Source organism: Caretta caretta, chromosome 9 (assembly GCF_965140235.1).
Source record: "Caretta caretta isolate rCarCar2 chromosome 9, rCarCar1.hap1, whole genome shotgun sequence".
Lineage (NCBI taxonomy): Eukaryota > Metazoa > Chordata > Testudines > Cheloniidae > Caretta > Caretta caretta.
Window position 1 is genome coordinate 36,561,007 of NC_134214.1, and position 111,894 is coordinate 36,672,900.

The window sequence follows — 111,894 nt, forward strand, 5'->3', positions numbered from 1 at the left end:
TCTAGTGCTAAGCAGTCAAGCCACGAGCCAATCAATCCATAAGTTAATTACAGCTAGATACTTCTTTCATTACATTCTCATTCCTTTTCTTCATGGCAGTATATAATGCTAATATTCTCAAGGTAATGAAATATTCTACTGCTCTGCTGCCTGATTTACATCAACATTTTTCAAATGAAATGTAAACAAGAAATCAATATCTCCACATATTTGTATTTATAACAATATGATACACTTGATATCCTACTGTGTTTACATTTTCCAGGATGGGATGTGAGAAGTATATTTCCCAAAAACTATATATGCAGTAGGGAATTGTCTCCCCTCTGCCAAACAGCAGCAGATGTCGGGGCCTTTGAGGTGAGCTTCCCTATGGAAGAGAAATCAGTGATGCAGAAGCTGGGTATATTCTTAAAGCAGCTTTTTATTTTACTTTATGTACATCAGTCATGCAACACAGGTTGTCACAAACAGCATGCAGGCAGTCCCCTCTTTCAGGAATTTCAGCCAATGCCTGATTCTCAGGGAGCAATTCTGCTTCAAGAATTGCCTCTAGCCAGAGAGAATAAGGCAGAGAGCAAACTCCTTTGCTGCTTGTCACAGATGCCCCCCAAAAAACTACAACACAAAACTAACAACTGTACGGTATTGCTTCAAAGACTGAACAACAGTTGCAGGCTAAGAAAACAACTTGTAATACTAATGTAACAGCACCATCCGCTGGGTCCTGCCATAGCCGGGTAAACAGTTTATTTTGCTGGGTCCTGGACCAATATTTTCATAAGAGTGTAATAACGTTGGGGCAGTGTTGGTTTTGGATGTCCAGTTTGAGATGTCTCTCTGATTTTCAGAAAGTGCTCAACATCTGGCCTTTGAAAATCAAACCCAAGTCAGGTGTCTCAAATTAGGCACCCAAAATCCCAAGTCACTTTTGAAAATATTGGCCTTGAACTCTATTTTGCTGCTGTTGGTACAGTTAATAATTACTAGAACTGTCAATTAATCACCGTTAAATCACACGATTAACTCAAAAAAATTAACTGATTAAAAAAATTAATCACAATTAATCGCAGTTTTCATGCTTTGGCCACTATTCCAGAGGACATACTTCCATGCTGATAATGCTTGTTAAAAAAATAATGCGTTAATTAAATTTGTGACTGAACTCCTTGGTGGAGAATTGTATGTCTCCTGCTCTGTTTTACCCGCATTCTGCCATATATTTCATGTTATAGCCGTCTCGGATGATGACCCAGCATGTTGTTCATTTTAAGAACACTGTCACTGCAGACTTGACAAAACGCAAAGAAGATACCAATGTGAGATTTCTAAAGATAGCTACAGCACTCGACCCAAGGTTAAGAATCTGACGTGCCTTCCAAAATCTGAGAGGGAGGAGGTGTGGAGCATGCTTTCATAAGTCTTAAAAGAGCAACACTGATGCAGAAACTACAGAACCCAAACCACTAAAAAAGAAAATCAACCTTGTGCTGGTGGCATCTGACTCAGATGATGAAAATGAACATGTGTCAGTCTGCACTGCTTTGGATCGTTATCGAGCAGAACCCATCATCACCATAGACACATGTCCCCTGGAATGGTGGTTGAAGCATGAAGGGACATATGAATCTTTAGCACATCTGGCATGTAAATATCTTGCAACACCGGCTACAATGCCGGTCATGCAAACGCCTGTTCTTTCAGGTGGCATTGTAAACAAGAAGTGGTCAGCATTATCTCCTGCACACATAAATAAACTTGTTTGTCTGAGCGCTTGGCTGAACAAGAAGTAGGACTGAATGGATTTGTAGGCTCTAAAGTTTGACATTGTTTTATTTTTGAATGCAGTTATTTTTTGTACATAATTATACATTTGTAACTTCAACTTTCATGATAAAGAGATTGCACTACAGTACTTGTATTAAGTGAATTGAAAAATACTATTTCTTTTATTTTTACAGTGCCCATATTTATAATAAAAAATAAATATAAAGTGAGCACTGTGCACTTTGTATTCTGTGTTGAAATTGAAATCAATATATTTGAAAATATGGAAAACATCCAAAATATTTAAATAAATGGTATTCTATTATTAACAGTGCCATTAATCACGATTAATTTTTTTAATCGCTTGACAGTCCTAATAATTACCCTCTTTAATAAGGTTTCATTAATAAAGAGTTTATAAGGAGTTAATAAATGATTGGTAGATGTTTAAATAAATAGTTACTCACTTGTTATAGAGCCCAGCAAGTCAACAGGTTCCATTATAACCATGAAGCCTTTGAATGAGGTGCTTGTTTTTACCATCTACAACACATACTACTCATGTGTAACTTGCTTATTACCTCTATGAGTCATTCAGGGCTATATTTCTTCAGGTATTTAGGTGCCTAACTCCCATTGATTTGAATGGTATTTAGGCACCTAAATACCTTGAAAAATCTGTCCCTTAGTAATCTTTTATAAACTATTTCTAAATGGCAACTTAATGTAAAGTGTGACCCACTTAATGTTGTGAGATGCTTGGTATTAAATTTAGTTGGACAAATGTCTTGACCTGCATTCTCTTCCCATCTTCCAAAACTGTATTAAAGAAACAACTGAGTCAAGCTGCAGCTTTCTTTTTTTGTGAAATGATTTTCTGTTTACTGCACTTGAACGGCATATTAACATGAGTATAGCAGGAAACTTTGTAGTTTTCTGCTGACTTCGAAGTAGAAATGTGAGGAAATACTGTCTGGATGTTCGGCTCCTTTCTCAGAGCAATGACATGAAAAGGAGCCAAGCAGAGCTTGCAAGCAGACAGTAAAAAGATATACTCGGAGAAAAGATGCTTGGCGTTCTGAGAGTCTTGCTAGGCTCATGCTCTAGATATGTTTTGTCTCAAGAAACATAAGTCAAATCTCTTGCAGAGAATTAAAAGTTTAGAGGAGCTTTCTCTGTCTTTTGCCTGTGATGTGTGGAGCTCCCTCAATTCCCATTACATCCAATGGGCATGTAAGGAGCAGACTCTTATGTTGCTTCTCACACAGGTCCTGATCCAAAGCCCAGTGAAGTTAGTTACTGAGTCTTTCCATTGTTTCAAACAGGCTTTGTATCAGTCCCTCGGAAGTATTGGGAGCTCTCAAGAGATGCTCTTATCCCAAAGGCAATGAGATAAAATAATTCTCCCCAGTCCTACAGACAGATCACTCTCTGTGTGTTAAAAGTCAAGTTAAGCAAGATAAATGCAGAGTTTTCTAACTCTTTCATTCTCTAAGATAGTCCCACGCTGTCTTACGAAGGCATCCCTCTGATTTAATTCAAGTTTTGTGAGAGTGTAGGAGTCTGCCTGTGCCCATCTCATTGCAGGCTCATGGCCTTAGGCAGGATGTGAGGGGAGAGGAGAGATTTTCCCCCTTAAGTCAACCTTCGTTCCATATTCTGAAACTGTTGTGTTTAGCTTTGCCTGGGTAAGACTGCGTGGCACTATTTTAGAGAATGAAAGAGCTAGACAACTCTGCATTTATCTTGTTCAACTTGACTTTTAACACACAGACAGCACAAATTCTCAACACAGGTCTGATCTGGAGGCCACTGAAATCAATATGATTCTTTCCTTTGACTTCATTTAGTTGTGGATCAGGCCCCATAAGAGCTCTCAATGCAACCTTGGCTCTCCCACGAAAACGTCATTTCACTCAAAGTGCTATACATACCATCATGAGACTGCATTCAACTTGAAATAAGTAAGCGCTTGTTTCTCAGCAATGATAAAAACTAAAATTACCAATAAAATAAATGGACCAAAGATACATTAATATCTACCCTCCAGCTTTTTCATTGAAGGGGCAGCAGGTAGTCAAAGAGGTCACACATGAGCCCATTGTTGTTAGATCTGATCTTTGGGTCCCCTAAAGAAGAATTCCAGCTCTCTGAGACAGGGTCTGTTTCTTATGCCATGTCTTCTCTATGCTGCACCTAGCAAGCTTGGATGTGAGGCAGGCTGGGGGGGCCAGCAGTGCAAACAGATTGTTGTGATTAAAATAGATACATAGTTGGATTCTACTTCTGCAGCAAAAGGCTGAGTGGGGCCCCAAGATTCCCTACACAACACATCCCGGCATCTTCAGACTCTGACCCTGCTTGTTAAAATCTTCGGTCCTCTCTGTGCATGTCCCACTAGTGTTCCTGCTGTGGCAACAGCTGCCAGGGGAACTCTCTTTTTTGCACACACACCCATCTGTGCCAGCAGGTGTGGGTGGGCAGATGGATCATTAGTGCCTGAGGAGGAGGAAAGGACACAGTGCAAAGCTGCTGCTGTGCACTGAGTGGGAATTCTACAGCTACTGTAGCAAGCCTCTCTTCTTCTAGTCTCTGCTTGCCTAGCCCCAGCCCTGTGTCTGAAGAGCTGGCACTGGGTGAGAGCCTTAAGAGACTCACTCCCCTGCCCCTCATCAGTCTAGAGAGAGAGAGATACACATACACAAACAAGGGGAGAGAGACCGCTCCAGCCAACATGGGAAACCTGTCCAGCTCAAACACCAAAGAGGACCCCTTCCTCATACTACCACCTGAACGGAGCCACTCCCCTTCATACAATCACTGCGCCGCCAGAGACTGCAGGATGACTTGCATGTCACCATGAACGTCAACAGACCAGGACAACCCGCACACCACCATTGCTGATGTGTGGAAGAGCCATCAGGAAGGAATCTACCCAGAGGGGTCTTGCTGAGGTACTGAGGGATGGGAGCATGGTGGATGGACAGGTGTTGGCTCTGTGGGATGGACTGGAAGGATTTGTGGGGAGGAGGAGTGATTGATTTTTGGGGAGGGAATGTGTAAAATTGATGGATTTCTATGGGAGGAATGAGGAACTATATTTAACCCAGGGCATGGCACATGCTTTGCATATTGATGTGGGCAGCTTTTGAAGCAGCTTCTTGTTAACCTACTTTGGCCTGGACCCCTGGCTTTTTCAACATCCAGCACCACAAAACTATAGCAAACCTATCCCCCACTTTTTAGATGCAGGTGGGTGAGGGAGTGGGTGGAGCTTGGCTCTGCTTCCCTGGCACAAGGGAAATGTTTGGTGCAGTTTAATTCCCCTGCAGAGCAAGGGAGAAGCAGGAACTTTGAGATTCAAAATTCAGCCCTTGTTCTCCACCTGGGGCAGTGCAACTATCTGCCCAATTGCTTGGGATGGATTGCAATAAAGGGATCAGAATCTGGCTCACTGTAAGTAGGATTGCATATCAGGTCATCATTAAGGCTCACACTTCATTTCACCAACACAGACTTCTTGCACAGTGTCTTTTTCAAAATGCCCTTCTCACGCTATCAGGAGCACAAGCACTGGACGAGAAGGAAATCCATATCAGCCTTCTTGATTTTCCAGTAACTTCCCACAAGAATAATGATTCAGTGACAAAGAAATCTTATGCATTGCCTTCCGGTACAATAGTTAAAGTTTGGGTAATTAATTACTGTAGGATTATAAAGGAATTCCTATAGGCAGTACAGAGGTTCACTCCAGATATATTGGTAGCACGTGAAGCTCAGTGTGTTCCAAGATTACATATGGATAAAGCCTGCAAAATCTGGCAGCTCACCAGCCCTATTGAGATTACACTTTGCTTTGCCCCCTCACTCTTTTTCCTTGTCTCATTCTCACAGTCTAACCAGATTCCCAACTACATCCTTGTTTTTTTTTTCTCACCTAACACCCCTCCCTGCCCCCGACTCTGCTCACCTGCCAAATTCTGGCCCCTTGACAACCATTTTGTTATAGTTTTGAACTGCTGGATGCTGAAAAAGCCTGACTTTTCCCAAGGGCTAGCAAAACAATGGAGTCAAATACCATCCAGATTTATATCCAGAGGAACCCCTAGCAATCTATCTTAGGTAGTTTTACGGTCCTCAACACCATAGTATCTGAGCGCCTCACAGTCTGTGATGAACATATGCTCAGAACATTCCCTTGAGATGGAAAGCATGGCCAGCCTCATTTGACAGCTGAGGAAGCGAGGCACAGAAAGACTTGAGGATCTGTCCAGTGCCATACAGGCTGTCAGTGGCCAGAACACCCTGCTCTCCGGCGAGCATCCTAACCATTGGACCATTCTTCCTCTAGAGGGAGGTTCCTGAGGTGGCTCATGTTGCGATTCAGGGCCATGTCTGGCTTGCTGTGAGGCAGCAGCTGCAGGCCTGGCTGGCTCTCAAGTTCTCAGAATACTATGGGGCCTCTCCGTCTGTTGCACACTTGTGCCCTAGGGAATGCCCAGGAATGCACATTTGAAAGAAAGCAGCAAGCCCCACACAACTGCACAGGAGCGGAAACCCCATCATGAACTTAGCCAGATTTTAGGAGAGGTGAGACAGAGGCTGTTTAGAATTTAGGAAAAAATAGGATTTGATCATGTAATTAAAGACTGTATCAAAAGGCATCTGCATAAGGGGGCTGAATTAAGGTTGCACAGGCAAGCTTAATCCTGGCATTTCCTAACTTTTGAGTACTTGACTTTGCAATCTTCACATTCTTTTAACATATTTTATATAATTAGTTATATCATGGCAGTGATATGCTAATTGCTTTTCAGATAGATAAGACAAGGACCTTGCCTCAAAAACCTTTATGTTCTAGATAGATTGCAAACAAACAAGGGGAGAAACAATAAAAACAAAAACAATAGCATAGGAACATAAGACACAGGAATTTCCATAGTGGATCAAACCAAGAGCCTAGCTAGTCCTCTAACTTGCCTCTGATACTGGCATATACTGGCAACTTCCAAGGAAGGTGCAAGAAACCCGGCTGTATACAGTTGTGGGATAACCCTTCCCCCGAAGGAAAAGTTTCTCCTTAACCCTCAATTAGTTAGAAGTTGGCTCATGCCCTTACAAAACCATTGTTAATTGTTTTAATTTTCACTGTGATAACTCGATATTCTTGTTATCTGTATAAATGCCCGGTCCTTTTTGGAATCTCACTAAGCTCTCAATCCTGTAGCAGTGAGTTCCACACAGTAACTGGAGAATGGAGAAGATAAGCATGTTTCGTATTAATAGCTGGATTTTGAGGTGGAAGAGAGGACGATTGTAATGTTTAGAAGAACTAGCTAGGGACAGAAACAAATCAGGTTGGATTAGAAGGTGAAGCTCTTTGGGGCACGGACTGTCTTTTTGTTCTGTGTTTGTACAGCACCTAGCAAAATGCAGTCCAAGTCCATGGCTTGAGCTTCTGGGCACTATAACCATACAACTAATAAATAGTAATAATGATCTAGTTTTGATTTTTCCTTTGGAACTGCCTTGCCCACACTTGTTGTGTATCCCTTTCTTTCAGATGGATTAATGAATGATTGTAAGAGCACGTCATGCAGTTTGTTATCGCTGCCTTGTAATAATTACTTACTAGTTCTCTATACAATTCCTGTTTTTAATCTATATTTCCTATGTTAAAATAATTTGACTCCTATCAGTTGTTTTCACCACCTCCACCAATGCACTGACGTCATTAATATCTATACCATATTCTTTATTCACTTGGACTTTACTCAAGCAAAAATCCCACTGAAATTGTCCCTGGCATCGTTAGTTTGAAAACCAAAGCCTTCATCCTGCCCAACTGAATTTGATGAGAGTAGGATCAGGCCCAACTTCTGCTACAAAGTCTTGTTTTCTTTTATCTTGGTTCCTCCACTGGAGACGTCTTCTTCGAAGTTGCCTTATTCCCTTGAAAGTTGTAATAAAAATGTCAATAAAGGAACAGTAAGAAAAAAATACAGCCTTCCCTCCTGACATATAGTTCCCTCCAGCTAACAACTGAAGCACATCTGAGAGGAGTGCGTTAGGGGCCCTGCTTCTACTGTCTTGGGGCTCTGGGTAAAGAGAGGGCTTCAGGCTGCAGAGCAGTCAGGCCAGCACCTTTCACAAGCACCAAAGTCAGACCAAAGAAAAGAATCAAAGAGTCCTTTGCTGTATGGTCAAATGGCCATTTGAGTTTCCACTCATCCAGGTGACTGTGGAATCTCAAAAGATCTGGCTTCCATGAAGAAGACAGGAGAGGGAAAGCAGAAGCATACGATATACAAGAGGAAGCCTCAGACAACAAAACTAACCTAAACTGGTCTGACTGCAACATAGTATGATTGCTTCTAATCCTTCCTAGGCCAACTGTCAGCACCTTAGATGTAAAATGAGCATGCAGGAAGGCGGGTGTCGTAAAGCATTGAGGCTGGAGCATACTGTTACATTCTGCATTCTCCGTGGGCTGCTTTCCATCCTTTCTATCTGTCACAGGGGACGCAAGATAATAAGGATATTCTATGTATTTTATCTTTCTAAATGAGTTCTGAGCCAGAGCTGATAGGGCTTTAAGACTCTAATGTTATTAATGATCTGGCTTGACGTACCCGTCTCAAAGGGCTGAATAGGAAGCAGATGCTTTTCTCCGTTACTCACTGTTGAGAGGCTGCCATTGAACATTCATGGATTAAATATTTTAACCCCTTTCTTATTTACCTGCCAATGCACTTGCTGTGCTGCCAAAATTAATTGACATTCCATTGGCATCAGTGGAAAGTTAGCTCCATTAAAGGCATTGTAATAACAATACAGGAAATGTTGTCAAGTGGCTACAGCATGGGACTGTAGTCCAGATTTCAGTGGCCACCTTCTCCCCTTTCTGACATCGCTTTTAAACCAGTGTGACCCCATTGACTTGAACAGAGTTATTCTGATGTACTCCAGTGTGAGAGGAGTATCACACCCTTGGGTTCTATTCCCAGTTCTGCCAATGATTCCGTGGGGGACTGTCTAGATCAGAGGTGGGCAAACTTTTTGGCCCGAGGGCCACATTGGGGTTGCGAAACGGTATGGAGGACTGGGTAGGGAAGGCTGTGCCTCCCCAAACAGCCTGGCCCCTGCCCCCATCCACCCTTTCCCACTTCCCGCTCCCTGACTACCCCCCTCAGAACCCCTGACCCATTCAACCCCCCCCACACTCCTTGTTCCCTGACCGCTACCCCCAGGACCTCCATCGCTAACTGCTCCCCCAGGACCCCACCCCCATCCACACACTCCCACTCCCTGTCCCCCCATCCCAGGACCGCACCCCTATCCAACCCCCCCGCTCCCTGTCTCCTGACCGCCCCCAAACCTCCGCCCCATCCAACTGCCCCTGTCACCTGACTGCCTCCTGGGACCTCCTACCCCTTATCCACCACCCCCCCCTTACCATGCCTCTCAGAGCAGCAGGACAGGCTTATTGGAAAGCCTGGGAGGTAGACTGGTGCAATCTGCACAGGGGAACAGCAGGGGAGGGGACAGGGGCTAGCCTCCCCAGCCGGGAGCTCAGGGGCTGGGCAGGACGGTTCCGCGGGCCGGATGTGGCCCGCGGGCTGTAGTTTGCTCACCTCTGGTCTAGATGGTGCATTAGCCTGCTCCAGGGAGATGTAAATTCTTGTGCAGTCTAGCGTGTTATGCACTAACTGGCCTCTGTAGGTCCTTCTGGCGCACATTAAAAGGTCCCTAGTGCATAATAGTGTAGTCCTGTTTCAAACAGGCTACATTAATGTACTCTAGGGAACTTTTAGTGCACCAGCTGAGTTCCCACAGGCCAGTTAGTGTACACTAGAATTTGTACCACTCTAGTGCAGGCTAATGCATCTTTGTGCATCTTTGACAAGCCCTTTGTGTCCTTGTGCAGGGAGATTAAATGGCACCTCAGTTTATCAATCTGTGTACTAGATATAATAATAATTCTTCTATCCCACAAGAGGGTTGTAAGGTGAAATGAATGAGTCCTGATCCTGATCTCATTCCATAGAAGATTAGGATTGGAAGAGACCTCAGGAGGTCATCTAGTACAACCCCCTGATCAAAGCAGGACCAACACCAACTAAATCATCCCAGCCAGGGCTTTGTCAAGCTGGGCCTTAAAAACCTCAAAGAAAGGAAAGGAGTACTTGTGGCACCTTAGAGACTAACCAATTTATTTGAGCATGAGCTTTCGTGAGCTACAGCTCACTTCATGCTCAAATAAATTGGTTAGTCTCTAAGGTGCCACAAGTACTCCTTTTCTTTTTGCAAATACAGACTAACACGGCTGTTACTCTGAAACCTGTCAAAGAAAGGAGATTCCACCACCGCCCTAGGTAACCCATTCCAGTGCTTCACCACCCTCCTAGTGAAATAGTGTTTCCTAATATCCAACCTAGACCGCCCCACAGCAAATTGAGACCACTGTTCATTGTTCTGCCATCTGCCACCACTGAGAACAGCCGAGCTCCATCCTCTTTGGAACCTCCCTTCAGGTAGTTGAAGGCTGCTATCAAATCCCCCTTCACTCTTCTCTTCTGCAGACTAAACAAACCCAGTTCCTTCAGCCTCTCCTCATAAGTCATGTGCCCCAGCCCCCTGATCATTTTTGTTACCCTCTGCTGGACTCTCTCCAATTTGTCCACATCATTTCTGTAGTGGGGGGCCCAAAACTGGACGCAATATTCCAGATGTGGCCTCACCAGTACTGAATAGAGAGGAATAAACACTTCCCTCAATCTGCTGGCAGTGCTCCTACTAGTGCAGGCCAATATGCCGTTAGCCTTCTTGGTGTAAGGGGACTGTTGCCCCCTTACTAACATTCAGTGGGGGTGTTTTAGTTGCTAGCTCCCAGTACGAAAAAGGGGGAAGGGTCAATGGGGAATCAGGACCCTGAGACTGACAGCCCCCAGGAACAATGGGGAGAGGTCAACGCTCCAGGTCAGCCTGAATGACAGGGCGGGCAGGCTAATCAGGGAGTCAGGAGGCCAGGGAGGTCCTGTCCTCCGTGTGAGCAGGAATTGCCTGGGTCAGACAGAGTGGGGCCAAGCTAAGGAGAAAGCAGGGGACTGAGGTGAGCTGGGGAGCAGAGCTGGGCCAGATCCAGAGGGACCAGAAAAGCAGCCCAGAGAGAGCAGACCCTGTCCTGGGAGCCGAGCTGCAGCCCCAGAGCCAGAGGGGCCAGAAAAGCAGCCCAGGAAGCAGGTCAGTGCTGGGAGCAGAGTCACAGAAGCAGCCTGCAGAGCAGACCTGTTCCGGGAGCAGAGCTGTAGCAACCAGAGGCAGAGGGGCCAGAAAAGCAGCCCAGGGTGCTGGAGTCAGAGCAGCAGCAGTGCAGAGACTGGAGCTGGGTGCAGTGAGCAGCTGGGGAGAGCGAGGGGGACCCTAGGCAGTGGGCCTAGCACAGGGAGACGCCTCAGCCAAGAGGCTCTGCAGGCCAGGCTTGGATCGTAACCCCGACAGGGTGGGGGCGACGCTGGGAAGAAGGGTCCTACCACTTAGAGCCTGAGAGCGTGTGGCCACCACCAGAGCAAGTGTCCAACCCACAGCATCCCTGCAGCAAAGCCAGTGCCTGAGAAGGTGGCCTGGGACCTACAAGGAACAGACTGTGATGTGCCCTGAAATTCCAGAGACACTGTTTGTGATGTTCCCTGCCACAGAGCAGGTTGATGTGTTTCCTTTAACCTTTCCCATTTTTCCTTATTCTTTTTAAAATAATTGTTGATGAAATAACTTGCATTTGCTTTAACTTGTATGTAATGGTCAGTGGGTCAGAGAAGTGCCCAGTGCAGAGAGAGTACCCCGGAGTGGGGACACCCTAGCCCCTGTCCTAGGTGACCACAGCAGGGTTGGGGATCGAGCCCCCCAGGAATCCTGGGCCCAGCCTTGTTGGGATTACGAGGACTCTGCCAGACAGGAGAGTGGAAGGGGAGTCCTCAAGGTCAGGGAGGCCACTGGGTAAAGGAAGTGGGAGCGAGGACTCAGATCCTTTCGCTAGCCCACTTCACCGGGGTAGTGCAGAAGCCAGGAAAGTTCCCCACAAGAGCGGGACTATTCCCCCAGTTACATTGGCAACAAGGGCACTGCTGACTCATATCAGATTTCTCATCCACTGTAATCCCCAGGTCCTTTTCTGCAGAACTGCTGCTTAGCCAGTTGGTCTCCAGCCTGTAGCGGCAGGGCTGTCCCTGGCTATTTTGGTGCCCAGCGCAGCCCCCCAGGCCTCCACAGGGAGGAGTTGGGGGGGGTGGCCCCAGGCCTCCGTCAGTGGGAGCAGGGGATGCTGTGTGGGCCCCGCCCCAGGCCTCCGTGGGGGACAGGGGCTGGCCACTTCCTCTGGGAAGTGGAGTGACCCGGCCCCAGTCTGCTGCGCTCCCCTAGCTCCCAGCTGTGCCGCGGGCGAGTGCTGGGGGGCGGTTCTCCCCTCCCCCCAAGCCTGGGAGGCAGGGGAATGGAGCAGGTTGGGGCCAGGTCACTCCACTTCCCACAGGAAGTGGCCAGCCCCCGTCCCCCAAGGCAGCCTGGGGCCAATCCCTCCCACCATCCCTCAGAGACCTGGGGCCCCACATAGCCCCCCCTCCCGCCCGTGGACACCTGGGGCCCCAGGCTGCTCTGCTCCCCTAGCTCCCAGGCTTGGGGGGAGGGAGGAGCCGCCCCCCAGCACTCACCAGCAGCAGGGCTGGGAGTCAGGGGAGCGGAACAGGCTGGGGCCGGGTTGCTCCACTTACCATGCGGTGAGTGCAGGGTCCAGCCTGGCTGCAGTCCTATGGGGAGTGGGGGTGGGGTTGGGGCAGAGCAGGGGCGGGAAGAGGTGGGGTTGGGGCGGGGAATGGGTGGGGCGAAGCTGGGGCAGGGCCATTGGGAAGAACCGGAGCAGGGGCTGGAGCAGCACGCAGCTGTGCAGGGCACCAGGAAATTTGCCTGTTGCCCTACGCAGCTGCGTGCTTTGCGTATGGGTAAGGACAGCCCTGTGTTGCAGTGCATGGGATTTTTCCATCCTAAGTGCAGGACTCTGCATTTGTCCTTGTTGAACCTCATCAGTTTTCTTTTGGCCCAATCCTCCAATTTGTCTAGGTCACTCTGGATCCTATTCCTACCCTCCAGTGTATCTGCCTCTCCCCCCAGCTTAGTGTCATCTGCAGACTTGCTGAGGGTGCAATCCATCCCATCATCCAGATCATTAATAAAGATGTTGAACAAAACCAAGCCCAGGACCGACCCCTGGGGCACTCCCCTTGATACTGGCTGCCAACTAAACATTGAGCTATTGATCACTACCCGTTGAGACCGACAATCTAGCCAGCTTTCTATCCACCTTATAGTCCATTCATCCAATTCATACTTTTTTAACTTGCTGGCAAGAATACTGTGGAAGACTGTATCAAAAGCTTTGCTAAAGTCCAGATATAGCACATCTACTGCTTTCCCCATATCCTCAGAGCCAGTTATCTCATCATAGAAGGCAATCAGGTTGGTCAGGCATGATTTGACCTTGGTGAATCCATGTTGACTGTTCCTGATCACCTTCCTCTCTTCCAAGTGCTTCAAAATGGTTTCCTTGAGGACCTGCTCCATTATTTTTCCAGGGACTGAGGTGAGGCTGTAGTTCCCTGGGTTCTCCTTCTTCCCTTTTTTAAAGATGGGCACTATATTTGCCTTTTTCCAATTGTCTGGAACCTCCCCCAATCGCCATGAGTTTTCAAAGATAACGGCCAATGGCTCATCAATTCCCTCAGCACCCTCGGATGCATTACATCTGGACCCATGGACTTGTGCATGTCTAGCTTTTCTAAATAGTCCTTAACCTGTTCTTTCATTTAAACCAATGTAGCTCAGGACCGATTCCACTGAAGTCCAAAGGATCATTTAACCCCACACGAGCAAGATCAGAATCAGGTCCAACATGTGTAAAAAGCCTTGAGAGCCTGAGATACAAAGTGCTACAGAACCACAAAGGAATTTTTAATATGAAAACTTTCATCTGAATTTTCCCAGAGAAGCCTGTCCTGTTATAAATGAGAATGTTGGGCCATGAATATGGAAATCCACAATCACTGGTAAAAGGTTCTCTCAGAGAGTGAGTCAGATGCATTGCGTGATGATTGAAATTCAGCCTGCCCAAGCGTTACAGCCAGTCTCCCCCCTGTGAGCTGTGTTTATCCATTTCCCAAAGTGAATGCATTACAAATTATTCTTACTCCGAAATGAAGAATAAAAGACTTGGGAACAGATTAAGGAGGTGCAGATCAATGCAACCCCCTGCATAAATTAAAGTAGTGCTTAGAGCAGTGGTGGGCAACCCGTCAGGGCTGTGAGACCCTTTGTTTACACTGACTGTCTACAGGGTCGTGCTGGCAACGGCAAACTGTGGCCACTGGGAGCTGCAGGCGGCCAGGCCTATGGACGGTCAATGTAAACAAACAGCCTCGTGGCCCGCCAGCGAATTACCCTGATGGGGCCACAGGTTGCCCACCACTGGCTTACAGTATGGTCTAATTTACAGAAGTCTTCATCAGATTGCCTCGGGGACTGTTCTACAGCCCAGAATCTCTGTAGCACTACGGAGACTTTCCCTTCCATTCGTAGCCCTACACCACAACCTGCCAGTGGAGCAGAGCAGGGCTACGTATGGTGGCCCCACACAGCTACTGTGCCAGGGGAATTCTCCACCAGACAGTTGTGGCCCCTTTATGGCGCTTGTATACCACTGAAGCAATGTATAGAGTCTGAGGGGCCAGAATCAGACCCTGGGAGTTTATTTTGTCCCCTGAAGGCACTTTAAATAACAATTACAAAATAGGGCTGAGTTACAGAATTGAATTCAGCTTCATGTCAGGAAGTGTGGACCAAGCCCAGAGTGAATATTGTAGCTCAGGGCTCTTTTCCAGAGAGTCCAAAACAAAACACCACATCTATATCCCCCTAACTTTGACAAAGATCAAATTCAGCTCCATTTGTAAATATAACCTCTTGCTTGATGCTTAACTGATTTTTATTAGCTCTACATTATAGGATGTTTAGTGAGAAGAGCCAGTACAGTACTATGCGTCCAAACACAGACAAATGATTCAGTAAAAAGCACCAGTAATAAGCTAATATAGTAGTAATATACCAGACACAACTCCCTTCCCTTGAAAGTCCTTCCTTTATAACTGCCTGTTCCCTGTTGCCTCTCTTGTCTGTCACATTTACCTATGTTTATAGAAGCTTTCTCTCAATATGCATTTCTGCAGCTTGCCATTTATACTTGGCAAAGGCAAGCAGCTGCAGCCCTAACGTAGCCATTTTGTAAGTGTCTGCTGCTTCTCTCTTCCAGCGGGTGAGTATTCATTTTATATTTCCCTTTTATTCTTCAGAGGCTAGTATGTGCTTTCTAACCCCAGCTGAAGTCAGTGAAAAGCTTGGCTTCTATAAAAGTTGGATTGGGCATCAATCTTTTTTAACTCTCATTAACTGAAGATATATACCATAAAGGATGAGATTTTCTTCTGAGCTGAGATCTGTCCAGGGCAGGAGAGAGCTATCAGGACACAACTCTAGTTCCCTGATGTTGAAGCCTCAGTTCTACAGTCCTGCATCCAACAAAGATTATTTTTCTTGTCCTTGAAGCCCCCATAAGTTATTTTTGCTGACTCATTCTGAAGTCAAATCTGGCGGATCTTATTAGCTACTGTCCAGAATTGGGAGACCCTAGTAACAGCTAATCTTGAGAGAAAGTTTGAGTTGCAGGTTGTTTTGTTGTTCTATTAATGAAGGCAAACCCCGGGAAGGGAGTAAGCTTGGACTCTAGCCAGTGCATGTGTTTTCTTCAGAATAGGTGAGAATGCTACCTGTTTCCAGTAGTCTAAGCATCTGGGGTCACGTTGTTGGGGACTTTCCCTGAAAAGGAATCCTCCCATGCAGGGTAGGGAAGAGGAATGACAGGGCTTATTCCCACAGAACTGCCAGAGGCTTCGGCCCTTAAAACCTGCATGGATCATGGGCCTATCCAGGGTCCTTGCACTGTTCCCTGCAATCCCTCCTTTATGGCACTAATGCTGGATGCTGTGTGAAAGGAACATTCCCCCAGCCAAAAACCCACACTGCCTCACATTTACACTTTGGTGCACACTGTTATTCATACCCACATAGTCCAAACTGCAGTGCAGTGTAGACAACCTCTACGTTTAAACAAGTCTGTTGGTTTTGGGTAGAGTTGGTCGGGAATTCTTCTGTGAAATATTTTGGGTCGGAAAATAGCAATTTGTTGAAAGTGAAACTTTCATGGAACTGTGTCAGTTTCAATGGTCTGAGGATGAGGAGGGTTGGGGGAATAAAGAGAAAGCAATTGACTCTTTACCCAATAGCTCAGTGATTAGGGCATTCACCTGGGATGTGGGAAACCTAGGTTCAAGTCCTGGCTTTGAGTCAGCCTCTCTCTCTCCTATTGGAGCTGTTCTATTGGGCCCCAGAGAGAGACTGACTAGGATGTGGGTTTTCTATATCCCACAGGAGAGCCCTAACCACAGGGTTATTAGCTATTCTGGAGCGGGTGTCTCTCTCTCTCTCTCTCTCTCTCGTGTTTTTGACAACATAATTCTGAAAGGTGTTGGTTTTGTTCTGCTGCAGAACAAATACACATTTCAAAAACTCACATTTTTTGTAATGAAACATAACTTTTATCTTGTAGCCAGCCCTAATTTTGGGTGCCCAATTTGATGCACCTTAAAGGGGCCAGATTTTCAGAAAATGCAGAGCACCCTCCCTGTAAAAATCAGACCTTTTAAAAGTTTGCCCTATTGGTCACCTAAATATCAAGGTGCTCAAAATCACTAGTTGCTCTGAAAAATTTAGGTTCATGGCCCCAGACTATTGAGAGCTTTAAAAGTAATCACCAACACCTGCAATTGTTGCCAGAGGTGAAAAGGGAGTCAGGGCACCAGAGATTGAGCACAAATAGTGAGATCCCATTAGTCTGCACTGTGAAGGAAGCAAGCAGCTGTGTTCAGACAATGATATTCTCTGTGCCTTCCTCCTTCTTCCCCCATACACCCTGCCCCGACCATGGTATAAGAATTTAAAGAATCTTTTGAAAACAGTTACACTCTGTCAAGGAGCCATTCTCTGCCTTGTAGCCCTCTACTTCTAGCAGGTCCCAAGTGTGAACCATCAAAACTAGCCCCCTCCGTGGACAAGACAGGTGTGTCCCAGCAGGCCAGCCTCAAATCACAGGAGGCAACAATCAGTGTGTGACGTGAATAAAATATCAAACTGTTCAACCTCCAATTACATCTCAAATGCTGATACAAGACATGTTACATCCCTGCATCCCTCAGTAGTTTCCTTAGTTAATATGTCTATATTAATTTGCTTTGGGTTTTTCGGGGGGCACTTTTTAACTAAGTAAGTCTTTGTAGGTCACATATAGAAATAGACTGGGTACAATTTAGCCCATTCAATTAAAGTCATTCTGGTTTCGAATCTTTAATCAGTCATCTGTGAAAAGGCAGCAGTTATTCCATGTGGATGGTGATAGTGTTCCAGATCACCCTTTCATGCATTATATATGGTAACAATTTTATAAGAGGGAAAATGAGAATGTGTGACCATGTATTTCATCTCATTTTAGATTCCATTAGTGCTTTCATTTCTCCTCACTCCCTGAATGCGTTTGATCAATGCCAAAAAACAGAAACATCTGTTTTAAAGCCTAGATCTATAATCACTGCCCGGCAGAGCTTATTAAAGCCTCTGCCTTCCTTTTTTCTGATACCATCTGTCCCATCAAGGTCCTATCCAGATGAAAATATCTATGGCCTTCTAAGCCACACAGGCTTCATGTCATGCTGAGAAGCCGGCCAATTTATAAGAGACAGGATGGATGTTACTGAATGCCAGTGAAAACTTCTATAAGCTCTTTGCAGCAGGTCATTGCACAGCTGCTCAAGGAAGCAAGGCATTCTTTTCTCCCACGGCAACACTCACTACCTTGCACCTATGTCTCTACTCACACCCCTGCTGGTGCTATCCAAACTTCAGTAGTTACTACATCCCCATCAGTGGAGTAACCTGAAGTTAGGGAGGTGGAATTGGTCTGTCTGGCCTAAGAAACAGGACATTAAAAACAAATAATTTATGTATTGGGTGGGGTACGTCCCTGATTCCAATGAAGAAACAGAAACTCCTGCCTCTGTTAATCGGGGGAGGCACTTTAAGCCAGAAAGTGAAGAATGCTGCATATTGGCAGTCTTTGGGGAGTGTCACATCTTTGAAGAAGGCAATATACAAGTCTCTACCCCAGGAAGAACAAGATCAAGGGTGAGTAAAGGATTCTAGTTTCCTGTTTTTTTCATAGCTTTGTAAATGTAGTCAGTGCAGGAGAAACCCTTGATCAGAAGAAGGATATCATCTGCATCAGAACAAAACAAACTGATAACCCTGAAAGAAGCTTTATAGAGCTAGAGAGAAATTATTTATGCTTATTCCTGAGTTGGTGCTATCTCAACACCCCTAAAGGAGTTAAGAGTTATACATATTTTATATTTAATCACATCTTCAGTGACACCCAACCACAACCAAAAGGCTTTAATTTCAATTAGAGGAAAATACATTTAATGTTTAATAGGAATCGTTCCTTACAAGGTAATTATGTCTTAATGTTCACTAGAGAGATGTTACTTTGGCAACACAAGGTTGATGTGAATAGAGATTGTTCTGGATAATTTCCAAATGGAGGAATGTGATGACAAACTGCATCAGCAGTGACTGGTGTATGTGTGTGCTTGTGGCATTGATTTTCATTGAATTTGTACATATCTTCATGGGCCAAATGTTCAAAATTTGAATCCATAGCAACTGCACTCGCACATGTACCTGTGTGCAAAACCTGCAAAATACCAGAAACACCAGATATTTACATGCACAAATTCCCGACTGCAAATGTGTGTAAATTCAGCCACATATATTTTCTGTGACCATATATTTTTAGGATCTTAGGTTTCAAAAATTAGGCCATATATGTACTGAAAATATCAAGTTTCATATAAGTTTTTACTTCATTCTTTGGGTTTTTTTTTTAAATTAATATCTCCAGCCAGTTCAAAGGAACACTTCTACTGAACCTAACATATAAGGCTGAAACTTTAAGATGGATGGTCTGTCACAAATATTCAAAAAATAAACAAAAAATTGGCATGGATTTGATTTGTATCTATCAGTTCTCTAGAAGCTCAATACACATACAAAAGATTTTTTGCAGGGGTGTACTAACCATCATATAAACAGTCACATCTGTCAGCCCTCAATGGACTAATCACAGTGAAAAAATGAACTCTGAACCAAGAGAGTTAAAAATGCAACATGTCACAGGTTGAGGGAGAACAGAATTTCTAGAGGGGTTAACTTTGTTTAAAAAGTAAAAATTAGCATGACTAAAATAAGAGCCAGTTCTGATGGAGAGTGAGCAACTCGATCTGTTCTCAAGACACTTACTTATCTGCCCCAATTAGGAGTAGCCATGATTATAAAAGAATTGGCTTCACTTCAAAGAAGCCAAATTCATCCCTGATGTAACTGCACTGAAGTTGATAGTTACATCAGGGAGAGTCTCTCATATGGCTCTACAGCTCTTCATCTCATGGTATCCTATGGAGAACTCCAAAGATCTTCCCCTGGAGGCATCCCATGTCTTGTTATAGGAGTCCTCCTCTATATGGTAGTGCCCTTTTTAGGAGTCAACTATAGAAGATTCCCCATTAAAACTGTGGTTAAAATGGGAAGGTAAAGGTGGAAAGACTTATTCAGCAGAAGTCTGAGTAAGATTTTGGGCAGGAGCATATGAAAGCACCAAAGAACAATAAACAAAATTTATAATTCAGATAACTTTAGTGTGATTCCTGTCTATGGGCTAATAACTGTACCTTGGGATCAATAAAATCCAGTGCAAAGGATGAAGAATTTGCCACCCCAGGATACACTTATTATAACAGCTAATTTAACAGGAAACACTTTCAGAGTATTATCATTTAATAATCAGTCATTTGGAAATGTGCTCTCCTCCTTCTTTCCTGTGTTCTGATGAGTTACTTCCCCATCTGTTTGACTGTAAGCAACAAGTAAATGCCTCAGTTTTTGACCATCTCATCACCCGTTCACCACACCTAACCTAGTCTTCCCAATTTGTCTTTGCCCGTTGAGGAAAGCATTGGACACAAGCTGAAGAGACTCTATCACTAACAGAAGCATGCTATTTTGAGGGTGGTATAAATTGCTCACAGGGGAAAAAGAAATGATGGCTATTCCAAGTTTCTCAACTCCTTCTGCATCTCAGCTGTTATCTTTCTTGGCTGGCAGTGGTAAGAAAGGTGGATATGGCAAATACTCTAGCCACTCCTCCCAATTCAAGCTCTCGGAAATAACACCTATTGGACATCCAACAGAAGAGATTTCCTAAGAAAATTTAATGTAGATACAGCCAGAGAGCAATAGAAGGAAGATCAAGTGTTTCTTCTCCTTAGATAGACTTCATGTTAATCTCTGTCTAATCGAGTCTAGTTTGAGTCTTAAGGCTCGGTATGCAGAACAGTAATGTATGAACATTTATATACATGTTCAGTAATCACTAAGCATTGTACCATTTTTCTATTAGACATCAATAACAAAGCAGGTCTGCTGTAAATGTTCTGAAGCTATTAAGGGGTTATAAGTTCAACTGTTTATTTTATGGTTTCTATATTTTAGACATTATTTTCTCAATGCTGTTCTGACCCATTAGCAGACAACAGAAACAATAGAAGCTAAAAATGCTGGAGACAATAAGAACTTCACAAAATGTTTCTTTCATAATTGCAGCAGAGACTAGTGAACAAAAGGACGGCACTGAAGCACCAGGAACTATTGAAACTGCTGGCTCTTGGGCTGATAAGATACACAGCCCTGGTCTACACTAGGACTTTAGATCGAATTTAGCAGCGTTAAATCGATTTAAACCTGCACCCGTCCACACAATGAAGCCCTTTATTTCGACTTAAAGGGCTCTTAAAATCGATTTCCTTACTCCACCCCTGACAAGTGGATTAGCGCTTAAATCGACGTTGCCGGCTCGAATTTGGGGTACTGTGGACACAATTCGATGGTATTGGCCTCCGGGAGCTATCCCAGAGTGCTCCATTCTGACCGCTCTGGACAGCGCTCTCAACTCAGATGCACTGGCCAGGTAGACAGGAAAAGAACCGCGAACTTTTGAATCTCATTTCCTGTTTGGCCAGCGTGGCAAGCTGCAGGTGACCATGCAGAGCTCATCAGCAGAGGTGACCATGATGGAGTCCCAGAATCGCAAAAGAGCTCCAGCATGGACTGAACGGGAGGTACGGGATCTGATCGCTGTTTGGGGAGAGGAATCCGTGCTATCAGAACTCCGTTCCAGTTTTCGAAATGCCAAAACCTTTCTGAAAATCTCCCAGGGCATGAAGGACAGAGGCCATAACAGGGACCCGAAGCAGTGCCGCGTGAAACTGAAGGAGCTGAGGCAAGCCTACCAGAAAACCAGAGAGGCGAACGGCCGCTCTGGGTCAGAGCCCCAAACATGCCGCTTCTATGATGAGCTGCATGCCATTTTAGGGGGTTCAGCCACCACTACCCCAGCCGTGTTGTTTGACTCCTTCAATGGAGATGGAGGCAATACAGAAGTAGGTTTTGGGGACGAAGAAGATGATGAGGAGGAGGTTGTAGATAGCTCACAGCAAGCAAGCGGAGAAACCGGTTTTCCCGACAGCCAGGAACTGTTTCTCACCCTAGACCTGGAGCCAGTACCCCCCGAACCCACCCAAGGCTGCCTCCTGGACTCAGCAGGCGGAGAAGGGACCTCTGGTGAGTGTACCTTTTAAAATGCTATACATGGTTTAAAAGCAAGCATGTGAAAGGATTACTTTGCCCTGGCATTTGCGGTTCTGCCTTTGCAAAAGGTTTCTGGGGAGGGCAGCCTTATTTCGTCCTTCATGGTAGGACACTTTACCACTCCAGGCCAGCAACACGTACTGGGGAATCACTGTAGAACAAAGCATTGCAGTGTATGTTTGCTGGCATTCAACCAAAATCCGTTCACGCGGTGGGAGGAGGCAAAATGCGACCTTGTAACGAAAGCACATGTGCTATGTATGTAATGTTAACTTTCAAGGTTTACCCTGAAAGAGTGTAGCCACTGTTTTATAAAATGTGTCTTTTTAAATACCGCTGTCCCTTTTTTTTTCTCCACCAGCTGCATGTGTTTCAATGATCACAGGATCTTCTCCTTCCCAGAGGCTAGTGAAGCTTAGAAAGAAAAAAAAACGCACTCGCGATGAAATGTTCTCCGAGCTCATGCTGTCCTCCCACACTGACAGAGCACAGACGAATGCGTGGAGGCAAATAATGTCAGAGTGCAGGAAAGCACAAAATGACCGGGAGGAGAGGTGGAGGGCTGAAGAGAGTAAGTGGCGGGCTGAAGAGAGTAAGTGGCGGGCTGAAGACAGGGCTGAAGCTCAAAGGTGGCGGCAGCGTGATGAGAGGAGGCAGGATTCAATGCTGAGGCTGCTGCAGGACCAAACCAGTATGCTCCAGTGTATGGTTGAGCTGCAGCAAAGGCAGCTGGAGCACAGACTGCCACTGCAGCCCCTCTGTAACCAACCGCCCTCCTCCCCAAGTTCCATAGCCTCCACACCCAGACGCCCAAGAACACGGTGGGGAGGCCTCCGGCCAACCAGCCACTCCCCCACAGAGGATTGCCCAAAAAAAAGAAGGCTGTCATTCAATAAATTTTAAAGTTGTAAACTTTTAAAGTGCTGTGCTTAAAGTGCTGTGTGGCATTTTCCTTCCCTCCTCCACCACCCCTCCTGGGATACCTTGGTAGTCATCCCCCTATTTGTGTGATGAATGAATAACGAATGCATGACTGTGAAGCAGCAATGACTTTATTGGCTCTGCAAGCAATGATTAAAGGGAGGAGGGGAGGGTGGTTAGCTTACAGGGAAGTAGAGTGAACCAAGGGGCGGGGGGGTTCATCAAGGAGAAACAAACAGAACTTTTACACCGTAGCCTGGCCAGTCATGAAACTGTTTTTCAAAGCTTCTCTGATGCGTACCGCGCCCTCCTGTGCTCTTCTAACCGCCCTGGTGTCTGGCTGCGCGTAACCAGCAGCCAGGCGATTTGCCTCAACCTCCCACCCCGCCATAAACGTCTCCCCCTTACTCTCACAGATATTGTGGAGCACACAGCAAGCAGTAATAACAGTGGGAATATTGGTTTCGCTGAGGTCTAAGCGAGTCAATAAACTGCGCCAGCGCGCCTTTAAACGTCCAAATGCACATTCTACCACCATTCTGCACTTGCTCAGCCTGTAGTTGAACAGCTCCTGACCACTGTCCAGGCTGCCTGTGTACGGCTTCATGAGCCATGGCATTAAGGGGTAGGCTGGGTCCCCAAGGATACATATAGGCATTTCAACATCCCCAACAGTTATTTTCTGGTCTGGGAATAAAGTCCCTTCCTGCAGCTTTTGAAACAGACCAGAGTTCCTGAAGATGCGAGCATCATGCACCTTTCCCGGCCATCCCACGTTGATGTTGGTGAAACGTCCCTTGTGATCCACCAGAGCTTGCAGCACTATTGAAAAGTACCCCTTGCGGTTTATGTACTCGGCGGCTTGGTGCTCCGGTGCCAAGATAGGGATATGGGTTCCATCTATAGCCCCACCACAGTTAGGGAATCCCATTGCAGCAAAGCCATCCACTATGACCTGCACATTTCCCAGGGTCACTACCCTTGATATCAGCAGATCTTTGATTGCGTGGGCTACTTGCATCACAGCAGCCCCCACAGTAGATTTGCCCACTCCAAATTGATTCCCAACTGACCGGTAGCTGTCTGGCGTTGCAAGCTTCCACAGGGCTATCGCCACTCGCTTCTCAACTGTGAGGGCTGCTCTCATCTTGGTATTCATGCGATTCAGGACAGGGGAAAGCAAGTCACAAAGTTCCATGAAAGTGCCCTTACGCATGCGAAAGTTTCGTAGCCACTGGGAATCGTCCCAGACCTGCAACACTATGCGGTCCCACCAGTCTGTGCTTGTTTCCCGAGCCCAGAATCGGCGTTCCACAGCATGAACCTGCCCCATTAGCACCATGATGCATGCATTGTCAGGGCCCATGCTTTCAGAGAAATCTGTGTCCATGTCCTGATCACTCACGGGACCGCGCTGACGTCGCCTCCTCGCCCGGTATCGCGTTGCCATGTTCTGGTGCTGCATATACTGCTGAATAATGCGTGTGGTGGTTAATGTGCTCCTAATTGCCAAAGTGAGCTGAGTGGGCTCCATGCTTGCCGTGGTATGGCGTCCGCACAGAAAAAAGGCGCGGAACGATTGTCTGCCGTTGCTCTGACGGAGGGAGGGGCGACTGACGACACGGCTTACAGGGTTGGCTTCAGGGAGCTAAAATCAACAAAGGGGGTGCCTGTACATCAAGGAGTATTTCAGGCAGGACTGCACGGAGGGTTCCAATAAGAAATGGTGCACCTAAGTTATCGTTGTTATTGGAACAAGGAGGTTAGCCTGGCCTCTGATTGATACATGGCTAGATTTACCTCGCTGCACCTTCTCTGTGAGTGACTGCAGTGTGACCTAGAGGAATGAGTCCCCTAGACAGGGGAGGAGGCAAATGAGTACAAAACAAATCTGGTCTATTTCTTGTTTTGACCCACTCCATCTATCTTTTACATCTTTGGCTGGCAGCAGACGGTGCAGAAGGACTGCATGCCATCCACATCTCATGGCTGCTTGGCAGAAGATGGTACAGTACGCCTGCTAGCCATCCCCATCTCTTGCCTGCCTGGCAGAAGATGGTGCAATACGACTGCTAGCAATCCTCATCTCTTGCCTGCCTGGCAGAAGATGGTACAGTACGACTGCTAGCAGTCCGTATCGCCTGCCTGCTCACCATAAGACGGTTCAATAGGACTGACTGCAGGACTAAAGAGAATGACCTGGTCAAGTCACTCCAAATTTAGTCCCTGCGCCCATGTCTGCCCAGGCGCTCCCAGCCGACGCGGCCAGGAGCACCTCGGACACGATGAGGACGACTACCAATCGTATTGCACCGTCTGCTGCCAGAAGGCAAGGGGTTGCTGCTACTGTGCAGCAAAGCCGTACCGCGTCTGCCAGCACCCAGGAGACATAGGGTGACGGTTACCTGAGCGGGCTCCATGCTTGCTGTGGTATGGCGTCTGCACAGGTAACTCAGGAAAAAAGGCGCGAAATGATTGTCTGCCCTTGCTTTCACGGAGGGAGGGAGGGAACGGGGGCCTGACGACACGTACCCAGAACCACCCGCGACAATGTTTTAGCCCCATCAGAGCGCTCCATTGTGACTGCTCTGGACAGCACTCTCAGATGCCCGATTGTTTGCCATTGCTCTGACGCTGGGAGGGGCGCTTACAGGGTTGGCTTCAGGGAGCTAAAATCAACAAAGGGGGTGGCTTTACATCAAGGAGTATTTCAGGCAGGACTTCACAGAGGGTTCCAATAAGAAATGGTGCACCTAAGTTATTGTCCTTATTGGAGCAAGAAGATTAGCCTGGCCTCTGATTGATACATGGCTAGATTTACCTCGCTGCACCTTGACTGCAGTGTGATCTAGAAGAATGAGTCCCCTAGACAGGGGAGGGGGGGGAAGCAAATGAGTACAAAACAAATCTGGTCTATTTCTTGTTTTGACCCACTCCATCTATCTTTTACATCTTTGGCTGGCAGCAGACGGACTGCATGCCATCCACATCTCATGACTGCTCGGCAGAAGATGGTACAGCACGACTGCTAGCAGTCCGTATCGCCTGCCCGCTCACCATAAGACGGTTCAATAGGACTGACTGCAGGACTAAAGAGAATGACCTGGTCAAGTCACTCCAAATTTAGTCCCTGTGCCCATGTCTGCCCAGGCGCTCCTGATCGACCTCACAGAGGCGACCAGGAGCACCTCAGACATGACGATGACGGCTACCAGTCGTACTGTACTGTCTGCTGCCACAAGGCAAGGGGTTGCTGCTACTGTGTAGCAATGCCGTACCGCGTCTGCCAGCACCCAGGAGACATAGGGTGACGGTTACCTGAGCGGGCTCCATGCTTGCCATGGTATGGCGTCTGCACAGGTAACTCAGGAAAAAAGGCGCGAAATGATTGTCTGCCCTTGCTTTCACGGGGGGAGGGAGGGAACGGGAGGCTGACGATATGTACCCAGAACCACCCGCGACAATGTTTTAGCCCCATCAGGCATTGGGATCTCAACCCAGAATTCCAATGGGCAGCGGAGACTGCGGGAACTGTGGGATAGCTACCCACAGTGCAACGCTCCGGAAGTCGACGCTTGCCTCGGTACTGTGGAAGCGCTCCGCCGAGTTAATGCACTTAATGCACTTAGAGCATTTACTGTGGGGACACACACACTCGAATTTATAAAACCGATTTCTAAAAAACCGACTTCTATAAATTCGACCTTATTCCGTAGTGTAGACATACCCACAGAGCTGAACGGCAATAATTTCTCCAGTAATTCAAAGTACATTCCTGTAGGTAAACATATCTGTGAAATAATGTAGCTTTTGCCAGTGAAGAATGTTCCCCTTGGGATGAGGAGAAATAAGATTTGTGCTGATAGTAAATATGTTGCATTGGCAGCTGCGAGAGCTAATAAAACCCAGAGTGTAAGTGGAAATCTAATCTTGTTTAGCATTTTTCTTTATATATTGTTTTTGGTTTTGCAATAGCGCGCGATATGTGCCTGGTGATTTCCAAATACAGAGGAAGGCACAATCCTTGCCCCAAAGAGCATGTAATCTAAAATCAGTGCCAAAAATATTTCATGCCCATTGACAGCAGAAATTACATTGGGTCATCTATGCTATAGAAATGACAGAGCTCAGTCTCAGTATTTGGATCCAAATCTAACTGTTCCCAGGGTATGCAGATGTAGGGATTAACACACTGTAAAGGTAGGAACTTGTGGGAAGGTTCAGATCTGGAATCAAACTTGCCCAGTGTGTAGGGCATGCCGACTGAGGGAAGCAAAAGGGTTGGTTCAGGCTCATCACTAATTCACAGCCATTTTAGGACACATTTTCTGTAATACAGTCTCCATGTTTAGCACCATAACAGACAGTGTTTTGAGCATTAGTGAAACACATCTTGAAAGTAATAGTAGCTGAATCCTCACTCAGACAGTAAATCTGGGGATCAGCATAAAGATAATGGGCCAGACTCCCTGCTGCATCCAATTTAGCCTGGGTGCAGCAGAAGGAGAATTATTTCTGAGCCAGTTATGATGGACTTATTCTCTGCCTTGCCTCCAGCCCCAGCTCTGAAGCATTTTAGGGCAGCCTAGGGGATGTTCTAAACTGCACCAGGTGGCTATAGAACTCTAGGGCCCATCTGCCAGCTGGAAGTGGCTGAAGCATTTTGTGCTCTGGCCGTTCTCCCAGCCTGCCCTGCTTTGCCCTAACATTAGCCCTGAAATGGGGTGGGGAGGGAGGCGAAGAAGCCAGCTCTACTCACTCTACATCTCAGGTCATATCCCCAGAGACTATGGGGAGCTTCTGATCTCTGTGCATCACCTCAGTGGCAAAAGGGAGTGAGGCAGGCTGGAAAGTTTGGCCCACTGGTTTCAAGGATAAAACTCAAATCAGTGTCAGAAGAGAAGAGGAAAAAAGAGCATTCCTTCACTGAGTCACTCCACCAAAAAATGCAAATGAAATAATTGACGAATTCAGGTTTACCAACAATAGAGCTTAATTCTCCCAATGCCACTCTTATCCAACAGTATCTTGGTCCACAAATGGTCCCTCTGAAATCAATAAAACTATTTTATGTCATGATGTGTGAATAAGTGTGGGAGAACTGCAACAATGTGTAGGCAGCATTCTTAAATCTGCTCAGTCTGATCAGTGCAGTGCTCTATTTTATCAAAACCAACTGAACAGAGGTGTGTGGAGGATGGAAATTCTGTTGCATGAAGGATTTCAAGATTTTGAAATTTGGCTTCAGTCCGGATTGGAACAAAGGCAGGACATTTTGAAATTCTCTGTGAAGGAAAATGCCACCAAAAACCAAATCATTTTGGATGGATTGAAACATTTTGTTTCAATTTCAGCTTTTTAATGTGTAATGCAAAATTGTAAAAAATTCAAAATAAGCCATTTTAAAAATTGCACCATTACTTTGTAATTTTTCCCATGGTTTTTGAAAATGAAATTTTGGTGAGATCTACCCTATTTTGTAAAGTAATTAGATTTTGATGGAAGTGCATATTTCAGTGGACTATATTCCATCTGAATGTCTTCAACCAGCACTACAAAAGAAAGCAGAATCAGAACACATTCAAGACTCTTCGTAATGTTTCATAATTAGGATTCCAACATATACAAGATGTAAATTATTCATTTGATGAAAATGTTGCTAAATGACTAAGCTGCCTCCACTGATTTCTACAGCTTTTGGTGAGAGGAGATTTACAAATAGGTTACTAACTTTCCAAGTGCAATAGACTCCTGGGCAGTTTAATTAATCGAGGAATGACAACAGCTGGCTTGAGAGCTAGTGGCACATGCCCTGCATTTACTGAATTATTTACTGTGTGAACAGAGTGTTGCACTAATATCATTAACAAATGATATGCTTGAAGGGTATCATGACACATCTGAATATGTATATGAGCTGGATTCTAATGACATCTAGAAGTACAGTCACAACAGTTCTCACTTTGAGTCTTAGCAATGAATGTTTACTATTCTATGGCTTGGATCCACCAGTACAGTCTGTGGTCTCTATTGTCAGTTAGGTGGTGAGTGACAAACAATCAATATTCAGGGGTTTTGGCTTCCTCCTTGCACTTTGTTTCTTGCAGACGTCCGGGCTGATTCCTCCCATAGCTCAAAGAACAGGTTAGTCTTGTCTGACTTCCCTAACAAGAGATTTGCATATGCTCTTTGGAGAGTATCATATTGGTGGAACCAATTCACAGGACACAGTAAGTAAGAATTTATTGCCATGTAAGTTGGTTGCCACTTTTATAGACTGAGGGATTCTGAATATCAGTGCCCTAAAATGCTAGGTGAGAAGAAGACAGCAGCAGAAGGCAGTTATAAGGGACATTGCAGGTGAGATGATGACATTTGGCCTGCAATGACTGTAAAACATAAGGAGAATGAAGCGGGAGGGACAGCTTTATATACAGAAGCTCTTCAATATACCTTTCTCTCCAGATTGTCTTACAAATCAGGCATCACCTTTGTGGAGTGGGTTCTCATCTTCTTCACGTAAAGGAGGTTAGCCAGCTCAGAGACTTCTTGCACATAGGATCTGCTCTGGCTAATGGGCACAAATGTAGATGACTTCCAACTTTCTTTGGGAGTCATGGCAGTGAGCTAAGTGACACATTTTTAGGCCAAATGGTTTGGATCTGCTCACAATTATTCCTTCTCAGCCTTTAGGTGAGAGGAGAAATGAAGGGGAGAATACAGAACGTTGACATTACTATAGGGAAAAAGCTTAGGGCAATTTGGAAGGATGACCTTATTTTGGCAGAATACTAGGTAAGGAGAATCTCCCTCCAAGCATATGTTATAGGTATTAGAAAAATTACTTTCGCAGATGACAAAGTTCCAGGGAGTCAAATGAATTTTGAAGGGAAAGTGTCACAGGGCCTAGCTCACCATATAGTCTCCAAGAAGGTATTAGAGACTTAAGCTGAGGTTAGAAATGCAGTGCTGATCTTTGGAACCTAATGTAGATACTAACAGGTTGTATGTTGCATTTTCCAACATTGCTTAGAGAATCTCAAGAGTGGAAAGGTAGTGTTATTCTTAACTGTACAACCTTTGCTGCTGCACTAATTTGATACAGTGCTCAAATACCAGGGAGATATAAATACCCAGTTAGAAAAAAGCCCAAACTCTGTAAAATATTGAAGTGCATGTCTTTTTCCTGGAAGATGGGATCTGCTATGACAGTGTTTCCCAAACATGGGACTCCGCTTGTTCAGGGAAAGCCCCTGGTGGGCCGGGCCGGTTTGTTTACCTGCCGCGTCCGCAAGTTTGGCCCATCGTGGCTCCCACTGGCCGCAGTTCACTGTGCCCAGCCAATGGGGGCTGCGGGAAGCGGCGGCCAGTATGTCCCTCGGCCCGCGCCACTACCATTCTCTGAATAGCAACCATAGCAACCCATAACCAAATCTCCCATGGCCATATTCAGTTCTCAGCACAACAAAAATTTACCATAGAAAATAGCCCAGCGATGAACTGAAATAATTGGAGTCAAATACTGCTCTCTGTGACCGCGGTGCTAGGTGAGAATAACTCCCTTGATCAGTTGTGGATTAGGCCCCAGTTAAGCACAGCACTTAAGTGCTTGCTTACCTTTAAGCACCTGAGTAATCCCATTGACTTCAGCAGGACTATTTACAACCTTAAAATTAAACATGTGTAGGGCTGGATAGAGAGCACCTTCCCCTTCCTTTCTCCATTCTTCCCTCCCTCCTTTTTCCTCATACAAACCTGATTGGCTGGGGCAGGGGAGTGCCACTCAAAAACAAGGACCCAGAATTAACTCTGACTCCTGGGAGACTTTGAGTTAATGAGCCAAGGGGGTCCAGACCAGAAAACCCTTTCTAATGGCTAAGACTTAATACAAAAAGCTACAGCCTTTGTTCAAGGTAGTTTCCTTACCAATCTACCTTCCAGCAAGATGGCTGCCCACCTATCTGGTCAGGATCTCCCACAAAGTCCAAAGTGCTCCATTCCTTTGTCTTCTCAGGTGAAAGATAGCATGGGTTTCTTCACCCCTCCATTTTATAGTCCAGTGAATCTTTGAAATAGATTCTTCTGAAAGTTACCCCCAAAGTATGTCATTCAAGCTACAAGGAAGGAGACATGGAGTCTGGTGGTGAAGAAAGTTCCATGCTGGTTTCTTCCCTTGCTGGTGTTTTGTAAAATGGAAGTGAATTGATCTGTTCCTGCAATCTCCTCCCCCTGTTGCTGAGTGGTTATCCCCTCCCCTTGTTAGCTTGATTGTTTTTATGTAAAGGCATTGCCATAATCTCTTAATGCATCTCGAATGTACCATCAAGGTGGCAGAACCCACTTTCCTTTGTCTAGGGTGGGGTAACTCCAGCCCCACCTGGGAGATGCTCTTTCAGAACATAATTCCCAAAATGTTTGTAATTTTGAATTTGTCCTCCACACATACTACAGCCAATAATATTAATGATCACTATGTTATTAGCTTTCTATTGGTATCTTACATGACACCCTTTAGATGCAGGTTATGACATTAGTGAGATAGGGTACACCGAACTGATCAGATCAGGTGAAACTCACTACGAGATACCAGTCAGCCCCTTGTCCTCTTTCATTGGGATGCTGTTACGGCACAGGCTCCCCCCGGAGTTAAGAGGCTAGGTCATTGTTCATACTGCACTAAAAATGGAGCTCCCCTATCACCGGACTTGATGGATGATTTGTACATATATGGAAGTTAATTACGCATAAAAGAAAATCAATAAAAATCTAGTTTAGTCAATTTTTTTTTATAAAAAGCATTGTTAAATAGACTCTGTCAGGCTAAATAGCACCCATTTAAAAACAAAACAGCCTTCTCTCTGCTACTCTTAAAGCTGACAACACTAAAAATATAATTTACTTTTTGCATTTCACTCACCCTGGAAAATGAAAATATGTTAGTCAGTTTCTAATCAGTTTCATTTTCTACCTCTATATACTAACACAGAATTGTAATATTTAGGTAGCAAAGGTGTTCAGATGCCATGAGAGGTATCAGATAGATGGATTCAGAAAAATAGGAAAAAGAGTTGAAATCCCAACAAAAATGTTCTAATAATAACCACTTTATTATTATAAACAGTTCTATTGATCTTAGTGAACCTAAATTTTGGGAGCAAGCTCACCTGCCATTGTACATTTTAAGATATGTAATAACATTTAAATTAGTCTTATTCAAATTCAAATTAATCCTGGTAGATCTTTTGACCCTAGAAACGTCATTTCTACAGCTGCCCTTTTAGGTGAACAGCACTAAAGATAAACAAAAATCATGAAACGCTTCCCACAGTTAGGTAATTTCATTAATGACTGCTTTTACACAAGCTTTCTTTCAAGCATAAAAAAGCAGCCAGCCTTATATTCTCTCATGCTGGTTATACAAAAGGCAGCTTAATTTTTACACATGGTCTGTCCCTGCAATTCCTTCAGATTCCACTCCAATTGCTGCTTATCGTGTCAGTATCCCATTGGCGCCTGCTGTCAATGTCCTCTCTCCTATCCATTTTGCTGTCATGTTGCTGTTCCATACTGAAATGTCAATGATACAGTGCCAACATAGGGCTTTCAATTACATTCTTAGATTGATCTTACTGATGCACTAGGTGATCTAATTCAGCTGGGAAATCACGGTCCAAGAGCTCCGGCAATCAGAAAACATCTTTAAGAATGTGACAACATTCAATTTCTATTCACAGGATAAACAATTTACAGTGAGATTTTTACTTATTGGGAGACTGACTCTTTTGTATTATATTTAGCAAGACCTTGCATAAAACATCCAACTGCAGGCATTTTACACACACCAGCACTGGTGGGCTAAGACAACAGAGGACTTGGAGTAGGGCCCTTCGTTCTACTTAAGGGTCACTGTTTGGCCTTCTGTCTCAATTTACCCTCACATGAAATGCTTATAAAGCGTGTCTCCCTCTCGGGCATACTGTAGGACTTAATCAAAGTGTGTAAAGTGCTTTGCAAAATGTTGTTACTCCTGCCAGGGTAAATTACAATCTGATTACCCCAGGCATATCACATTGAGAGGGAAATAGATTACTCTATAGTCAAATTAAATAAAATAGCAAACACCCTGTCAACTTAAATATCCTCCATGAGTGCCCCAATTATATGGTAGTTCACTGGAGGTGTTAAGTCAATATATAGAAATTCTCCATTAGATACAGCACCTTACGAGAACAATGCAGAAACTGGCCAGTAAGGCACCTACTCCCACTGAAGTCAATGGCAAAATTCTCATTGATTTCAATGGGTGCAGAATGAGACTCTCCCAGGCCCTGATACAGTGTAGTGTGATGAAGGGAAGGTACAAATGGCCTTCTCCCCAACCTTGAGCAGCCAGTGTAAGGAACAGGCAGAGCTGTCCTCCCTGCATCCCATAAAGAAGTGTAGTAGTTGGCAGATTCCAACATGCCAAGGAGTTTATACAGGTGTTCTCTGTCCCTGTCCCAGGCAGAGTATCTCTGATTGCTGCCCATGGGGCAGTGTGACCGCACACCAACCCTTTACATGGGCTTGGCCTAACAGGCCCTAGAAAGTTCATCACTCTTTTTATGTAGAGCAGGAATTTTCTCAGAACTGTCCCTTATTGATGTGGAAGAACTTGAGTGAGGGAGATCGGTCTGGTGCATAGCTGAAGTTGCTCTATATATGCTTTTAGCCACATTTCTGCCTGACTGTTTATAGAAGAAATCCTAAATCAACACATCATCTCAGATGAAGAATGTAAAGTTCTAGACAGCTGGGTAGAGCTACTATTGCATAAATCTGTATGGCAGCATATCCAGAGGGAGTTTATACATCATTTCAGTGGTACTCTTGGCCTGCAAAAAAGAACATCTACAAACACTTCAGTAATCATTTAGGAAGTTTGTTTTTGTTTTATATACAAATTGTAGATGGATTCAGATGGGTCTGCACCAACAGAACAATTTATAAATACAATGCATTAAGTAACATATACTTCACATCAATGCTCAAAACTCTTCACAAAACACATAATAGGCCACATTCTTCTCTGTTACATTTTTCTACTTGTATGGCGTTATTACTATAGCATCCAAGGGCCTCAAAAATCATTACCAATAGAAAAATCGGTACCCTCTGAGGGAAGAAAAATTCATCCCCATTTAACAGATGGGGAGCTGAGCAACAGGGTGGATTAAGTGATTTGCCCAAGGTCACAGAGGGAATCTGTGGCTGAGCTAAGAGTTGAACGCAGGTCTTTTGAGTACCAGCCTAGTGCCCCATTCACTAGCCCATCCTTCCCACAGACATGATGTGATGTCATTGGGGTTGCACCCAGGTAACTCAGAGCAGAATTTGGCCCAACTCCTTTAGCTGTTTTTTCTTATACACAAAACCTACACTGAACAGCATGTGCACTTGACTAATTTGAAACGTCTACTCTGCTTTTTTCCGGTTAACATGGGTTACAGTTGGACCCTACTCCAAAAGCAATATATCTGTTTCATTAATAATATGGCACTTAAAGCTATTTATTTATTTATTCTTGAATTTTCATAACTTTTCATCTGCATTTTAATATTTTAAGTGAGACTGTCAATGCCTACTTCTAGTTTCCTTCAAACACCTGGTATGAAGCCTTTGCTCAGAAATCCATCTATTAAAACTGCAAGTCTCACCATCTTTTAGTCTTCCTTTTAGGGAAAGGGCCCTACTGCAGCTGACCAAAAAGTTTCTAGTGGAAAGGAGGGTCTAGTGAAAGGAGGGTCTAGTGAATGGGGCACAAGTCTGGTATTCAAAAGAGGTGGATTCAACTGAAACGCTTTCAGTTTTCAACAAATAAAAATCATTTTTTTCTTCTGACTACCAAAATCCAAAAGAATTTCAATGTTTGGCTTTACAGTTTTTTGACAACCCACTGCCAAAATATCCCATGAAAAATCAACTGAATTTTTCAACTAGCTCTGGTTATTATGAACATTGCAGCAGCAGAGAACTCTTGTCAATGATCTTCTTATGGTGATGGATAAGGGTTAAGTGTCTGGGAGATCTATCAGTAGTCCTTGATTCACTTGGCCATAAAGTTCTGTTGACATGTCTGCAGATGGATGGAGTTGAGGTTTTCAGTGGCTATCAGGGTTCTCATAGAATACTGTTAAGCAGTTACTCATCTGCTCCAAAGGCCCACCTGTGGTGAAGTTAAACAAAGATGTATTCTATCTTCCTCCTGTTACACATGTGGGGACAGTAAGGGCCCAGTCCTGATCCTATTGAATGGGAATTTTGCCACTGACCTCAGTGTGAGCAGTAGCAAGCCATAAAGGAGGTCTGGTTTGTGTTACAGCTTTACCTGTTTAAGGAGGATGATTAGCAATGTGGACTAAATTCTTGACCATGATACAGCTGGTGGTACAAACCATCTGTAAAGTTGGTGGTTCTGGCCCTTGATGGTGTCCAGTGCTTGGGTGCCATAGCAGCTGTGTGCCATCCAGTCTCAGCCCTTCACCTACTCAGTGTAGAGGACACTCCCAGAGCAGAGGGGGTGTTAGCTGGGCATTCTTGTGCCCTAGCAGAATAAATTAGAGCTGATTTATGTCAAGTAGCACTGACTTTTGTGAGTAGATGCTGCTTGATAAAAAGGTGGCAGAACTGGGCCCCATATGTACTCCTGGTCATCTCCTCTCAGTTAATAAAAATAGAAAACTATTAAGTGTTGACAACTTAATTCTCATAATTTAATGCAAATAGAAAAATGTTGTTACTGGATTGACAGCAATAGAGTGGGTTTCTGCACCTTGCAGATCCTGCTACCTAAATGTGAGATTTTGCTATTCTGTTTTTTTATTCTGCCATTTATAACCCCTCAATTCATCTATAAATAATTTATACTCCAGAATCATTTTATATTAAACCAGGAAACTTTCTTGTTAGAAGGGCTTAAATATTCACTCAGTTGAAGGTAGTTTCAATGTATTATTTAAATTTTTGCTACTGTCATAAGACTAGAGGTTATGAACTTGAACCTTATATTAAAAAGCAATAATTATCATCAAATATTGTGCGAATTTTCTTTAACTACTTAAGCTATTCAGCAACCTTGTGATTTCTGAGTGAGGAAAACAACATACCAAAGAATCAGACAATGTAGGTTTTATGAGTGGCGAATTCAAAATGCTATAGAAGAGACATTTCCCTTCACATCAGAGAGAGGCTTGGAAGAAAATAATAACTTTCCTAACTAAGCAGTAGGATTCTAAACTAGTTCCGCTAATGGCAAGAAAAGGAATTTAATTTAATTCAGTCCATTTGGCTGTATTGAATCCCTTTAGCATGAATGATCCTTATTTAGGGACTGATGTTTTTCTCTTCTTTCACATGCATTGGTATTACTCCACTGACTGAGTGGAGTTACCCCTGATTTGCACTGGGGTAAAGGAGACCAGAGTCAGGCACCCAGGAAGAATCATGGCCTTGTGAAAGGGGCAAGTCTCCCCACCGTATTTTCTGCATGGAAGATAAAAATTATGCCTTATCTTTTCTGTAGAGCTATAAGAGTAGACCTGGATCAGCTGGACAGAGGTTGTCTTCTCAGAGCCATTCTGCCTGTTCAATGCAGAATGTCTTTGTAGGAGTTCACTGAAACATCAGAAAGGAGACATATGCACTTTGCCCAGTGCCTGTGGATGCCATCGCGTGACAGGATTGGGTACCCTGACCACAAACCCAGGCCAGCTGTCCAGACTCCCTGGGGGCACTGCTAGGCTTATTAGCTGGTCACATTGGACCTGGTCCAAAGTCCATAGAAGTCAATAGCTTAGGTGAGCTTTGGATCAGGCCCGTTAGCGCCTCAAGCCAATGTTGAGTCAAGATGTTTCCTGGCTTTTACTGGTGCACTGCAGGGAAAGAGAAAGAGGTTTTTGCACCTTTCCCTCCTGCCAGTGCAGATGCTTAGACAAGGCAGAATTTGCCATTTGTCACATCCAAAGTAGTTTCAGTGTTCTGTGTAAGCAGCAAGGGAAGCCTATAGTTAGCCTTAATGAGAGTTTCTCTGAGTGGATATAATATGAGTGCAGGGGACTGAACTAGATCTCTCGAGGTCCCTTCCAGTCCTACGATTCTGTGATGTGTGTCTCAGAAACACATACACATACACATAGAACTGAAAATCTATTTCAAACAATTTCTACAGAGTGATTGGCAAAGCACTGTGCTGTTGGCATATAGCACCCTTGGCTTTTAGCTGCATTACTTCTGATGCTTTTGCTTACAGGTGCTTTAAGCCCTCAGAGAAGACACAACACTCAGTCTCTTAGGTCTCATTGCAAGACAGTAAAAAAGAGACGTTTCCCAGCGGTTCAGTTAAAGGCTTGAATTAAATGAACTCAAGGCTTACAAGCTAACATTACAAAGAAGGGGGGGGGGTCTCTTGCTTTTTGGGTTGAAAGGGTGGGGGATGGGACAGCTTAGGGGAGGGACACTAGCGTTTGTCAGGTTCAACTGTTTGATAAACTTTCGCCAAAGTACACAAACTCTTCAAGAACACGTGTCGAGGTTCATGATCATTTTGAGGCTCGAATCAATGTTGAAATGAGTGTCAGTATTTCTGAAAGCTCAGTTCAGCTGTAGGATAATGCCACCTGGCAAGTAGGGGAGAATGTAACTTACAATGCCTAAAATGTGTGGAAACTTTATAAAAGAGAAACCAATGCAAACAGGCATGATGGGTTCTTGGAAATGGCAAAAGTGAAGATTCTGAGGGAAAAAGCCCTTTTCAGAAACAAAATTACTTCTGGTTTCAGATGGAATCATGGGTAAAATTGCATCCACGTCCCAGATTTGCAGCATATCTCCCTCCCCATATCTCTCTTCTCACAAGAGACTCTAAACATTTCACTGCCTGTGCCTGCAGCTCTCCTTTCATCTACTGTCAGGATGGCCATCTGGCCTTTTTGTAAGATCTTCAGGAGGCATCTGAATGGCCTACTTTCCAAGGTGTAGTCTTCAAAGGGTCTAGCAAAAGTGCCCATGCTCTTCCATAAAATGTTCTGGGGAACAGCTTTCAGGGGAGCAGGTGTTCTACCCATCTCTCCCATGTAACAATGGGGATCTGGAAAAAAGCAAATGCCGCCACTGCACAATGCAATATTTTAAGTACCCCTAAAATAATCATTTGCCAGATGTTGCAACTCAAGAAGTGGCCTCAGCCTTGCTGACAATAGAGCTTTGAGAATGTAGTGAGCCTTGCAGAGTTAATTGCAGAATAAATCTTCAATAAGCTCGTTTGTGGATACTAAAACCCTTGAATCTGTCTACCATACACAGAAGTTTTCTGCTTTCCTATACACCCACTCTTGACAATATCCTACCTTCCATAAACATGCAGAAATCAGGATTAGCACTGGTACTTCTGGTCATACACTACTGTCTAAGTCTTCTTCATCTCTAACTCATGTGACATTCATCCACACTGAGTATGCTTATTAGTTGTATCTTTATGCCAAGTAATCAGCACTAAATAGTTAAGACGGTTGACATAGAAATTGTCCATATTAGCTTCAGAGTTAACAACTCACTGGGCTGAATGAGTGAAAGTCATATCACACTACTTCAGGCTCTGAAAAACAATAAGGCATTGGGTGACATTCCTAAGTTTTTCTTCACACTCATGAAGAATTACATATATTTTAATAAAAAGAAAAGGAGTACTTGTGGCACCTTAGAGACTAAGGTGCCACAAGTACTCCTTTTCTTTTTGCGAATACAGACTAACATGGCTGTTCCTCTGAAACCTGTCATATATTTTAATTAAATTGTTGCACTGAGAAACTAGACAATTAGCAGGCTACAAGAAACACCGGAGAGTGCAGATTGTATATCACAGGTGAGTGTATCACTGTGTATCACTACGTAAATGTATTATGTGCTTCTGGAGGATACAGATATGCTAAAGAGAAGGTTTGAATACATACAAATCCTATGGATATGTCATGAGAAAATCCTGATCTCTGCAAAGTTAGACCTCTTGTTTGTCCTATAGATGTTAGCTGGCAATTAACTCCGCTGATCATTTTGATGCAGGTCAAGGCCCGGTTATTGAAGTTGCATTTGATCTTGTGCATGCATTTCAAATGAAACTTCAGTTCTGGGAGGAAAGGCTTGCTAGGGGCAGTTTGTATTATGCTGAACAACACAAGTTGTGAAAAGAAAAACACCTAGATATGGATGGGCATGTCCCTCTCACATATGAAGAAAAGATTCACTTTCAAGTTTCTGAAGAGGTGCGGTGAATTTCATTCCTTCAGGAAAATGCTTACACCATCAGCAGTCTGCTTCCTTCAGCTTTGGAGAGAACACAGCTAGTAAAAGCTATTAGGAACTGCAGTGAAAGACAAAATTTAGTGGACTGGATATTGTTTCCTTCCATCAATAGCCATTAAAGCACTCTCAACCTTGCTGAAAAGTCTTGCCTGTCAAATCCTTGCATTATAGAAATGATGCACTTATTTATGTGAGAAAGCATTCTCACAGATGAACATTGTTCAAAGCCAGATGCAATCTTGTATGACAGATAAGCATCTGTCATGATGAGCAGTGTCATGTGTCATTCCCAGTTCAAGTTACAATGATTGGGAGGATGGACTCTAGTTTTAAAGGTGTGTATTACACTAGAATCTCACTATTCTTTCTAAATGTATAGTCTGTTGTACTAAAATAATTATAATTGTACATGCAAGTTGACAGCTATAACCACTGTCTGAAATACTACCACGTTCTGGAGCACTGCCTTCAAATCTCATTAACTTTTATATTGGTTCTCCAGTCTGAAACATTTGGTATTCTTCAAATTCAGCCCTTTTAAATAACAATTTCTGTCCAGAGAATTCCTGCAAAGAGTTGTAAATTCAGTCTCCCAACATAATAGCCTTCCTTATGCAACAACTCTAAAACATTTCCCTGTATTAAAGACACTGTCTGAGGTAATGTCTGCAATATTACATATACTACCCACTTACATTAAAAGAACATTATTGAAGTTGCAAAGTCAAGCACTCAAAAATTAGGAAGCACCAGAATTAAGGTTGCCTGTACAGATGAACATTCCCTCCCACCCTCTGTTACTGTACACGTTATGATAGTCTTTTATCACATGATCACATACTGTCCTCTCATTCCAGACTCCTTGTCTAGCTCCTGACACTGCATCCAGACTCAGTCTAACCCCACTTTGGCTCCCCATCCCAGCTCCTTCCCTCTCCCCAGCTCCCAATCACCATCTTCCCTCACCTCCAGGCTCCTTGTCCCAATCAACTCCCCTTACCTCCAGTCCAACACTCCCTTCAACTCAGGCTGAATCCTCCTCCTTCACATTAGTTGGGCACCTGCAAGAAGAGCAACGAGAACACAGGAGAGGCAGTCTCCCTGCTTTCAGTTTTGGTCCTTGCTGTAACAGCGGTCCCAAGATGCATCATCATAATCATGTTCCTATTACGCCTCTGGCCTTTAGGGCAGTGACAAAGCTCCTCCACTCCTGTCTATTTCTGGCAAGTCTTTCAAAGGATTTTTCAGCTCGGATTCCACAGCTCTTTGCCATGTTGTTTTCGGGCAGCCTCGTTTTCGCTTGCCTTCAGGTGTCCATCTTATTGCTGCTCTGTCAATGGCATCAGTTTCCATCCAAAGTACATGACTGATCCATCTCCAATGCCTCCCGGCAATGATGGTACTCAGATCCTCTTGGCTGCACTGTGTCAATAGATCTCATTTTGAGATTGTTCTGGGCCAAAAGATATGGAGAATTTTCTGAGGCAGGTTGTATGGAATTAAGATAGTTTGGACATGTCATACTCTTCTATTCCCCAGCATTCTGCACTATAAAGTACTGTTGAAAGTAAACAGTTCTGATAAATCTTGAGTTTGGTTTTAGTGTTGTATTTTGATGATTTGCAGACTGTATTTAAGCTCCTGAAGGTGTTCCTGGCTTTCTTGATTTTGTTCCAGATGTCCTGGCTTGTTCCACGGTGCTGGCTGATGGTGCTGCCCAAGTATGTGAATGTTTCTACATTGGTGAGAACATAATCCTCTATCTTTACTGGTGATAGTGTGGCGACATTAAAGGTCATGATATCTGTCTTATTGTGGTTGATTTTCAGTCCAATTTGCTGGCTGAATGCATTGAGTCGAGTTGTTTTTTCTTGTCTATGGTGTTGGGTATATGAAAGGAGAGCGAGATCATCTGCGAAGTCCAGGTATTCAAGGGATGAGAAGAGTGTCCATTTAATGCCTCTTGGCATGTCTTCTGTTGTACACAGCATTACCCAGTTGATGGCAATGTTGAAGAGGATTGCAGACATGACACACCCCTAATGTATTCCTGTTTTGACTTCAAAACTGAGCTCACTGTGATCAACACTGTATGTAAAGTTGCAATAGAAGCTTTCAATGACGTTGATTATACGGAAAGGAATTATATATGCCTGCAGAATGTGCCATAGGCTGGTCCTGTGAATGCTATCAAAAGCCTTCTCAAAGTCTATGAAATTTATGTAGAGTTGCCATTGCCATTCTAAGCACTGTTCTATTATGTTTTGTAGAGTAAAGATCTGGTCTGTGCATCCACGCCTTTTCCAAAAACCAGCTTGCTCTTTTCTGAGAATGCTATCAACTGCCTCTGATATATGCTGGACTATGATCTTACACAATACTTTGCTTGGCACAGACAAAAGTGTGATACCACGCCAGTTATTACAATCACTGAGAGTTCCTTTCTTTGGTATCTTCACTATAACCCCAGTGGTCCACTCATCTGGCATTTTTCCCCTTTCCCAGACTGATGTAAATAGGGGGGCCAGGACAGATGCTGCTAATTTAGGATTAACCTTGAACAATTCTGCATTCAAGGTCCCAAGATGCCTAGAGCAGAAATGGCAGGGAAAGTCCTGCTCAGCCACTTGAGCATGCTCAGTGAAGACAGAATCTTCAGAGAATTTAGCTGCCAAATTCTAACAAGTCTTTACTGAGCATGTGCGAACTAAGATTTTTCAAAGGCTCATAACTTGGATAATTTTGTTTTTTCACAGGAACAGAAGATGCATGATACCAATGGGAGTATTCACATCAGTGGCTGGTTCAGGCTAACCATGCTGGATGTTGTTGGGGATTGAGCACATCCATTTTCACAGTAATCCGAAGCTTGAAGGGTGGTCTACGGAGAAAAAAGCTAAATCTAGTTATCAAACCAAGGTCCTTCTGGTAAGTGCAACGCTGCTGCTATTCTGTTCGACGCTGGGCACACAGACAATGCTCCCATCTAATAGTTTTCTAAAAGGGCTTTTTAAAATTATTTGTATGTAGTAACACCTAGAGGCCCCATTCATGGATCAGAACCCCACTGCACAAGCACATAACAAAAAGACAACTCCTGCCCCAAAGAATGTAGAGTCTGAGAATAAGACAGATGCAGCAGTTGGTTGCAATAAACAGATGGGAGGAGCACAAGGTCACAATGAAACTACTTTGATTTCAATTAGCTTTAGAATTTTGAGGACTCCCAGTGAAGTTTGTCTTTGGATCTCATTGACTGTAGGCAATGCTACCGCTTTGTCTATAATCATACAAACTATGTAAATGTTGTATACTGGCTTTTTTTTGCGTTTGATCATGTTTCCTTCAAGTGGCTGGGCCCAGTTAAGGATAAAACCTGCTGCTTGCTCATCTCTAATGGAGTCGCTCCTTTAGTTCAAGTGATATCAAGCCTTTTCCTTTTTGTTCTGAAGCTTCTGGGTTTCGTCCTTCCTGATGATCATGGTGCCTGCATCCTTGTGGCTGCGGTTTGTCATATAAAACACTCAAGTTCATTCAAGGAAAAGACTGATTTACAGCACAATTTGGTTTTATTGGAACAGCAAAGTGCCCATGTGGCCTGTCTAATCCTTAGAAAAGCAAGAGAACAAAGTTGGCAAGCCAAACAGCTATAAAAGCTGTTTCATTATTCCAGTAGCAGTGTGGATGTCATTTTCTAATATTGTCCAACTTTTATAATGTACACTCTATATCTACAAAACCGCTTCCTTTACTTGTGTGCCACAGTGGCTACCAGCAACACTTACACATGCACGTGCGCACACACACAGACACATGCTCTCTCATCTGTAGCTATAAGCATGCAGGGATATTATGTACTTTCAAGTCATCTCTGTGCCATTCAGAATAAAAATTTAGTTTATCCTGGATTTTTAATGAAGTTCTATTGTAAGATTTGTACATTTTCCTCACGTCCTTTCTTTTAGAAATCTACTTTGTAAGAAATTCATACACTTCACTAACCCATACAGAACACACCAAAGACCTTCCTATTGGTTAAATCGAGTGAGTTTTTTGTGAAGATATTAAATTTCATCCAGATGCCAAGACTTCGCAATCTGTGTTATTTAGCTATTCACTTCTAGAAGAGCGAGCTGTGACTTTGATTGAAAGTGGGTAAAATTTTGTGCAGTTCAGTGTTCTTGGAATCTCTGGAACTGTTTTGGGCAGCTTTGAAAACTAGTTCAAGTTTGAACATCTCTATCCTTTGAGTTCAATGGCTTTTAGCTGTTCAATGATGATTCAGTGAAAAACACAAAGCTATGTTTTTCTAGCTGGAACAAGGGGGGTGCATTATATACAACAGGGTCAGATTCTGTGGTCTGTCAAGGCTGTTTTTCACTGAAAGTCAGCTTGGCTGGCCAGAGCTGGATTCCCTGAGCATAGAGGGTGTGGTTGCCCTAACAAATTTACAATCTGAGAGTTGACTGGCATCTTCTTAGCCCAGCTGGTAAGGGCTTGTTCTCTTACTGCTGAACATTATGGGTCCAGCCTCACTGAGGAATATGGTTCCTATATTCATGAAGCCTGGTTTGTTACAGGAGCAAATGTTGCCTTTACAAGCAGTTGGAGCTTTGCCAGCTCTGTGCAAGGTAGAAAATTCTAGAACAAATAAACTCTTGGAGAAAACTTGTCAAAACCATCATGTATGTGGTTCCAGATCCTGGAAAAATTCAGCATGCGTGGTAGACTTCAGGAACAACACAACACTTATACCCATTACTCGGCCTAGTTCCAGCACATTGGTTAGTCAACTTAAGCAGTAGGTTGCATCTGGCCCAAATATCTTATTTTCCTTCAAACGTTCCTTAGTTATAAAAATTAGAGGAGATGCAGAATTATCTCAGAGCAGAAGGATTTTTAAATGTTTTCATGCAGGTTTGGCAGTTCTCTAATGTTTAAATATTAATGTAAATGTAGGGAAGGAAAATGGATGTTTCACAGTGTGCTTTATGAGATTCTTTCTTTTTATTTCCAGCAGAGAAACATCTTTCAGGATCAGGTAATGAAAGCAGCTCAAAGGATTGTGTTTCTTTTCTACTGCAAGATTCATGTTTGCTCTGTCTCTCCTTACATTTCCCATGCTTTGTTCAGGCAAACTTCCCAAAGCAAACAATAAGGAGTAGTGAGGGGGTAATGAAATACAGACTATTCTCTCAGGAATAACTTTAGTTTGCCTGCTGTTTTATCACAGCTCTTGGTACTTTGAGTTGGGAACATTTTGTTTGTTTTATTGTTTTAATTCCAAGTGGTAACCTCTGAGAAGTGAGAGATTGCCAAATGCTGAAAGCAGAAATAAATAATTCACCACGTGGCATTGAAGAGATTAATTGTTTTGATGCACAGACAAACCCCTCCTGTGTGTATCTGAAGCATTCAGTGGCCCTTAGGAACCAGATGAGGAAACAGAGCTCCAGGGTACCTGCTTGAGAAACACCCCCTCTTGGCGGAAAACCTAAAATGATGGCTTGAGGTAAGTAGAAGGGAAAGGAATGATTGTTTGGATCTTACCCCTAAGTTTTTCTAATAATGCTGCAATATGGAAATGTAATTGACTTGTGTAAAAGTAAATGCCAAAATGAAAAGCTCAGTCCTGAAAAATGAAACCCTGAATGAATAAATCATTTGGGCTCTCTGAAGAGTTTGACAGCTTAATCCAAGCTCTCCTGGTGGTGAAAGATGGCAAAGAGGGATCCTGTTGTTCACATGTATTTAAGTGCAGGATGAGCCCGCCACACTGGATTAATGGTTTCTCCTCTGCACAAGCAGCACTTGCCTTAGCTGCCTGGGGAGGAGCTGGGGACCTGCCGCAGGGAGAGGGTCATGGAGGGAAACACGCAGCTCATTCAGGTCATCCAGGAAATGCACTCAGAGATCAACAAGCTGGAGAGAGAAAATAGGGCCCTTCGGGTGGAGCTGAAATTCAGCGGACAGAGGGCAACTAACCGGGAGGAAGGAGCAAGAGGACAAGGTGGAAATGGGGAAGCCAGAAGCCTCACTGATTCAGGGGAAGAGAGGGTCACTTCTCCAGTGGCCCTGCGTAGGAATGTCTCAGCCAGCTCAGCTCTGGCACTGCAGGAACAGAAAGGTACTGAAGAGTCACGATTACTATTGATAGTATTACTTTGCACTTAGTTTTCATTCAGGGATCACAAAGTGCTGCACTGTTGTTATATACCGACAGAGAATGGCAAACTGCCCTTGTTATGTACTTCGCCAACATGGGTGAAGCCCTCTGGCCTTCATCAAGGACCCAATCTAGTAAAGCACTTAAACATGGACTTAACTTTGAGCCCTTCAGTGGCTGCCCAAGTACTCACCTGTGTGAGTTAACTGAGCAGGATTTAATGCAAAAGACAGTACATTTGTTGACATACAAATGTGGAGAACTGGATACTGAACACATTTATGCTTGGGTTTGCAGGACCTTGTACAAAAATGTCCAATTAAGGCCTATCGTCTTTTTATTATATGTTTGCACTGTACTTAGTCCAATGGGAACCTAATCCATGACTGGGTATAAATAAATAATACAAATAATTAATCATAATTGTGTCACCACATTTTCCACGTTTTTGACCCCTTTCAGAGGTTGCCGTCCAGTAGGGTTTGTTGACAACCTGATGGAGGCTAAGATCCATGCCCATGATGAAGTGCCTCTTGAGAGCATAGGTTTAAGTTAGGAAGAACATACATAAAAAGACTATAAGGAGATAAATTGATGGAAAGGTGTGATGTAGGTGGTGGGGTCAAAGGGTATTAATGTATTTAAGTACAGTTGGTGACTGAATGGAATTGAATAACATACAGTCTGATCCAAGCCCATTGAACTCAATGGAGAGTCTCCTGTGTATTTCAAAAGGCTTTGGATCAGGCCCTTAAATGAGTACAAATTTGGGAAATAGCTTGGGAATAGTTAGCGACTCTTTCAGGTGTGTGAACTGGTGAGCAAGAAGTTTTCCAGCTATCTTGCTTTCCCATATCTATATTTCTTGGAGGTGAGGGGTGTTTTCAAGGAAGAGTGTGTTTAACCCCTTTGGTCCCCATCCCCCCACAAATATTGTTAATGTTGAAAATAAATCTTAAACTTTGTTCATAAAATTTAAACACAATCAGATGGCATCGTCGTTCCAAGCATAAGGGCTCATGGCCTGCTCTTGTTCTTAAACAGCTGTGTGTCTCTAGGCCAGATTCTGAACCCCTTACTCCTGCTGATGACCAGTTACTCATATCAGTGGTCCTACTGACTCCAGTAGTCCCAGCGACCCAGCATTATGAGTAAGGATTTCACATTCAGGCCATATGTAAATATCTTTTAGGCTTTTATTGGTCATTGACTTTACACTCAAAATACAGGAAGGGATCTTTCGAAAGCAAAATAGCAAATAACTCTCCATGGCCAAGTGCCCCTAACTGCCACTTCTGCTTAGGAAAATCTTCCTCAAATATATTTTCTTATCATGTAGGACTTAATAATTTTACTATTGGTTTTTAGTTTCCACATAATAAAAGTCTATGAAGCAGACACGTCTATTTAATTTGGTTTTACCTCTATGATTTTGTGTCTGCTACACAGGTAATAGTATGATTGTTAGGCGTTATTCCATCTCTTCCTCTGTGCAATCTTTTTCTGGCCACAAACACCACAAAGCTGAGAAAAGACATCCAAGTAACAGAATCCTGGAGGTGCAGGGAATTGTCAAACCACCAGCGGGCTCCTCGGTGATAACCAACGAAGAAGAAAAAGGATCTGCAAAAATTCCAGCGGATTGCTTCTCCAGCAATAATTCTAGCAAAAAGAGATCTTTTCAAGAGCATGTTTATAAGTGCAGGTAGGTAATATTTACCTTTAAAGTGTAGGTTGCTTAGCAGTGTTACTTCCGCTTGATTTGATAATAAATGTGGGTACTTTGAATTCAAAGCTCTTTATTATGAGGATAACTTGTGAAATGTATGTGAGGCACAGGGGAAAATTCTGTCTCAGATAAGGGGCCTAAGCCTGTTCTCAGTGCAGTCAATGGCAAAACTCATATTGGTTTCAACGCAGGACTGACGCCTAACTAACAATTACAAAAAAAAAAAATGAAATTCTGGCCCCTTTGGGAGAAATCAATGGGAGTTTTATAGATTGGTGTGTTGTTCTGGCAAGCTAAGCTACATTTTTCTATTTGAATGAAAAGCATAAGGACATTAAGGAGATCCGGATTAACTTGTTGGAAGTTTGATTAATACATTTCACAGTTGATTTAGGTTTTTTATTGTAATTTGATTCTTTCCTGTCACTCGAAGCATTATAGGTTGACTTTGCACCTTGGGAAGACTACTTGTACACAGTGCTAGGTACTAAATGAACTATGATTGCTCAGAAACAAGTCTTGGGTGTCACTGTCCGCTGCTCAGTGAAAACCTCTCCAATATAAGGCAGCAATCAAAAATGTACACAAAAGTAGTTAGGATATCTAAAGTGTACAATAGAAAATAATACTGGAAATATTATAATGTCATTATATAAACTGGTGATTTGCATTCAGCTAGAATAGGATGTTCAGTTTTGGTCACCCTATGCTAAAAAAAATTAATAGTAGAACTAGAAGGAGTCCGGAGGTGAGTAACAAAAATGCCTACAAGCACAGAAAGTCTTGTGTATGAAAGGCTGAAAAAGACTGGGGGTAAAATATACAAAAGTGCATAAGTCCCATTTTAAAATCTCACTTAGGGCTAAATTTTTAAAGGTATTTACACACCTAAAGATGCACCTAGCACACAGTGGGATTTTCAAAAGTGCCTAGGCATCTACCTCCTATTGATTTCAACCTAAGTCTCACTGAAAGTCAGTTGGGTCTTAGGCTCTTTTCAACAGGACTTTTAAGTGCTTTTGAACTGTTCACCATGGGGCTATTTAGTTTACAGAGGATATGAATAAGTGGGTACATGAAAGAGGTGCACAAAACAATGAATGGCATAGAGAAGATATTTACCTTTTCTCATAATCCAAGAAAAAAGGAACATTTGATGAAAGTGAAAAGGTAACAGATCAAAAATATATATTTCCTAACAAATGCTTTGGGATCCATGGTTGAAAATTGCTATATAACTACCTGTTAGTCAAAGTAGTAGTATTGACTATTTTATTACTGCTTTTGAGAACACAGGAACTTCCATACCAGCTCAGAGCAATGGTCCGTCTAATATAGTATCCTATCTCTGATCAGTAGCCTGTGCTAGCTGCTTCAGAAGAAGGCGCAGGAAACAATTGTAAAATGGGAAACTGAGGCATGAGTCCACCCAATTTAGGCTTAATCAATTTTTAGCCTTTATTTATAAATGTTCTGACAAAGTCAGTGTCACTTATTGTTTCTGATCATATATCTATGACAGACAATAAGATAAGATGGAACAGGTAGGGGCCCAAGTTACTGAGTTCCAGGGGACAGTGAGGATCTCTACTTCATGATGGTCAATTCTATCTCTGGGCCGGTGTTCTCCAGTTTGGGCCCTTGTCCATTTGGTTTGTATATATTAATTTATCCCATTCTGTCATCTATCATTCCACATACCCACTTACACATTTACCCAAACTTTCATAATTTGTTTTTCATTCTCCATTCTATGTTATTACAAATCATCAGCACAACTCAATTATCCTTTTACCATGTAACATACATTGTCATGAACTAGAAACTAAACTAACAAAATGTAGCCTTCATTTTTACCATTCAGCAATTGTCCATCGTTTAGTATCATTGTTCAGTACCCATGTAGCATCCTGAAGTATTTTTTTATTTGAATAGGAAATTAATGGGGAACAGCGTGCCCTAATGTCAGCATATTATTATTTTTTTCAAACATACGTTTTTAGGGACTTTTGCTCAAAGTTAGCACTTATGTTTGTAAATTATTAGAAAGCCCTGTCAGCAATTTTGCCTGTTGCATTTTGAGGGGCTTATTCAGCTAGGCCTAAGTCTTTAACTATACCCCAACACAATTATGAATTATCTTAATTTATGAGGAAGTTTCTTCACAACCCCCATTAGTATGGTGATTGGCTCATGCCCTGAATCACAAAGCTTTGTCACTTATTTTTTTAAATGTTTTTGCCATGACTGGATGTTCCCATTACCCATGTAAATGTCTAATACTTTCTGTATTCCTAGTACACTCTTAGTATCAATGATATTTTGTGGCAATGAGTTCCACAGGCTAATTATACATCATTTTTACAAGCAATTGCATTCGTTGTTCACTATGGGGGTTTCTTGCACCTTCCTCTGAAAGTATGGTCAGAGACAAGATGCTGGACTGGGGAGGACTAGACTTTGTTTTATCTGGTGTGGCAATTTCTTAAAGTAGTTGTAGAAATTAATAATACTATGACTAAACATTAATAGTTTGCAGGTATATAGAGCTTTTGATCCACAGATCTCAAAACACTTTACACTCAGTACTGGAAAATAAACATTTTGCAAAGCAAATATGAGAGGTTACTGTAAGAAAGCAAAAGACTCATTAGAAGATGTTTTACTGATTCTCCTGGCTCTTGGATTTATAGCAAAACTACAAAGTATACAAAAGCCTGTTTAGAATCATTCACAGGCACCACTCTGCATGCACGCCATGGGCAGAATTTCCACTGACTTGCAGCAAAGTGCCACACATCGGGCAGGTTATAAACATGGTTCCTTTTATTAAACTGCAGAAGCAAACCTTGACTTGAGGTCCAATCCTATGTGTACACTGCTCCAAAGCAGGTGGGGAAGGGCAGAGCCGGAAGAGAAAGCTTATGCTAAAGGACAGCGTGGTCTGCATACTGCCCTGCACTCCAGAGGTTGGGGGAGTGATTGTACATCCTGTGGTACAAACTGTGATCAAGCAGCATCTACACAGCATTCCATATACAGCGAAGTGCCTAAATGGTACAGTCCCTAGCCCTTAGCATTCATCTTGCCATGATATGTATTCTCCATCTGTGTATAAGTTACAGGAAGGTGGTTAATACAGAAGTTGAAAGATCACTCTAGCTTACAAATAATAGCCATGTGCTTTATACACACGGAAATGGAATGTAGCTTGTATGATCAAAATTACTCTTTAACTCATAAAATTGACCTGAGTGCAGAAGGTCCACATGAGACCTTTTGCACCACTTAAAGGGTTACCCATTAGGGTAACATTCAGGTCTATGCATAGGGTCCACACAATGACCATACACCACTTAAGTCCTATGTTGAAGACATAAGTAGGATTTAAGCAGTGCATAGGCCTGGATGGTTAATCTCCATAGAGATTAATTTAACCCATAATGCAAGGCTTTGGTTGAATTTAAGTAGAGCAAAGAGAATTGTTAAGGTCGTCTGCTCTGGGGCATATTTTATCCTACAATAACTATTGGAGAAAAAATATTTCACCGTTTTCATGATTTTCTTTTCTCCTGTTGGCTTGAAGGACAGAGGAAAAGTGGCATTTACAGCAAAGGACTGGGGGGCAGGGAGAGAGATAATTTGATCATTTATTCTCCAGATTTCTGATTTCTGAACATTTGAAGGGATATGTTTTAATTTTTACCAGGTATTCACTTGTGTGAGCAAAATTGAGGATGCACATACATAGTTGGAAGATGCAACTGTCTGTGTACCTTAAAACATTTTATAGCTGCTTGCACACTTTCAATAGTTGGACCTTTCTGAGCACAAGTATAAGACCACTGAAAGAGTATGCAGGTATATGAGTACACACAGGCATGGGGAGCACAAACCTGACAGATGATGCAATCATTTGTTCACTAAGTCTGTATGTGTTTTGTAGACATACAAGTGGTATGTAGTCTTGGGGAATTTTCCCTTTTCTCACTGTTTTCTGCACACCCTGTACATTCATAGCAACTCATAATTCTTTCTCATTTTCTTCTAGGGGTAAAGTAAAGGCGGTTAGGTTCCTGTTACCAATGGACATGTCATCTTATTCCGAAAATCAAGGTTCTTTCAAATGCCCACAAAATCAGGACACAAAACAGTTAAGCACCATTATTGAAAAGGATATGTGAGCTGGTGAATTTTTAAAGGCCCATTGATTCTTGAGATAAACTAGCCTTAATGATAGCTGTGTGTCAGGTTATGTTTCTGCAAAGTGCTTTGGCAGGATGCCTTCAGAGAATCACTAAGACTGTGTTCCAGGTCACTGGCCTGTTGTTTTGCAAGAAAATGGAAGCCATGACAAAACCTGTCAGAAGCCTATATACTATGTTGAAATCCCTTGGTAACACTATACCACCACCAAGTATATTTTTGCAAGATCCACATACCTCAAGAACTACTTTTAAATAGCATATGTTGCAGTGTTACTGTTACCACGCAACACAATTTCTTATGTTTTGTTGTTGTTCCCATTGCTAGAAAAATATATATTTGAAATCACAAAATAGAAACAATTAAAGGACCTGTGAATTTTTCTGTGTTTTCTGTAAAACCTTATAATAGAAATATAGCTGGGCTTCTGTGTTGAGAATAATATGTTAACAGTCATTTGAATATTTATAGGCATTCACCTTGACTGTCAATATCCCTTTTCTACTCATTTTCTGTGAATATTCTAGCGCATGAGGTACTGGCAGGAATGTTCACCTAAAATTGCATGAAGGGACTATTGAGAGAATAGAAACCATGACAGATCTTACTATGAAAATGCCATCAAGAGCCTGATTCTAAGTTATGCTCATCTGATCAGCCACCAGAAACATACCATGTGTTCAGCTGTTTTGATTGGAATTCTGAATATCAAACGCTTGTAGTGAATTACTTGTGAACAAGCTCCAGATCAAGAATTATTTGCTGAAAATATTTAGCAAATAACTTCAAATACAAAGAAAATGTGAGGAAAAGGAAAAGTGGGGACAATTCATGACAAGGAAAAGAGGAAAAACTCATCAAGTAAATTATTTATTGTGAACTATTTACCCGCTCCAGTTATTTAAAGAAACAGACATTGCCAAAACATTGTTTAATTTGGCTGCAAATATTTACAGACTGGAATATTGCACATACAATCCTATTTCTCTATACACTGTCCAGGTATATGCATATCACTAACCATAAGCACAAAGAGGAGGTGTTTATACACATGATTAATATAGTATGTGGCTACAGAAGGGATTTATTCCAATTGACTGCACTTAAACAACATATTTATCTGAATATTTTTAGAGCAATGACTGAGAGTTTACTCCATCAATTTACATTCAGCTAAATGTGTTCTTGTAAAAAAGTTTCTCACCATGTCTCATTTCTGAAATTTTAAAGTTTAGTTTGTTGTTTTTAGAAAATAATCTTTATATTCTCACTGAGATGAGAATGTGTGAGCTCACTGCTCATGTTGTTTTTCATGTTCAATCTGGATCCAGTGATGCTTTGTAATGTTGCCAGTAGAACTGGGTGAATAGCTCAAAAACTGTTTCCATAGATAGTCACTCTAATAAAAAACTGATTTCCTTTTGGCTCCATTTGTTCATGATTTGTGAACATGCCTGCAAATAAGTTTATTGGCAGGACAGCCCAATGAACAGCTAATTTTAGAAAATATTTGCCGAAAGTGACTTTTTATATTTGCAAACATAAGCTTTCTCTCACCAGAAACTAGATGCTAAGTGTACATCCAGTCAGGCTTGGATTGTGGAAAGCATCCCTAATCAGTGAGACTTTAGGACATGCTTAAGTGCTTTCCTGAATCAGAGCCACAGAACACTAGCAATGCCTCATGACCAATGGGCTCAACCAAAGCTAACCAACACAGCTTGAATTTTAAATGTCAGATCTTGCATGTAGACAGTGATTTCCATGTGGATGAGCTAAAAACTAAGAATTAGTTGTATAAATTATTTGGCAAATGATTTTGAATAATGAATATATCTGCAAGAACTATGGGCTACTCATCAAATATAAATGGAAAAAGTCTAAATTCATCAAACAAACTATACACTGTGAATTATTTACTAAGCTTTAGTCATCAGCCCTTTGAAAGGGGCTGTATTTCTGGCAAGAGTTTCACATAACTATTGCAAATCTTTTGCCTAATTATTTTGAGCAGTTCCACTTTGACTTCTTTAGATCAATATCGGTTTCTGCTTCTACAATTTTTTTTATTATTATTTATTTGAGTGTTCCCTTCTCCTGCATATTTAAATATAAGTTACTTGAAAATGTAGGGTGAGGCTTTTAAAAGAACTCAGTTAGGCTGGTTGAAAATAGGAACTATTTTGCACAAATAAATTAAAAACAAAATAAAATGTTTGTTTCAGTTGAAATGTTTCACTGGTTTTCTGATTTTTTTTCCCCTGAATCTATTAGAAATATTTTTTTTCTTTTAATGTGGAATCTAAATTAAAATGTTTGTTTATGAAAGTCGCTGTCTGTGTTGCTTTTGAAACTGGGATTTAGACTCCTATGTCACTTAGATATTTTTGAAAATTGTATTCTTGTGATCTAAAATCCTTAGACTCCTTTGAATATCCCAGGTTTAATGAGAATTGTGCATCGAAATCCCTTACACAATTTGAAAATCTCTCTGTGCCTTGGTTTCCTATCCATAAAGTGGCAATCAGATTTCTTTTCTCTCACCCCTTTTCTGACATGTCTATTTAGATTGTAAGGTCGCTGGAGCCGAGACTGTCTCCTGCTAGGTGTATGTTCATTCCCTAGCACAATGACGGCTCTGATCACAGTAGAAGTAATAAATAATATGGCTGCAACCTAAAAATTAAATTTCCTTGTATATTTTTGCAAGTAAAATTTTATTGCTTCAATGTTCATAAGAAGTGGGGTGGGGCGAACAGAACCAATGAAAAAGTTACTGAAAAATGGGAAGGTTTTGAGAGTTTGGGACTGTTTTCCCCAGTTCTACTTGAAATTACATTGTTAATTATGGGTAAAAAATGTCTAAGGTGCCTAACTCCTCTAGGTGCTTTTGAAAATTTTAGCCCAGGTTCTTTTTTAGCAACAAGTTTTGATTCTTTTGTAAGACACTATGGGTGGGATTTTCAAAAGCACTTAGTTGATTTAGGAGCGCAAACCTGCACTAACTTCCCATAGTGTTTGTAAAAAGTCATGAATAGTGAAGTGAAACCCAAACTATTTATGTTGTGTGTCTAGTCCCCTTTATTTCAACATCTTTAGTGGTATTTGTTGCTTTAAGAACAACTAATGATGTGCAGCCATAATTTATTTTTAAAAACCGGGTGCCCATAGGATATCTTGGATGGATCTCCGTATGGGAGACATTAGAAGGACTTTGTATAAGAGAGTACATACTGAAGACATTGCCCATGTAGATTTAAAATACACACAGACACAGACACACACACACACACACAGAGCATGAAATAAAACTTAACAGAATAAATCAGCGGTTCTCAAACTCCATTGCATCGTGACGCCCTTCCAACAACAAAAATTACTACATGACCCCAAAAAGGGGGACCGAAGCCTGAGTCCAGCCCCACTGCTGGGGGAGCAAAGCTGAAGCCCAAGGCCCCAGCAAGTCTAACACCAGCCCTGGGGATCCCATTAAAACAGGGTTGCAACCCACTTTGGGGTCCCAACCCACAGTTTGAGAACCCCTGGAATAAATTATTCAATAGCGCTTAGAATTGGACTAGTTACTAGCATTTAAAATATTTCACATGTTAAACATTCACAGTGTTTTCAGTGGAAAATGACCTAGTATAAATCAAATTTGCCTTACTGTCTGCTGGTCCAGAGAGGTCTTCATGGGTGATGCAGTTGTGTGAGCTTCCAAACTGGAGAAGGGGCAAATGACATTATTCAGCCATTCAAGTGCTAATTCCCTTCCAGAGTGGAGCCCCATACTCTGCCCAGCGCTGAGCCTTGCATCCTCACACGTCCTAGCAAGGAGATGATTGATAGCTGGTTACCTGGAAAAAAGATTTTTAAAGGGCTACACAGCATGAAGGCATCTTTTCGGTGGAGATCCGCCAGGGAGAGCAAGGTAGCCTGCTCCCCTAACTCTCATCTCTTTTGGGATATCTCTTCCTCCACCCCCTTTCTTTCTTCTCTCTCTTTCTCGGGCACCTGTGATGTCTTCCCACTTCCTTCTCTGCCAGCTGTGCTGGGTTCTCTTTCTCTCTCCCCTGCCAACCCGCTCTCTCTTGCTCTTCCTGTTAAGCTGCCCTCCCTTCTCTCCACTCCCTACTGGAGGATCTGCCCCTTCTCCTTCTGGGATAGCTGCCTGTGGGATCTCTCATTCCTCTTCTGTCCCTCTATGGCCTCCTTTCCTATGCCAGGGGGCCTGACATTGTTCCAGCTGTCAAGGCCCTGATGTTACTGGGATTGGGGAGAGTGCATCCTCTTCTTTCTCCAGTGAGGCACTCGGAGCAAGGGGAGCTGTCAGGACAGCTGAGGAACAACAAGAGAGGCAGCTGCTGACTGCAGCAGCCTTAGGATCCCTTGTTTCTAGTGGCCAGAGTGGAACACTGCCAGCAAAAGGAGTTTCACTCCCAATTGCCCAGGACCACTGGGAACCCAGAAAGGTTAGCAAATCTTACAGCTGTCCGGTCCAAATTGGGAAAATTGGCAAGAACACAGAACACTGTTCCACCATATGTGACTCTTTGAGAAAGGCTAATTAATTGTCTAGTAGGGCAGATAAATGCTTTCAGGACAGGTTGTCCTCTTACACCGACAAGACACCACTGATTTCACTGCCAGTCCCTCAGATTAAGTGTCAGTGAGAGTCAGTGTGAATGAGGAAAGAGTCAGGCCCTATGTCTCTTGAGAGATTTGTATATAAATACACAAGCACAGTTTGTCCATACTCATAGTGGAAAGTAAAGGGCTCCAGGGTATCCAGAGTGAGAAGGGGTTTAGTAAGATGTAGCCTGGAATGCAGATGTCACAGATCTAAGGAACAACCCACCACCAAAGATTGCCCAGTTTTACTATAACAAAACTTAGGTCTCAGAGTAGCTGCCGTGTTAGTCTGTATTCGCAAAAAGAAAAGGAGTACTTGTAGCACCTTAGAGACTAACCAATTTATTTGAGCATAAGCTTTCGTGAGCTACAGCTCACTTCATCAGATGCATAAAGTGGAAAATACAGTGAGGAGATTTATATACATGATAAACATGATAAACACCCATTTTTTCATGGTCTGTGTGTATATAAATCTCCTCACTGTATTTTCCAGTTTATGCATCTGATGAAGTGAGCTGTAGCTCACGAAAGCTTATGCTCAAATAAATTGGTTAGTCTCTAAGGTGCCACAAGTACTCCTTTTCTTTTTGCAAAACTTAGGTCTGTAACCTATAGCAGGTGTGGCCATCACCAAAACAATACACAGTTCTCAGAGAGCAGGGGGGCCATGCTTAAAAACATACCAGTAATAAAACAGAGTTCAATTCTGACTGTCCCACAGTGCTCAGGTGTAGTGTCTAAAATGTTAATGTTCTAGGGCACCTGGCCAGACAAGTCATATTACTTTATTACATATTAACAGAAACATTTAACTTGATGAAATAACATTACTTCCCTTTGGGTCTTCTTCAGAGGAAAGATTCCTTACAGAAGTCTCACATTCTTCTTTGGTATTTAAAAGAGATCTGAACATTTGCCTCTGATGCACCTATATACAGAGATGGAACTTTGATGCCCCGGAGCATGTCAGCACAGTAGCCACATTATCCACCCTGGTGACTACTTGCTCAAAGTGCATCAACGTGTATTCATGTTCACACACTTATGTAGTTACGGAATCCACAGTTGCAGACCTTAAATCAATTTGGGGGTGGAGTCTAAAGCCAACCCCCTGACTGGGGGCTGGTGTGTTACATCCACACTAGGATGGCTGCAGTGCAATAAGAGGAAAATTTTTGCCATGCACTATCTTGTTCACAGTCAGTATGTCCATCATGGTTCCTTTCTATGTCATAGGTCACAAATCCTTTTTTGGCAACTGTGCCTGTCGTTTCCGCCTGCTATTGTTGATCAAATGTATTCTGAGGGTACATTACAGTGGAGGTAAATCATCTAGCGAGCCTGAATCTCATTTTCAGCTTTAGGTACGTGAAATTAAACAACTGCTTGTCTGGAGCAAAGTCATGCCCCATTGCTGGGCTCCAGATCTTTATTTATCTTGTTTAGGTGGGGAGGGATGCTCAGAAATAAATTGAAATCCACTTATATCCCACTTAAACCCGACTTAGAGGACTCAAGTGGTGCATAGACCTTGTACCGGCCCTCTGCACGGGGTGAACTGGGACCAAAATGCTTTTATATTCAGCAGTGTGTTTCCTTTTAAGGTCTTCTAAGTGCAGCACAAATGTAGGTATAAAAACTATAAACTGATGTGTGGCCCATAAATACTAAAAAGCAAAAACCATCTTTATTTTGAAATGGAAATACTGATTTTATTAAATCCAAGTCCATCTCTGCTGTCAGGACATGATATATTCCCCTGCAGAGAACATGTCAGTTATTAAACTGGAATCAAAGTTAGGATGTGGGCCAAATTCTGCTCACCTTGCTCAGGCGAGTGGTCAGTTCTATTGGAGTCAAGGCAGTTGTCACTTCAGGGCATTTTTCTTTTATTATGAATGCTCATTAGAGCAGGGATGAATGCTCATTAGAGCAGGGATGTTTCCTGTCTCAATGTACTTTGACCACTGGATGGGAACCCAAGAACGTGAACACAATTGGTACAAGGGGAAGGAGAGTAGGAGAAATATGTCGCTTGCTGAGGAGCACCTCATGTCCAAGGCATCTTGCGTCATCTCATGTTTATATACTACAATTAAATTATGTAAATACCATAATAAAAAAAAACTGTGAGATCCTCCATAGTTTTGTATTTTTTGCAAGTACTGAAAAAATGTCATTTTTGCAAAACCCCTGTACTAATTTCTATACAAAATCAGTACCCAGATAGCAAAATGAAGTAGATTGTAATGTACTTACCCTGTTTAACTTTAAAAGGCAGCAGCTTAAACTAAATTGCAAAAATTGGATCTGACATTTCTGTTCTGTGGTTCTTCAGGTGCTGATTTGATTCTTTCCTGGTTGGGTAGATAAGGATCACTGCCGGGCTGCTGGTCACCATGGAGACATCCATAGCTTTCAAAGTCATGTGTTTTGCCTGTAAAGAAATGTTCCTTCTGCGTGAGCTCTTAATGACCATAGATGGACCGGTAGGTGTGTGAGGCCTATCCAAGGGGTGTGAATGTTATATTACTGGTTACACATGAGCGGAGCAGAGGTAAAGGGAGATGTACTTTTTTAAAGTCTGTTTAAGAGCCATAAAATATTTTTGTTCTGTACGTAGGATTGCAGGATTCATCAAATCTGATATTCTGCTTCCAGCATTGGCCAGTACCTGCAACTTCTCAGGAAGCACCTGATAAACTGTGTAACACTGTACATGAGGGAATAAATCCTTCCTAACCACAGGTGATTGGCTTGTTCCTTAAGGCATAATATTTGACCTTACCACTCATTAATTAACCTTACCACTCATAACCAGGAAAAACACAAACAAGCCAGTTTCCAGTGCTTACGGAATGCACAATTAATGGGGGCACCTGATTTGCAGAAGACCCCCATGTTTGAGGAATTAATCCTGAGTGTACTTGGGTCAAAAGAGACTGAGGAGATGGGACCAACAGATAAAGTTACAGAAGGTTGGGGTGGGAATCAGAGCTCCCCATCCTGTCTCTGGCAAAGGTGACTCATGTACCCCCACAGAGCCCTTTCCTCTATATGGTCTGCGTTAGCTGCTCCCCCTCCTCCTTGGCTGGTGCAGTGAGAATACCCTTTCCCACTTCACTCGGCTTTGACCACTGCACGGGATCCCAGAAACAACTTCATTGGGGCCTTCAAAATCGTAAAGATAATGGTAGTCAGAATAGTCTCATTGTGACCTTCTTTCTCCCTAGCCCATCCCTGAAGCCTGGGATTACTGTGAAGATGGCTATGGTCAGCCCCAAACAATGTGCAGGATGGTTAGCCTTAAGCAGCCACTGATGTGAGGAGTCCCATTGATATAATGCATCTGTATGTAAGCAATGACTGTTCACATGAGTAATATAGTCAGTTGCAGGATCAAGTCTCAAATGCTTTCTAATTCCACTTTTTGAATATTCAGTAACAAAGAAAATACCTGTTAAATCCATAATTCTTTCTTGACTTCTTCCTTTGTAACTGGCTTGTGTTTCTGTAAGACCATCAATGTACTTCATTGCTATGGTTGGAGGCTGATACTGGTCTGAATTGAGCTGCATAGCTGAGGAAAGATGGGAACAAATATTTACTTTAATTGGAATGAAAAGACTGTGGAAAGAATTGGTTTTCTTTTATGCCAACTCTACCTTGCTGACATGAACTTTGTATCATTTTGATCCTAGACTCCTGAAAGGACTGAACAGATTCATGGTCAGAATCTGATTCCTTTATTGGGTTTCCCATGATCTCATTCTCAGTTGCAGTCCTGTTTCTAATCAGGAAATACGTATACATTTTCCCTTTGCCCTTCACTTCGATCTCTCCTCTTTCGGTCATCTCAAAACTTTTGTCTTTTAGGCAGCTAGAACAACAATAACAATTACATTAAAAGGGGCTTATACAGATCAAAAATTATCAGCTTCTGAGCCTTCTCCTCTCAGAATAACATGGTGTATACCAGCAATTAAACTAAAACAGGTAGAGAGACCAGGACAGTCCAGTTGTGATCCCCTACAAATAACTGAGAGAAGGATTTTGCTCTGAAGCTGGTTTTTGTATTCAGAACAAGGCTTCATTTGCCTATGTATTTATACACAAAGTGTCTGATCCAAAGCCCACTGAAGTCAATGAATTTAATTGACTTTGTCTCAGACTCTAATAACGTTTAACAAAATCAAATTCTCACTTGATATGTAGGGTTCTTACTGTCCATAAAGCCAGAGTAAAATATACGAGTGATTGAGGCGGGATTTACCTGCCAATTATAGCTTTATATAGAGCGGGTATAGGGTGATATGAAATTGTCCATATCACGAGTTGGACTAATTCTTCTTCCCTAATGTCGTTTAACTAAGTATTTCTGATGGCAAACTTCATCTATTACATACCAGAAATTATCATTATGCTTCAGACTTAGATGAACAGAGTTCAGTCCTTTATTTTTAGAAAATAGAGAGTAAAAACTAGGGAAAGGGGTCAAATAAGTGATTCTTTAGGTGAACAAAAGCTCTGATTTTATAAACAACATGGAGGTGTAGTGTAAAGGTTTTATTGGCATTGAGAAAGCTGTACTCCTCATGGGTGGAAAAAATACAGTGGTTTATGTAGCTCATGTTAAATAAATCCCAATAAAACCGTTATATCACAAGTTATCAGGCCCAGTACAGGGATAAATGGATGAAATTCTATGGCTTATTTTATGCAGGTCAGCCTAGATGATCTAATGCGTCTTTACATCACACCATTATGTAGTATGTATTCACATGAGATATGGAAAAATATTTTTGAAATATTTTACTCTAAAATGTAGAATCAGAGTAATCTGTCTTTGTGCAGGGACCGTAAATTTCACCCTCATGTAATTGCCTCAAAATAATTTGGACAAATAAAACTGTTTTACAAGAACTGATTATTGTAATGAAATATTTGTTAAAACTGAGTAAGTTATGGAAGACAATGGGATTTACATCTAAAACCCAATGCAAAATTTTCCAGCAAAGCTGTAAAGAAGAAGGAGCATTACTGTAGCTACTCACTAATAGGTAGTGGGGCTAAGGTGAATTTTACTTGGAATCCCATGACTCTCCATCCGGGAAGCTATATTCACGGTGTCTCCAAACAAGCAATAACGAGGCATCTTTTCTCCAACTACTCCAGCCAGGACAGGACCTGTGTGGATCCCAACTCTAATCTTTACAAAGACACAAAGAAACCCAGAATATCACCTATTTAATGTACGTTTAAAATGTTAAACAGCCATCTATCCATTAATCCTAATATAGTGGGGCGCACCTCTGAAAAATCAGGCAACTTATTAAAATGTGGCTCTAGGGTACTTGCTCAAGGTCACAAAGGAACAGAACACGGCTCTGTTGAGTCCCAGACCAGTGCATTTACCACACAACAACTCTTTCACCCAAATAGCACTTGGAAATATGTACATCTCTGTGGTACTGACTCACTTGGATAGGATTTCCAGAAACTGGATTCTTCACTTCTTTGGCTGCTATGATTATTCCCAGGGCAAAGTTGGCAACTCGCTCAGCATGAGTAGATACAGGCACAGGGACACCTCCTACCACCATGTAGGCATCGCCTATTGTCTCCACCTTTAATATTTAGGGAAACACAGATGAGTCTTCTAAATACTTCTAATTCAGCGTAGGATTTCTTGTGCATAAAGATATCAAGAATTCACTATTAGGATGCCGCCCAATGTCCAGCAAGCTTATTTCCATCCATCTAAAGGCAGTACCGTTTAATATCATAGAAGTATATGCCCCTACAACAGACTATAACGATGAGCAAATTGAAGATTTTTACAATCAGCTGCATGACATCATCGATAAGGTACACAAGAAAGATATCCTGATTGTACAGAGAGATTGGAATGCTAAAGTGGGTACTGACACACAGGTAGATTGGCGAGATTATTGTGGCCCTTTCTGTAATGTGGTAACCAATAGGAGAGGATTGAGACTTTTGGAGTTTGCCAGCTATAACAATCTGGTTCTTGCAAACACATTAGGAGCACATAAAGCATCCAGATGATCAACATTGCATGCACCTAATGGTTTATATCACAGCCAGATCGACTACATCATGGTGCAAAACTGATTTTGTTCTGAGATTAACAGAGCTAAAACAAGGAGCTTCCCCGGAGCTGATATTGGAAGTGATCACGACCTTGTGATGCTAAATTTTTGGCTGCCTCTAAGGAAAATCGTCATGCCACAGTTCACCAGAACCAACTTTGACTTAGAAAGACTCAGAGACCGAAACATTGCAGAGTCATTCCAAGCAATGATTGGCAGAAAATTTGCCCCGCTGCTTGCTCTAGAGGAAGATGTAGAAACAATGACCAACAATTTCAACACTGTAATGAATGAGGCAGCAATGAACATCCTTGGGAAACACCATAAGAAGACAAAACCATGGGTCACAAATGAAATACTACAGATGTGTGACATTAGAAGAGAACTTAAGAGAGACAAGAATAGCATTGAGGGAGCTGATAAATACAGAGCGATTGGCAGAAAGATCAAGAAAGGAATGAAGGTGGCCAAGGAGATATGGATTGAAAAACAGTGCTCTAAAATTGAAGAGTGTATCAATAATGAAAGTAGCAAACGAGCCTTCCAGATTCTAAAAGATCTGATGAAGGAAAGATGGACCAAAGCTAATGCAATTCAAGACAAAGAAGGGAACAGTCTTCCAGAAGAAAGGGACATCATCAACAGGTGGACAAACTCCTGCTCTGATCTATACAACCACCAGACAAATGGAGATCCTAGTGTCTTCGACAGCCCAGATTCAACAGAAGAGGATGATTTTCCAATACTGCATGAAGAAGTGGAGACAGCGGTGAAATCACTCAAGAACAGAAAGGCAACAGGTATTGACAACATCCCAGCCGAACTGATGAAATTCACAGGAGAAATAGTAATAGATGTACTCACCAAGATCTGCTATAAGATCTGGCAGACCGGTGAGAGGTCTTCCACATGGACACAGTCACTAATCATCACTCTGCCAAAGAAAGGCAACCTGCAATTGTGTCAAAATTACCAGACCGTAAGCTTAATTAGCCATCCCAGCAAAGTGTTGTTGAAAGTCATATTGAACAGATTGAAGCCACAAGTGGAGAATATCATCGCTGAAGAACAGGCTGGCTTTCATGCTGGAAGAAGTACCACAGAACAGATTTTCAACCTTCGTGTTCTATGTGAGAAGTACTTATGACACCAGCAGGACATCTACCACGTCTTTGTTGCCTTCAAGAAGGCATTTGACAGAGTAGGTCACAAAGCTCTCTGGGCAACCATGAAGAAGTACAATGGTGGTCGTAAGCTTATTCTTATCATTAAACAACTGTATGCCAAGGCCAGCAGTGCAGTTCTCGTCAATGGCACAATAGGACAGTGGTTTCGCACCACTGTTGGACTCTGGTAAGGCTGCCTTCTTTTGCCCACGCTGTTGAACATCTACTTGGAGCGCATAATGACTGATCTCCTAGAATGTCACATATGCACAGTCAGCATTGGGGGGCGAACAATCGCAAATCTTCAGTATGCTGATGACATTGATGGCCTGGCAGGCAGCGAAGATGAACTTGCCAAACTTGTGAAACAATTGGATGAAACCTCTGCAAAATACGGCATGGAAATCAGTACAGAGAAAACAAGCTGATGACAAACAAATGTGATGGGATCAGCTCACCTATCACTGTCAGTGGACAAGAGCTGGAGACAGTGAAACAGTTCAAGTATTTGGGGGCAATTATCACTGATGAAGGATCCAAAGCAGAAATTCTGGCAAGAACTGTGCAAACAACAGCAGAAGTGGCAAAGCTAAAGCTAATTTGGAGGAATAAGAACATTCCCCTAGAATCCAAACTGAAACTGCTGCATGCATTGGTCATCTCCATTTTTCTGTTTGCATGCGAGACATGGACCCTTACGGCAGAACTTGAATTGAAATACAGGTAGTAGAGGTGAGATACTTCCGTAAAATCCTGGGCATCTCCTACTTCGACCACGTCACTAATGAAGAGGTCTGCAACATCATCACCCAATGCTCGGGGTCACATGAAGATCTCTTGATGACCAGGAAGAAGCGCAAGCTGAAGTGGTACAGCCATGTAACAAGATCATCTGGCCTATCCAAGATCATCCTCCAAAGGACAGTACAGGGGAAGAGAAGAAGAGGTAGGCAGAAGAAATGGCTTGACAACATAAAAGAGTGGACAGGAATGGACTTTGCGGAGACTCAAGCACTGACACAATCATCGGGGTGGAGACAATTGGTTGATTGCTCATCAATGATGGTGCCCCAACGACCAATGCGGTTATTGGAGCAATGACAATTCATAGATGGCTGGCTAATTCACAAATTGAATTTTAAAAGGATATTTTAGGGGGAAATGTAAATGAGGGGCTATTCTTCAGTGACACTTACCATTAAACTAGTCAAATGATAGTTTAGAAAAACAATCCAAATGTTAGGAATACATTAAATTGCAGTGTGAAGCAGGCTGTGTGGTGCTGGTCTGTCATAACCTTCTTTACAAAAGGACCAGGTTGTCTTTCTGCAACCTATGGATTTCCCATAGTCTCTATTATGGACAAAGTCTGTAGTCCTTACTCAGGCATAGATCCCACTGTAGTGAGTGGAAGTTGTGCTTAAGAAAGTACTTCGGGATTTGGCCCTGGAAACAGATTATGGAGAGCCCATGCCAGGAATATAAGAAGGTTGTTTGAACCACAGAAATCCCAAAAGTATTAAATTCATTGTACAAGCCGTTATGCTGTGAAGAAATTCTCTAAACAACTCTTAGGACGTTTCAGTGTTTCATTCATTATCATTACATGAATGATTAGCTTAAATTGGATTTACTGGTGTTTTTTTCCTGAACGCCAGTAATATAGCAAGCACCAAATTCCTAATGAGCTGCCCATTAACATAACCACTTAAAACAATATAGTGTGCTAGGCATGAAAACTGTGTAGCTATAGATAGCTCCCATCAAGGTAGTCCACTTAATGATAATGCCAGTTATTATTTACTATAGTAAATTTAAAAAAAAACCAGCCAAAGTCACTAATGCAAATAGATATTCTAATTGTATTTATGCTGTCCCTAGAGATTTTCTTTAATTGGATTTTTTCATAACTTCCGACATTTATTAGTTCGGGCTAGGTAAGTGCCTTTGATCAGTTTCAAGAATTCATTCCCTCCTGGGAACCTTGAAACTGTAACCTACTCTTCCCTCAAGCTCCCATGGGTTTAACTGGGAGTTTTGCCTGAGTAAGGAATGAGTAAGGACTTTAAGATTTGGCTCTACTTGCATAAATATTTGCAATTGTAGGGGGAGGGATATAAATTTCAGGCTGGATGTTCAGACTTCAGAAGTCCATGGAGCCAAGCCGATTATGCCAGCCACGATCTGGCCCTTAAAAGCAGACTAGAGAGAAAATACCCACGTTCCATTTTGATGAAAGTTTCATCTCTAAGTTGTTAATTGGATCTAGCTGATAATGTTACTGCCAGAAAAAGAGGATACTTAAAAAGACATTGCAGCCCCCAGCCACAGGGATGGCTTTGTCTGGACTGGTAGTGGCTCCTGGTGGGCAGGCCAGTGGAGCTCAGCTAAGTCATTGGCCCCGTGCACCTGAGGGAGGGTATATAAACTCTACCCTTGAGCCTGAGCCCAGTCAGCAGCCTCCACTAGGATTAGTGTACAACTGAGTTCTTTGGGCTATTGTGAGCATTGCATCAGTTGCCTTTTTTGGGACTGGGTGGGAATTTTTCCCTCACCATCAGGCTGGCCAGGGTGGGGTAAGATTTTTTGCCTTCCCCACAGCAGCTCAGGGACCCAGTGGGGTAAGGTTCAAGTGGTCACAACTCAACAGGTGGCAGGTATTCATTCCATAGGGGACTGGTTCCCTGAGAAAGAAGAGTTGGAAGTAGACTTAGGGGAAGACATTCCCTAAAGAAGCTGCAAAACAGGCGTGAGGGTCCTAACACCTGATACAGCAAAGAGATGACCCCCTTTTCCCAGCCCCTGTACTCTCATTAGAGGGGAGTGCAGTGGAGTCCCAGCAACAGGCTAGGACCAGCTGGGTGAGGGGAAGCGGATGGCAGCCCTCCACCAGGTAGAACCAATTAAGGACGTAATCATGACTTGCACTGTTTGAGTTACAGCCAGTTAGTTCCCAGATGAGTTAAGTATAAAGTTGTGGCCTAATTAAGCCACATCCCTTGCATTTTGTCTTTCTTTCTGCATGTCCAGGACAATGATCTAAGCCAGGTTGGGCATAAGGTGAATGATCCAAGCTATCCAAAACAGGCAATCCAACTAGTTTTACCACTTTGGACTGGTATCAGAAGGTGATATAGTAAGTGTCCTGTCACCTTGGGTTTATAGGTAGGCTTTTCTGAGGTAAAAAGAGATCAACTGTCCTTACCCCAGTGATGGCAAAATAAGGAGTGAATGACTGCTGGAGTACCAGGTGAAGATCAAAAGAGATTAAAATCTGCCACTCTGAATAGCTCCAAAAGGGGAATGGTGGGTTCAGAATGAGCTAAATGAAGTCAAGGAAACTAGGAAGGCCTGGTTCCATTCATGTTTGAATCTTTTTAGCATTTAATTACAGTCTCTGCATGTTTCATTACACAACTGTGGAAAAAATATAATTGTTTTAATTAACTATAGCAACACTGAAATAGCAGCAACAGTTATTAACAACTTAAATTCCTTTAGTTTCCTGACCCCTTCAAGGCCACCATAAACTCCAGTATTGCATGCTTTATTGAAATCCTTTGCAATTCCCAAAAATCAGTTTCATGAAAATAGCTGCAGCCTTTTAAAATAAGTAATTACCTTGTAGACATCATGCACTGTGGTTAGTCTGTCAAATCGTAGATACATTGAATTTAACATGAGGACTATCTGAATAGGCTCACACTGGGCACAAATGTTGGTAAAGGTCACAACATCGCTGAACAATATGGTGCATTCTTTAAACTCTCCTGTGAACAGAAAGGTCTGTGTTAGCACTCCTTCCATTTATAAATAATTCTGATGAGCTGGACCAATCAGTAGCTGTGGCTGCTATGCACATGCAAGGCTTGTTTGCTGAGATTGCTTTTCTAACCAAATTTGTCGCAAGTAAGATGATTCATTTAAGATCCATATTGGTAAGGGAGGATCTGATTTAATAAAGTATCAAATGTAAGAACTGCAGCACATCCTAGACAATCCAGGAAGCTGTCTACAGATGTTTAAGCACCTAGGCCTGATTCAGCAAAGCACTTACGCACATTTTTAGTCTATCCCTACTCAAGGCAGCACTTAAGCAAATGCTTAACTTTAAGCCCGTGCTTAAGGCCCATTTACTTCAATGGAATTTAAGCATATGCTTAAATGCTGTCCTAAATAAGAATAAAAATGCTTTCCTAAATCCGGCCAGTGCTGGGCTTACACATTTTTTTAGAGGAACGACAGCATTGTAGAAGTACAGTCAATTTGTTCAATCGCCTCCTCCCTTCCACTCTGTCTTTTTCCTAAAGCTCTCCAGCCATACTCACACCTCCCATCTTCTGTCTAGGTCAAAACAAAGCCTGTTTTCTTGGTGCCACTCAGAGCACTGGCATTGTGCTTGCTGAATGGGCAGCCACCAGAAAGGGGGGTATCATTGAGGCTACATAGTTTGCACATCCCTGGAGCCAGCTCTGGATAACAGCACAGTTCCCAAACCTAATATTAAGGACAGGGCTGCTTTTTTAAATACACATATCATATTCATTCACCTGCCTCAACTCGTTTCCCCTCTTTTAGCTGGTTGGCCACGTGCTTTGGAAGCATGGCATAGAGCAGAGCTTCGGTCTTTTTCTTCTCTTCCTCCAGGTGCTTTGAGAGTATCCGCAGTTCTTCTTTCTTCCTCTCCAGCTGGTTGGAGAGCTCCATCTCAGCCAGCCTTTGCTGGTTGAGAAGAATCAAATCCCTGGTAACGTCATGAGGTGCTATGTCTGCAATGTGCATCTGTCTCTCTTCCAACTCATGCAAAGTGCGCAGTAAAGGTGAGCAGAGATAGAGCATGCACTGCAGAGACTCCATCCAGATCATCTGGCCTGTTTAGAACAGGAATTGGAAAAGAAAGTGAGGACTTTCAACAGCCTAGTTTTAATAGTATGGGATTCTTAGCCCGTAGGACAATGGCTTATCTTTAGGTGTATATCACCTTGGGGACTGTCAGGGTTTGTCTGCACTGCAATTAAAAACCTTTGACTGGCCCATGCCAGCTGACTTGGACTCTCACTGTGGGGCTGTTTAATTGCAGTGTAGATGTTTGGGCTTGGGCTGGACTCTGGGCTCTAGGATCCTGCAAGGTGGGAGGGTCCCAGAGCTCAGGCTGCAGCCCGAGCTGGAATATCTGCACTGCACTTCAACAGCCCCACAGCCCGAGCCCCGCAAACCAGAGCCAGCTGGCATGGGCCAGCCGCCGGTGTCTAATTGCAGTGCAGACATACCCTCAGGTCCTAGAGTTTCTGTCAGACTATGACGGACGCTGTGCTGTGCTGTGTAGGAAACAGTGGCTTTTTGCAACCGAAGGTGGCTAATCCTGACCCATGCTATCTTCTCTATACTAGAAACCACTCTCCCTTAGTCATTGCTTACAACATGCCTGTCAAAACTCCCATTGACTTCAGCGGAGCCTGGATTTTCACCCAGAAGGTCTATGGTAGAGTCAGGCATTGAACCCAGATTTTCTGAAACCCAGTCTAACGGCATATGACCACCTTTCCTATGAGAGTTTCTTTCCTTTTGACACTATGCTTGATATACTATATGTTTTTACTTCGTCTGTAGGCACAGGAGAGAATTATTGAGTTTTAATGGTGACTTGCAAGGGGGAAAATTGAGCTTGTGCTCTTTTTTGCTTCTTTATGATATATAAAGAATGCCTGAAGGATAGGTAGATCTTTCTTTCTTTCTTTCTTTCTTTCTTTCTTTCTTTCTTTCTTATTCTGCTTGCTTTCTGTGTTAGAAATTCAAGTCTTATCTATTGTGTTTTTCTTGAAAAATTGTATGGACAACTGGAGAACTAACAGGTTTATGACATAACAGATACCATAGAAATTCAATGTAAATAACTGGGAGGAAATGTAATTTTCACTCTGACTGTTTAGAACTCCTTGTTTTGTTAACATCTTTTTTACTCAAACTCCCATACACTTCTGGAACCTTCCAAAAGATCTCCAGCAAAACAAGGTAAGACCAGATTTAACATGCATGATACTTCTAGGACAAAACATGAGCAAATATATTTTTCAGGCCTTCTTGTTTATATCTTAAAGAAGCAAAGTGAGGGCAAAAACACATTTTTTCCTTTCCTTTTAAATATACACTTTGTTGCAACTAAATGGACCAATCAAAGCACCACTCAATACCATTTTCTTTGAAGGAAAACCAATCAAATAAAGTGATTTCTTTGTCACAATAATTTAAACTGTTCTGTATTTTTAAGTAAAGGAGAAAGATAGAAATGAGAATCAGAAAGTATAAATGACTATAAACAAAAGCGAAACTGACTATTCTTTGATTGCAGTGGGCAGGAGGCAGTGGGAGGGAGAGGGAGGAGTGGCTCAGTGGGGCTGCCAGTGGGCAGGAGGCGCTGGAGGGGGGGAAGCTGGCTGCCAGTGTAATTTTTTTCCATGGGTCCTCCAGGGCTGGAGCACCCACGGAGTCGGTGCCTATACCCTCACTATACAAATTGTTCCAGCTCCCTTGCAGGTGGTACTGAGAGCAGAACTTAGCTCGCTGGGCCTCGCCTTGCACACCCCAAACTACCAGTGAAGGGGATGGTCTTGGCTGTGTGCTGGGGATATCCACTGGGACAAGTGGGAGGGGCCATGGAGTGGCAGCAGAACTACTCAGCAGAGATTGCTTTAACTTAATGGCTAAAATAGCTTCTATTTTATCATCCTACCACATACACAACAAAGGAGAAGGACCAGAGGGTTTGTGTAGGGAGCTACCTTCTCATTCTGCCCCTGCACACTATCTACCTTGCCCCAAGAACTCAGGAAGCCCCTAAAAAGATGGGTTCCATGCTTTGGGGTGAGCACTTCTATGCATCCCCAATACCCCAGCCTTCCACAAATGGGATCTCATTCGTTCTGTTGCCAGAAAACCCACAATACCTGCAGAGGGAGGGGCAGGCATGAGTGTATTAAAGTATCACTCATCTTTCCTATACTATACAAACAGCTGGCCATTTATTTGTCTAATGCAGGGAGGGAGGAGAAATCAGCTAATTCAACTCTACAGTTATTCTTGATTTAGCAAGAGCCATTTATGTTCATTGAAAAAATTATGTACCTCTCAGCTCTAGCATTGGACGTTGTTTCCATGACTCTGGCATCATCTCTCTCCTAGTCCGGAAAACAAATTGACTGTTGATAAACTTCTGAACGCTAGAGATGGTGAATGTCACTTCTGGGTGCACGATACTGAAGTAATGATCCAGGCGAATGCCCATGGTCTGAAGGCCAGGGACAATCTTTTGAATGCTCACCCCAGATTGCTTTACTCTGAGCTTAAAAACAACATGGGCCACAGATTACATTTCATGTCCTCTTTGGGATCAGCTACCAGTCATCTGAACCACCACTTGCAATATATGATCACTGTTTTCAAATGGACTTAGCTTCACACAGAGCCAAACAGTCAACCATCTCATGGCTCAAGTACATGGCTCATTCCTCCGCATTGCTTCTGTCTTATAGAATAACATAACATAGAACTAGGAAAAAGTGTTATAATCATACACGTGTATATGTTTTGCTAAGTTTCCAAACTTTAATCTTCAGTGAAATATCAATTATATTCAAGTAATGAGTCTGATCTTTGTCTTGCTTACACCAATGTAAGTCCTGTGCAACTCAATCAATCCCAGTGCAGCTAAAAACCAGTGCAAGTGAGAGGAGAATCAAGTCAATTTTCCCTCAATTCTATGCAGTAGAACATCAATGATTAGTAATGAGAAAGCACTGCATGATCAGTTCAGTTCAGCTCCAGTCTGTTATATGAATCATTTTTTTCTAAGACTCATTAAGCTCCTTCCTTGTCTCCCCACAATTCCTGGCTCCCTAGGGTGTATAGCAATGTCATGGTGACTTTGGAGAAAAACTAATTCTAACATTAAAGAGGATTATATTATGTTTGTTTCTATAATCTGCCATGCTTTGATCTCTTTTCTGTTCCTCATATGGCCATGGTTTCACATTGTGGTGGCTATGGTAGTGGCAGCAGATTTAAGCTGTTTTCTGTGATTTTCAAAATGATTGTTATAATCTTAAGTTTTGTAAGGGACATTCAGCATTTGGGATGGGTGTTTCTAGAACCTTTTTAAAAGATATACCACTCATTATAGTTAAATACTATAATTACAAAAACAAATTAACCAGTCAGCCTTTGCCAGCAACTACCACAAAGGGAGATCTGAGAGATATCACAGTATTGACCTACACTCAGAATAGAAAATAACTGTGGTGGCAAATGTGTTGGCAAATACTAACTTTGTAATGGGCACCATTGACCTATGGTTACTTTCTTTGGCCGTATCTTTTATCAGTTTTTAAGGGTTTAAGAGCTGTCTTTGAAACTGATGATAATATGACCCTAATTTCAGCAGGGCCTGGGACTTTCTCCTCAACAAGCAATTCACTTTCCATGACTATGTTAAGTGCACCCCAGCTGAGGACCTGCCCCAATTGATGGGAGCAAGATCTTATTCTGCACAAAGAATCTGGTTGCAGTGGTGTTGATAAGATGCCTTAAAAGGCTTAAAACCCCTGATTTTCATTCACCATTTACTACATTATGAAGTGGGTCCCATGAACATTTTGAAACCTCTGTATCTAGCCCAGTTGCAGGAACACATCCCATAAGTGGCTAAGTTATTTGCTTTGCTTACCCTACCCACCCACATGCTCTCTTTCTCTCTCTCTCTCATCCATCCATCTCCTATGTGAAGCCAACATTCTCTGCAGAGCATGAGAGTAGAAAATTGAGGAGCTTGCCAGGGACCAAGATAAGGGAAATTAGCAAATCTGGGAGAGTTCCCCAGCACATAATCGCTGCAGTCAGTGGGAACAGAGAAGCTGCTCATACCAGTCCCCTTGTGGCAGTACGTTTGTGAAAGAGAAATGGCTCAGAGTCCTGCCATTAGGACTGAAAAGAATCTGGGTTCCTCTTCCCAGAGGATGGGGTGGTGTGCCAGTCATGTGGCTGTGTGTCTGGGTTTTCCTAGAAGAGGAGCCCTTTGCTGCATGCAGAGTCTCACTGATCAGCCAGGCTCCACTGAAGTCATTGGGTGAACAGGAGATTGTGAGTGGGGGATGTAAAAGGGAAGTCAGATGCTAGTGCTGGACTGTCAGGGGAGAGGTCACTTTGCTAGGGAGTCCAGGAGATAGGGAAAGATGTTGGAGAATCCAGGAAACTAATGGGTGTTTGATGATTGAGTGACTGAGAATGATGCACCATGTTAGCATGTGTGCAGCCACTTCACACTCAGAAATCTCAGTGAAACCCCTTGCAATGCAGGAGACCCCACTTCAAGTCCCCCCTCCAATTGATGAGAAGAAGGGATTTGATCAGGTATCTGCCACCTTTCAGCACTAACCACAGGGCTATGTGATAATCTGATGTAGGGCTCCCTCAGTCTCTCCTACTGAAGTTGTTGCACTTTAGTTAAATAATTAACTATTAACTGGGTCATAGAGAGAGTGAGAATCACTCCATAGCATAGTGGTTAGTGCACCGGGTGAGCCCTGGGCTTACGGTTATGAGGAGGTTCTCCTCCCACACACACACACTCCCTGGCCATTTTGTGTGGTGCTAGATGGCCTCTGAGCACATCTACTGGATCAGGCCACACACAGGAGTGAGATAGAGGAAAACCTGTCTTAACACAGTTCATGGATTGCTAGCAGAGATGGGCACCTATCTCTATGAGTAGGATGGGGCGTAGGACGCAACCCTGTCATTGCTCAGCATTGCAATGCCTAAATCCCTTTGTGAATCTGGGCCTATATGGCTTGTGTGTGTAAAACTTACTTACCAGGTACTTGCCTTACCTCTTCATCAAAAACAATATGGAAAGGAAGTCCATTGCAAAATGTTTTTGTATCTATCCAGAGGGTTGTAGGATAAGCAGGATCAAATCCTCTCAGAAGTTTACCTGCAGTAAGATAAATCTGAAGCTTTTGATCATATTGTAGCTCAGAAAAATAATTAACAGGATGATGTGAAACAATAAGGTAAATCAATATAAATAATGTGTGAGTATAGATATGTGCAAATTCTAGGTGTCGTATGCCGTAGATAAATATAAAGTGGCTCATCCATTTCAATTTTATCTGGATGAAAAAGTTTAGGTTTTTAAACCCAGAAAAATATGAATTTTTATGTGTGTGAAATTATGCAGAAAATAGATGGGTACCAGTGCGGCTCTGTTAATATTTCAGATACTATAGCAATTGCCACTGCGATATTCACACCAAAGGGTATATAACAAAGGTGTTCAATATAGTCTGCCAGCTGCTTATGGACACTCACAGTGGAAAGGTTTAGGGACACAGTTTGCTGTCCCTTATGTGCAGAAATCTGGTCCAAGTAATGGAGAACAAAAGAAGTGTGTGTGAAACATTCCTTGAGCTTTTCCTGAAAGCAGTTGCTTTGTCTGAGGGAAGGTAGCAGCTTGCAATCAGAAAGGTGATGTTTTCATATTACATGCTGAGCACAAAGCATGTAGATTAAAATGTCAAAAGTGCCTACATAAAACACATGCCCAAGTCTTGTTGATTTTCAACAGGTCTTAGGCACCTCAGTCACTTAGGGTATGTCTACACTGTGATTAAACACCTGCAGCTGGCCCTTGTCAGCTGACTTAGGCTTGTCGGGCTTGGGCTGAGGGGCCGTTTAATTGTGGTGTAGATGTTCAGGATCGGGCTGCAGCGACCCATCTATTTTCTACATAAAGGTACATCTCCAATTAAATTAAACAGCCCCCCAGCTGTGGGTGTTTAATTGCAGTGTAGGTGTACCTTTAAGCAGTTTTGACTATTTTACCCATATAACAATAAACAATCTCTGAGAATGGGGAAATGCATGATTATTACTGCATGGTTTATAGCTAAGCATTCTCCAGTAACCCATAGCTATCAGACTGATGATTATTTCAAGTGATCTATTTTCAAATGTCTGTCATTAGGAGCAGAGGAACAAAGGTAGCAAGTTCTCAGGTGACTATGGAGAGAAGGGGGCTAGATTAAGAATGCGAGGCCTAATTTTCAGAAGAGTTGAGGTTCTGCAGCTCTAGCTGAAGTCAGTGGGAGCTCAGCATCTTTGAAAATCAGACCCTTGCAAACTCCAACAATTGACGAGCTGATACAAGTTAACACAAGGAATCAATTTCTTTGATTTTTAAAATGCAGTTCTACTTCAAAAAGTGATAAATGGCAATTTTGTACTCAGCAGATCTGCTCGTTCTGTATATTTAGAGTCATATAGGTTGATGCTAGATTCAGACATCAGTTTTCACTCCTATTAGCCCTATTGAACCAAAACAGCTATGGGAAAGTGAACTGGATTTTAATCTTTGTGGATCACCAACAGAATTCAATCAGCTACCCTTGAGAGAACCTACTGATACCTATTGATACACAGGTGTCACCTAGGGCATTAATCAGACAGCATTATACTTGCATAGCTGTAGCAGAGGGTATAATTTGACCCACAGAACCAATACAGTTGCTGATGTTTGAAAAGGAAATAACCCAGTTTGAATCAGATCTCAGGTTGAGCTCACAAGGCTGGCAGCTAGAAAACCTTTTATTTTATTTTATTATTTATAAACTGAGACTACTTGATCTGGAAATCATTGTAATTAAACATGGAACTCCATGATGCTGTTTTACAGAAGCACTTTTCATGTATAAACACACTCTAAAGATGAGACACTTTAAAGTCTGAGAGACACACAACCTGCTGCACTTGAGAATGTGCTGTCAGTAAGCATGCTTCTTTGTCCACAACTTTGATGGAATACGATATTCTACTGAAAGGATACAGGGAAAATATGATTGGTGAGTAGCTAATGGAAGTGAAGTTATGTACGGCTTATAGAATACTAAATTAACAGTATTAATAGATGATGTCAGATTCCCTTTGAATGATCTCCCTCTTACCTCTTCCTAGTGTAACGATTCCTCTGATTGTTTCCCAGTGATTTTTCTTGGCAGGACAAATAGAAACAAGGCTTGTTCTGTCTCTAATCTTATTCAGGTTTTTTTCAATATCCTGTGGAATAAACCCAATCTGAACATTCAACTCTTTTTTCAGTTCTTAAAACTCTAGCTCTGAGGGCCAAATCCTCATCAGGTGTAAATCACTATAGGCCCACTAACTTCAAAGAAGCTATGCTAATTTACACTAGCTGAGGATCTGACCCAAAGAAAAATACTTTAATGGAGATAAAAAAATATAAAGGGCCAAATTTTCAAAATTCCTTGACCCCAGCCTTTGAACTTAAACTGAGACATGCAAATTTGGTAGTTCAACATACAGTTGTCTGTGGTGTACAAGATCTTGCACACCCAGACAGTCACAGATTTGTACAAATGTCCAAATCAGATACTTAGCATCTACCTGATCTTCATGTGCAAATTCCATTTGTGCAATCCAAATTTAGGAACTCAGAAATACATGCCCAAAAATGTGGGTATGCACATGAGGGTACGCACACTGCAAGCTTAGAGGCAGCTTTTGAAAACTTGGTACCTACATTTATATTTTTATACCAGACTAAACAAATAACTGCAAATAATCATGTCAAACTTCTTAAGTTAGTTCCCAGAGGCTCAGGGCATGAAACTGTGCAGTGATTAGCCATCCTTACTTCTTATTGAAATATTTGATTTCCTACAGATTTTAATGGGAGCTGAAGGCATTCAGTAAATTGGAGATTGGATCTGCAGGACCCAGTCCTGCATATTATTCTGTGGTGTCAGTGGGATCTGTCTACATGAAGTAACTTGCAGGATAGGAGCCTTAAATGGTAACAGCAGATTCATCTAACATATTTTGGGTAAAAAAATCCCAGGTACAATATATATTAATGAAAGATATTTATTTCCCTGACATTCATTTATAGGAGGAACATCAAAATACCTCTTTATTCAGTTGTTTCTCAATTTGCCTTCCAGAGTCAGCAATGTATTGTGGTGAGGAAGAGAATTTATTTCTCTTTTTGTATGAAAATACAGGTTTTTGAGTGACAAGGAAAACTATATGTTCTTTTTTCCCAGTTCTTTCTTCCTCCTCTGTTTGATTGACTATTTCCATTGAAATTTCAGTGTTGAAAAAATCCAGGGCTGCTGCACCAATGATTCCTGAAAGGGAATAAAAGACAAATTTCTGTAGCGAACTAAAACCTTCCATTGTAACAAATATCTGCAATGCTGTGTACCAATTCTAGCATTTATACCTAACTTATGCAGTTTTGAGTGTTTATATATAAAAAATCAGAAGCGCAAGATGACATGATGAATCAATAAGACTAGGTACACCAATGTGTACATTTTGGGCTAAATCCTCAGCTGGTGTAAATCAGCCTACCCCCAGTAATTTTATATAGCACAAGGGCGATTTACACTAGCTTTGATGTGACGTACACCTTGGGATGTTATGAGACATATTTAACTATCAACATAGCAAACAAAGTTAGTTCAGAAGATCTGTAGAATCTGAAAAATTCTCTAAGGACTTAATTGAGCCTTTAGACGGAGCCATAAGTAAAAAGGGGTTTGTAGCTGCACTACCCTAAGCAGAGCGCTGAGGAGGAATTGTGACTCAGAGACACCTCTCTGATTCCGAATCCCTGCAGAGCTCCCATTTGATGTGGGGAGTGGAGGGGGAAGAGTGGTAGTTTGCATCATTTTCTGCTTTGGCTCTTCTTCAGACACTGCACTCTTCTGGCTGGGCAATGGAGGTAGCCTCCCCATCACCTCGCCTCAATCAGCCTGCCTCATCCTCACCCATATGGGCCCAGGAGAGCAGTATTGGGCTAGAAGGCCCTGGTTTCCCACCCCCCTTTCACTCCATGCCTAGATTCAAGATCCAAACACGTCCTGTATTGCTGGGTTGAGGGGTGCTTTGAGGCTTTACTCCTCTTACCCTCCTGTGCGGATTAGTCTCAATCTTGCTGATTGTCATGCATGTACAAAATGTTTTCCTTTGTAAAACACACTGCAGCTATTTTCTAATATGTATATTTAGACAGATGATAGAGTTTTGCTATGATTCTTCCTTTTTATTTTGAATAACATTTTACACAGTCTGACCTTGATTATGTAGTTAAGGGGAATTTTCTCTCTTGAAATAAGACATTGCATCAACATGCATTATTACTGCTTCCATTTGTACTTAGTAATATGTGGTAGCTGCGTGCAGTATTATACAGTGACAATGATCTGAAAAATTATTCTGAATTTCTAGAGACCGGTGAAGTCTCAAATCACTATACATTCTGAAATATCAAAAGGCAATGGGTATTCATAAAGGGAGAAGCTTTGATTCCCATTTTAGATTACAAGTTCCTTTGAAGGGGCTCCACTTAATCATCTAGAGGTTACGAGTAGGGATCTATTTAATCATAGCACAAATTGTGAAATATAGTGATTCTCTCAATGTTCACATGAATCAGTTTCTGAGTGAAGATACAGATTCTTGCAAATGATAATGGAGAGCCTAGTGCTGAATTGAGTCCAATGGCAGTTTTGCCTGGATATTCATTGCAGGATGTCTCCATGATCTATTTTTAACATCTCTCCTCAGATTAACTGTCCTTTATACTCCATTTTAATGATTTTAGGGATATGAGATATTGAGAACTAGCACATAGGTGGACTCCATAATGCATATCAGCAGTTTCAACTTCTTCCATCATAAAAATCTGTATGTTTTAGAACTGCTATGACAGGACAGACATTAATGGACTGCTTTTGCAGAATTGCTGAGCATCCCAAATCCCACTGAAGTCAATGAAAGCTGCAGATGCTCAGCATCTCTGCAAATTAAACCATAACAGTAAAATATTTAAAAGTCAATCAAGATACTGTCAGGCTGTCAATTCTCATCCTTGGGAAAACTAAGCAAAGAATAGCTGCAAATGTATGAGTTTATAGATGTAATGCATTACTAGCTCAACTGCATTATTACCTGGAACAATATGGCAGAGACCTCTTCTGTCTGAGTAGTAATGCAAATGCATTGACCCATCTTCATTCTTTTCTACCCTAAAAGAAGGTGCATTCATCTCCTGAAAATAATAATAATAGTTAAATATCCTCTATCATAAGGAACTAGTGCAATAGCAAGCTCTATAAAAGCACCTTGTATCTTATCAAAATAAATAGTTATACTTTATAATGCTGATCTCATTTCATTTGCATTTATCAGAAATGAAAGATCTTTATGTTAGAAGGAAACTATACCTTTTATTTGATTCAAAGTATTGAATAACTTTACATCTAGTATTAAGGATAACTTAGAATAGCTGACTTCTTTCCCCACTAGTGCATCAGAATAATTAATTTCAGTGCACAAGAGGGATGGTTGTAGCACAGTATTTTGTTGACACGTTGGTGTGTAAACCCTGGCAGGGTACATCCATATCTGCTCAGTAGTTCTTACTTAAACTTGCCTGATAAGAAAGAGACAGGTAGCTATGTAATGCATCCAAGTTCTCGATGAACTCATAGAGATTTCCACCCAAAGTTCTCAGCATATGGTCATAGCCTGACCGTTTGCAAAATTCAAAGAAAAACTCTCCAAACTGCTTCAGAACCATATCAGGGGGGACATCTGGCAAAATAAAGGTACCTTAATTAATTAACATGACAGATGTGAGAGTTCGAACAGTGCTGAGAAATGGACAAACAATAAATGCAAAATGTTTGTAAAAATGGTAGGGAATGTTAAGAAACGTGTGTGTAACCACACAGCAGAGATCAGGGAGGGTGAAAGTACAAAGCTCTCCTTTGTACTCTCCCTACCCTGGGGTCTTGTGTGCATTCCTGGGCTTAACTGGGAGCATCCTGAGAGCAGCTCTAGCTCACTAGCTGTTAGCCCCAAGAAGCTGAAACCACAGATGGGGGATCAGGGTAGTCCATCTTGCCCCCTTTCCCCCTTGCCCATCTTGCCCCCTTTCCTTCTTGCCCCCTTTCCTTCAGCCATGACCCCATATGTAACAGGAAAGGGACGTAGGAGCTCCTATGCCACCAGAATATCCTCCTTTCACTGAACTGTTCTTCCATCCATTGCTTACTAGGTTGGCTTGATGGCAACACAGTGCAAAGCAACCATGCTACACCCAAATATCCCAACCCACAAGTCTAATTTGGTCAGTCTTTTGAAATGTGTTGATCTCCAACTAGCAGCAAAAGCCATGGCTATGTATTACGCATCTTTATTGTATATTATTTTTAAAGAAAAGTTGCAAAAAAAAGTTATATGACTGTTACAAATGGAAAAACATGTATTTTCTCTAGCTGTCCCATTGTCTAAAATAGAAAACAAAAAAGCCACCTCCAGTACATGTCTGAAATTCTAATGTTTTCAATATTAATTCTTAATACTGTTCTCTGACTCTGTTCTCCCCATTAGTGCCTGGAGATGAAAACTGCACCTCCCTGATCCCTGGGGCTGCAGCCATCTTCCTGGGAGAAGGGCAGGCAATGTTTTCACTATTGCCTTCCCCCAAAAGGGTAGATGGGGAGGATGGTCTTAAACAGAGTTCAGGGCCCTGTAGGACCCCACACTAGTGAAGGGTGTCTGGTCAATTAATCCTAACTAACATTACCCATTTTGGGAGCTCCAAACAGTGGCCTGCTACAAGCACTTTTTATCATGAGGTTGGTGCAACTGCCTTCTGGATGGACTTCCCAACTCTGACCCTGCTCCAGTACAAGCAGGTATAACCCAAGATCAGCTTAGTCCCTGGTTTATAGAAAGCCCAGTTACACTTTCCACTCATTTGGAAAACTCCCATTGACTTATATGGGGCACAAGACCTCAGAGGCTTGGGCCCAGGTATTGTTTTGTATTGCATTGACATACCTAACATTTTGCAGGCTTTGTCAATTAGCTGCATTGTGATCTCATCTTTGTAAACTTCAAAAGTCAGAAATGTGTCCTGAACTCCTGCCTGGATTCTGAAACAAAAATGAGATTCATGTTGCAATATCATTCTAAACAGAATACGTTTAAGACCCAGCTGGCATCCCTTAATCACAGTTCTCCTATTTGCACCCCTCACTGTGGTACCTGAGAATGACCCTTCCCTTCATTAATGTTAACTGGATAGATGAGTACCTGTTGAGGACAGAATGTAAACTTAGGGCTCAAACCTACAACCTTTGCTCATGTGAGAGGTCACATTGACGTTGGTGAGACTTAAATACGTGCCTAAGTGATTGGCTGAATCAGGATGTATGCTGTACAAGGCTGATCATATTATTTATTATGGTAGTTCCTATGAACCCCAACCTAGTATTAGTGCCCCATTGTGTTAGGCACTGTACAGATGACAGTATTGCTTTTGTTTCACTGGTTTACTGTACATTGTGGCACATTCTGATACATTCTTGGTTCTCTGTGGGCCTGAACCAAAACCTATTTGAGTCAATGGGAATCTTTCCATTGGTTCCAATGGACTTTGGATCAGGCCCTGTGCCTCTTGGTATCTACATTTGTTTTATTTTTATTTCTTTATATTAAGTAAAATTTCATAAAGCTTTTCAAGTTCAAAAAAGAGAGAGAGAGAGCGAGAGCAAAATCAATGTTTTCTATTACATTTAATTACTTTCCCCTGAGGCTCCTAGATTAAATTGATTTCAAAATAAGGGTGGCTTCTATTCAGCATAATTACTTTTCAATAATGATACAATGAGCCAGTGTGTCTGTTGCACATATGTCCCTCAGACAAAACGTCATCCTTCATTATTTGGTCTAATACATGAAGTAATTAATATCCTAGGATAAAATGTTGCAGTGTAAAAGCCTTGACTTTGACTTAATAGGTATTTTTAATGATTGCTTACTGAATAATGAATACTTCAGCATTCATTCAACAGTGAGAGATTGGTATTCTGTGGTACTATATTCCTTTTTATACTTTCTCTTAATTTATTAAATTCCATAGGAATGAGTTACCTTAATTTTTCCCATGTTTCTTCACCATATTTTTCAGCCACCAAAAACTTCAGGCATGTGTTTATAAATCCATACTGCAAAAATAAATATAGGAATATGGAAAAATTATTTACAAAAGTGCCCTTGAATCATGCAAGCCCATAATATTTTAAATTCCACTGTTATAATATAATACAAAATAGAGAAATAACACTTTGCGCTCATTTAGTTCCTTTCAACCAAGTCCTTTACAAAGTTGAGTATTATTTATCCGTACATTTAAAAAAAATTTAGGGTAAAAAAAATTCTTAGTCCTGTTTTATAGATTAGGAAACAGGCAAAAGCAAGCTAAAATCTGTTCTGATACACTGATGTCAATCCAGATTCACTCCCATGGAGTGAAAGGAGTTAGCGCAAATTTACATCAGTGTAACAGAAAGCAAGATTAGCCCCACTGTTGTCTCAATTATTGTGTATGTGTTTATCTAGATACCTATAAAATGGAGGTGACAGTGGATTAAAAAGGTGAGCAAACATTAAGTTATACAGATAAATAGTATCATTACAGCAATGATTACCTGAAGTTAGGGGCAGCTTTTGCAAATTGGAGACTTACCCAAATTCACATGGGCATGATCCAAAGCCCACTGATGTTAATGTTAAACCCACCTGTGAGAGGAATGGGGTTTGGTGTATGCCCATGGTGAGTTGGTGTGAGAATGGGGACTGCAGGGCCCAGTTGGCCCTCCAACCCCACTGCTTAAAATGATTAAAATCACTATTTTAATATCAGAATTTACTTAGAAGAAAAGGAAAGTCCTCAGTAAGCATTTCTGCCACATTTTTAAATTTTCACAATGAAGGCCTGATCCTGCATTTCTTCAGTATTATCATTATACAGCAGGCAAAACCTGCAGGGAAGTCAATGGGAATTTTACTTGCTGCAGGTACTTGACAGAGCAGTGGGATACTGCATTGCTGCTGTGCAGGTCAATGGAAAGAAGCATCATTTCTGGGATTTGATAAAATGCACAATATTCACCAGAATGATCAGAATAGGGCTTGTCATGGAAACACATGTTTAAAGAATATATATATATATATATATATATATATATATATATATATATATATATATATATATATGTTAACCTGTCAAAGTTAGTCACATAAATTCAGCCCAAGAAAACTTGTAAATCCACAGAAGCTATTCTGTTTGATTGACACTATTCCCCATAAGAGTTATGTCACCTATCAGTGGTTAATGTGCAGTCCATGCCAGGTCCAGGCAGACATTTGCATCTTGGCCAATGAATAACTTTCTAACCTTAATAAAGTGCCCGTCACTCTTTTCGAGGGACCTGGTCTAAATGTCTGTCTGTGACACCATCTCTCTATTCATAGCGCAGTGGTTTGAGCATTGGCCTGCTAAACCCAGGGTTGTGAGTTTAATCCTTGAGGGGGCCATTTGGGATCTGGGGCAAAAATTGGGGATCCCTCCGGCTTTAAGCAGGGGGTTGGACTAGATGGCCTCCTGAGGTCCCTTCCAACTCTGATATTCTATGATTCTGTGTCCAACGCTGCATTTCTGTCATCCTCAAATTCCTATCAGAAATTGCCTTCTCCCCCACCCACGAGCTCTTGTGCGCCAAGTTTAAGCCCCCACCGCGCTCTGAAAGTGCGGGATAGTGATGGGACTATTACAGGGCAGGGTTTGTCTAGAACAGTGGTTGACCCTTCAATTACGCTCTAGCGCCAGGTCCCTTCGGGCACTGCAAGTGACGAGGAGCCTTTCTTTTGATTTCGGTTATATCTGGCCTGTAGGTGGGATGGGGGATCTTTAGCCACTTCCAGAACTGTTCCTGCGCTCCGGGCTGTACCGCGCAGCAACCCTGGCTGGGGGGAACCGATTGGCGGGGAACCAGCCTCAGACCCATCAGTGGCGGGCTCTTAGGCCAGGGCCGATGAAGGGCGAGAGGCGAAATGCCAGATCTGCCCTTCCACAGACACCCCCTAAGCTTCCCCGCCACGCACAGGGCAGGCTGGCTGCTGGCGGGGAATCCCCCAGTGGGGCCGGGGGTGGAAAGGGACCCAAGCGCCACTCACCATCCTGGCACCGAAGGCGCAGCGCTGGATCCCGCTGATCTCACCAGAGCCGGGTCCCTCGTTTAAAGAGGCGAAATCCCCCAGGACAGGGAGGGCTGCCCCGTCTCCATGGTACCTCGGGGTCCTCAGCGGTTCCCCTGCTCCCCACAAGCAGAGAGAAAGGCTTTAAGTCGTGGCCCATTGGCGGGCAGCCGTCTCCTAGCAAAGCCTCAGCAACCCCGTTCCCGGTGAGTCAGGCACCGCGACGGGTCTGGAGTCTCCATCCTCCCCACGGGCAGTCAGGAGCCGCCGGCCATCCGCAGCCGGGCAGCGATCATCTCCCCCCAGCGGTCCGGGCCGGAGGAGCCGGCTCATGCTGGAGCTGCAGCGCCTGTCTCCCTCCCCCGCAAACGCCCATCCGCAGCTTTTCGGGCTTGCTGCCCCCCCGCAGCCGGGGCTGGGTGGGTGCCGATCGCTTGGCGCTGCGCTGGGCGGCGCTGGGGAGCCCAGGTCGCTGTCCAAGGGGCGCGGGTGCTGAACTCCTCGCTGCTCCGGAGCGAGCCCCGGTCATTCAGCCCTGCCGCCAAGGGCTTGGTGCCCATTCCGCCGTGCCCAGCGAAGCCTGGGGAGGGGGAGCCCCGAATCTGCCAGCCCTGACTGCGACTGCTGGAGAACAGAGCCGAGCTCACAGGGGCGCGACTCCCTCTGCCCCTGTCCCGAGCTAATTCGTTTCACATGCGGCATGTGTACGAGGCTTCCGCAAGTGGAGTGGGCACTGCCGGGGCGCCAAGCCGACCCCATAGAAAACCCACACTTCTGCTTCAAAGCAAACACGGAAGCGTGGAAGACGGAAGGCTTCGGCAGGGTTCTTCACTGCGTCTTGCTCTCTAAAAAGGGCTTTGTTTTTCCAGGCCTTCCGAGCCGCTTGTACAGCAATTAATTAGGCAGAAAAGGAAATTTACCAGCCCTTGCAGGAATGACAAGTAAGCCAGTAAAATGCAAACGAAGGCCCCATTACGATGGAGTTTTTCCAGTGATGTTTTTGTTTTCCTGATCAAGGTATCTTATCGCAAATTCTGGCAAACACCCTTACTGAAATCCTAAATTACAAGCTAAAATCCACCTGGTTTGATTAACATAGCTAAGAAGATCACCGGGCTTGCAATGCTTTTTTAATGACTCGTAGGTAATTGTTATTAATAAGTCAAGTATTGTATCAAAAACATTCACAGTGTGTTTTCATTCAAAGGATACTCCGATTTAGTAAGGAAAAATATATAATTTAAAGCTTCTGCATTGGACTTATTGCTGCAGTTACATGGGGGTGTGAGGGATAGCTCAGTGGTTTGAGCATTGTCCTGCTAAACCCAGGGTTGTGATTGTGAGCTCAATCCTTGAGGGGGCCATTTAGGGATCTGGGGCAAAAATTGGGGATTGGCCCTGCTTTGAGCAGGGGGTTGGACTAGATGACCTCCTGAGGTCCCTTCCAACCCTGATATTCTATGATTCTAAGGGTTCCTGTAGCATTTATACACACATGCCACATTTCCTGGTGCACCATCAAATATTTATTTAAACATCGAGCTGTAATAGAAGGCTGTTAATCAGTGTAAGAGCTAGAACCAATGCATCCGATGAAGTGAGCTGTAGCTCAGGAAAGCTTATGCTCAAATAAACTTGTTAGTCTCTAAGGTGCCTCAAGTCCTCCTGTTCTTTTTGAGAACATCTATACTGAGCTCCACTGTGAGCGGTACAGAGGCGATCCGAGTTTTGTGCGCTCAAGCAATTTTTCAGTCAATTTCATGCCTTGCCTTTCACGCTTTTACTTCACACGGTAGCTGCCTTGCCTCTTGCTCGCTGAGCCATAGATCCCTAGTCTGTAGATGTGGTACTACTACCTGAGAGCCAGCTACCTTCCATAAAGGCCCCAGGACGGAGCACCATGTAACTGATTTATTTCAGTTGTTTAAGGTTATCAAAAGGGGTTGCTAGTTTGCTGCTAAGCATCTGGGAATGATCACGCTTAGGTAAGTGTGACACGACGTTCCAGTGTCGTGACACAACAGATCTAGCGGATACTCCCGTTATTCTTTTAATCACAAACATTACTATCAAGGCAAACATCGCATCTCTGTCCTGAGTCCTTAAAAATGTCCACTGTGTTGTAATTGAGTTGTGAAACAAAACCTTGGCAGTTAGAGCACACTATGAAATTGCTGTAAAACGGAAATCAATAACGTTTTAATGTAAATACAAAAACCAAAGTGAGAGCATTATACATAGCTGGTCTCTGAGGTTACATTGGTCATACGTTCGATTTAGGTGTTATGTATAACAAATAAAAAACAGGTTAGAATTATGAAGAAGTTAAATTCAACCAGCTGGGCCAAATTCAGCTCTGGTGAAGCTCCAGTGAAATTAAATTTGGCCATTATATTTTGTTGTACATGAACGCTGAGGGTTCCTGCGTTCAAAGTAAATAGCCAGCAAAAGGAGAAGAGATTTTTCTAACAGTAATTTCAACCTACTGAAGGGGGTTTATAAAGCTGCATTCAGCTACGAAGATTACAAGCGTATCAGTGAGGCAGAACCGTAGAGCAGCAGCATATCTGGCAGTGAACTTGAGCATTTCCCTTTTGTAACTTGTCTTTTAAAATCATAAGAGTTACTTTTTGCTGACGTTATGTATTCAGTTCAGTGGTTGCTCGTTTCCTGTTTCGCAAAGTAATTCAAATGAAGTAAAACTCCTCCTACCTGATGTTTTAAAACATCAGTCTTACTACACTATTCCAGCCAAGAGAGTCAGTTTCTATTATTCGCAAAAAGAAAAGGAGTACTTCTGGCACCTTAGAGACTAACCAATTTATTTGAGCATAAGCTTTCCTGAGCTGCAGCTCACTTCATCAACTTCTTTGTAATTTGACCTCTAGAGGGCGTCCCTTCCCAATTTTAAATTTAGAAGCACACTGCAGGGGAGCAACACAACGTGTATTGCTCTAGGATTATTAGCAGATTCTTGACTACTCAGAGGAATGAATATATTCGAGGTAAATAAAGAACAAAAATATATTAAGAATTTTTATGGTTAGAATGCATCCCTTTATATGCCTTAGGTCCTGTTATGCTCAGAGGAACATGACTATAATGTTGAGATCTGGCATCTGGGTGCCTAAAATCATACTCTTAAATCCATTCTGAGCCTCTACTTAAAAGTAATCTGATTTTCAGAACCACTGAGCACCCTCAAATCCCATTAAAATCAACAGGACAGCAGCTGGTCAATACTTTGTGAAAATCAGACCACTTCTAGTCAGCTGCTCAAATATGAATTTGAGCCTAGATTCTCACAGAAACTCCAATTAATTTTAATGAGAGTTAAGCACCTAAATGCCTTTCAGGAGCTGGGCCTTCATAACTTTCAGTGTAAAAAAAATCAGTCTAGTTTTAAAACAACAAGATGAATGAATACATTACCACCAACCAAATGGATGAATATGTGTGTATTATGCAATGACTATGTCACCATCACTGAAACCTTTCAGTACAGAGAATAGTGTCATAGTGCAAAATTCTGAAAAATCCAGTTCTGCTAATACAAGCACAAACCCAGTAGTACATTATTCCCATAAAACACTGTAACCAACCCTTATATCTTATATTAGAATGAGTGGTTAAAGTCTAGGTGGGACACTCTGCCAGAACAATTAATGTAGGCTCTTGTGATTTGGGTCAAATACTCAACTTCTGACTCCATTTTTAATTAGTCCTTCCTGACAACAATTCACCCTCCTGTAGAGCTGGCTGGAGAACAACAATTCATTACAACCTCTGAGGTTCCAGAATTTGTTTTCATTCTGCGCTGGAACAAAACCAACACCTTTTAAATGCTTTCAGAAAATGAAATTGTGTCTAAACATCTATTTTTAATCAGGTTTTCAATTTGGGTTTCTCTTTCTCCAGCTTTCTCTGTCTCTCTGGAAGTGACTGGGGAGTCCACCCTGCACTGCAGAAATCTTTCCCAGTGAAAAGTTCATCAAAATCAATACATGTCCAAAAAAAAAAATGTTTTGGCTTTGATGAAACAACATGATATTTCAATGGGGGGGGAGGAGAGTGTTGGTTGAAAATGTTCCAACCAGCTCTACCTTCCTTGCCAACCATTCCAACCATACCACTCCCTCCTCTCACACATCTGGTCCACACACACACATGTATCAAGTTTCACGTATCAAGTTTCTTGTCAATGTCTTTAAAATCCTGCATAATTGTGCCCTTCCCTTGTCCTTTCTCAACCCCGGTAATGATGCTAGCCTTAACTACCCATTTGTCAGTTTATAACATACACATCTCCATGCCTTCTTCCACACCATCTCTAAGCATGAAATGCCTTTCTTGAGTTCATCCACAAGGCCTCTATCATCTCTGCACTCAAGTCCCTCACGAAGATCCACTATCACTTGGACACCCTACAGGGAAACTAGCTGACTTACATTGACCAGTTTGAGGAATAATTGAGCCTTATTTATTCATTGTTTGGAGAAGTGGATGCAAGAACTATGACAAATAGAACGATACATGAACAAGATGTGGCTAAGCACCATCTTGAACACTCTCCTAATAAGTTCTGCCCCTTTCACCTGCTCTTCTTTTTCTGTTTTTAGGTTGCAAGCTCCTTGGGGCACAGACCATGTTTTCTTTTCATTTTGAAATATGTCTAGTACATTGTGACACTTTCGGAAAATTAAGTCTATTGCTGTTAAGTCTGCAACTTCGCTGAACAGATCAATGGCAGAAAAGTGGAAGGATGCCAACATCCCAAAGAAACACCTCATCAAGGAACCATCTGAAAAATCCAGTGGCTTTTCACTCTGATAGAAAATATCGTTCACTTTGAATAGCATCCACATATCACATGGCAGATGCACCTACTTTGTCCATTAAGGGAACTGAGACACAATCATATTTGTGACTGAAGAAATGGACCTCAAACTACAGAATATCTCATCAGTCAATGTCCCAAATGAACATATTCCAGTAGTATATCTGCGATCCACTCTGTGTTATCTGAAGCTATTAATTGGATTGCCAACCTAGACTTGGATATCTAACACTGCTGGTTTTTTTAAACCGTACAAAGAAGAAGACTATTAGAAAATAAGAATGAATATTAATTAATTACTAAAATTTGGAATGAACCACATTTAGGATGCCTGATCTGTGGATTCCAGAGTTTTGTATATTTAGACAAGAATGCCTCAGAATCTAAAATTCTTCCCCTGCAGAAAAAGATTTGTTTGACTTATGTCTAATATTAACCATAGTCCCAAGGCAACAAATCTTGGACTCTTCTTTGATATCAAATTTACAATTCTTCTTCTTTGCCCATAAGCAGAACACTGCCTGAATCCCATTTTTAATAAGTCAGACCTTACCAAAATTACGGCCTTCCTAATTTCCAGCTCCCAACTTCTAGGGAATCCAGAATCAGCCACACTCAAATAATTCTATTATTCCAAGGAATGAGACCACATTAGTCCTCCTCTGTCCTCTCCACTTTCAAGTCCGCTACATTTCTATTACCTAGATTTCTGCAAAATTGTTTTATGTGTATTTTATGTGTACTTGTACACCTAAATCATGGCTTCAGTCATCTATTTACCATTTTGCATGCTCAAATACAATTATTTTGCATATGAGAAATCTAGCAATGTACATTTTTGTGTAAACAATTCTGGCCATAATTGTGCTCACTCTTTTAAAGACTGTATTGAGGCCCAAATGGGATCCATTTTGTTGCTATTGCTTCTGTTACACTTTGCAGCTGTAAATTGCCTTTCTTTTAAAAAGAACTTTCACCTGGAAAAGCTGATTTGAGTTTCCCTCAATTTTAAATATTTCTTTAAAATAATCCCCTCTATATTTTTCAGTGTTTTTGTTTTATTTCTACATTATACATTTTTCTTAAATAGCAACCCAGCAAAGGACTGTTAGCATCTAGAAACCAATTTATCCCACCATTACAATTATTTATAGCATGAGCAGCATTTGTTTTGACAGAATTTACATGTTGTAGCATTTGTTCTTATTTGAAATATTTGTTTTTGTATAGAAATTCCAATCTGCCTTAAAATGGGCAAGGTTGGATATTATAATTGTTAGTTACCTTATGGGATGGGCATACAATTTGCATACCAGATTTGCTTGCTTAATCACTCCTACAAAACAACTAAAAATAATTTCGTTCTGAGTTCATGAGCGACATGATTCCAGTATGAGGTTTCCACCCATCCATGTATTTCTCAACTGTAACTCATTATGAGCTATGTCCCTGATTTCAGTTCCAATTTTACCCACATAATCCTGCTGTTTATTATGCTGTATATAAATGTAAATAATTGACTTTAGAAGTGATGAATCATGAAACCAAGGTTACAAAATACACATGTAAGAAATTAACCCCACATCATTTAAAGATTCACATGCTGCTAATTTTAAATTGTAAACTTGATTTTTAATCTTCATCACATATTCAAAATTTCAGTGTCAGATTCCTGGGTCACGGGACATTGAGAAGAAAGATCATAAGGATTTGGAAAAGAAAGTACTTTCCTTAGTTTCTTTTGTAGGTTATCTGCAAGAAATTAAAGAAATAGTAAAGTGACTTTCAAAGACTTAATCAGTATGCTAGATAAACCTTGGAAAAGTTTGGAGGTTCAATTCAGGTGAGCTACTGAAAATTCAAATACTTATCTGAGCATAACTCATTTCACAAACACACTCATGTGAGAGCTGAATTTTTCACTAATTATGAACTGAGCCCTTCTTGGGTTAGTGAACTGTTTGTGAATTTATTCAAATTTTCTTCAGATGTATTTGTTAGTCACATGTATAGTTTAGATGAACAATTTTCAGATCATGGTTTGTTTGCAAATGGGTCATTTGACTATTTACTAGTGTCCATTGTTCGTGATTACCTAGATTGATCACATGGTATTGTTTCTGTTCCCTAAATGGATGATTGAAACTTTTTAAAGAGGAGAATGAAAAGTCATGAATAGCAAATACAGAACAGTGACTAATCAATCCACTTTGAGTGTGATTTTTCAGACATGGGATCATTAGTGACAAAATTTATACAAGTTTGGAGATATGCAAATATTTTCACACATACATGTCAGTTGATCAAATATTTAATTTGTCTGTGCCTTTGCGCCTCACCTATACTATTCAGCTAAAAATAGCCCCTTTCTCTCACACTTTGTCTGTCTGGTCTATGTAGATTGTACAGGCATTAAGATTGCCTGTTTGGGACAGGCACTGTTTCTCCCCTTGTGTACATACAGTACCTAGCACAATGGGATCCTGATTCTGACAGGGGCCCCTAGATGCTACATTAAATAATTATAATAACCTCATGAATCTTTACAAAGTAAATGCAGCATTTTTATTAGCAAATATCTTCACAAGTCTGTTTATTTACTATTCATGCAGCTCTAATCCAGGAGCAGCCTCCCTTCCCCCAATCCCTTTTCCTGAGTCCCTAACATCCTCCCCAGCCCTTCAACAAACTTCTCAGCATGTGCCCCTGTTCAGTTCTACCCCAACCCCTCTTTCTTTGAATATTCATGAGGCCCAACAGGTCTTGCTCAATTTTGTACCCTCTTCGGCTTCAAAGGATCACTATGCATCCTGGAGAACAACAAACAGGTAAGAACCCAGAGTGCCGGAAAGTTTGCTGTGAGTGAAAGCTCAGGGCCAAGCAGGGAGGCTGTTAAACCTGCTAGTCCCCATTAATCTTCAAAGGCACACAAGAGGAAACATCAGTGGTGGAAGTGGTTTGGGGATTGTGTCAGGAATAAGGGGAGTGGCCAGCAAGTGTATTGGGGATCAGATAGAAGTAACAGAAGCAGAGAAAGGCATTGAGATAGGTTGAAGGGATATTTGCTGTATCTGAACCAATCTGAATCTAAATAAAGGTCTGGATTCAACAAGGGATGTTCAGGATTCTAGGTTTGGTTCCTATTCTATTTGAACCATTTTGCTCATCTTTATTAATTAAGCATCACTTAAGCCCGTGAAAATATTTAATTTAGTTTATGTAATTCAAACAGCTGTTGTGGCAAATGTAAAATTAGTTACAGTTTGAGTATGCAAAAATGCATTTGTCTAATATTTTACCTTTACGTTTTCAGTTTTCTACCCTTGCAGGCCCCTGTAGTTAGTGTGTCAGCATTAAAGGGCAATTCCAACCTCCGTGCAGCCAGTGGAACTGGTGTAGTTCTGCAGCAGAAGGGAGAGGCTGGATCCAGGAGATCTGCACAGGAAGGATGTACCTCCTCCGTTTCATTAAGCCTAGCTTTAGAGGACTTCTGATGTGGCAGCACAAGTGGGGGAGGTGGGCTGGGGCATGGTTGGTAGCTGTGCAGATTTTCTGCTCTTGTCCCATAAGGCCTGGGTTATGTTGGGAGAGCCCAGGGACACTTTGATTGATGCAGGCTCTGCAGTCCCTTAGCAGAGGACTTTCATAGAATCATAGAATATCAGGGTTGGAAGGGACCCCAGAAGGTCATCTAGTCCAACCCCCTGCTCGAAGCAGGACCAATTCCCAGTTAAATCATCCCAGCCAGGGCTTTGTCAAGCCTGACCTTAAAAACCTCTAAGGAAGGAGATTCTACCACCTCCCTAGGTAACGCATTCCAGTGTTTCACCACCCTCTTAGTGAAAAAGTTTTTCCTAATATCCAATCTAAACCTCCCCCACTGCAACTTGAGACCATTACTCCTCGTTCTGTCATCTGCTACCATTGAGAACAGTCTAGAGCCATCCTCTTTGGAACCCCCTTTCAGGTAGTTGAAAGCAGCTATCAAATCCCCCCTCATTCTTCTCTTCTGCAGGCTAACCAATCCCAGTTCCCTCAGCCTCTCCTCATAACTCATGTGTTCCAGACCCCTAATCATTTTTGTTGCCCTTCGCTGGACTCTCTCCAATTTATCCACATCCTTCTTGAAGAGTGGGGCCCAAAACTGGACACAGTACTCCAGATGAGGCCTCACCAATGTTGAATAGAGGGGGACGATCACGTCCCTCGATCTGCTCGCTATGCCCCTACTTATACATCCCAAAATGCCATTGGCCTTCTTGGCAACAAGGGCACACTGCTGACTCATATCCAGCTTCTCGTCCACTGTCACCCCTAGGTCCTTTTCCGCAGAACTGCTGCCTAGCCATTCGGTCCCTAGTCTGTAGCTGTGCATTGGGTTCTTCCGTCCTAAGTGCAGGACCCTGCACTTATCCTTATTGAACCTCATCAGATTTCTTTTGGCCCAATCCTCCAATTTGTCTAGGTCCTTCTGTATCCTATCCCTCCCCTCCAGCGTATCTACCACTCCTCCCAGTTTAGTATCATCCGCAAATTTGCTGAGAGTGCAATCCACACCATCCTCCAGATCATTTATGAAGATATTGAACAAAACCGGCCCCAGGACCGACCCTTGGGGCACTCCACTTGATACCGGCTGCCAACTAGACATGGAGCCATTGATCACTACCCGTTGAGCCCGACAATCTAGCCAGCTTTCTACCCACCTTATAGTGCATTCATCCAGCCCATACTTCCTTAACTTGCTGACAAGAATACTGTGAGAGACCGTGTCAAAAGCTTTGATAAAGTCAAGAAACAATACATCCACTGCTTTCCCTTCATCCACAGAACCAGTAATCTCATCATAGAAGGCGATTAGATTAGTCAGGCATGACCTTCCCTTGGTGAATCCATGCTGGCTGTTCCTGATCACTTTCCTCTCATGCAAGTGCTTCAGGATTGATTCTTTGAGGACCTGCTCCATGATTTTTCCAGGGACTGAGGTGAGGCTGACTGGCCTGTAGTTCCCAGGATCCTCCTTCTTCCCTTTTTTAAAGATTGGCACTACATTAGCCTTTTTCCAGTCATCCGGGACTTCCCCCGTTCGCCACGAGTTTTCAAAGATAATGGCCAATGGCTCTGCAATCACAGCCGCCAATTCCTTCAGCACTCTCGGATGCAACTCGTCTGGCCCCATGGACTTGTGCACGTCCAGCTTTTCTAAATAGTCCCTAACCACCTCTATCTCCACAGAGGGCTGGCCATCTCTTCCCCATTTTGCGATGCCCAGCGCAGCAGTCTGGGAGCTGACCTTGTTAGTGAAAACAGAGGCAAAAAAAGCATTGAGTACATTAGCTTTTTCCACATCCTCTGTCACTAGGTTGCCTCCCTCATTCAGTAAGGGGCCCACAGTTTCCTTGGCTTTCTTCTTGTTGCCAACATACCTGAAGAAACCCTTCTTGTTACTCTTGACATCTCTGGCTAGCTGCAGCTCCAGGTGCGATTTGGCCCTCCTGATATCATTCCTACATGCCCAAGCAATATTTTTATACTCTTCCCTGGTCATATGTCCAACCTTCCACTTCTTGTAAGCTTCTTTTTTATGTTTAAGATCCGCTAGGATTTCACCATTAAGCCAAGCTGGTCGCCTGCCATATTTACTATTCTTTCGACTCATCGGGATGGTTTGTCCCTGTAACCTCAACAGGGATTCCTTGAAATACAGCCAGCTCTCCTGGACTCCTTTCCCCTTCAAGTTAGTAAGAAAGATTCTTTGAGTAAGAATGGCTTCCCCTTGTCCCTGAGGCCAGCCCAGCTACTTGTACTAAGCACTGGGATGAGGATTTGGCCTTAAGAAACCTATTCTTTCTAAGACCCATCTACATCTCTCCCCTAGGAATTACAATGATTGATAATTGGAAGGGATAACAGCAGCCCCAGCTATACTTTTACTCCTCTGGGATTCTGCCACCCTCCAAAAACTCTGTGAGGCAGATATATAGTTCTTTTGCCTGGTGATATAAAATCCATTATATGCGGGCATTATATGGCTGAAAAGTGGGAAGTTGTAGCCCAAAGTTGTTTATATGCACCCAGCCAAAGGAGTTGTATCAAGAGCCAATTTCTCAAGGCACTTTATGTTATACTGCTACTCTTCTGGAAATGAACAACACCCTGGAGACTGTCTACACTACAAAATTAGGTCGAATTTATAGAAGTCGGTTTTGTAGAAAGCGGTTTTATACAGTTGCTTGTGTGTGTCCCCACACAAGTGCTCTAAGTACAAGTAGTTGGCGGAGTGTGTCCACAGTACTGAGGCAACCGTCGACTTCCGGAGTGTTGCACTGTGGCTGGCATTCAATAAATTTTAAACTTTTAAACTTTTGAAGTGCTGTGTGGATTTGTCCTTCCCTCCTCCACCACCCCTCCTGGTGCTTCTCTCCTCCACCATGCCTCCTGGGCTACCTTGGTAGTTATCCCCCTATTTGTGTGATGAATGAGTAAAGAATGCATGAATGTGAAGCAACAATGACTTTATTGCCTCTGCAAGCGGTGAGCAAAGGGAGGAGGGGAGGGTGGTTAGCTTACAGGGAAGTAGAGTGAACCAAGGGGTGGTGGGTTTCATCAAGGAGAAACAAACGGAACTTTCACACCGTAGCCTGTCCAGTCATGAAACTGGTTTTCAAAGCTTCTCTGATGCGCACCGCGCCCTCCTGTGCTCTTCTAACCACCCTGGTGACTGGCTGTGCGTAACCAGTGGCCAGGCGATTTGCCTCAACCTCCCACCCCTCCATAAACGTCTCCCCCTTATTCTCACAGATATTGTGGAGCACACAGCAAGCAGTAATAACAGTGGGAATATTGGTTTCGCTGAGGTCTAACCGAGTCAGTAAACTGCGCCAGCGCGCTTTTACACGTCCAAATGTACATTCTACCACCATTCTGCACTTGCCCACCCTGTAGTTGAACAGCTCCAGACTACTGTCCAGGCTGCCTGTGTATGGCTTCATGAGCCATGGCATTAAGGGGTAGGCTGGGTCCCCAAGGATACATATAGGCATTTCAACATCCCCAATGGTTATTTTCTGGTCTGGGAATAAAGTCCCTTTCTGCAGTTTTTGAAACAGACCAGAGTTCCTGAAGATGCGAGCGTCATGTACCTTTCCCGGCCATCCCATGTTGATGTTGGTGAAACGTCCCTTGTGATCCACCAGTGCTTGCAGCACTATTGAAAAGTACTCCTTGCGGTTTATGTACTCGCCGGCTTGGTGCTCCGGTGCCAAGATAGGGATATGGGTTCCGTCTATGGCCCCACCACAGTTAGGGAATCCCATTGCAGCAAAGCCATCCACTATGACCTGCACATTTCCCAGGGTCATTATCCTTGATATCAGCAGATCTTTGATTGCGTTGGCTACTTGCATCACAGCAGCCCCCACAGTAGATTTGCCCACTCCAAATTGATTCCTGACTGACCGGTAGCTGTCTGGCGTTGCAAGCTTCCACGGGGATATTGCCACTCGCTTCTCAACTGTGAGGGCTGCTCTCATCTTGGTATTCTTGCGCCTCAGGGCAGGGGAAAGCAAGTCACAAAGTTCCATGAAAGTGCCCTTACGCATGCAAAAGTTTCGCAACCCCTGGGAATCGTCCCAGACCTGCAACACTATGTGGTCCCACCAGTCTGTGCTTGTTTCCCGAGCCCAGAATCGGCGTTCCACCACATGAACCTGCCCCATTAGCACCACATTGCCAGTGCCCGTGCTTTGAGAGAAGTCTGTGTCCATGTCCTCATCACCGCGCTGACGTCGCTATTCGCCCGGTTTTGCTTTGCCAGGTTCTGGGGCTGCATACACTGCTGGATAATGCGCATGGTGTTTAATGTGCTTTTAATTGCCAAAGTGATCTGATCGGGCTCCATGCTTGCTGTGGTATGGCATCTGCACAGAAAAAAGGCGTGGAACGATTGTCTGCCATTGCTCTGACAGAGGAGGGGCAACTGACGACATGGCTTACAGGGTTGGCTTACAGGGAATTAAATTCAACAAAGAGGGTGGCTTTGCGAGAAACTGAATGGCCCTCTCAAGGATAGAACTCAAAACCTCAGGGATAGAACTCAAAACTGGTTTTAGCAGGCCATTGATTTCACGGAGGGAGGGAGGAGAAAATGAATACAAAACAAATCTGGTCTATTTCTTGTTTTGAGCCACTTCATCTATCTTTATACAACTTGCTGGCAGCAGACTGTGCAGTATGACCGCTAGCCATCGTCATCTCCTGGGTGTTCGGCAGAAGACGGTGCAGTATGACTGCTGGCCATCGTCTTCTGCTGGCTGCAGATTAAAAGCCAGTGCACTGCCGGTAGGAGTGAATCGCCATGAAAAGAAACTTAAAAGGGAAATGATTTGGCTGAATCACTCCCTTGTTTGCCCAGGCGCCCGTGACCTCATCGAGGTCAGTTAAAAGAACACCCTGGACTATGTCAACGACGGCTACCAGTCATACTGCACTGTCTGCTGCCAAGAGGCAATAAACTGTTGCTGTGTAGCAATGCAGTACCACGTCTGCCAGTACCCAGAAGACATACAGTGACGGTTAGCTGAGCAGGCTCCATGCTTGATGTGGTATGGCGTCTGCACAGGTAACTCAAGAAAAAAGGCGCAAAACGATTGTATTTCCTTGTTTTCACGGAGGGAGGGAGGGAAGGGGGGCCTGACAATGTGTACCCAGAACCACTTGCGACAATGTTTTAGCCCCATCATTGGGCACTAAATGGTTTCTGGGATTTCTACCCAGAATTCAAATGGGCGGCGGAGACTGTGGGATAGCCACCCACAGTGCAACGCTCCGGAAGTCGACGGTTGCCTCAGTACTGTGGACACACTCCGCCGACTACATGCACTTAGAGCACTTGTGTGGGGACACACACAAGCAACTGTATAAAACCGCTTTCTAGAAAACCGACTTCTATAAATTTGACCTAATTTCGTAGTGTAGACATACCCTAAGTCGAAAAAAGGGCTTCGTCGTGTGGACGGGTGCAGGGTTAAATCGATTTAATGCTGCTAAATTTGACCTCAACTCCTTGTGTAGACCAAGGCTTAGATGGCTAGGCAAAAGAAATTATCTGTCTGCAGGAGTTTATATGCATTTGCCATTTAAATGAAAGATACAAATACAACATATAGCCATGTAGGACTTAATGTTACATGGTGGGAGATATATGCATGGAACTAGTGGATATGTTTGTCTGTCAGCCTGCCTGCCTGCCTGCCTGTGGATATGTCTGTCTGTCTGTATATGCATATATTTTTCTTTTTTCACATCCTCTTTTCTTTCTCTTGTGTAATGATGCAGCAGCAATGAAAAACTATATGTTAGTTGCCATGGTGTAGGGCCACTTCCCAAAACACTCAACTGTCTGAACAGTTCACATTCTAAACATTTCAGTCTGGAGCCCAAAATATCATAGCAGTAACAGAATACTTTCTCCAAATGATTTCCAGCCATTGCTCCAGTCAAAGACCCATAGCATGCTGTCCTTTTTCTACCACATTCTGTTCCCAGCACAATCCAATGCCAGCACTTCAGACACCACACATTCACATTTCTCCTGAATCTAAATTCACTATAATGTTTAAGGCTACTTGAAAAGAAAAATAATTCCTCTCTACCAAAGGCAGAGAAATCAAGGAGTAATGTAGAGATGTATGTTGGTAGTTTTCTGGTCTGATCAGACCATCAAGACACTTTATATAGCTTAGATCATTAGTAAAATAAAAATACTGAAGATGTGTTGTTCTGCACAGTTTAAATAGCTACATTTTTTTATATGTATTTTCAAAAACCCAGCACCTTGACTCCTGAACTTTGTAACCATCCTTCACTAAAGATACTGGGGAAAATTTAGCCATTATGTAAGTAGACTAACTCCATTGTCTTCAATGGAGTGGCACCAGCTTACACCAGGATAGAATGTGGACCAATGCAAGCTTTAAAAAACCCAAGCCCTTTGCTTAACTGTTAATTTCAGTGGGATTTGGAGGAGCGTGTTGACAGTATTAACTCAGACTTGCAACATTGTCATTACAATTTACCATCACAGACACAAAATCCACTCATAAATGCCCTTTACCATGATGAATGATGATAGAATACAAAACCTAATGATTTGCTCATCCAGCTTGATGCTTTCTGTTATCACTCCCTTCCTTTTTTCTTTCCCCAGGCCTCCATGCACAGTGCCTATGTATTTAATCTCCTCATGCAAGATTCCTTCTGCACTTCCTGGCCCTGATTCTTCTGTGTGGCAGGAAAGTCAATAGAGCTACCCTGATGTAAAGCAGGTATAGCCAAGTGGAGAATCAGACCCTCTGTGTACATTCTCTGTGCAAGATCCCTGTGTAATAAACCCTGGGAAATATTTCTATGGGCATTTCCTCTATGGTTTCTGACTCTTGTTGCTTCACTTACGGAATACATGCTACAGCTGTTCATCCAAAATCCACAATTATTTTAGGTAGAAAAATTAATAATTATTGTATTTTGACCTCTGATTGTCCACTAAATTAAATGTCTCAGTTCTGTCTACAAAAATAATTTTAATAGGCTATGAAAAATCATAAATACATTTTGATTCCATGGGTCAAATTCATTTCTGCTGCAACTCACAGACAGACTTCAATGGAGTAAGAGTTGGGATAAATGTCATCATTAGCACACTGCGGTACAGGGACATATATAAAAAAATCAACTACAAATCCCTGATCTTGTTCTTATATTTTTATTGATCTCAAAACAGCAAAGTTTGACAATTTCAAGATAATGTTTCTTAATTCCTCATTTTTCATTGCTACTTTCAAAAGGCAACCACGACTTCTAGACCTATTTTATTCATGTCAGATGATAAAATAATTTACTATTAGTCCATGCATGCTGTGCTGATAAACAGGATTAGATTTTATGGGCATTTAGCATATTTCTCTTCTCCCCAGCTAATCTTTTCTTAATTTAAGAAAGAGGTACATTTTCAAATCACTGCTGATGGCTCTTCTAGTATCTATTGATGCTATACATAATATGCTATGTAATTCAAAGAGCTCTCTTGAAATTCCCAAGCATGCTCATAGTTCAAGTACTCAGAGCAATGTACAGCATGTCACTAATAATGCAAAATTAATAGTAGTCTCAGCATTTGTGGGTTACCATAATTTAGCCTGAATAACATTAGAAAATGCTGTTTCACTTGTTAAAATGATAATCCAGTTACCCTATACTGCAGAGTGTTAAGTATCAGTCGTCTTTGTACTTATGACATGGAAACAAATCTCATATTTTGCATCTTAATTACTTGTGTGACCATTAAGTTGTAAATCTTTAATGAATGCATTTATTTCTTGCTCCTTGACTGCAGTTCAGCCAGTGACACTGCAGTGTCTTTAGTTCCCTCTTGTCATTGTTCTACTCCTGCTTCTTTTGTGCACTCAACCTTGCCATTTCAGAATCCAGCACATGCCCCTCTCTTCAGTCTTGCACCACTGGTGGCATGAGAGCCTTCTCTTTGGCAGCCCCTGCCTTCTGAAACAGCCTTCCTGTTCATCTACAACTCACTGGCTCTCACTTGATTTTCTAAATTTAATTTTCATTTTTCTTTTCTCCCTCATTTGTACTTCTTAATTTCCCTGTCCCAGTACTACTTTGAAATTTTCTTATGGAATATACTTAATGTTCTCAAATAATTATGTAACTATATTATTTGAGCCAGACACCCTGGCTCATATTGAGCAGTGCCTTTCTCGCCAAGGGGTCCCACTGATTTTGATGGGACAATTTGTGAAATAAAGGTAAAAGAATCTTACCCTATATGTTTTTTATTTGATTCTGTTACTATAGCATTAAACCTGTAGCGCATGTTGTGATACATCTGTAAGATAGTTGCTATGACATAACAACAGTCTTTCTCATTGCTACTGCAGTATCTATACAATTAATATTACAGCTTGCTGGACGTTAATAAAATATTGAGATTTTAATAGGACACAGTGTCTTAGAGCAACAAATTTTAGGATATATTTTCTAATGGGCTGAGGTCTGATTTCTCTTTCTGAAGGCTGTATCAGTGTATATTTTCCCTCTAAGGGGGGTTATAGGCCCAGCACAGCCTATTCCCAATTTTAGTCCTGATCAAGAGAACTACACCTCTCAGAATCCCCAGGAAAGACTGGAAGGAATTGAAGGCTTGGCAGCAATGCATACTGGGAGAGGGCAGCTGTACATATCTCCCTTTTCTCCAGTAAATGAGAGACCAGGGAAGAGGTATAACCTGCTGAACAGTCCTAGGTGGAAGCCTGTGAAGGTGATACAAGGGAGGTATAAGAGCAGATGGACTGAAGATAAGGAACCTCAAGGAGAAAGGGATTTGCTGTGGACATTGTCACAAAGCCTTCAAGTGGATAGAACTAAGTGGGCTAATAAAGGGTTTTGTAATACTAAGGAAGAGTGGCTAATGAACCAGAAGTAGCCAAACTCGAGGAGGGAAGTTCAGAGACTAGCAGAGTGGAGGAAGAGGCAGTTGACAACATGAATCAAGAGAGCTTTGAATGTGAACTGAGCACTTTCTATTTGGGGATCCACAGCTGGGACTTCAGAGACAGGAGAGCCCCTTTCCGCCCACTGCATCAAAAGAGGGAATTGTTTACACTTGTGAAGAAGGGCTGTGGCCCAGAAAGGGAAACAAACAGGGTGCTGAATCGCTGGTAGGAGAGATTGTTTTTCTGGATTTTAAATTGCTCTGTAAGGGGTGTGGTTTTCCTAATTTAGCTTAAGGGATAAATTAAACTGCCCCATGAGTGAGAGGGAGATTACTGATAAGCAGGGAGACTAAGGCATCTGACAGTCCTGACAATAAAAGATTCTGTGACTCAAAGAAAGTTGCTTGCATCTGCAGCACCTTTAAGAACAATATTTGCTCAATTCCAGGGAAGTTTTCCTTTTGAAAATGTGGGTCTTAGTTGTGAACTAATTTAGAGCTTGATTCCACATGTCTTTCCTCATATGAGTAGTTTTTGCTCACCTGAGTACTTGTGCAAGTAGGGATTTGTAGAACTGGATCTTTAGCTGAGATTGATGGTATAGTCCAGGGGTGGCCAAACTTACTGACCAGCTAAAAACCTGTCTGGATCATGTGGAAACAACAAAAGATTTAAAATATGGATATGGGATATTAGGTATAAATATTATTGTAGGCATCACTTCCAGTGTTGCCAACATAAAAGGTTGCCCAATACTTCCCTTATAAATACCCTATTTTCAGTTGTTGATAGCTTTGCCAAATTTTAAAAAATGTAGACTGATATTTTCCGTTCCAGGTGTTAGTCTAAGGCTGAACTTCCCTTGGAAAGTTCCAGCAAAAATGGCTCTGCTGTTTGAGAATGAGATTGGGGAAATTGTGACTTGTCCATGTTTTTTAAAAAAAACCCAACAACCTTTAAACTGTTTAGTTGAGTAGCTCTAGTCCCCCCATTTTGTAGCAGGGACTCTAAATTTGGCAGAGGGGGTCACTCTGCAGTTGGGGATGTGCCTTTTGTTGTTGCCGTGTTCATCCACCCAAATTTTGCCAAGTTATCAACCTTTGAAAAATTTTAGTTTGCACATGCTCAAAATATGGCAGTTAAATTTTCTGAAGATTCCATCCCCACTGGGCATGCTCCAGCCCATTGTTGCAAGGCTGAGTAGGACTTGCTCTACAATTGGTGATCCCAGCTGCTGCTGCAGGTCACTGTGGTGCTGTGTACCGGAACTGAAAAAAGGGAGATTTGTTTCTTCTGCGCACGCAGCGGTTTCTGTCAAATGGAGAGAGGATAGGAAACAGACCTGAGGGGGGTGATGGATGGCAATGGTGGAGGGAGTAGAGTGGGACGAGGGGATGGGGATTAGAAGCTGAGGAGAAAGGAGGCTGGAAGACTGTACCCTAACGAATATGAACAAAGAAGCTGAACTAAGGTTGCACAGGCAACCTTAATTCTGGCATTTCTTGACTTTTGAGTGCTTGACTTTGCAACTTCAGTATCTTCTTAATATAGGTTTTTGTGTGTAATCCTGTATAGAATGTAATGGAACTACTATCATGCCTGAAGGATCACTACAGGTATTTGCTCTTTTACTAACCTTTCGTCTTCTGCGTCAGATTTCTGGCATCCAGGAGAGTCTTCTCTGGCCTTATTGTTTTTACATATTTTTGTACATGTCCTTAACATTGGCCATTTGACATTGAGTTAGTTAACATGTTCTAACATGGTGCAACTTCATGGTGTTGACAAAACTTAAAGTATTTAGGATGTCTGACCTCTTACCAATGACATTAAATAGCAGTAATTGTGGAAAAACGGATGACTGATTTGTTTAAAAATTAGCACTTTTTATGAGACATTGTATAAAGTAAAAACTAGTTCTTGGCTATTCTGTACAGAATATCTTTGAAGCATTGTACAAATATTAAATAGTGCACAAAACACCCCTGTGAGCCTGGTAAATGGTGGTATTTCTATTTTCAGGAGGGGGAAAATGAGATGTAGTGAAGGGAGCATAGGGTGATGGAGGCAGGTCAAGAGTGTAATTCAGGAGTTCCTGGGCACCAGACCTGTACTCTGGCTTCAGGACAACCTACTTTATTAAAACAGCTGCATACAAGCATAAAGATTATGGTGGGACTTTAGAATTGAGCAACAGAGCCATTAAACAGAGTTAAGAGACAGGAGGCTTGCCCCAACCTGTCCATCAGCTGCTTTGCTGTTTTGTCCAACTGCTTGCTGGATGGTGTAAGATGACTCAGTGGAAACTCTGCTGTCCTATGACATGTATAGGCTAGCTGGTGTGCTTCTAACTTTGCTACTTGCTGAAAGCAAGTGTGCAATTACTGAAAAAAGTTTGATAAGGCTAATCCCAAATCTATAGTACCAACACCTTTAATCTGTCCATTACAGTGACGGACCCTAAATTATGTCTTTTACTAGTAACTCTCTGAAAGCTTCAGTAACTGAACTGCAGTCACTACTCTTGCAGGTACACATACCTTAAGCTAGTAGTATCCAGCCCTGACCTACAGCAGCATCCATATAATAAAGAGAAAAACACCAGTTCTTTATACATCAATGCACAGGCAGTCAAGGCCAGACTCTATAACTTCTCTAGCCCCTTACAAGTATAGATTAAAGTGCACTCATGACCAGCTTCCAAAACATATGTACAAAATATAAAACTAAATGACCAAATGGCATCTACTAAAGACTCCGTCTGAACCTCCCAGGCCCTCTTCAGGCCAAAAAAGTGAAAAAACACCCTTTTCTGAAATGGACAAACTTGGGCTTGTAATCCACATAGGACCCAATTATCTGTTACTTTGTGTTCCTATGCTTGATGCAAGGGAAACAGGGAACCCAAGGTGGCTGTAAGTCACCTTTCTGCCCCCTGTGTACTTGGGCTGTCGGGGGGGGGGCCTGTGGAGAGGAAGCCACTTGCAGAGCACATGTTTTATTGAGCAAGCAAAACTCAGAAGTTGTGTTTCATGTTCTTAAGGAGTATCTTCTGGCAATTATCTATTAATATAGACCTGCAGAAACAGAGCACTCACTTAAGGAACATGTCAGGGGTAGGGAGGAGAAGGAGGTGCATGGCTGGGGCATCATACATACACTCTTGCTACGATAGGCCAGTGGATGGCCTATAGGGCACTTTTTTCAGCCAGAAAATAAATTAGAACAGCCAGGCAGGCTCCCCAGATAGGCAAAAACATAGGGAGCAGAAAGGTGACTTGTAGACCATGCATATAGTATATTACAACTGATTTTCAAAACTCTGTGCACAGTGATGAAGCTGAAACCTAGATCTTGTAGGTGTAAACATCTGTTCTGGCTTTATCCATATGTGTGGGTGTTGCCCTTAACACTCCTCACGCAAAGGTTTATAAAGAAGAGCCTATAACTTTTATAAGATCTATTGTCTAAACCAGTCTATGAATGACTGCAATATGCAGGAACCAACATTAACCGCTTCCAGTTTAAACTGATACATTTATTGTTCTTTAGATTTTAATTCTTATCCTGGATTTACCAACTGGCCTCAATGTATTTTCTTTTAAATTAGTACAATGTTGATATGCTCCATCATAATTTTTTCCCCCCTCTAACAGGACTTTTAGCCATGGTTTGCTTTAGCTGGAAACTTCCATTTCTGATTTATTCCATTAATACTTCTGTATTGTTAAAGCATTGTGCAAAGTTTTAGGAGCATGACCTCAAAATCACTCAGAGTAGTCTGGTCAAAGCCGAGCAAAACTCTGCAAGTGTGCTTTATTTTTTTTCTTTTTCTTTTCATTACTTGCTGGAAGCTGCCTCTAGCTGATTGTTTTTTGTAGTCCCCATCCTCAGACTGGGCTCATTAAGATAATTATATTGGACTTTCTTCAAGATGCTTGTTTAATTTAAGGCAAAAAAGGAGTTGGTGAGGTTAGGGGGAGAGGTGTGGTGGTGTTTGTTTGGTTTGTTTATTTATTTATTTATTTTTATTAGAAAGCCAGAGTATCAGAGTTACAGTAGTAAAACTGTCCAATAGGTGATAATGAATGCAATACCAGATGTCACTGGAAATGTTGAAGAGGCTACTAATTAATAAGAGATTCAGACAGAAGCTCCTTATATAAAGAGCAAATGGAATTAAAAAAAAAAAAAAAAAAAAAGGCTGCTAAAGTCAATACCAGGACTGCAAAATAGTGCAGAAAGGAGCTGGAGATGTTTTTGGAATATGATTGGATACAGTGCTGCATGTCTGAGTTTGAAAACTGGCCTCTCAGTACTTTGTTACCTGCTGCTTACCCACTGAGTTTGCCATGATAAGAGCTGTACTTAACTTGTTCAGTCCTGACAGTACCATGTTTCTTGGACACAACGGCAAAGATTATTTTTTAAATGGAGGCGTAAAGTCAGGTTTACGAATAACTTAGGTCTGACTTTTCAAAAGGGCCAAGCACACAGTCTGGGAATGGAGGCTGCACAAAATCAGATTGATTCCAGTGGTGACTGGTGGTCAGTGCTTCTGAAAATCAGACCAAACTTATCTCAGAGCCTAATTATGACTTTGGGAGCTTAACTTTAAGGTTGTTTATTTTTAAGTATTGGCCCACATATTTGCATAATCCAGTGCCACGAATATTTACTTCATGGCACAGAAATATTCCTACAAGTACTACCTCCTAGTTTCACTGCAAAAGTTAAAAGGAGGACTGTCTTATTTTCCACAGATATTCTTTGATGGAAATGTGGACTTCTGGCTATCACATGTCCCTATATTTACTTCCGGGACCATATTAAGGCTTAGGTACTAGTGTTTCAGTTTCTGGAGGCACGTGACTAGATCAGAATCTAAGCTTTATTTAAAAAAAAATTGGTTTCTAGCACTCATAGTTGGGGTTCAGCTTGAAAACATGACTTGGTCATAGCTGTTCTAGCCATGTCTGCCTGAGTCTGCAAACAGCCTGAAACTATAGGTCTGAGAGGTGTAAATTGCCTCATTCATCTTAATGGGGTGCTAACTCCAAGACTTACTGGCATAGAGGACTCTGTGTGTGACAGAAGGGGAAGAATGTCGTAGGCTCATACCCAAGCAGATACTCCCTGGCTGCTGTGGAATAGACTGAGGTTTTCTGTTGCTATTCCTGCCTTTTCAGTAGAAAGGTGAGACCCTTGCTGGTGGTTGTGGGGAGCAAGAGGGATCCATGCCACTCCATGTGCCTCTCTGGGAGGTGAAGAAAGGCCCCCCTGCCACTGCCATTTCAAGTGCAGGACCACAGGCAGCCCTGTGTCATGGTGTACCTAGAGCCCTAGATTGCTTTAATCCAGCTCATCTGATTTCATGGTCCACAGAAGCTCATCTGATTTCATGGTCCACAGATGTGATTCATGTTTTTTTTTCTGCACAGATTGAAACCAGTGGGAATGTCTGCTCAGTGACATCAGTAGATGCAGGTTTGAGCCCTAAGCCACTCTTTACCTAGGCAAATTAAAGATGACCTATTTGTAATATGTAGACATAATATATCTGCTACTCTGTATATCAGAGCCATAAGAAATGTTATAGCTCCTGGTTTAGAGGAACCAGAAACAGGGAAATGATAGATGTATATAATTTGGGGGTTTGCAGGCACTTCCACACCAATTGGCTATGGTTCAGTTAGAATGAACTGAAAAGGAGTAATCGTATGCAAAAAGATTAATTAAAATCTTTTTGCACATCTTGAATTAACATAATTAATCCCCATCCTGACTAGAATATGACCTTTTTTTGCATATTCATGCTACCCTTATTTTGATGTCAGAAGTTACATTGACCCAAATTAATGAATAGCATGGATGAGTTTTAATCAATGGAAATAAAAGTTTACAGTGTGCCAAGTGAAATGCAGCTCATCTGAGGAATTGTTCAAAATTGCATATAAACTGTATTAATAAAATCCTTAGGGTTTCTAACAGTATTCCAAATCAAAGTAGTTACTGAAGAGTCAACTGATTCATGTGAATAAAGCAAAACTAAGGGCATCAAAACAAAATTCACTAGCCAGATAAGTGAATTGTTACTTCAGAATAAAATACAAGAGCCAAATTAGCCCTGAGATGTGCCTCTCACTGATTTCAAAACATGGGCAGAATATGGTGATGAACTGTAATCAGTACTTAAAGGCTAAGAAACAGGAAAGACTAGTGATCTGAAAAGAAATGTCAACCAAGCAACAGTAGTTTTTACTGTCTATTAAAGAGTAATTATTTAGAGGCACATAGAGGAAACAATCAAAACTGACCCTTACTAAAGAATAAGAGGGGCAAATACCATTAAAAACAGGATATTAGCTACAGGGAAAACCAGAAAACTACAAGACGTATTTGTATTATTTCACATTTGGGGACAATGTATACCTTCAAATCAGCGGCACTGCTATGAGTACCCGCATGGCCCCACAGTATGCCAACATTTTTATGGCTGACTTAGAACAACGCTTCCTCAGCTCTCATCCCCTAATGCCCCTACTCTGCTTGCGCTACATTGATGACATCTTCATCATCTGGACCCATGGAAAAGAGGCCCTTGAGGAATTCCACCATGATTTCAACAATTTCTATCCTACCATCAACCTCAGCCTGGACCAGTCCACACAAGAGATCCACTTCCTGGACACTACGGTGCTAATAAGCAGTGGTCACATAAACACCACCCTATACCGGAAACCTACTGACCGCTATTCCTACCTACATGCCTCCAGCTTTCATCCAGACCACACCACACGATCCATTGTCTACTGCCAAGCTCTACGATACAACCGCATTTGCTCCAACCCCTCAGACAGACAAACACCTACAAGATCTCTATCAAGCGTTCTTACAACTACAGAGTGAAGTACCCATCTGCTGAAGTGAAGAAACAGATTGACAGAGCCAGAAGAGTACCCAGAAGTCACCTACTACAGGACAGGCCCAACAAAGAAAATAACAGAACACCACTAGCCATCACCTTCAGCCCCCAACTAAAACCTCTCCAACGCATCATCAAGGATCTACAACCTATCCTGAAGGACGACCCATCACTCTCACAGATCTTTGGAGACAGGCCAGTCCTTGGTTACAGACAGCCCCCCAACCTGAAACAAATACTCACCAGCCACCACAGACCACACAACAGAACCACTAACCCAGGAACCTATCCTTACAACAAAGCCCGTTGCCAACTGTGTCCACATATCTATTCAGGAGACACCATCACAGGTCCTAATCACATCAGCCACACTATCAGAGGCTCGTTCACCTGCACATCTACCAATGTGATATGTGCCAGCAATGCCCCTCTGCCATGTACATTGGTCAAACTGGACAGTCCCTATGTAAAAGAATAAATGGACACAAATCAGACGTCAAGAATTATAACATTCAAAAACCAGTTGGAGAACACTTCAATGTCTCTGGTCACTCGATTACAGACCTAAAAGTGGCAATTCTTCAACAAAAAAACTTCAAAAACAGACTCCAACGAGAGGCTGCTGAATTGGAATTAATTTGCAAACTGGATACAATTAACTTAGGCTTGAATAGAGACTGGGAGTGGATGGGTCATTACACAAAGTAAAACTATTTCCCCATGTTTATTTTTCCCCCCTCTCACCCCCCACTGTTCCTCAGACGTTCTTGTCAACTGCTGGAAGGGGCCCTCCTTGATTATCACTACAAAAGGTTCCCCCCCCCCCGCTCTCCTGCTGGTAATAGCTCACCTTAAGTGATCACTCTCGTTACAGTGTGTATGTAACAATTGTTTCATGTTCTCTATGTATATAAATCTCCCCACTGTATTTTCCACTGAATGCATCCGATGAAGTGAGCTGTAGCTCACAAAAGCTTATGCTCAAATAAATTTGTTAGTCTCTAAGGTGCCACAAGTATTCCTTTTCTTTTTGCGAATACAGACTAACATGGCTTCTACTCTGAAACGTACAAGATGAATGTTATTCTAATATATAGAGCTGTGTAACTGTTACGAGTTTGTCTTCTGTATACTGCATCTTTACATTTCTAAAAGCATGCTGTCTCAAGAAACAATAAGCATTTTGTGGGAGAGACAAAGTATTTTACAGAGGACTAACATGCTGTGCCATCTCTGAGGACATTACTTCTGTGCTTTCTTGTTTTGTTGTTTCCTTGAGTGTAAAATAAGTCAGTCACACTGAAAGTATATGATTTATTCTTTGTGTAGGGTAAAATATAAGGCTTATATTTCCTGGAAGCACTGGAAAAGGGAAAAAATGAAACATCTGAAAGAGCTTCTTTCTCCCCCTTCACTGTTCCCCAAGAAAAATGTATCTGGAATTTTAATGCAGGCTTTTTTTGAATTACACATAATTTCTGACTCAAAATTACAAGGAATCTGGCTTCTGGTCTATTGATGTATTGAAATTCTAAAGTTATATGAAGACTCACACAATTGATTCCTTTGAGACTTGTTGGTTTCCTATATCCCTGATCAATTACTGAACTTAGCTAAATTAGAACTTCTGAAAACCTTCAAGGTGCTGATTTTAATATTTGGTATATAGCACCTTGCAAAACATACTCTTCGTCTTTAGAATTCACTGCCAATTCAGTGTCCTTATTAATAAGCTCACAAAAATGTACACACACACTATACACGCATAATTACATGGACAACGGTAGTAATTTTGCATGAAAGTACCAGTTAGATGTCCATCTGGTAACTGGAATGTACAATCAGTAAAACTGCATATGCAAATTATGCTCACGTAATTCTAAAAATTTGGGACTTAGATATATAGAGTCTTTGGCTAATTTTACAACCAAAGGCTTATCTATTTGTCTGTGCTTTCGTCTATAGTTGGTTTATTGAACAATGCTTGTACAGAACAAAGAAAAGTAATCAGAAATACCTATTGCCAAGTGAATGTGAAAAACAGCTCTGATGCACTATAAGGTATAAAAATGGATAATTTACGGTGTGAGCTATGAAGCACATTTTTCGTCATTTTAGGTCTCCCTACTTAATGTTCTTAGTGAGCACACTTTTTGTACTTTTGCCCCTTTTCAGTAATTGATATCATCAGGAAAACTGAGGGGAGATTGACTATCACACGTTCTGTAAAAATCTTGGTTTGTTTGTTTCTTTCTTTTTTTAATCAATTAGGCTTCAGTGAGGTACATGGACCTGTAGGTCAATGACTTGGTCATTGTGACCTAGTATTACACAGTGAACTAGTTGCTTGGCTGGGATTTTACCCATATCACCCTGGCTGCTGGCCGTTTCCAAAAAACACTCCATCACCCATCGTCATCAAATATGCATAGTCTACTGAGGGCCATTGCAGCAGCCAGAGTGACCACAGTTGATGGCATTGTAGATTGAAGTTCCCTGATCTGGCTTAATCCTGAAAATCCACATATCTTTGGGACAGCCCCCACAGGTGACACCACATAGGGTAAAGATGTGCACCCCTTCATATATCAATGGAGTTTGAGAGCAGAGTGTGCTAGGGTGTTTTTGTCCATCCTGGACACGTGGCCAAAGATCATGCAATGCTACTTTGGAATATAGTGAGCAATTGGAGGAAGGCCACAGGTCTGCGAGGTCCAGCACCCCCATGGATTAATGTGATATTCATAGTTGCTCTACAACATTAAATTGTAATTTAAGGTATATTTTTGAAGTAAAGTTTATTCCTGAGAAGTAGCAACTGCTTCTGAAATAAATATGATGCATATTGAAATCTGTTTTGACTGTATTATTTAATACTATTCATAGAATCATAGAAGTTTAGGGTAGGAAGAGACCTCAGGAGATCATCTAGTCCAACCCTCTGCTCAAAGCAGGACCAACCCCAACTAAATCAACTATTCCTATTTTACACACTGGAATTTTCTGGCATATTGTCCCAATAGTTAATTACTGTCACTGTTAAAAATGTACACCTTATTTCCAGTCTGAATTTGTCTACCTTCAACTTTCAACCATTGGAACATGTTATACCTTTCTTCAGTCTAGCAGAGAGCCCATTATCAAATATTTGTTCCCCATGAAGGTACTTATAAATTGTGACCAAGTCACCCCTTACCCTTCTCTTTGTTAAACTAAATAGATTAAGCTCCTTGAGTCTATCACTATCAGGCATGTTTGCTAAGTCTCTAATCTTTCTTATGGTTCTTCTCTGAATGCTCTCCAATTTATCAATGTAATTTTCAATGGTGGGCCCCAGAACCAGACACAGTTTTCCAGAAGTGGTCCCACCACTGCCAAACACAGAGGTAAAACAATCTCTCCACTTCCACTCGCAATTCCCCTGTTTATGCATCCCAGAACTGCATTAGCTGTTTTTGGCCATAGCATTATGCTGAGAGCTCATTTTCAACTGATTATTCACAATGACGCCCAAATCTTTTTCAGAGGACATGTCTTCACCAGCAACGTTAAAGTGCTGCCGTGCCGGTGCTTTAACATGGCTGTGTAGTTGTGGCATTCCCAGCGCTATAAAAAAAAACACCTCCATGAGGGGAGTAGCTACCACTGCTGGGAGCACGGCTCCCAGCGCTAGTGCACTGTCTACACTGCCACTTTACAGCACTGAAACTTGCAGCACTCAGAGGGATGTTTTTTCACAACCCTGAGCGAGGAAGTTGCAGCGCTGTAAAGTGTCAGGGTAGACAAGGCCAGAGTCACTGCTTCCAGGATAGAGTCCCTCATCCTGTACGTATGGCTACACTCTTTGTTCCTGGATATTTACATTTACATTTAGCTGTATTAAAACACACTTTGCTTGCTCACATCCTGCTTATAGGTATCAAGTGATCTGTCCTCTTTATTATTTACCACTCTTCTAAATTCTGTGTTCTCTGAAAACTTTATCAGTAATTTTATGTTTTCTTCCAGGTTGTTGATAAAAATGTTAATTACACTAGGGCCAAGAACCAGTCCCCACTGGAAACACATCAACTCAATGATAATTCTCCATTTAGAATTACCTTTTGAGAGCTATCTATTAGTAAGCTTTTAATCCATTTAAAGAATGCCAGGTTAATTTTATATATATATTTTTTTAATCAAAATGTCATGTGGTACCAAGTCAAACGTCTTATAGATGTCTAAGTATATTACATCAGCACTATTGCCTTTATCAACCAAACTTGCAATCTCATCAAAGAAAGATATCAAGTTAGTTTGATAGGATCTATTTTCCATAAACCCATGGCATTAATTATAGTACCATCCTTTTAATTCTTTATTGAGTCAAATAAAGAGGTAAAAATGCCAAAGCCCCCTCTACATTAGCACTTATACCATTGCTACCATCAGTGCACCTTACAGTGTTGGTGGTAGCAATTGCTGTAACATGGGCATTAATTTTTCTGCTATGGTCTTAGCATAGAAGACTTGCTCTGACCAAATCTTCATGACACAATGGTGAAAGTGGG

The 111,894-nt window shown here is 42.3% G+C and overlaps 2 protein-coding genes across 4 annotated transcripts; one reads left to right on the plus strand and one right to left on the minus strand.

Moving 5' to 3' along the window:
* The first annotated feature begins 15,045 nt into the window (after window positions 1-15,045).
* CCDC195 (coiled-coil domain containing 195) lies at window positions 15,046-52,459 on the plus strand. Of its 2 annotated transcripts, XR_012669895.1 has the most exons (6): window positions 15,046-15,124; window positions 40,612-40,677; window positions 41,691-41,862; window positions 43,952-43,975; window positions 44,320-44,446; window positions 46,550-46,639. XR_012669895.1 is itself a non-coding variant. In XM_075132221.1 (3 exons), exons 1-3 carry the CDS (start codon window positions 44,797-44,799, stop codon window positions 51,011-51,013), a joined length of 654 nt encoding a protein of 217 aa, XP_074988322.1. In that variant the 3' UTR covers window positions 51,014-52,459. The 2 variants fall into 2 exon arrangements, 1 of the variants encoding a protein (XP_074988322.1); XM_075132221.1 differs by lacking the exons at window positions 15,046-15,124; window positions 40,612-40,677; window positions 41,691-41,862; window positions 43,952-43,975; window positions 44,320-44,446 and adding exons at window positions 44,797-45,061; window positions 50,881-52,459 and having other exon boundaries at window positions 46,550-46,805.
* LOC125642852 (guanylate cyclase soluble subunit beta-2) lies at window positions 51,887-83,564 on the minus strand. 2 transcript variants are annotated; one of them, XM_048864729.2, is made up of 17 exons: window positions 83,053-83,564; window positions 80,968-81,041; window positions 79,873-79,967; window positions 78,458-78,618; window positions 77,974-78,073; window positions 75,925-76,145; window positions 74,943-75,054; window positions 72,831-72,934; window positions 70,072-70,288; window positions 67,500-67,820; window positions 66,571-66,719; window positions 61,151-61,297; window positions 60,725-60,879; window positions 59,336-59,550; window positions 59,128-59,250; window positions 57,930-58,107; window positions 51,887-54,862 (listed from the first exon to the last, which is right to left on the minus strand). In XM_048864729.2, the coding sequence occupies exons 1-16, from the start codon at window positions 83,053-83,055 to the stop codon at window positions 57,956-57,958; spliced, it is 2,349 nt and encodes a 782-aa protein (XP_048720686.1). In that variant the 5' UTR covers window positions 83,056-83,564; the 3' UTR covers window positions 51,887-54,862; window positions 57,930-57,955. The 2 variants fall into 2 exon arrangements, with proteins under 2 accessions (XP_048720686.1, XP_048720685.1); XM_048864728.2 differs by having other exon boundaries at window positions 51,887-54,892.
* Window positions 83,565-111,894: the final 28,330 nt, after the last annotated feature.

Bases quoted from the DNA above. Each gene is read 5' to 3' on its own strand.
- LOC125642852 (XM_048864729.2), bottom strand. The intron at 75,055-75,924 runs GTATTTTGATGT...TTTATTCCACAG, and splicing joins AGAAACAACTGAATAAAGAG to GATATTGAAAAAAACCTGAA. The intron at 67,821-70,071 runs GTACATAATTTT...TGTTCTAAACAG, and splicing joins TCCAATGCTAGAGCTGAGAG to GCCAGATGATCTGGATGGAG.
- CCDC195 (XM_075132221.1), top strand. From the start codon at position 44,797: ATGGAGGGAAACACGCAGCTCATTCAGGTCATCCAGGAAATGCACTCA. The intron at 45,062-46,549 runs GTACTGAAGAGT...TCTGCTACACAG, and splicing joins GGCACTGCAGGAACAGAAAG to GTAATAGTATGATTGTTAGG. The intron at 46,806-50,880 runs GTAGGTAATATT...ATTTTCTTCTAG, and splicing joins GAGCATGTTTATAAGTGCAG to GGGTAAAGTAAAGGCGGTTA.